This window comes from Coffea arabica, chromosome 10c (genome assembly GCF_036785885.1).
Source record: "Coffea arabica cultivar ET-39 chromosome 10c, Coffea Arabica ET-39 HiFi, whole genome shotgun sequence".
Lineage (NCBI taxonomy): Eukaryota > Viridiplantae > Streptophyta > Magnoliopsida > Gentianales > Rubiaceae > Coffea > Coffea arabica.
In genome coordinates, this window is record NC_092329.1 from 4,491,762 (window position 1) to 4,631,977 (window position 140,216).

Consider the following 140,216-nt stretch of genomic DNA (forward strand, 5'->3'; position numbering starts at 1 on the left):
TTTGTGTGGCCGACATCATTGTGTCAGTAAGATATACCTAAATGGCTGGTCATATTACTGGCCTGTGAGACACCACAATTGCTACTTTTCAATCCCTTCATGTGGTATGCATGGCCAGTTAGCCACTGTGGATTGTGGTTTTTCCCGACATGCAGGGGGGCATAGTCAATTGATTCACAGGCTGCATTTTTTCTCACATTGAACAGTGATTTCTTGGCTCAACTTGATTGTGATGATTTTCCATTTTTTTCCTCTGATTAACATTTCACCAACATCTCGGTAATAAGTGAGGAAGGGTGCTGGATCAAGATCTTACCTACGGAAATCTCTCTAGCAAGTTTTCTACCAGAAGGTTTTATGGGGAAAATATCTGAAAATGTGAACGATTATCATAGGATGCTCTAAACTCTCAAGTCCATATTGAAGTGTTGATGGAATTGGACATGCAAATATACAAGTTTTCTCCGCTCATGGTTTTGTACTACACTCAAATTCCAAACTTGTCCATTAAACAATTTGGAATTCTTTCACCTTTAGGCTGCAAATTTTACAGGATAAAGAAACAATCCATTCATTAAGTTCAATAGTTCCAAAAATCCAAATTGAACATTTTTTGAGCCACACAAGGCTTTGTTTGGACAGCAAATCAACTTTCAGAGTGGAACCTTAGATATATACTTGTTCATTGTCACCTAAAAGCATAAAAATCTTGTAGTAATTCCATTAAATCTTATCTATGCGAGAAATAATTCTTTCCTCTTAAAAGAATAAAATATTTTCACTAGTTATTAAAACCATAATTGTGTAATATCCAAGAAAAGAGAACTAAAAAAAATTAACCAGTGTGCAATAAAATAATGGCGAGACAAGCTGAGAAAGAAAAACCCAAACCAAACCAATGGCACTTTCAACTTCATTTACGGCCATATCCGCGCTGACTCGCTACAGAAGACGCCACCCCTTTAACCCCTTCTCCACGACGTCGTTTATTTCCTCCTCATTCAACCACATTTCCAGAAAAATTCAACTCCTTCGCACTGCTGCTTCCCACTGTCACACCCAGTCTTCACCCAAAATGTCCTCAGTAACCGCGGAGAATACTAAAATCACCGCCCCATACGGTTCTTGGAAGTCCCCGATAACTTCCGACCTTGTCTCCGGCTCCGATAAGCGCCTAGGTGGCACTGCCGTCGACGCCCTCGGCCACCTCTTCTGGGTCGAGACCCGCCCCAATGAATCAGGGTATATAGAAATTTCCACTCTTTGAAGGGTTTTGCAGGGTTTAAGTCGTCAATACTTCGTAGCAGCATAAGAGTTGAATAAAATTTTCTTTTTTTTACTTATTTTTATTATATTTCATCTTTTTTTCTATGGTTGATGGGTTCAGACGGTTGGTGCTGGTGAAGCAAGGAGAAAAAGAAGGGGATGACCCTATTGATGTCACCCCAAAGGAGTTTTCTGTGAGGACAGTAGCTCAGGAATATGGAGGTGGGGCATTTAGGATATTTGGAGATACAGTGATTTTCTCGAATTACAAGGATCAAAGGCTCTATAGGCAGTCATTATCTTCAAAAGGTTTGATCTTTCACTTTTTCTCTTTTCTTGTTTTCCGTCCTGGGATTTTTTCCTATGCTTTAGCTGAATTAAAAACTGGGTTCTATCCAATCACCAAAGCTTTAAAGCTTTGCTTTCTTATGAGCACTGGTTCTAATGCTTAGTTTTGTTGTTTTCTAGAATCTAATTTATTGTAGTGTAGCAACCTCTTAGGTATTGCAAATAGCCAGTAAATGATTGAGTTTACTCAGTTTACTACTTTTTGTTTTGGGTTTAAATATGAGTACTTGCTCTGTTGGCAGATTCTGCTCCTTTGCCATTTACTCCAGATTATGGCAGACCGCTCGTGTCTTATGCAGATGGAGTTTTTGATGCGCGGTTTAGTCGTTTCGTGACAGTACAGGAAGGTAGCTGTTAGCATGTATTTATTGATTTGAGGTTGTTTAATCAATCATCAGAGTTAATTGTAAATATTGGTTAATTGTTTTAAATTTTATGTTTGACAGACTGTCGTGAAAGTGCTATGAATTCTATAACAACTATTGTGTCATTTGATATCCGTGATGAGAGCGTTCAAGGTATGCTTTACATTGTCTAATCTCTTTTAGACTAATACCTTTCTTATTCTGTCTGTGAGTTGCAAGTATACCAGTTCAAAGATTGCTTCTTTGTTTCTTTAAGTTGCTTGTACCCTGATTTGTGTCGATGAAACATGATGATTGTTTCTTTTGACTTGTCTGGTGTGCACCATCAACAATGCAGAACCGAAAGTACTGGTTTCTGGCAGCGATTTTTATGCTTTTCCTCGTTTGGATCCAAAAGGAGAACGGATAGCCTGGATTCAGTGGAGCCATCCCAACATGCCATGGGACAGATCAGAACTTTGGGTTGGCTACATAAGTGATTCAGGGTATGCAGCAGTTTCTCTCTGAGGTGTAGGGTGTCTGCTTGAAACTTTGGATTGGTAATTTGACTGATAATGGGTGCATATTGTGCATTTTTATCACTGATAATGGATGTTGATAGGATGCACAATTATTTCGCTTCTCTTTGCTTTTCCTTTTAGTGGAAGTCTTCTTTGGGTATGAAGCTTCTTGAAAACTTTACTTTGTTACTTGTGTCACAATAAGGTTTTTTTCACCCATTTAGTTAATTTTGCTTTGAAAAAAAAAGAAAGTGTTTGTTTTGCTTCAAATATATTTGTATGCGATTGTGTTCTCGAGAAGGCAAATCTTACTTGTTGATGGCTGTGGCAGGCTTTTACACCAGAAAAAACATGGAGAATTAAAAATAAGTAGAGTTCAAGAAAAACTTATAGATGTTCCCTGAAGATGATAAAGCTTTGATTTGAAACTTTATGTGGCTTCTTGTGTGTGAAGTTCTCTCCTTGTTTCCATGTCTCCACTGGCATGAAATTGGCAGTTGTCTTCATACGACTTTAATAACAAATGATACCCCCAAGATGGTCAAACTCAGACGTCAGTCCTTCATTCGCAGCTGAGGCATTTGCCTTTCTGATCTTTAATGCTATTCTTTTCTGACTAAATATTTGAACTCAAAGAAGGCACTTTTTTTTTTTTTTTTTGGCAAGGTTCAACATAGTATGAGGATTTGTCTGCATAAATTCCCTTAGTTCCTTTGCACCAAGTAAATTCTGGTTGCAGATTTATGTAAGTCTCCCATTTAAGATCCGTCAAAAGACTTGTACTTGGATCCATCAAATGACTTGTGTTTGGATCACTCAGGTCTGAATTCTTGTTGGCAAATGCTAATTCCGGTATCATTGATAACCTTCTATGAATAAATCTCTCGTCTTTTGTCTTCTGTTGGTTATTTGAAATATTACTTTCTGTAACAGAGACGTGCATGCACGGGTCTGCGTTGCAGGTGGTGATCCAACACTTGTGGAATCTCCAACTGAGCCCAAGTGGTCACCTCAAGGTATTTCCACTAGCTTACTTTCTTTACTAGAAAACGAGGATATTGGTGTGGCAAATATGAGAATTTCTTTGCGCCTGTTGAACATGTCTAGTTTCCATTACAGACATTGGTATTCCTTCATCATATTGTAATAAGCATATATTATGCATTCAACTGACTCGACTCTGAAATTCTTGTTTTATGTGGAACTGCTGTATATTGTTAATTGTTTTAGTATCTTCAATGCCTCAAGACTGTGTGTTAATTGCTGTGCTTGCTATTGCAGGAGAACTGTTCTTCATTACTGATAGAAAATCTGGATTTTGGAATCTCTACAAATGGGTAAGCTTGCTAGAAAACTATCATTTTGAGATTTTCTCCCTATCTGCAATTTTTTGATAATCTGAGATGTTCCTAGTGTTGATACTCATGTCTTTTGTTGCTACCAGTTATTATTCAATTGTAATATGTGTCATTTGTTCTTTAAGTGTATCTAAGATCACATTTTTGATGATCTCCTGGCAATTATTGCGAACCCTTGTTCATTTATCCTGAGTCAAATTATGAAGTATATCTTATCAACCTTTTGGGTCGCATTCGCTTCAAGACAGGTCTGAGTCACCTAAATACAGTTCTAGTTTGACAAATGCACTGATCCTCTGAAAAGTTTGATATGATGCCATTTTTAGGATGCTCCTTGACTTTTCTTCACTTTCTTCTTTTCTTTTTGTGTGTGTGTGTGGGTGTGGGTGTCTGTGCGCTTGTGCGTGCATGCATGTGTGTGTGTGTGGCGGTTTGGGGGTGATGTGGCAGCATTGCATGTCTGTTATCAATCAGCAACATCCTTTTCTTGTGAGAGAGGTTGGATTGCAGTTTGAGTGACTCAAAGTTGATTGTAATATGATGTCATTTCATTGATAACAGATTGAAACTTCTAATGAAGTGCTTCCAGTTTACACATTGGATGCTGAGTTCGCAAGACCTCTGTGGATTTTTGGCATGAATTCCTATGATTTTATCTTTGATAAAGATCAGAAAAACCTCATTGCCTGCAGTTACAGGTTGCCTCTAGGATTGTTTTCACAACTTTCTTTATTCCTGTATGATTATATCCTTTGCAAGTATTAATGTTGTGTGATTGATATGCAGGAAGAATGGCAAGTCATATCTTGGTATTCTCGATGCTGTCCAGAACACTTCATCGTCAGTTGAAATTCCATTCACGGACATTAACAACATTGTATGGTGATGAGACTTTATGTCTGTTGCTTTAAAATCCTTTAGCCTAGAATGATAATGACTGAAAGATTTGTTGCTATTATAGACTTCTGGGCTTGACTGTCTATACATCGAGGTAGCTTCTGCTGTTCATCCATTGTCTATTGCAAAGGTGCTGACTTCTTTTCTTGCTCATACTAAAGCATATTATGTTATTTTGATTCATACTTTTCAAACCCATGATTTCAAGAGTTTGTAATGGTTGTTCTTTCTTGGTTGGCAGTTGACTTTAGATGATCATAAATCAAAAGCAGTTGATTTCAAGATCATGTGGTGTTCTTCATCCATTAGTTCAATTGACAAATCATATTTTAGCATGCCAGAAGTGATAGAATTTCCAACTGATGTCACTGGTTTGAATGCATTTGCATACTTCTATCCACCTACCAATCCCATTTATCAAGGTTATCCAGAAGAAAAGCCTCCACTACTATTGAAAAGCCATGGTGCGTTTTGGTTCTTTTGTGTCTGTGTGTGCGTGCGCATGAGATTTATCCTGCAAAGTTTTTATCTTTGTTGAAATTGTTTGAAGCCTTAGTATCAGAAATGATTGGATTTCCCTGATGTGGTTAAGAAGGATTTGGAACATTTTAGTCTTAGATATTCTATCCTGTTGAAAGTTGTCATGTTTACATGTTGGGGGAATCCAGCTTCACATGTGAATTTGCAGGATTTTTTTTTTGTGGAAATTAGCTTCTGTATCTTGAGGGTAGATGAGTTGCTAACACTACATGGATATGGTTTTTTGTTTGGCTTATTTGTGGGGGGAAGTTCCCACTGTGTTTACAGAAAAGATAAACTGTAAGGACTGATGCACGACCTGGGTTTGGCCCTGGTGTGTTCCACAATTCTTTAGACATTGGTAAAAAAATTGTGTGTGTTCCACAATTCTTTAGACATTGGTAAAAAAATTATGTCTTTTTTTGTCATCAGACTGCGACTTAAAAATGTTTTGCCCATAATCATATGCATTTTCCATGCCAAATACTCTAGAAGAGATTCTTCTGGTTGAATAGTTGATTGGTTAATTATGTTAAGGATGAAGATTCTGATTTTAATGACGCAAATATCAGCTTATTTCTAAGTTTAGAACTGGCTAGTTGATGACTTTGGGTTGGTAACTGATTCTTAGTCCTTTTGATGAAATGATGGTAGTAAACCAAAGCTTAATGCTTAATTTTTGTTCAAGAACTACGTTTCATAGATAGGAACCTTTATTAGTTTTAGGCTAGTCTTAAATTAGTATTTGTGTTATTCGTTGACTTCAATGAAATATGTTTTTCAACTGCTATAGGAGGCCCTACTGCAGAGACACATGCTGTCTTAAATCTTAGCGTGCAATATTGGACCAGTCGGGGTTGGGCATTTGTCGATGTTAATTATGGTGGAAGTGCTGGTGGGTTTTCATTCTATTTATTCATTCTTCAGTATCTTCTAAAGTTTCAGCAAGATTACTATGACATACATTGGAAAGAAAGAGGTTCTGTACAAGGAAACATTCTTTTATCGTGTTGGCACTAGTTGGCAAGCAGGTAGGACTTTACTGAGCTTATAGCTGGAGAACTTGAGAACTTGAAGCACTTGATTTGCTGTTTTGTTTCAACTGCTTATTGTTGGTTTTTGGCGTTCCAAGTATTTTATCTCCACTTACTACTTAAACTTGCTAGTTTATCATTTTATTTTAATGGCATGAAATTATCCATTTTTAGAGTACGTCTTTTAGCCATCTTTTCAACTTATACTCTTTACTGATGTCCAATCCAACTAATTGCATTTCAAAATTTAAAGGTTACGGCAGAGGATATCGAGATAGGCTGTTAGGACAGTGGGGAATTGTCGATGTTAATGACTGTTGCAGTTGTGCAAAGTTTTTGGTAAACGATAGTTTCTTTAATTCCACTGAATGATGGAAAATGCCCCTGAATATCTGGTTAGTTTGTCCTGAATTTTGTTTGATGTTCAAGGTTGACAGTGGAAAAGTTGATGGTGAACGGCTTTGTATTACTGGGGGCTCTGCTGGTGGATACACAACATTGGCAGCGCTTGCATTTAAAGATACATTCAAAGCCGGAGCTTCCTTGTATGGTGTGAGTGCTTAATCAGCTTTTGTCAAATTTTGCTAGTTACATACTTCACTTCTTCTCTTGGTTAGGTTTGTAAAATTTTCCAGTCAATTTCTCTCTCTTTACGAGTGTTATTGGCGTATGGCTTTGCCTTAGGTAGTATATGGCGTTTGTAGCTTCAATTTCTACTTGCAGTAGTGTACATAATCTTTTCCCTCAGATCTATCAATTCTGATTAGTTTCTTCCCACGTAAACAACTGAGTAAAGCTTCTTTCTGATTGGTGAGTACCATGTGACCCTATTTGGCTGGCAATTCACAAAATCTTTCTTTTTCATTTATGTAAACATAATGGTTTCATTAATTTTGAAGGAATCCTGTCTAACTTTTGGATTCTGTTCACGTTTATTTTTGTAATTATCTTGCTATTGTTGGTTTTCTGCTCTAGTTTCTTTTTGTTTTTTTTTTTTTGAGGTATGCATATTGGTTCTGCTTCTGAAGTAATGTTTTTTCTTTACATTCTTCTTTAAAAAACAGGTGGCTGACCTGAAGTTGTTGAGATTAGAGACTCACAAATTTGAATCTCACTACATCGACAATCTTGTTGGTAATAACTCAGTTGCATTCTTTTACTGTAAGCGAATCACAATTCATGCATTTCTTGCTCGTTTCTTCAAAATATTCTGTTCTTTGGAGAGCTTCCAATTGCATATTACTTGTCAACAAACTGAGTACACCTTTTGAAATTGTTGCAGGAAGTGAAAGAGCATATTTTGAGAGGTCACCTATAAATTTTGTTGAGAAATTTTCATGCCCAATAATTCTATTCCAAGGATTAGAAGACAAGGTGTGAACAATAGTGATTATACCTGCCTTTCTTACAATACTATTAATATTATTCTTCTTTTCAATGCTTTTGGTGTTTGCGGCTCATAACCGACAGAAAGAGAACATGACGCTATTGCTTATGTGAGGAACAATTAAGATGTTGTCATCCATCTTGAATGTGACTCTTCTATGACAATCAAAATGAGGTTCCTTTTTCTTGGAGTAGCTTGTTTAAACCGGTCATTGACATAATCATGTAAATGCATTCAATGATTATTGGCCTTCATTTTGCAGGTTGTCCCCCCTGAACAAGCACGCAAAATTTATCATGCACTGAAGGAAAAAGGGTTGCCTGTTGCTCTTGTAGAGTATGAAGGAGAACAACATGGTTTCCGAAAGGTATGCACCATAAGATAAGTTACTGGTACAGCAACTGTTTAACATACAAATCATAGCTGATTAACTCGTCTTCCATAGGCTGAAAACATCAAGTTCACGCTTGAACAACAAATGGTGTTCTTTGCACGTTTGGTGGGAAATTTCAACGTAGCAGATGAGATCACCCCCATCAAAATTGATAACTTTGACTGAGGAACTGGTGGTGGGTCCATTGGTGGTAGCTTTAAGAGATTTCAGGTACAACAGCAAGATGGATTATGCATATGATCCGATGATCATGCTGGAGTATGGTACACGTTCTTGTTTTCTTGTGGGGCCATGTTTGGCATGTCTACTTGTAGTTATGTTTTGGATTCCAAAAATGTTAAACCACACGGTGAGGTTCAATACAGTTGACGAACAGTGCCAAGCTAAGGATGTGGAGTCCGGAAATTTGCGCAGCAGCAAAAAGATATACTACATCAGTTGGTTCTTTTTTGGGTTGAAAGTTATTTGGAAAAAATGTTTCGGTACTATTTACTATAGTACCTTTTTTATTGTGATATATGTCGGATAAAAAGATGGTCCAATAATGTATTTTGTGAATAATAATTTTTTTTTTCTAAATAATATTTTTTGGCGATGCAGAATTTCCTAAGTTTGCCTTCTTGCTGACGGTAGATGGATTTTGAGTGCAAAATATTCTCCAATTACCCGAATGTACCATTTAACTTTTTTGGATCCACTTGTATGACTTCTGTAAATGTTTCGGAGGTTTCTTGATTTTAACCTTCACTCCCTGGCTCCAAAAAAAAAAAAAAAAGAATTTCTCTGCGTGGTTCCCTTATTACTGGTTTGATCATTAGAAACGACAAAAATTTGAGCTGCTGAGTTGAATTCGGGTTGGCTCTTGTTCTTGATGCAATCTCAGGAACTATATGTGGCAACTTGCAGTCAACTTTGTCGAATAAACTTGGCTTAATTCTCCATGACGTTAAACTAGGCTGGCCAAATTTCACACCCTGACAAAAAGATTAAACATTCACGGACAAAGGTCCTTGCTTTGTCGATAAACTTGGCTTAATAAACTTCTGCATGTCGAATAAACTTGGGGGTGGGCGTGATTGGCTACAAATGGACAACCACTTTCCGTTGTAACAGAGCTGTTCGTCGGTAAAATGTAAATGTGGACTTCTTCCGGAGTAACCTGTGACCTATTATAGCAGAACTTTTGTTGACTCTGTTTCACAGAAATATCTTCTCATCCTAAAGACTTAGCGGATGTTTCTGAGGACTTCTCCACATTCATGGGCTCCTCGATTGACTTCTAAAGGGGGGGCAATAGTCAAGGTGAAGTTGGAGAAGAAAGATGGATATTCAGAGGATGCTAAACAGTGTGATTTTCTACCGGACCCAAATACATTACGTTTGCTTGCTCTACCGTTTTCGCTGCTGAAGGCTTTGCTGCACGCGGAGGAGAAGGAGACGTGAGTTTATCTTCGTTTTAACATTTGTGTTTCTCATATCGATACTTTGTTTTTTCTTGGTGCAATCTGTTTCCCGTACATGATGGCTGCTTGGTTTATTCCTTACATTCAGAGAGAATTGCCTTTTAAGCAATGCAAGATTTTCCAGAATCGAAGTCAAATTCTTCAGAATCAATCAGTACCAGCATTGCAGTCCAAAAAGGTTTCAAGGAAGTTTTGGAAGCCACTGGCAGCATGGCACTAACACTTGTATCAATTCATTGCTATATTAAACTCCGTTTCCGGCATTCTTTGGACTATTATAACACCTCACTTCAGTTCCCTAAACAAAAATGATAATTTTTTAAAAAAATATATATATAACATCTCTCACTTCCATGATCAACCCAATTACTAGAAAATCGTACATACTTCTTTGTAGTCTCGACTACCATCAGTCTTACAGGCAAATGTCTTCGACAACCCCAGAAAACAGCAATGATGCAAAAATCATTGCACCCTACGGTTCCTGGAAGTCCCCTATCACCTCTGACCTGGTCTCCGGCTCTGATAAGTTCCTCTTTGGCATCTCTGTTGACTGCTTCGGCCACCTCTTTTGGGTAGAGTCCCGACCCAACGAATCAGGGTATACATCATTCTTCAATCTTTTCTTGAGGTTTATGATTATGGTTTAGTTTTCCAGTGAAGCATTCTCTGCTTGCTTATAAATCACAAAGTTTGAATCCTGATTTCCTCTTGGTGGTTGGTTGCAGGCGATTGGTGCTGGTTAAGCAAGGAGAAAAAGAAGGGGACGAGCCAATAGATATTACCCCAAAGGAGTTCTGTGTTAGGTCGGTCACTCATCAGTTGCAAGGAGGAGCCTTTTGTATTTCAGGCGACACATTATTCTTCTCCAATTACAAGGATCAAAGACTCTATAAGCAGTCAATCTCGTCAAAAGGTAATTTTATTAACCTTTTAATTTTTGCTAGTTACTAGGTTACTCGACTTAGGTTCTTTGGCTAATACGTGTATCTTACAGCTGCTGGTAGAGTTAAAAAAAAAAAAAAAGAAATTTAAAAAGCTTTTAAAGTGTAGCCTGCTTTGATTTCTTTTTAGCCGTAAGGAAATTTGCAGCTCATCAATTTAAAACAATTTTAGGTATCTTAGTGCAGTAAATTTAGTAAATTAAGGAATATTAACTAAGATTTATAGTGCAGTATTCTCATGCTAAATGCATTTAGGTATAGGACGATTTATTGTAGCCACCTTTCTGTTGACCTTTTCTTCTTAGTCTCAAGCACTTCTTTGCTGGCAGATTCTACTCCTGTGCCAATTACTCCAGATCATGGCACTCCGCTTGTGTCTTATGCGGATGGAGTTTTTGACTCGCGGTTTAATCGTTACATAGCAGTACAAGAAGGTGGATCTGATCACATTCTTGGTTTAAGTTTGCACTATTACGTTATGTAACTTTGTTTCTCCAATACCAATTTGGCTATTTCAATTTTGTATGCTTGACAGACTGCCGTAAAAGTAGCATGAATTCTATCACAACTATAGTATCCATCAATGTTGACAATGAAAGTATCCAAGGTAGGCTTTTAATCCCTTGTTCCTCATAGGTTTTTTCTTGTGTTTTATTTATTTATTTATTTTTGCATGTGTTGGCAAGTATACTTGTGGAAACAGTGCATTTTATTTGGTTGCACGCTTTTACTCTTGTTTTTGTTAATTATTTATGAAAGATAATTCTGTCTGCTTGTATTACATGCTCCACAGACATTGCAGAACCAGAAGCGTTGGTTGCTGGCAGTGATTTTTACGCTTTCCCGCGCATGGATCCAAAAGGAGAGCGGATGGCCTGGATTCAGTGGAACCATCCTGATATGCCGTGGGACAGATCCGAACTTTGGGTTGGCTATATAGGTGATGAAGGGTACGCATCATAATTGCTATCTGTTAGGGGTATTGTGTCAGGTTGGAACTTTTAGATAGGTTATCTGCCTATAACAAGTTGACAATTCTTTTCTGGAGCAGGTTATTTGTAAAATGTTCAATTGGTTACCATAAACTTTCCTTTCCATTGAAGTTTCAATTTCCATTGCAGCAATTCTTATTACACTATGTTCTTTCTGTTCTTGTTTGCACATGCTAATCCTCTTTGTCTACTTATAATTGCATTTTTTTCTGATCAACTTCTACTCTTGTTTTCCTGGCTCGTGATTTAAATGTTATTTTCTTTGCCTAGGGAAATGCAGAAAAGAATCTGTGTTGTGGGTGGTGATCAAATGGTTGTGGAATCTCCAACTCAACCTAAGTGGTCTCCTCAAGGTATATGGTGAAATGTGAATTGACTTAATTGATTATAGAATGCAAGATCATGTTTATGTGATCACTTTACAATCATCAAACAAAAAACAGCTAGCTTCCCATCCTCTAGTTGTAGCTTGGTTGAATTTAAGGCAATAAGTGTCCTGATCATTTTATTGGTCATATATAAAACAAAATTGGAGCTTTGGAAACCTTACCGAGTTTTGCCTTTTTCTGAGGTGGAGGTGTCATTTTCTTTCTTTTATCAAGCAAATCCAAAATGGATTTCTGTGGCTTACATTTGCTGTATTTTCCCTAAAACATCACATAAACTAATTACCGACCAAGTGCTCAAGAAATTGGGTGACCCAGAGAATGCTTGCTTATTTTTACATTAATCATAAAACTTTGGATAGAAGCTGTATTTGCTGTTTAGCTTACAAGAATGATCGTGCGACACCTACAGTGAGTTTGCGGCACCTGTTGATATTTCCCTGTATGCATGATGATGTTTATGCTGTAATTATATTATCTCGTTGAGCATATATATACTTATGCTTTATCCTCTTAACTGAATCTAAAATCCTTGGTTCACCTGAAATGACGTTACATTTTTTAAGCTGGTGTTGTATTGCTATGCTTCAAAATTTTGGTGTTGATTGCTGTGTTTGCTGTTACAGGGGAGCTATTCTTCATCTCTGATAGAGAAACTGGGTTTTGGAATCTTTACAAATGGGTGAGCTTGTCTAAGAAAGGATCATTGTTGGGATATCCTGGTCATCTCTTGTTTTCTGGTCTCATACGTAGTATATGTTGGCACTTATACCATGTCTTCTTGCTACTTGTTAGTTCATAATTATGTTGCATTTGCTTCCTAAATGCACCAAGGAATGCATTATTAGCTTTTTCAAAAAAGGATGATGAACTGGCATATGAAACCTATCCGTACTCAAGTTACACAGTAAATTTGACGAACCCTAGCTCTAGCACTGGCATCTTGTTAAAAGCTATCAGACATAACAGTTTGTGGCAACTCTTCACCTTTTATTTTTTGGGAGGGAGGGGGTGGGTGGCTGTCAGGTGTCAATGGAGTGTGAGAATTAGGGACCTTGAATTTTTTCGTTTTCATTTTTATCAAAGAAAATACACCCCGGATGGTGTGTGGGGTTGGCTTTAGTTAACGGACTCTGACTACAATTATGTTTAATTCTTGATGATAGGTGGAATCTACCAATCTGGTGGTTCCAGTTTTCCAATTGGACGCCGAGTTTGCAAGACCTATGTGGAATTTCGGTATGAACTCATACGACTTTATTGAGGACAAAGATCAGAAAAGCTTAATTGCCTGCAGTTACAGGTTCTTCCTGAAATATGGTCTTTATAATCAATTCACTCAACGTGTTATGCTGTTTTTCCAAAAATGTGTTGCTATAAATAGTTGATGTCAGAATGATGTGCAGCCAAAATGGGAAGTCATATCTTGGTATTCTGGATCCTGTTCAATGCACATTGTCACCGATTGATCTTCCGTTCACAGAAATAAGTACTATTGTAAAACCAAATACCCTCTATTTGTTATTTTAAAGTTCTTATTAGCCAATATTGATAGTGCTTGAAAAAGCTATGATACTTATACAGACTTCTGGGATTCACTGCCTATATATCGAGGGAGCTTCTGCAGTTGATCCATTGTCAATATCTAAGGTGATATCTTCTCATCTTCCTCCTACTAAAGCCGTTATTTCTGTTTTTTCTTCTTCTTGAGTAACTTACTTTATCAATTGCCTTCTTTGGTAAAGGAGAATAATTTTTAGTAGAGATACTTCTAGGGTTTTCATTTGGGTCTGTGTCATTTTCTTAGATTCTTTACTGGTTGACAGGTGACTTTAGATTATCAGAAATCAAAAGCAGTTGATTTCAGGATTACATGGTCCTCTTCTCGTATTTGCTCAGCATATAAATCATATTTTAGTATGCCAGAACTGATAGAGTTTCCAACCAGTGTCCCTGGTCTGAGTGCATATGCATACTTCTACCCACCGAGCAATCCAATATATCAAGCTAATCGAGAAGAGAAGCCTCCATTACTTTTGAAAAGCCATGGTAAGTTTTGATTCCTTTTACTTTTGTAAAAGGGATTCTCATAGCCAAAGTATTAAAATTGTTTGGATGACAGATGTCGCTTAACAAGGAATTTGCTGCCTCATTTTCCTTTCTTTTTTCATTCTTTTGAAATGTTTAATTTATACATGTTGCAAAGTGTCAAGCTTTGCATGTGATATTGCTAACACAACATTCCTGAGGCTGAAAATTAAAAAGAATGTTCCAATAAAAGATTAATTCTTTGAGGTTCGATGAATATTACATAAGTCTGTGTACTGGTACTATTTGCTGAGGATCAAGGGGAACTTTGCAGTTGGTTAGGACAGAAAATGACCTGGAAGGCAAGATGGAATTTGTCCTAGGGGTTTTTTCAAGAGCCTATCACACTTATCACAAATCTGTCCTGTCTCATGTGTGCTTGAGTGATGCAAACTAGGGTGCATTTCTTTTGTATAGCTGTGCATGCACTAGTTTGCTGAACATGAATGGTTAAATGATCCTCTCCTAATTATGATGCTAGCGCAAACAACTCTGAGGGAGGATTAATGCTAGCAGCTGGTTAGATTTTAACATTTTGTGAAGTCTAATGAAGCGGTTCAAACATATTGTTTCTGAATTCAGAACATTCATCAGCTTCAGGAATCTCTTAAGTGTAATTGTAATATATTTTACATTTGGTCTAAACATTGTTTCCCAATGTTGTAGGAGGGCCTACTCTGGAGACACGTGCAATCTTAAACCTTGGTGTTCAATACTGGACGAGTCGTGGTTGGGCAATTGTGGATGTTAACTATGGTGGAAGTTCTGGTATGTTTGTAATTTTATGTATCAAAATTTTCAGTATGTTTAGTTTTCAGTAACTGCATAGATTAAAAGCACAGTTATTTCTTCTGCTAAAAAATTTTTACATTTAACATTTGAAGGCTATGGCCGAAGATATCGAGAAAGGATATTAGGACAGTGGGGAATAGTTGATGTCAATGATTGTTGCAGTTGTGCAAAATTTTTGGTAAATAGTTTTCCTTTTTTCGCTTAGTAATAGATCGTAATCACTTTCTGTTTGAGTTGGATAATTTTTGTTTAACTTTCTAGGTGGATAGTGGAAAAGTAGATGGTGAACGGCTTTGTATTACTGGGGAATCAGCTGGTGGGTACACCACTCTAGCAGCTCTTGCATTCACAGAAACATTTAAAGCTGGAGCTTCCTTGTTTGGTGTGAGTGCTTGATCTACTTCGGCGTTACGGTGGTTAAAAGCTGAACTTTTTCCTTGTCATGGCTGTTGATGTTTTTGCTTTTTTTTTTTCCGGTTAACTTCTGTACTTGTATATCCTCTTCATGTGCTTATATGCTGGCTGCAAGTTGCATGCGGTCTCCTGATTCCTGAACGGTCAGGATGGAGCTTTTTTCGGGCCTCCTTGTATAACTTGCATTATCTGACTATACTACCAAAGTATGCTACCAAAATAATCTCTAGGGCCGAATAAACTGCATCATATGTTCAAACATCACGCAAATAGATTATCATTGTGCTTTTTTGGGTCATAGTGCTTTCAAAGCTTTCTGCTGATTTTTTCTCAGTAACGGTCTTGTATTTAGATTTGGTACAATTTGGTGCTTTTTAACATTCTCTTCATTCTTGCCTTACCACCAAGCTTGAGTCTGCTGCTTTTCTACATAGTCAATAATAAAAAAAAAAAGGTTTCACGGACTCAGGGATTCATATTCTTAGAAACGATAACTTGTTTATTCACATTGTTCAACGTACAGATTGCTGATCTGAATTTGCTGAAGGAAGAAATGCACAAGTTCGAATCGCACTATACCGACAATCTTGTTGGTAACAACTGTTCTTTGACGCTTTTCTTTTTATGTTACATTTGTTTGGTAATAACTGAGTAACGTTATTTTGGTGAAAGAAGATACGACCATGCAAATTTTTCCTAGATCTGTTTTCATTTCTTTAGAGTGGATATTGTACAATTTTGCTTAATCGCAAGTCAAGGCAACCTTTTGTGTACTTGCAGGAAGCGGATCTGCATACTTTGAGAGATCACCTATAAATTTTGTATATCAATTTTCTTGCCCTGTAATTCTATTTCAAGGATTAGAAGACGAGGTATGCCGACCACTGTTTTCCTTTTGCTATTTGATTTGGTTCCTGGACAATTTACCTTAAAGCTGTATTCCTGAGGAAGAGTAGAGAGAAAAATGGAAACAATGAAGCATTTGATCACATCTCCAGCACCCTGGAAAGTTGTTTGCATAGGCTGGAGTCAAATGTTGACATGCCTTCCCCTTTTGTAGTTATAATATTTCATCTTTTTGGTCTCTGTGGCTGATAACAGTTAGTTTTAAAGCAGAAAAATAATTAATTTATGGTACATCTTCAATATGACTCTTAAATGACATTAAATTGGACCTCTCTATTCACATTAACAAGTATATGGTCTTTAAATCGGCCCAAACGACTTTAGTGAATTCATCATATTGCAGGTTGTCCCTCCTGATCAAGCACGAAGAATCTATACTGCATTGAAGGAGAAAGGGTTGCCTGTTGCTCTTGTGGAGTACCAGGGAGAAGGGCATGGTTTTCGGAAGGTATGCATCCGAGAAAGGATATTACTTTATTACTGCAGCAACCACTCTGCAGACTAATAACTACTGATATACAGTACTTCTCATGTTATGCAGGCTGAAACCATCAAGTTTACCCTCGAACAACAAATGGTGTTTCTTGCCAGGATGGTGGGACATTTCGACGTAGCAGATGAAATCACTCCCATCAGAATTGATAACTTTGACTGAGGAGGCGTCCGTAGTTGATGTTGGAGTCCGCTATTACGGCTGATACAAACCTGTACTGCACATTTTTTGTATGAAGAATTTTACGCAGCACTGATGATTATTCCGTGCAGCTGGAGTCTGCTATAACTACTTGTGTTCAGAGCCGCCTGATTCTGATTCATGCACTCGGACGTTACCACCAAGAGCGTGGAAATTTTGGGTGCTCTTCTCGACCAACTATGCCCATAGACCATATCCATGATTATTAGTACTTGCTACATTCTTACTTTTCCCCTTTGTTGTCTGTTTGTTGTTTTTCTGTTGTCTGCGAGTAAAATGGCCTACGAACGTGTTTAGAAGTGGCAGGCAAGGAAATGGCAAAAATGATCATTAAACAATTCAACGTTTCTTGTTTTCATCAGTAGATTTTCATTCTAGCAAAAACGATCATTCAACTAACTAAAACAACGTATATTTTGTATACTTTTACATTTTATTAATTGAATGACCAAGAATGAACTTCCTAGTTTAGTGACCAAAATATATAGAATCCGAAGTACTTCAACGACCATTCTTTTGTAGTTTGCTCTAGAAGTACTCAATATGGATGGAGGCCCGAGAAAAGTCAGACTGGAAGAAACTGGAATAAAGAAATCGGCTTTATCTAGAACATGATCACTACTTTTCTTCACCTGCCATATGGCATACGAATCTGCACGAAGACTGAGAATACTTTGTCCAACATATTTCGTCGGTATCCAACACCTTTCCTCTTCAGCAACCTGGTAGCAGTATATTTTTTGTTGGCACATGTCCCTGTTGCATATATTTTTGTTGTCTACATCTAATCAATTTACGTTGTCTATTGCTATCGTGTACTTGGCAACCATGACGAATATGCCATCGGGACAGTTTTGACTCTCTGGTCTTGGATGATGAGCTATGAGCTATGAATCTAGATGGTCAATCTTCCCCTGCTAAATAAACATCTCTCCTCCATTTCTATTTTTATTTCTCTCTATTCATGAGACATAAACCATTCCAATGGCTGCCTTTCCTCTTAATTAAACTAAACCCTTTTCTTTTCCGCTAAAATAAAAGAAGCAAAATAAAAAAAGAAAATTGCTTTCTACCAATTTGTATTCATAAGAACTCGAATTCATTTATACTTGCTCATCTTACCATAAAAACGAATGGAGGAATACATAGAATATATAGACTCGTGGAACTCAGATTTCTTTTGGATTCATTGTGGCAAAATGTTTCGTTCGTGATTCTTCCATATGTGCAATTAACAATTGCTCATTGAACAGATTGAGATAACCTTGGATAAACAGAGAAATGCTCAAATATAGTTGTGGCATCCCTCAATTACCTATGTAACAACCACCAGGCAAAACAAAAGGGAAAAAAAAATATAAAAATAGACACAAAAGAAAAAGAACTAAAAAAAGAAAAAGAAAAAACCAACAACAACAACAACAACAGCAACACTGGTCATGATGGATCTCTCAGAAGGTGAAGAAGTTTTTTTTCTTCTTGTAATTATTGCATGAAATTCTTACATAGAGACTAGGTTGTGTAACATGAAGATTTTGATCGAAAGAAACTTTGTGCTTTGATCGTGATTGCACAGACATGAACGGTTCTGTTCTTCAACGTGTCAAAAAACAAATACAATATCTATCTATACAAGAAAAAGAAAAGAAAAGAAAAGAAATCGATATCTGCAGCTGTGATCAAAATTCACTTGTGAGATAATCCAAATCCATTAGCAAGTGCATGAACTGCAGGATTGAATGCAAGTCTTCCCAAAATCCCCTGCTTGTAAGGCAAGAAGGTCTTCTTCTTCAGATCTTCAGAAACTGCTTTGTTAACAGTATAATGCAATTCGTGAGCAGAAACAGGACTCCTCCTCCTTGATGGAACCAACCCAGAAGGGCTATCAATACTCCTCATGCTCGAAGTCCTCACATCTTCACGTCTCCTGACTGCAGCTGTATATTTTTTCAGAGGATCTTTGTCGGCTGCTCTGCCTTCTGATGCGCTTCGGAATAAGAAAAAGTCTTTGAAATTCCATTTCTTGTACCCTTTTGAAAATGAAGCCAAAGCTGAAGAGGCAAAGTTAGATGCAGTTTTGGTAATGATTGATGACTCGCTTCTATTCTGCTGCTGGCTGCTCTGCTCTTCTTGTTCCCAAGGATACCGAGAAACCCTTAAAGGAGAGAGCGATCTTGTTCCTCTTCGGCTCGATGATTTCATCCCTGCAGGAGCTCTTTCCCTTCCTCTATCGGCCCTCGGCGATCTTTGACCCGTTGTTTTGGGTGAATGACTAAAAGGGGTGGAGGATTCTCTCTTGTACCTTGGCGAGAACCCCAACATAATCTTCTTGCGCTGTGATGCCGATACTGGCGATGTTGGGGATAGATTAATTGAGCTTGAGCCACTGATTCTTGCTGCAGAAGGAAGTTGTAGTCCAGGCGGAGGCTTGAAAGGCTTAATTACTCCGCCATCAAACAGTTCTTCAGCTGACAGAGATGCTGTTTCCAAATCATCAAGACCAACATGAAAAGCAAAATCATCATCATGTTTTGTGGCGGCGGCCTTGGGTGGTTTTGGGGTACCAGGCTTTTCTTCCCAGTCAAAAGGCACAGCCGCTTCTGAATAAGAGCCTTCTCCATTGCTGATATTCTCGTTGATCCTCAGGAATTCATCAAACTCCCGGTAAAACTGGGAGAGCCGAGATGGGCTGGCGGGAGCACTGCAGTAGAAATCTCCTCCAAAAGCCTTTGGGGTACAAGGACTGCTGGAATGATGCATTGGAGAAGAACGAGCACTATTGAAATCAAAATCCATGTTTTGATGAATTGGCACCACAATTTCCATCTTCTCCACAAACTTCGCCGACACTTTCGGCTGTTTAGGAGTCTCCTGTGGAAAATAGCAAAGCAAAAATACTAGCAGAGGCAGATGCCTAACAACTCCTTTGGTTCAGCTATAAGAAGGAAGTTGCAGCTTACAAGTAGTATTGGAATAGTAGCGGTAGCAGGAAAGAAGAGAGAAAGACCAGCCAGATATTATTGACTCGAAGAGGTGTAAGAGGAGGAGGAAGAAGAAGAAGAAGCCGCCGCCATTTATTACTTTTGTGGTCGGATGATTCCTTGTCACCTTCTTCTACTTATCGACTTCGATGCTCAGCTCCAAGTGTACTTTGATTTAATTTTGCGCGACAAGCATTAATGGCCCGCAAAGTATGAATTTTCCTTCAAGTATAAGGATAATGGTAGTTAAAAGATATATTACCAAGGCCACGACATGCGTAATGAATTAATTTCATTGAAAGCAAAGTAGACACTAAAATTAAAGCGAAAATTACAAAGGCGACATTGAAATTACAAAGTTACCTCCAATGTCTTCCTACTTTTTTTAAGTAGCAAAAGGTTGGGAAAATATTTAAAAAATACAAGCTAAAATATCTAAAAACAAATAATAAGAACGCCGTCTAAAATATTTTTCTCCCTCTTTGTTGCAAAAATCTTTGCTTTTAATGTTCGTCTTTTTCACAAACGATTCAAAAATTTGTATTTTTAATGTTCGTCATTGCTATAACCGATCTCATAAAATTTTCATACTAATTTCCCTCTTTGTGGCAAAACTTTTGTGTTTGTTTGCTCTTAATTTCCTCCTTGTTGTGACCAATCTCTTGAAACTTTTGCCTTTTTATAATGTTTAATTTCGTCCTTGTTTCTACTTATTGCACTTACACCTTCTTATATTATAAATTTAATATTCCACTTTATTTGTCTTTTTTTCATATTTCAAAATTCACAAATCAAATTGCATGAGGATAATATAATCTCTCTCCTCCAATGCATTTTTTTAATATTACTTTTATACGTAAGGGATGACAATAATGTTATACAAATTATCATTCAAGGAGAGCTATATGAAATTTCTGAAACTTTAAGGGCACTAGGTGATATTATGATAAATCTCAGGGAGGTTTCTGATACTAACCCTTTCATAAATGGGAGTAGTTTTCTTATTACGGAATAACCTTTGAATCAATGGGGCATGCATGTCCCACTCCCGCGAGAACTAATTTTTGATGTCACGTTTGCCTGGCCTCTACCCAATTTTATGCTCTTTTTTTTTTTTTTTTTCTCTTTGGAATTCACCGGCAACTCTAAATCACGACATCAACGATATTATGCGATAGCCACAAAGATGAAAGTCCTAAAATTATAAAATTAAGGAGGTAATTTCACACTATCAACAAAACGGGTTAATGTCCCTATTAGTTAGGTTGGATTTTTGGAAACGATTCTCTTCATTTATAATTTCAATATAGTTTTGCCTGAACCAAATAATCTCATTAACAAATAAAATTTGCGAAAGAAATCTTGGACTAGATTGATTGAAATGGTATCAGATTTTATAAATTTTCAAACTCTTTTTCGCTTTGAATCAGTGCTTGTATTTTCTTCTGGGGCACTCAAGATAATAGTTGACAATTGAATAGTAAATTCTTCTGGATAACATTTTGATTTTTTCTTTTTTTTGTAGCTGTAATCAAGCCATTTAAATGGAATTGATGATGGGGAACTTCACCGTTGACATTGCTATTATATTTGGCTTGAGTAAACGGCATGAATAATTGAAGAGAACGTAGAATAAGAAGATGACCACAATTAATAGGTAAAATATTTGTATGAAATCTGACACTCCAGTTTCTAGATGCAGGGATCAATTTCTTGGACAAAATTGACAGCAAAAGGCCAGAAAGGAGATTGAGTCGCCTAAAACGTGGGATATTAGGCATTAGTTGGAATAGGAGGACCTTCAAACAGTGCTGTTTTACTCAAATGACAAACTTGTGTTCTAAGCATGAATGCATTTGCTCCCTGAGTTAATAAAGTGTAAAAAGCAACTTCCTATTTTCAATGATACGACTTTCACTCCGCTTTTTCCTTCTTTCTTTTGACAAATAGCAGTGATGCAAAAGCGAACCGGTGGCGGTATTATTGACAAAATGGACTGCTAGCCCTGCCACAGACTACCATGTGAGATTGAAGTAACATATTAATAATGCTCCAAGTTTATACTTGCATGATCTAATTTCTCTTTTTGATAAAACATAAGTCAATAGTATTAATAATCTAACTGGAAATCGTCCGTCCATCATGATTTGCTCGGCAAAGTAATCCGCGCCAATGACAGAAAATACATTGAATATGTCACAGATATATTTGATTTGAAAAATTACAAGATTTAATAGAATTACAAAACATAGCTAAATTGAACGAACTGCCCATAGATGTCTGTGCATGTCTATTCTCTTACACCTACTATCCAACTGGCCATAAATCTATTCATACTTGTTATAAATTGTAGACTCCAGTCAAAAAAATACCGCTATTTTCGAGACATTTCGCGCGCATTTTCCATCTATCTCTTTATCTAGAAATACACATCCATCCAAGAAGGCCTTATTGTGACATTTTTTGCATGTATTTAATGTACGGTCCACGAGCAAAATCTTGCATTGTTCGTCTACAGTGGCTCCATCTGGCAGCGCAGTAGATGAAGCAATAACTTCCGAAATAGACTCAGCTTTCGGCGCAGCTTTTGGACAGATGCGTTGCAGTCCCAGAACGCAAACCGTTCTCTTCTTTCACATATGGCGGTGGTTGCTGCCTGGTTAGGCTTAGCTAAATTGAAGGAAGTTGCAGAATCTCGTTTCTTTTTTTTTTTTCCTTTTTATTTGCCCCAAAAATAATTATTAGTGCACCCTTAGCCATGAAAATGAAATCAAATTAAACAGGTAGATGCCCTAAACTATTGATGCCTACAGTTGAAATATAGAATTACCTGTCACGCTAATTTTGTATTTTCTCTAGAGAGAAGAGTACAAGATTTTCTCATAGAATATTGGTCTATATTGGTAATATATACTTTAAATTCAGCGGAATTTAATACTAGTAATATATTTCCAATTATTTGTCTATATTATATTGGTCGGGTTCATATAAGGTTTTATATATATTTAATCATCAAATTGCAGCTCTTTTTTTTTTTGAGAATTTATTACTTTGACAAGAAGATGATTCTGTAGTAGGGTTGATCGTTCTTGCCAAGTTTAAGATTCAAAAGTTATCTATCTTTTATTCAGTTGGTGCAATAATCGGCTAAATATATGGCGTAGCTTAGCTGAAGAAAATGTGCTTGAACACCTTCCAATATTTTCCAGAAAGTGTTAGTTACCAATTTGTAGGTGATGATTTCGAAAGGAACCGACAACTACAATTTTCCTTCACGTACAAGACAGGGTCCTATGATCCACGGACAGCAAATACGATAGCATGCAGTGGAATCTGGGACGAAAGACTGGCTGCTAATGCATATGGTTGTATAGCCGGCAATTTTTCATCAAAATAAGAGTTGTGTCATTTTCGTTCTCCATGATAATATGTCCTTAGCATTGGTTGGTGGCCTACTCAACGGTTATTCATCCGGGGTACTTCATCGTTTGCGTTGTCTCTAGTGAACCACCATGTTCTAATTTGGCAGCTACTATTTACCGGGAAGGAGAAGACAGTTCGTTAGAAGAAGAAGAAGAAAAAACCCGTCTAGCTTAATATCAACCTATGGCAAGAAAATTGCGCAATTCACTATCCAATTTTGATTTTGCCAAGCGTTAATCGTGCAGAATTCTTTCTAACAAATTAGATGATGACGATGTTAATGGAGATCAGCTATTAAAAGAAAAAGAAGAAAATTAGTAAAAGATTTTCCTAAATTCTTAGATAAGCTTCAAAAAAAATAGGCAATATCTCGAGTTTGCAATAAGCTTACAAACGAGTTGAATCGAATTGAATTTTAACCTAATCCAGTCGACTTAATTTTACTAAACTCAAGCACAAGTTCGAACTCAACGAACTCTCAATGTAAAACTTGGGTTCGAGCTCGACCTCAATTTTGAGTTGAGTCGAACTCGAGCTCGAGTTTAAAAAATAAAAAATAATTATTTTATTTTTTAAAAAATGGATAAATAGTAATTTTACTTAACAAGTTATAAAATATTATGAATTTATATGTAATTTCTCTATTAAAATAAAACTAATATGTATACATATATAATCGAATCGATTCGCGAGTTAACGAGTTGAGTATCTTTAAATTCGAGTTCGACCTTAAACTTTGATTTAATCAGCTCGAACTCGATTCGAGTTGACCGAACTCGAGTTGAGTTTTGACTCAAATTGCTCGCGATTGGCTCGACTCGTATGTAGCCTCGTTTGCAGTTAGCCAGCAGCAATAAAGTGAATATTTTATGTTTGACTGCAAGAGACAAAATGGAGCCATCAGGTTTAGCTTTTATATTTGCCACTGATTCATTCTTATCTCTCTTCCAGTTTGATTATATTCTTCCCAGAAGGGACGTGAACAACCAAAATTCATAATAAAAACTATTGGTATTGTCTTTTTACATAGGGATCTCAAGGTAGCGAGCGACTTGTAATGCTTGTGCCATCCATTTTGTTTCTTTTTTATTTATTTAATTGGAACCTCAGACAGCGAATTAAACTATTTGTATTTGATTAGTTCCAACGGGTAATCTTAGGGAGACTGCTGCGTTGTGGGCTTGTGGCACACGGGAGACGACCGTCTAGAAGGACATGTTGATGACTGCAGATTTCTGAATATTCTTGGATGAACTTATTCACCAGAAACGTAGTTCTAAAGCTGCTGACAACACTCCTATTGGGGGAGTACTATGTTAGGAGTTTTTGGCAGAAACTAGGAAAATTCTGTCCAATTTACGTGCTACTTAAGACTAAGCATGTTAATACTATGTATCAACTCTTGCTTAGCATCAACGAAACACCATGTTCTTACGACATAAATTCCATTACCAGCATTTTTTTTCCCCTTCAAGAAAGAATTGAATGAGCCTTGCGAAAAAGAGACGATATAAGAGTAATAAAGTATGTCATGATCACCTGATTAATATTCTGACAAGTTGAAAAGCATCATGGATTGGAGACAACACTAGCTCATTCCAAATTTCTGAGAAAGAATAACCACACTCTTAAAATATCTGATTCGTCTGCAAGAAGAATCAGTAAAACAAGAAGAAGAATTTTAAGCGTCAATTTCCTCAAGGATGATATTCCTTTTGCAGAAAGTGCTTCGTGACAAGAAACGAACTGTACTGCATCATCATCACTGTGATCTTCTGGGTCGGTACCATTTCCCCTTTCATGCAAGTTCAATTTGTAGTCTAGCGCACGATGATGGTATGGGATTTTCTTTTGAAACCGGAAATTAATCCATTTGGTTGATGCTGATACGTCCTGACATTTTTTATGACAGTGACACAAAAATAGTTGTTGCATGTAGCTTGGAAATGGGGCAGTCCTGCAAACGTTCTGGAATGTTGATGGCCAAGATTTGACAAAAAAAAAAAAAATGTATGACTCAAATTTCATCTTGCACATAGTTTTTTACACTATGTGTGGAACCTATAAAATTTTATTCTATAGTTATACGTTGTGTAAAATGAGTTACATCGTATGTAAATTAAATTAAATCCTGTGCGAACTGCACAAAATCGCTTCGAACGATTTTTCTATTAACTGTTCCTGCCCCTCGTCCAGCTAGCTTGGTCGAAAAAGCATTCTCGTCTTCTCATACTAACTTCTTGCATCAGGTTTAGCAGTAAGGGACTGATATTGGTACGTACCCTTAGAGATTGCTTCTTTAAAGAGCAAGCTACAAAAATTACAAATCGAAAGAGAGCAAAAAGTAATAGAATTCAGAGTTCTAAGTCTTTGCGTATTCTAAACTTCAAATTCAAACGAAATACCTAAGGAAAGGCAGGTTCGTTATAGCACAGCACTTGGCGGACCATGAATTGATTTTGATCAAATACTTTTTAAGTCTAAAACAAAGAGAACGAAACATAAACTTTTTAAGTGTGTTGCAGAGAAAGTTGTAACTACATCATGGCACAAGGAACTGCCTGATTTCTCATATTTCTTAACCTTTCTTTTTCGGAAGAGATTACAGTGAGGGTTGGACTTTTTAATGATATCCGGTTTCATTGATTTTTTTTTATTTTTGTTTTGAGACTGCACCAACAGAATGCCATAATACTATCAAGACGAATGCAAACGACTCGTGGGCCGTCTCTCCGTGGTTCAGATTTTCAAAGCCCATTTTCTTGCTCTAAAGTTGATCTTCTTTCTCGTGGCGGTCACCAAGTCATTGCGGAGATCCAGTTAGTTGCAATGCATTACGCGTCTTCAGTGGGCTACACGGCTACACCCAAATGTGCAGGCTGGCCGCTCCTGAAATCTACACGTGACTTGCTCCTCCAAAAGCTTGAAGCTTAGTTTTCCCAACATAAAAGATCAACTTACTAATTTTTTGGTTGAAGACCAAGGGAGTCGTTAAAATAGATTTTGCTTCTTTTCTTTTCAATTTTTTTAGGAAACTTTTTTTTAAGCTTTTCTTCAGGAAACTTTCCATAAATGAACTGTACTAGTACAGGCAAGGTTACTCCTTTTCTATTTTAATTTCTTTTAGTAAGGAAAGAATAAAACTTAAGAATAAGTAAAGGAGAGGAGGATTAGAACTTAGGATCTAAATGCTAAGAGGGAAAGCTACTCTAACTAACATACAACATGAATTTTTTTTTTTCTTCTAGGAAGTCAAGCTAGTGACCCAAGATTAGTGACATATCGTTATCTTTTAGGCTCTGTCATACATTAATAAGTTTGAGACATGTCATTTGGAGGGGTAGGCAAGGCTGAAAAATAAACTACACTACTCGATACTCGAATTGAGTTCAATAAGAGTTCACTCGAATTTGATTCACCAATCAGTCAAATGAAACATGAACGACACCTCCGTTCCATAAAGTTTCAAGCGTAACTATTAGCATGCATTTTAAAATTTATATGTAAACAATTCAAATTACTTGAAATTAACTCAAATTCAACTCAGATAAAAGTTCGTTTAAGTTCCATTAGATAAATAAACAAGTCGAATTTAAATATAATTCCAAACTCATCGAAATAATAAAAAAAATTTATTGTGCTCATTTACAACCTAGGAGCAGAAAAGAAGCCATCTTGTACTTCTCTTTTGTCCTTTAATTTTTGTAATCTTTGGGTAATATGGATGGGGACGAAAGTACTAGTCTGCTAGAACTCCTCTTTGTAGATTGACATTTGCACAAGGCTGCATGATGCTAAATTTTTGGCCTAGCACCAGCAGTCTCTGTCTCTGTACTGAGCTGCTGTACATATTAAGGTGCCATGGCGTCACAAAATCGAGGCAAAAGAAAACTATTAAAGTACCAGACCTCAGAACTCAGAAGCAGGTACGAGAGTATCACATGTTCCTCAAATAATCCGTCTACGTTAGCCAGTGTTCCACTTCACGGCTGTTTCGTCAAAAGGACAAAAAACACTATAGATACGGTTGCATGATGGTGTGCATAATAAGCTGCCAAGCACACAGACACAGGCGCTGCACCTACTTCAACTTGAGGGGCTCAGCTGTCTGTATATGTTAAGTGTGGATGTGATCCTGTTCCTTCTTCCCTTACTTTGGAAAAAGCAGTTTGATCTTTGCTTAAATTTGGACAAATGATGACTCGGCCCACATGAAAAGGACGGTACTATTAGCACCTCTGTTCCCTGAGCACTTGCATGATAAGTTGCTTTTCTTCTATATGGGCACAAATTTTGATTCTCTTTAGCTGCGTTTCTTCTACTCCTGACCCTCCTCCTGCTGCATTCCCTGCCTTTCGTTTCTATCCAGTTCTCTTGCTTGTTTATTAATATTCAGCCAATTACAATCCGCTTGATATATTTAGGGTGGGTTCTCGTTTGATAAGTACACACAATTTCAGATTATTTTGAAAAATCAGTTTTGTTCTTGTGTTGGTGCTCGCCTTTGTGTTTAGATTTTAGAATTTTTTTCGGATGGACAAAAAAAAAGTTAAAATCTATTAGAATCTATCATGATTACAAACGAGCCGAATCGAGTTTTGACTCAATGAAACTGGCTTAATTTTAGCAAGCTTGAACTCGAGTTCGATCGAGCTTTGACTCGAGTTGCTCGCGATCGGCTCGTGAGCAGTTCGACTTGTATGCAGTCCTAGAATCTAATCAATACTGGATTATGCTAATTCTAATTAATTAAACTCTTTTAGCATAATCTAAAGATAAATGATACTCCAAGTATCAGTTAATTCCGAATGAAGTATCACAGAATTGGAGTGGATATTAGGCCAATTCGATCACAAGCCTAGGTTGCATTAATTTTTTTTTTTTTGAAAAAAAAAAAAGATGCATCTACCACCACCACTTATTCGTGGCATCTAGATCTATCTTTAACGATATGAGAGCTTTCCTCCATTTTGAAAGCTTCCCCGTTACAAGTAATAACGAATGAGTTGAGAAAAGAGGTGGTCAGATTCATTGCAAAAGACTGGCCTGTGGAGTTTAGATTGACATGTTGGTTTTTATATACATTCTCTACACATAAAACTAATTATTTGACTCTGGAAGAAGAGACATTTAGGAGACAGGCAGGGCAAAAGATGCAGAGCAAGGCAGTGTTGAATCTTGACCATTCTCTGTAGTCAAATTGGTTGCAAAACTTATTAGCTAACTGAAATCTCCAATTTTGTCGACCAAAGCCGCACATCACAGCTGGCTTGAGTTGGCTTGTCCAAGGAATTAAATAACCGTTGAGAAAGGATGCTGGTGGCAATTCTATCATAGTCATGGTCAATAGAGCTGAATTTTGTGGAACTTTTCTTGAGTTGAGTCTAATTTCTGATGGTTTTTCTGTATTAAATGCAATAAGAATTTGCCAAGGATAGAACTTTGTGGTGGTTATGCATGAACTTATGCCATTAGCCACTAGGTGTCTCCCAGCATAGATCATGGATGCCTTCTCTGAGTGACCCAAGTCTTGATGAAGATGATTTCACACCGCAGAGATGGCCCACCCACATATTCTCCTCTTTTATTAGCTAGCGGCATTAACATGCCTGAGTAATGGCCTGTCACTGTTCACACCTAAATTCTTAAATGAAAAATCTGTCACTTCGATTTTCTTCCTTTGCTTAGTAAGTGTCTATCTGTTGCCAAGGCCAGTGCCACAAATACTGAGTTTTCTCAAACTCTCATTCACACTCAATACTGTGTTTATAGAAATTAAACACAGCATCTTTTCTTGTCTCTAACACCATAGCATGTCACATGTCCTATATTTGGACCTTGTGGTTTAGGAGGTGATTGAGAAATTATATCTAGAAGACTCATAAATAAAACTTTGCTCCACAGCAGAAAGCATCAACCATCACATATATTCACGTAGAATACTATAAGTACTTGCGGTTTTCTACAACGAAAACTAAACAGAGTTGGTTTGCTTATCTAATGCTGGCTGTTTCTTTTGAATCCTGAATAAAAATGAAAACTTCATACAGCCTGAACCCTTTCAACAGAAAATTTCTTGAGAGTCAAAATTTACTTACAAGAGTGGAGAAGATTATACATTTCTTGCATCATGTATCTATAGATGTATACACAGACCCAATGACTAACCAATGATACTATGTAGAGGAAGGAACTAAACCAAAATTTATTCATGTTTGCAATAGGTACCTGAAACTGAACTCATACGGCACAATTTCAAGAAATTGTGACAGAGGCTGATTTCTCTCCCTATCAAGGCAGCTAATCGCTTCTTTTCCAAGTTCAATCGGTAGTTGAAGGCATATCCAATCAACCAGCGAGTCCAAGTCCTTAGCAAAATCAAGCATATACCAATCCAATAGTTTTGGAATTGCCACCACCTTCTTTGTAGTTGAAATGCCAACTGTGGCCTGCAAGTACTCCTTTTTAGCCACTTCCAGCTCATTTTCAACCTCAGCTGCTGTGTACATTCTCACCTTGATTGAGAAAGCAAACCTCATCATTAACAGCATAGGCATGCTAAAAACTCAATAATGCACTGATGTAAAAACTAAAATTCTGCTGATTGATAAAACGTTACTTCAAATCAGCATTTTCGAGTCTCAAATCTTATACACACCTCAGTACACTAGGCAAGATGTTGGTAAATGCAAATTTAAGACAATTGCAGTCAACAATACATATTGGCAGGAGTCAACAATCGTTTTCCCAAGTAATCTACACTTCCAATTGAGGATGACTAAATGAATTCTGTCTACTCTGTGCACTAACTTACAGCAGGTGAAGACCAGCTTCCACAGGAAAGAGCAAATGTAACCAGTGGTTCTGATAATTCCAATCCAAAAATGCTACGTGCTGACATTTCCTCATTTTTGGCCCCTTTTGCAAAAGTCTGAAAAGACACCACCATAGCCAGATAAGATATAAGCTACTTTAAATTTTACTTCACATAATGCTGGTACTTCTGTCTGATAAAGACTCATCTTACATATTTTGAATGATATGGCAGTCTGAGTATGAAATGCTCAATAGTTATTGCATTGAGAAAATGACCTCCAACATTTATGGTTGCCTGCATTATAAGAAGCCAAGTATCACCAAGATATGCATAGTATTTCGTCTATATAGAAATATCATTTGAGATTATGTATCAAATTTGTTATTGAATATTGTTGTGAAGGTTATGAGACAAAAGAGCATACATCCATATACACTTCTGATGCAGATAATGCATGCAAGAAATAACGTTCAGTTTTTGTAAGTCATTCAAATCTTTGAACATGTTATTCTGGTAACTAAGCTTGCATAAATTTTTCTTTCACATAATGCATTAAATCCCATTTTCCTTTTGCTTTTCCTCAAGATCATTTTCTGCTCCTCCCCCCCCCCCCCCCCCCCAACTCATGATTACTGCATTCTTTCCATTTTGAGAAGGAAAAAAACTCTTAGATTACACGATAAAGGACAAGACATCTCAAATAGAAATACCTTTTGCATCAATGCAACTACCATTTCAGGACTCTCTGGTATTCCATGTTCAAGATATGCCTGAATCAAGGTAGTAAAGAACTTACACATCAATTACTTACATTGAGCACGCGTAAACATACAGGTGGTATAGAAAGTTTTATCTAGTGCGTTTCATCTATTTTCCTCTTTTGGGAGTAGGAGAAATGGTGTTCTGCATATAGAACCATGATGCATATAGGAAATGAATGCTGAAATGAGATTTAGATAGATTCTGCATTAATGCATGTAGAATCTCACACCTACATTCATCATACAAGAATTGTAAATGTTGATCCAGAAAGCAAGCTTCTCTTGATGAGTGAGGCCTTTTAAATCAACTGATGATAATTTCTCAAGTAAAACCCTGAGAACCAAGGGAGACGAGACATGTAAGAGCACCATTAAAAGTATGAATGAGTGATAAAGTTTAGACCTGATTATGACAGTAACTTACTTTAGTCTTTGAAGTAGGAACACGGATACTGTGGTTCGGTTTGGATTGATAGAGCTTGCCTCTATAGCAAATAAATGTTTATATGGACCAATATCTCTCTTGCCAAAATCTGAGCAGATACCATATGGATCCTTAAAATCTGCATCCTCAAAGCCCTCACAAGAACTCAATGTAGACAGTGAAGGTAATGAATCTGCTATGCTTCCAGTCCTTTTGGAGTTCATTCTTAAGAAAATGCTCAATAAGCATTTCAAAATGCTTTCGGAAATTTTGTTTGGATTGTCAGTTGCTGATGATTTTTCATCACCAGGAACAGGAGTCCTCCCTTTGCACTCATGCTCCATATCTAACTGAAAATTTAGAACCTGTGGTCATTTGATTGGATATATATCTCATAGATTTACAAAGAAAGAATGAAGTAAGCACCTGTAATTTCTTGGGTTCTAAGCGCTTGTCTGCTGATCTGGACTCGAATGGAGGCCTTTTAACAGGAGTTCTGACAGTTGGTGCTTTGGTACTTGGAGGTTTCTGCTTATTCTTTGTTGAATTAGTGCAAAAATCATTTTCTTTTCCACGTGCATCATCTGAAAAATCAAACAGAGGCAACAGTTTCTTCTAGTTGTCCTATCCATTTTTGACAAGGTAAATGGGTGAAAGTAGGTATAGGCATGAGGTAAAGCCAAAACAACTTGATCAAAGTATTACCTGTGAGAAATGTTAAATGCCTCCCTCTGGATACTATGGAATTTTCTTCAGCTTGAATTGACAACTTAGACTGCTTTTGTTTCCAATCATTCGTTTGGTACTGGTCACATACATCATGTGAATTGTCCATGTTCCTCTTTGACGATGAGATGTACACTGCTTCCTGATACAATCCTTGCCTGAACTGCACAACTTGCTCTTCAAGCCGAACGACCTCCTCTTCCAAAACAGCAACTTCGGCAAGCAGCTCCAGTGTCTACACATATCCATCTTAGGCATTCAGGTCACATTTGAGATATTAAAACTCCATGGAATTTATCAATTTCTTACCATGACAGGAATTTTTCAGTATAAAACCAGTTAACAGTAAAGGTAGTCTCACACAGCAGTTGCATGGTTGCAATTTCACAATGAAATCAAGAGTTTTGTTATTTATTCAACTACATTCTCCCTTCATGCCTCAACTACAACATTTAATTTCACTGTTTGTAATGCAGTACCTTACTGCATATCACAAATACTTATCCAGAAAACAGAAAAGACTGTTCCTATCTCTCCATAAACAGTAGCTAGTCTGAAATTCATCCTCCACATTGGAAACGAAAGAGTTTTTTAGATCAGGCAGATAAAGAGAAAGAGAGACTAACATGAGGAGGTAGATAGGGAGGAAGACGAGGCAAAGCTCCAAGAGGTCTGGTGAATGCCCTTTCCAAAGCTCTGTGAACATTTTCTTCTTGTCTGAGTTTTCTCTTCAACTTGTCAACCTAAAATTCAAAAATTAGTACCAAATTGTGAAAGGTTAAAATGCAGAATTGATAATTAAAAACCTACATCTTGCTGCAATGCTTTCTTTCTTTCTCGGATTGATACTCGTCTTGTGGTTGCTTTCTGAGCATTCATTATCCTCTTACCTTGTATTTCCACTTTTTCCTGCAACCAGTAAGAAGAGAATACAACTGTCAGCTTCCACAAGAAAAGAATTGGACATGGCATAATAAACAAAAAAGGACACATACACATGGGAAAAAAGAAAGGCCAGGAAAGATCAAAATCATTGTGGATTAGAAGCAAAGCAGGAAACTTTTGAAGCTTTATTGAAAGAGAGGATCCAATCCCACCATCAATAGGAAACACAAAAAGTGGAGGGGACGGATTCCAATATCCAAAATTCAATATAAACTCAAAACTAATCAAGATTAAGCCAAAGAAATTCTGTTCCTCCTGCATTTAACCAACTAAGACAGAGAATTCATCTGGAATTCATAGGAAAGATGCCTACTTTATCAAAATTTCCAGGAAATTTCTCCATCTGAAGCCCTCCCAATTGGACTTAAGGCCCTAAAATTCTTATTCCGGAAAATTGCCATTTCTGGAAGATTCATGTCAACCAATTGATAAACAAATTGGATAGAAGTTGTAAGGAGAATGAATGGCTGTGATTAGTACAAAGCTGATAAAGGTAAACATAGACTGTGATTACTTTTTCTTGCTTTACAGGAGGTGCTCTCATAGACTGCACAGCAGTCCTGGCTCTGGTATTCATCTTCCTTCAATCCCCAGAGAAATCAATGAAACCTGCCATACAATAAAATCCCATTTCAATGCATCCAAAAAATATACAAACAGACAAAAAAAAAAAAGAAAAAAGACAATTAGAATAAGAACAAGGTAAAGGGAAGAAGCAATAAATGAAGATAGCAAGCAAAGAGAGAGATGGATGAGAAGAATGAGACCTTCCGAGGAATGAATTCAATTCATTGCGGCAGCAGCAGATGAGCAGAAGAAGCAGAATTCCGATATCCCAAAAGCGGGAAACAGGAGTTGAATAATGCAAAATGCAAAACAAAGGTAGCCTAGAATCCCAAAAGACAAACAACAACAACTGACTAGAGTACTTGGTATTTTCTGTCTCTCTTGGTCTGTTGAATGTTCAGTTCATCCCTGCATTTCTTGATCTCCGTGAAGTTGACGCATTATCTATCGCCACCCCGTTTCAGCTCTCTTCAGCTACTGGACTACTACTAGTAAACTACTATCTATCTATATCATCCCTCGAGAAAAAAGTGAAAATTTCCACTTCTCAATGTCAGTGAAACTAGTATGAAAGAGAGATAAATATACTAGTCCAATTTGTTACTCCCTCCCTCCCTCTCTCTCTCTCCATATATATACACGCACAGATACATATGAAAGAGAGAGAGAGAGAAAGAGAGAGAGAGAGAGGGAATTTACAACTGTACTTTCTGGCTAATTGAAAATTTTCATTTAGAAACATTATTAAAGTTGATCAACAATTTTCAGGTTTGCTGATTTATGGTGCTGGAAAATGTACAAGTTAAATTACAATAGACATGGGACAAAACAGTTAAAGATGCTACAACTCTATTTTTTAAAAATAAGTTTTTCAAATACAAGTTTTTCTAAAGATGCGTAGTAATTTATCTATGCGAGATTTTTTTTTTCTGATCAAAATATACAGGGCTAATAAGTTACAACTAGTGCTCCGGAAGACTGAATATCAATTTGTGGTAATCCAGGGGGAGGTAAAAATTGGTACTACAGAGTAATTTTGGTAGTTATAATCTTTATTACACGAGGCAAAAACAAACAATTTCAATGGAAATTTAATAGCTACCTATCTTAGACAACCCCGTTGTTAATCTTAGAACAATAATCTATTTGATCTTATAGAAGACAAAAAAAGGGTAAAATTATACAATGTTAAAACCTGCAAAACAAACTCATTACGTTAAAACATTTCTATCGTGAGATGATGAGGTACATTTTGTACCACATTGAATTGTCATCCATTAAAGAAATGGTTGTCTTTTTTCCATTTAAAGGTTTGGTTAAAAATTAGAACTGCTCATTGATTGTTTAATTGGTTGCAAATTGCAATGACAAAAATAAGAGGTTAGACATGGATTCTCTAGTTTTTTGTTTGTTTCCTATTTGGCGTCTTTCAAGTGAGGCCAGAAAAATTAATCATCAGGAGAAGAAGAGCTGTGTTTGGGGGGGGGGGGGGGGGGGGGTGGGGTGTTTCATCAATGGCAATTGACTTCTGTAATGTACACCCACTAGCCAGCTTTTGGGGGTTTCCTAAAATGATGAGGTGGTAAAATGGATGCAAGGCTTGAGAAATTTGGCAATGGGATTGATAAAAAGGACAGTAGGCAGACAAACCAATTTTCAGTAATCATGAGATAACGTGCGCTTTCTCTTTTAGATATCTGGCTCTGCTTTATGGTTTCTAGTTGGGCATTTGCCTTGTTATGGTAATTCCAGGGTCCCTGAATAAAATGTGCATAAATTCTTGTTTTGATCTGACACCTAACAAAACGAGCACTAACTGCGAAATTTCTTTTGATTTTACTGCAATTTGAAGAATAAGGAAATTCTAGCAATCATTTTTGGCTTCATTCTGATGGCAATATGTTGAATTCTCTCCATAGAGATATTAGAAATGAGTTTATTAAGTTGCTCTAAACATTATTAATTCACGCTTATACTATATGCTTTTGCGGGTTACTGAGTTTAATACTTTCCCTGTTTTTATAGTAATCCACAGAATCAATCTTTAAGTTATTTTAAAGGGTTTTTCTAACGGATGTTTTTAAAAGCACGCGTTAACATAACAAATATTCATCTAACTCACTATATATATACACATAATAACAATTATTATCTTGTCTTATATTTATATACTTTTATTATTTAATTGTACCTGCCCTCTCTTGTATTTATTTACTTTTCTTAATTAATTTTATATTTTTAAAAATATAACACTTAAAATATATCTTAACGGGTGCCCTATGGCACCTATCAGACAAACTGTACTTTAAAATGTTAGAATTACAAAGTGAGCCGGGTTTTTTATTCTCTCTCTCTCTCTTTTAACTATAAGTAACTTTGAGGTTTCTTTTGCCGAAAATAAAAACAACCAGACAAACAAGGAAATTAATCCTGTTTGGATTTTTATTTTTTCGAGTTTTTATAGAAAATTATATAGTAAGAATTTAACGTATATAAAGTAAAAAAGTAATTGAAAATATGTTTACGGAAACGCAAATTTTTTTTTTTTGTAAAAAGCTACAATCCGAACATTGAAAGGCAGGAGAAAGAAATTGAGAAGAGTGGCGTGGGAGTGGCTGAAATCTGAATGCAAAAGCTGCCTAATCACATGACTGCCAATTAAAGTGTTCTGCACTTGAAAAAGAAAATTTGAAGGCTTTTCAGGGCATCCCGCAATGTCCTTACATTACGTTAACTTTAAGTTTTCAGTACCGATTTTGTTGAAGGCAATTCAATAATTTTTCAGCCAATTTTTACGGAGCCAGTCACATGCTGGTCAGGCAAGAATATGTATTTCAATTTTTATACTCCATCCTATGGAAAAATAGTTCAGTTTTGATTTTTTTTTTTTTTTTGGGTCATCTAAAGAATGCTAGAAATCAATTGAGGCCTCACAAAGCATACATCAAGGGTTATGATTAGAAATCCAAAATGCAACGGTCCAATTCTAGGGTGCACGATTATCATTCAAGAATGAGGTAGTTGAGCATATTAAAGTTGAGCACAAAGCCAGAAAAATGGCCTAAATCCCAAAACCAAAAGGTCATTCCCAATCACTTTCACGGCCACACGTAGATTTGACACTCACTCAATTCTTTTAAGTATGTGATTGCCAGAGTAGGTGGTGATTAAGCGATCAAACATGGTCTTCTTATTTAAAGACATTTTGTTTGCTTCCTTGATTTCATATCTCTGGTTTAGTTCAAATTTTATAGATCAATTGTATCATTTGACTTTGAAATCTATATGGATCTTTGTCATGTTTGATGTATTTGCTACCATTAACACAGATATCGGAATGATATTATCATTTTATACCAAAAAAAAAAAGAAGACAATACAGTAAGCCAAAAAGTGATTCGAATATTATTTTTGGCTTAATTTTTCACAAAGTTTTTTTCTTGTAGAGATGAACATAAGTCTTATTATATTTTATTCCTATGATTTATCCTAGTGAAAGAGGGGATGATAAATACACATGGAATTAAAAATTCAGGGGTGGGAAACCATGATGGTGGAGGGTTGAGGGACAGACAGCTGTGATAGTTTAGGATTATGAAATAGACGTCCCACTTACAGCCACGTGAGAATGACTCCGACGACCATAATTAACACAGTACAATTTATAATTAAGGTTTCGTAACCACAACACTTGATGCTTCCTCTTTTTTTTTTAAATTAAAAAAAATCATTTCATTCAATAAATCTGTATTAATGACAGAAACACATCAAATCAAATATGACACATATACGTACAGATATATTAATGAATAGATGCAACACATATATGTCTAATGTTCGTTCATTTAGTATCTAACAATGACGACCACAGAAAAAAAAAAAAAAATCTCAACCCATCTTAGACAATTAGACAGTCGATTACTTGTAAGAAACTAAAGAATTGACATTACGCACTTGCTTCCAGATTTTATTTACATAGACAGTGACTTCAAACGACTCTTTAGAAAAATAAAAATAAAAATCACACTGTCATTATTTTAATAAGAATCAAAAGAATTGTTTAAATTTTTTTTTTTTTTGTATGCTTTTGTTTTAAATCGCTGTTTTAATTTATCATGCAATGAGCGCTTTCCAAGTAATGAATCGGGCAAGAGACAATTGAAAAGGCAAAGGATTTAAAAAATAGATAGTAGATCAAATGTGACGCTTCCGTCTAATTATAGGTCAAAACATCATTATCACCGTGCACGGTAAGGTTTTGTGATTTAGGAACACCCATTAAACTACTGTTATCAATAATGTGCGGATTAAATTACTGTATAGTTGCTTTCTCATTCATCAATCCTTAATTATTGTCCTATCAAAAGTATATGAAACCAAGTAGCCAATAAGTACGGTCTTGTAAATTGTAATTATGGATGGGTCAAGAATAATGCACGTAAACTAATTGGTTTTTCCCAACTTCATCTTTTTGTTATACTCTCAATTTTTTTGATGTCTGATTTAGATTGTGAATTCCGTGCAAGCGAAAAATGTGAAGAGAATGTTCACATTAGTCTTTTTCTTTTTCAAAATTTTAGCACAAATCTAGTTTTTCTCCTTTTTTTTTTTTTCGTTCCTTGATCAATAAGCAGTAGTGTATAATTTTGTTGAATAATAGCTGGAAGATTCTTTTGTTATACTTAAATTGGCTTTTCGCATACAAAAAAAAAAAAAAAAAAAACTTTTTTTTTGAGAGTTGGTAAGAGCTTTTGGTTTGCAGTTTAACCGATTTGATCAGTTCAATTTCAGTTTAAAATTTTAATCATTTTTTATTTATTTTAGTATTAAAAATTTAAATACAATTGAAAATTTCTTTTTCAAAAAATAAAGATTTAGTGAATTCTATTTGACCTTTCTAGTTTTACTTGGTCCAATCGGTTCTTGACCGAGTTTGATGGATTTAATTGAATTTTTGGATTAAAATAGACTGCAAAAATGGTTGGTTTATAGGTTAGGGCAGTCCGATCTGGTTTTTCAAAACATTGGTTGTTAGGATATATATATATATATATATATATATATATATATATATATATATATATATATATATATATATATATTCTTTGAGTTGTTTAATAACTAAGATCATGAATGATTTAATTAAGGATAACACCACTTTGCATTTCCCAAAGTTGTACTACTTTTTCGCTTTACACCTTAAATTTCAATTTCTAATACTTGACACCCTAAATTCTCAATTTCAGAGACGTTACATTCTAAACTCTCAAATTAATTCTATTTATATCCAATCAACAATAAAGTTAGCAAAATTAACAGAACAAAAAATCACAAAAATCAATGACGATGTGCTTAAAGTGGTCAAAAGATTAAAGGGATCACAACTAAAACAAAATAATACCTTGTTGTTTATTTGAACTGTCTTTTTATCTCAGTTAATTTTGTTAACAATAATATATTTGTTATTACATGGAACAAACTTTTGACCAGTTTGTTCTACGCACAATCCCTTTGATCTTTTTGATCATTCCCAACATATTGTCATTAATAACCGGAGAATTTATAATGTAAAGTATCTCAAATTGAGAGTTTAATGTGTAAAGCGTCTAAAATTAAAAATTAAAGTTTAAGATGCAAAATGAAAAAGTTGCACGAGTTGAGAGGTACAATGTGGAATTAGTACTCTGTTTAAGTGCAAACCTGACTTGAAGTAGTGGTCGTACATGGAAATACTAAGCGTTGTGGCACAATGCCTTGAGTAATCGACATTGAACTTGAAGTACAACTGTAGAAGGAAAATAAGTGCTAATGAATTTGTACATACCAATAGTATACCACTATGTTCTTACAGTCATATAGTACTTCAATTCTAGCGACCTTCATTTTCAATGATATCTGTAAAGCCAGCCTCTTTTTTTTTTTTTTTTTTTTTTTTCTTTTTTGTAGTACTATTGGCTATAAGAGACTTAGCAGCTTAGGACCACTAGTAGCACATAAAACGAATTGAGAAGGGTCTAATGTAATTTCGAGTGTGTTTGGATAATAAATTATTTGAGATAATTTTGTGAAAAAATACTGTAACATATTTTTGATGTGATGTAGGTAAAATAAAAAAGTGATTAAAAAATGTGTTGATGATACAAGAAAGTCAATGTATTTAAATAATGTGCATTCCAAACACATCTTGGACTCTAAAGTAACAGTTTATGTGAAAAACAAAACTTGCTTAAACTTGTCATGGTTTAAACAAATAAATTCCGGCTAGTAAATTTTAAGAATTTTAAGCAAACGAGAAATTTACTAGGAATCTCCAACTCCTACTCGACCTACATTTGTACTTAACAAGTAACACCATCGTAGAGATGAGAAGGCCATGTTCGTGTAAAATGGCAAACATGCATCAATGCACAGTGTTTACCGACGCAAAGAAACGGTGGCGTTTCACTTACTTTTACATTCCACCCGACAGAGATGCTTCCCGCGGTGTCCTCCTCTCGACAGACGAAATGTCGATCTCAAGAAAGCCAGCTAAATTTTCCAAGTCAATACTCCTTCCTATCACCACCAATCTGGCTACCATAGTACTACTTTACTATGCTGCTTAATAGAGCCAGGCTACAGTTTTCAATTATTCGAGTTAGATTGATTGATTGATAAATAATGGTTTGCAATTTGCATCACTTTGTCCAAAGTCTGCAGAAATGCAATCTCAACAGTAACAAGGGGAATAAATTAACTCTGAACCCAGCTCAGAGCAAAAGTACACCTCCTGTTGTGGCATCTGATCACCATAAATAAATGAAGGAACACGAACAAATTAAATGCAGATATTTTCTTCTTGGCTCTCTTATAAAAATACTTTAGGAGTCTCCCTTTCTTCATTTTCTCTTCCTTGTTATTTACCAAATGCTTACCGAGTTACCAAACTAACCTAGTGGAAAAGAAGCTTCAATTTACAAGTATGATTTGTTACTCTACTACAACATGGTATAATGCACTTACTTGTTTTCAAAACGATCAATTCCCAATGAGAACAAGGAAAATCTTTCCTTTCCATCTTTCTGTTTATGTCCCGCGGGATACCAACATGGCAAGTAAAATGTCATGGATCAATTACCAAAATAAACAAAACTGATATTTCTCCCATGATTTGACTCGTTCTCTGTTAATGTTTCTTTTCATAGTCCCGATCATGCTCTAAAGTATGATATGCTGTTAACACAATCCAAACACTTTAAACCACTCTAATTGGACAATAATTCTTAGTAGTATTAGATAGTGATCATCAATCAGGTACAAGCGCTTTTCATTTGATTTGATTCCTTAGGAGGCCATTCATTTCTATCCAATTGGAAAAAAGAACATCAGAACCTTTTAGTTCTCAAATCCAATTATTAAAGCTAAAGTGAGGAAAAAAGTTTGTGTGAAGAAACCATCTAAAGGGTCATAGGAACTTTGGCAACTTACCAAAACTAATATGTTGCAGTCGCAATTAAAAAGGATACATAACTATAAATGCCACTACGGCATGATTTACTAGTTCATGCTTTACCATCTACATTTTTTGACATTCTCATGATTGATCAGAAGAATTGGACTAAATTTCGTACAGAGCAATTGGGAGACCAAAGGAAACCAATAATAAATAAAAATTTACAGGATTTTTTTTGGGGAGGGGGGGGGGGGGGTTGGGGGTATTTGACCCTTCACCAAAACCATCACCCGCAATTAAGATTGGATCTTAAATTTCTACTTGTTTGGTCCTATTCTGGAAGGTGTATCATTAGATACAGATAAAGATGATGATGATGATCCTCCCAATTCCAAGAGGACCACGAGGACCATACATACAAACATGAGTGAGTGTTACGGATGCAGGATCAATTGTTGCTGTTAAAGTTTCCTCAATGTGGGGACTCTTCTTTATTTTCTTTCTTTCTTTTTCCTTTCTAGTGCCTGACGAGACTCCTCGCCCCTTTTTTTTGCTCCCTCCCTTTTGATATGGTGAAATTTGTGTCATAGTCATGCTACCCAAATCATTGTACCTCATCCATTTAAAGCTTATTCACTTCTATCAATGTATTTCTTCGTCTTTCAAATCAATTATCTTATCGGCTTATCTCCTTACCGTAGGAAATAGTTTTTAATAATTAGACATACACCACTGAAAACATTTTTGCAGCACAATCTCCCCACGACAATCAAGACTCAAAGAATACTTGGAATCTAATGAGAAACCTTATCACATCTCAGTAACCCCGTCAACCACCCTTTTTTTCTTGGGTAAAATATACTTTAAACCCTGCGATTTAGTAATTTTTCATATAACTTCCTCATAGTTTTAAAAACTATACGTAACCTCCTTATAGTTTAGACTGAAGTGTCAATGTGACAAAAATGATCCTCTATAACGGAATCCTAAAAAAATATCAAGAATATCCTTGTTTAAAAACTAAAATGGTTTATCATATAACTCCCTTATGATTTTCAAAATATATACATAACCCTTCTGTGATTATTTAATAATTTTTAACTTCATAAAATGATACTTTTGACATTTTAATTGATTCCATTATGGAATGCAAATTTCGTGACTTTCACACTTTAGTCCAAATTATGAGAGGGGTTATATATAGTTTTTGAAATCACAAGAAAGTTATGTGAAAAAACGCTAAACCACAGGCGGTAAAGTATATTTTACCCATTTTTTGTTAAAAAAAATTCCTTATTAGCAATTGCATGGTCTAGGTTAGACATTAAAATAGTTTATTCTTTGGATTAATTTTTCTTATATTGATACATAAGTATAACACCAGTAAATTTTAATACATAGCACATATCTATGCAAGAAAGTTTCATCTTTATTCTTAACTAAGTAACTTTCGTGCCCTGTAACTAGGGGTGTTTTGCAAATCGAGCCGCTCGCGATCCGTGCCTTGTAACTAGGGGTGTTTTGCAAATCGAGCCGCTCGCGATCGCGTGACAGTCCCACTTTCCCCTTAGGCGAACCAGAGGGTTCGGCGGGCCGCCTGCCCAGCTCTCGCCGGAACTCAGTCGTTCACTACAGTCCTCAATTAAATTACAAGATATATCTCAAATTTACATCAAATTCTCCAAGAATTACATATCACAAACGAAGCGGAAACTAATCACTTGCACTATCAACTAAAACCTCAGGATATCAAAGCAATACAAGTCGCGAATAAAACAAAGATCCTCCATTCTCATATAAATACAAGTACAAGCACGGTCTCAAATATTACACAAGGTCGAACTAAAACTTCAACGGTACAGTGGATCATCCAACTATTCACACGGAGAACTTTAATACAAACGTTTCCTTCGCCTCGAGCCCTGTGGAGGGGAATAAAATATTTTTGGGGTGAGCTAGAAACTCAGAAGCAGTCATCAAATATATTTCACAGTAATGTATTTCAATGATGCCATGATTCAGAGATCAAATGTACGTCTTTTGCTCTCGTGAGCCAGTGAAATCATAGCACTTGAACACCCAACGCTCAAATAGATCATTTAACATTAACAGTAAGAGGGAGCCCCTTTTTTAGCTCCGGAGCCATTTGCTCCCAGTGAACAGAGGTGGAGACGTTGGTGTTCAGCACAAGACTCCCCAAGAACTCCGTGAAGCCAAATCATATCATGAATTCACATGCAAGCACGCATGATATGCAGTCGAGTACATAATGCAAGAAAACGTTCGAAAGTAACTTTGGAAACAGTTTAGGGTCACTCACCTCCACGGCTCAGAAATTATCCATCATATAACATTGCCTTGTCAAATCCAAGTTTTAGTTCACAAACTCAATGCAAACAAGTCCTTTCAAAGTTCGGACAGCACTTCCCCTTGTCTTTCTTTACTTTTCCAGCCATCAAGGCTTCATTATTTTTCTCATTCAAACCAAAGGTACACACATAACAAGAAGTTCATTCAATAGCCATTCAGCAAGCTCCCAGTAGTACAAGTACAAGTCAAGTTAGGGAAAAGTCCGGAAATGAAAGTTAACCTCAAAATCAGAAAAATAGTTTTTGACATCATTTTGCGGTTTTGGCACCAATGGCACTACGATTATCGGATGAAGGTACAAGATCCACCATTTCGAAGCTAAGAGATAGGGATACAATATTGCAGAAGGTCACTCAGCCCAGTTTCGAGTGTAACTAGGTCAAAAATACAATATACTACACCAGAACCGCAAAAACAGGTTCACAGAACGCATTCTGGTGCAAACATCATAAATCAGACTACCTAAGTCCAAATCCAGAAATTCCAAAGCCATACGAAAGCTAAGAAACAGGGATACAATTCATCAGAAGACCTCAACAACCAATTCCGAAGCATTCCCAACCAAAATAACCCATTACAGAAGCAATTCTCAAATTCGAGTAGAAACAGGGCAGCAAGGGTAATTCCGTCTTTTCACAAGCTACGCTGCTCCGATTGACCTGAAATTTTGTAGGAACCTCTAAAATATCATTCCCTACAACTTTTATGTTTTAACCCAAGGTCAATTCGGCCTCTAACTATGAGCTAAAAAATCGGGCAGAATGTAGGAACATGAACCCTAGTTTTCCAATTTTTCTTCCAAAACAGAAATTTCCAGCAATTAACCACTTTTTCTACCTTCTAGCTTCCTTCAATACCATTTTCATTCATCATACATGACCACATAATCATATTCATATGAAAACAGAAAAATTCCCAATAATTATAAAACGTCACCAATTCAACCAAAATCAAGATATCTTTCACCCAATCACACATTTAATCAACACAACTCATTACTTTGACATTATCAAGACCAAAGGAAGCATTCCCTAGCTACTCACCTTGAAATGCAAGAAAAGGAACAACTTGGCACCTTAATCCTCCAAGCAACTCCACTAATCACCTTAAACTAGCTTAGCAACTCACTTTTGTGGAGAAATTTGGAATTTAACGGGTAGGTTTGCAAGATTCAAGCTAGAAATGAAGGAAAATTGAAGAAACTCTCTCTCTCTTTCTCTCCTCCATGGCCGGCCAACAAGAATGAAATAAGAAGAGATTTTTGGGTCAATTTTGTTATATGGTAAAGGTAAAGTTAAATGGTCAAAGTCAAGAGTGAATAGATGGTGACACTTGTCACCTTTAGGTTTAAAACTTATCTTTTTGTCTCTCTAATACAAATCTCTTAGCACCTTGTAAAATAATCTCACTTAATACAAAACTCCAACAAGTTGTCAAAAATATATTGCATTTACAGCATTTGCGGGTCCCACGTTCATAATACACTTCAAAATTAACGTGGACTAACTTGTATCAAGAAAATGATTTGAAAACTATATTCCCTTATAAAAATGTATAGGAAATTAATATATTGAAGAAAGGCATAAAATTATAGACAAGGAAACAAAATAATGTCTCTAAAATATTTAAAAATTTTTGATTTCTCACACTCATTCTTTCGGGGCGTCACAGGCTCGAATACGAGCAGCCGCTCTCCTCGAATACGAGCTCGACTCGAGCTCGTCAATATCGAGCTCGAGCTCAAAAACATTAAGCTCGTTGGCTCGCGAGCTCAATTATATATATATTTTTTATTTTTTATTTTAATAGTAAAATTACATATATATCCCTAATATTTTATTATTTGTTAAAAAAATTATTGTTTTATTCATTTTTAAAAATAAATAATTATTTTTCATTTTTTAAAAATAAAATAATAATAATTATTTTTTTATTTTTTAAACTCGAGCTCAAGCTTGATATTTTGAGCTCGTCGAGTTCGAGCTCAAGTTCGAGTTTCACAAAATTAACTCGAGCTCGGCTCGATTAGCCAAAAATCGACTGGAGCTCGATTCGTTTGCACCCCTACCTGTAACATGGTCTATGTGATATCAAAAAAAAGAAAGAAAGAAAGAAAGGTCTATGTGAATATTTTGCAAATAAAAGTCACCCTTGGGTGGAAATTTACAGAAACTCCCCACCGCTCCTCTCGTGCACTACATTAGAGGCCTCTCAAGTGGAAATCTGTCCTATTCAAACCAATTGGAGTAATTTCTATAATTTCTAGTGTGTTAACACATTCAACTAATTTGTCGATCACACCATCGATCACACCAAAACTATACCAGTTGATACCAAATGTGTAGAATCCAAAAATTCTAACAAAAATATATGGGAGATATATTTCATAAAATCAATGCATATGGAGAGGTAATTTACATACATAAAAATATGTATGCGAGAAGAGAAATAATATCAACAATAATTTATTAATTACTTCATAAGAACAAAACTCTCAATTTTTCTCAATGCTTCACTCTTCTCAACTAAACATAATAATATAACTCCCTATTTATAGATTAGATGACTTGATAAATAAGTTTTATAACCGTAAGAAATTTTCTAATAAGATACTAATTTCTAAACAATAAAACTAACATAACTTGACTCTAATAGAATTACTAAAATCTTAACTTGACTAAAACTTACTAAATAACAACATAAAATATTTCTAATTTTGATTTTTGATTTAATATGCCAACATTGCCTCCCTAAAATCAAGTTCTCTTTTGGATCAGGTTCACCATCATCATAGAGACATCAGGTTCACCATCGTCACAATCAATAATCTCTCTTGATTTTCGCTGCAATATTCCACGTACTTGGACAGATTTATCTTGTTGCTCAACTTATTTTTTTGCGAAAATAATTTATGCTTCTAGATAGACTGTTTTTGTCACCCAATTTGATGTCAATTTATTGACAATTCATTTTGTGATTTTCATAATCACAATTCAACTGATAGGATTATTCTCCGATCTCTGTTGTAACATCCGCAATCAATCAATCTAACAATTCTCAAACCAATCTTATGGTCCAATCCTCACAAACTAGACACTCCATGACCAACCTTGTGGTCTAACTCGATCAACTAATTTTTTCGCAAAATTTTTGTACTCTAATTCTGACAGCAAAAAATAGTCACAATTAACCCTTATAATCGGGTTAATTCTTCAATGTCTACAGGCACCGCAGCATCAATTTCTTGAACCTAGGGCTCTGATACTAGATTTAGAATCCAAAAAATCAACCCAAAAACTTATTGGAGATATATTTGATAAAATCAATGTATATGGGGGGAGGCAATTCACACACATAAAAATATGTGTGGGAGAAGAGGAATAATATCAACAATAATCTATTAATCACATCATAAGAACAAAGCTCTCAATTCTTCTCAATCTTTCTCAATCCTTCACTCTTCTCAACTAAACATAATAATATGACTCCCTCTTTATAAACTAGATGATTTGATAAACAAGTTTTACAACCATAAGAAATTTTCTAATAAGATACTAATTCCTAAATAATAAAACTAATATAATTTGACTCCAATAGAATTACTAAAATCCTAACTTAACTAAAATTTACTAAATAATAATATAAAATATTTCTAATTTGAGTCTTGATTTAATATGCCAACAAAATGTAGTAATAATTATGCTAACCGATTTAAATTGGATAGATTTCAACTTGTGGACCTTGAATCCTGATCCCTCATGCACCCCTCACATAAAAATTAATTGTAGAGAGGAGGAGAAGAAAAAGAAAAAAAAAAGGTTAAAATGAATCGGGTAAGGTCGAAAGATTTACATTATTGGCTTTCTGTCATATTTGTGGTCCTCCTGTCCTTGGAGGTCCCAGCCTCTTCTTCATGGGTTTCTGGGTCTTGCTTTTCCCAAGCATGAGGCCAACATAGAAAACAAAGCAAATGTCTTTACGTAGCCATAAAAAAAGGGCAAAAGCAACCACATGCCAAAAGGTATGCTCTTTTTACTGAGTGATGACAACCAAAAGCCACTTTCTTTCGCCAGGAACTTGCTTATAAGAGATTATTTCTAAACTGTCTTTATCTGGATCACCCACTGATATCATAATATATAAAAACATTAAAGTGCTAAAATACAGATGCCATCAAGAAAGCCAATTCCTAATTGGTTAACTATAATTATATCTGACTAATGAGATGTAATGATACCTAAACATGTCTTTGAACATCATTGTGCTTCTACATCGAGGGATAGTCAGTCGTGTCCAATTCCATGATTAGTGCAACATGCAATTGTGAGTGTGTTAGTGCACTAAAGGAAGGCAAGAGGGAAAATGAGCAGAAAACCAATAGAACACACAGCTAGCTGTAAGATAACCAGTTATGATTGAATAAACCATTTTCCTGATTTCTTATTGCAGAACACAGAGTCTTTGTCAATGTACATATATATATGGCATGGCATTGTCACGAGGACATCATATTCACTTACTGCACATCAACAGAAATCTTGATGGGTGTAATTTGATCAACTGGCACTTACCACACAAGTGCACAACAAGTTATAAAGCACGAAACCGGTGAGGGGAAAGAAGAGAGCATGAAGAGTCATGCCACTACAAAGAATTGGACCACAACCATAACCTTTCAAGAGAACCCTACAGTTATGATCAACCAAAAGTTCTAGATGGAGAAAAGAAAAAGAAAAATTAAGGCCGGTGTGCATGCATTTATGCTTCCTACCTTTGTCTATTATCAATTAATTACACGTTCAAAATATCCAACACAATAAGCACCTTCAAGAGGGTTGCTTTGAAGAAAATTATAAATAACTAGAACATTTGGAGGTCGATCTTCAAAGAAAGAGTAGAGAACAGAATCCAATCTATTAACTGGAGAAAATAGTAAATGAGACGAGAAGAACACATGGGCAGAGCAAAGCTTCAAACATAACGTACAGACCTGTCACTGTCTGTTAGTATCTTGATATTTTCTTTGCCGCTGTCCAAGAAAGAATGGTCCATGTATCTTGTTAAATGAACGTCTTCCTACAATTTGCAATCAACTACTAGTTGTGTTAAAAATTGTGGAACCTAGTCTTCATTGTAGGAACACCAGCACCACACCAGATTGATGTGCGAAGCTTGTAAACAATGAGGCAATGTATAGAAGTGGGGAAAGGAGTAATTGCTGTGAAGATGCAGATAGCAATGAAGTAGCTAGCATTCTTCATGTATTGGTCTTCTATTTTGCGGAGAAGAAGGTGTAACACTGAGGAACGCCATTTCTTTCTGCTCTTGTTTGATAAACTAGGGAATCAATAATCCAGATATGATGTGAAGAATTATATTGAAATAAGCCTAATAAGCATCAGCAAATCCAAACATGGGGCAATGACATAAAAAGCATATGTGACATTCATTTTGGTATTCAATCAGAAAAACAAAATTTATGGACAAGTCCAACCACGTAAATGGTAATTGTGGAATGTTTAGCTTTGGGAAGGGACATGAATCATCACATAAGAATTTTCCGCACACATTTCTTTGACATGGAATGAAAGAGGTATTGCGTACAGATCTTTGCCTGATTTCAGCACAGGATAGAGATCAAGGTCATGGAACTTGGAGCAGGCCGAGATGATTGGTGGTCCATTTAACAAGATTAAAGTCTCATCTTGATTGTACACAGATAACGGGAAAGAAGGGTTGAAGAGCTTTATTCACAAATCCAAGGCTCCACAAATCGAAAGCCCGCATAATGGGTGATGCCGATCCTTTGCCACCCGTGATGTTTTCAGAGTAAAACTCTGCCCATATCTTGACCGATGGGTACAACAACTCAACCAGCCATGTAAGATTTAAGTCTTCGTACTAGCACTGTGTTCTTCTTCTACTTCATGGTTATTAATTGTATTTCTTTCCTTTTGATCACTAATGTCCAGCGAGCCTCCCTAACAGAAGTTCCCATAAGGAAACAGAGTGAAAGCGCCCTGGAGAATTAAATGATTGTCGGGTTTAAGTCCAGAAAAATTAAAGCTCCTGTCTCACCCTTCCTTCAGGGGACCAAACAATGCTAAAGATAAGACCCAGGGTGGAACTGGCAAGCAGTATCATTCAGTATATGAGAATGATAAGTCCGGGAAGGTTGCGTGAGGCTATTACAATCAGAAGCTAGACATCGAGAGAAAGAGAAGAAAGAAGTTTCCTTGTCTAATCTACTTGGACAAGATCGTGCGTCCTTATTCTAATCAAAACCAGGCCTACCTGGAAAATCAAGCAAAAAGGACCCCGAAACTGAGCAGACACCATGGCACTAAAAAGATCAAGTGATACCCCGGAACTGAATTAAGAAAACGTGATCAAAATTTCCGAACCTGTCGAACTTGATGCCAGGCATCAAGAGAAAGTTAAAGCTGAAACTGCAACAAAAACATAATCAGCAGCTTAGTTCGATATCCCTATTCCCTTCTGTGGGAGCGTATACAAATAAAACCATATTCAATTAATTCCCTTCCTGTCTCCTTCTCCATCAGGACCACGTCCTCAAGCAAGTTGGTGCCTTGTAGCTTTTTGTGTTTGATCAATTCGACAATTATTAGGCCTACATTATACTCAAAAGACAAGCAAAATCGGTGTCTTTTTATTGATCCAAATTGGAATATAATAAGTTCCATTTTTCTGTTCTCACCATTTTTTCAGTTGTCTTGACATGAAATGTCGAAAATGCAGCATACAACCCCCTCGGGCCACCTAGAAGTACATGCCAAATGGAGATCAGCAGACCCAAGAAACTATGCAGTGGCTAACTGGCTAATTACCAAGTACAACCAGCATCTCACAGTAATTGCTAGGTTAAGAGTAAATAGCCTAGGTTCAATGATTTGATCAACGATATGTAGTTGCCAAGAACTTTCGGCCAGCCAAAACCACCTTTTTTTTTTTTCCTTCCTTCTTGAGAGTGTCGCACTTTCCATTCTAGATATCCCAATTTTTTTGTCTTATCGGCCAAAAGACAAAAATATGTTTTATCTTTTTTCTCCCGTTAATACGAAATTTGGAAACAAGATTGGAAAAATAATCACCGACATCAAAACCAATAGCACTATAATTAGCATGGGGATTCTCAAAAGCGATGATAAATTTGGAGCGAAGAGTAGTTATTTTTTGAAAATTAGCAGCTTTGAGTGGAATCCCCTTCTCTAAGCGCAAGAGAAATCATGATCTCCATAATTAAGGTTGGATATCAAAAATTGCAAACGTGAGCTACTCTAAACTGCAAATTTTGCCGTTAATCGCTTAGCTAATGCCGGAAAAGAGAGCCCGTTTGCCAATTAAGACATTTGCACTAGTATCATGTTATATTAAAGAGTTAATAAACAGCCCATCTTGGATAAATCCTAGTACAAAGCCTATGCTAAGCCACATAAGTACTAAGAAGAATGTTGAGAGCCCATCTTAAATCTATTATTTTGGAATATTATTATTTTCAGTCTTTTTTTTTTATAGGTGCACTCTATAATAAAAAGTTGGAGAACAGAATAAAGCGTATTCCTTCCGGAAATTAGGACATAGTGGCAAAGGAGATCAATATTTTAACAAGTGAGTATACAATAAAATTGCATGATCAGAGGAATTTGGATAATAAAAGTGGTTCTCTCACGAAGTTGTGCGAAAGATGATGATCACGACGCTTAATTCCTCTTAAGGAAAGGGATCATTGATCAAACCCTCGCCTGCAAGAAAGAATCAAATCATGCGGTGGATCTATTTATTGGACAGAATGCAGATTATTCGCCGGCAGACGGCGGGAAATTAATTCATTGAATTTTCAGTATTTTTTTGGTCTCTCTAGAGAGACTCCAGGCCTTGAAACAAAAGCTGAGGGGTTGACAAATGGGTGGCAATTGTGTTATTAATGCATTGTTAAGTTTTTGTTTTGTGTCTTTCATCGGTCTTCCATTATGATTTCGATTAACTTTTTATACATTAATATTTACACTAACAGTTACGATGCATGTCGAATGATTTGAATTTTAAATTTGAATTCATATTATGTACCAATTACCGAAACCCACTAAGTAAACAACAGTGTATGAAAAACTTATCCAAATAAAATAACCATTCTGGGAAATAGCAAAGTGAATACAGTACAAATGAATATGATTTGTGGATTCTTATTTCTGGAGCAGTCCAAGTACAGAATTCAAGCACGGTGTATTTCTCCACCATTAGTTGTGCGAATCTTTCAAATATCCGGATCACCATGGCGGCATTGGGTTGTTGCACGTATTCTGAATTTGGGTCATCGTTGAATTGTTTGGCGGATCATTTGTTGCACCTATTCTGGATATGGATATGTGTGAAGTAGTCGATAAATGCAATTTTTGAATCGAAAAGAATCACTCTTTGCAAAGCTGGAATTAAACATAAGTCGACAAACCTGGATTTGGGTCATTGATCTGTCCGCCAAATCAGAGCCACACGTAAGTCGGCAAAACTGGCAGATACGAAATTTGGACAATGAAGAGGATTGACATTGATTGATTAAGTCCTGTGGCGGACTATATATACTGAACATCTCAACAGAATGAATCGTCCCCCCTGATCATTGATATACAGAACTCAAAAGATGGAGAAGCTACAACTTAGCTTGAAACTCCTGTTTTTGGTAGTTTCTCTTCTGTGCCATGATGGTAAAGCTTCTATATCATCAATTGGTGGGCTCAAAATGGAGGAATTGTTGCAAGAAAAGCCCTCTCAGAACTTCACTTCCACGAAATTTGGATCAGATACGTCTTTCAGCCTTTCATCAGCGTATCTTTGCTCCCAAAGTGGGCGCAAAGAAAATGACAAGATTCAAAGGCTGCCTGGACAGCCTGACGGAGTAGACTTCAACCAATATTCAGGATATGTTACTGTTGATCCCAATTCAGGACGAGCTTTGTTTTACTATTTTGTCGAATCACCGAGAAACTCTTCATCTAATCCACTTGTCCTGTGGCTCAATGGAGGTACTGTTGCTAAATGTTGCCAGTTTAACTTTGTTTCTTACGAAATTTAGTTTATCAAGTGCTAGGCATTCCAAGCTCTTTGCAGGTCCCGGTTGTTCTTCTCTTGGAGCCGGAGCATTGACGGAACTTGGGCCATTTAGAGTTGAAAAAGGTGGCAAGACTCTCTACAGAAATCAATATGCGTGGAATGCAGGTCATTGGATTCTAGATTATTTTCAGTCTTCCCTCCATGTATAATATGATAATACACATAACAGAGATGAAGAATCTAACCAAAGTTGGACTTTAATTCTTTCTCAGAGGCCAATATCATATTCTTGGAGTCTCCAGCTGGTGTTGGATTTTCATATACAAATACAACATCAGATTATGATTTCACTGGGGACGAAAGAACTGCAGTGGATACGTATACGTTTCTAGTCAATTGGCTTGAGAGGTTCCCCGAGTACAAGACTAGGGACTTTTTTATTGCAGGAGAAAGCTATGCTGGCCATTATGTACCTCAGCTAGCTCAAGTGATACTACACGCAAACACTAATACGAACCATACTAAAATCAATCTAAAAGGAATCGCTGTAAGTGATAAAGTTAAAATTGACATGCCTGTTAGTTTTTGTTTTTTATTTTTTCAGCAGAGATGGGTGAGATTTAAGAAGTAAGAAGGACACAGGAGATTAGAATCCAAAATCACTAAATTCTGGAGTTTCAATCTTAACCGTTAGACTAATGCTTCACTGGCACATGCCTATTAGTTGCAAGGATTGAAGTTGCATACTAAAATTTAATATGGACAAATCATAATTGCAGGTTGGCAATGGGTTGATTGACTACGAATCCTACAGTAGGGGATGGTTAGACTATTATTGGACTCATGCCCTTATATCAGACGAAATATATATTGGACATAAATCCAACTGCAATTTCTCGTCTCCTGCTCCTCCATCTGATATATGTCGCCAATATCAAGACCAAGTCATAAATGCCACTAAGGACATATACCCTTACGACATTTTTGCGCCCTTGTGCAATTCCACCTCTTCATCCACTCTGGCAAGTATTTATCAATTCTTTATCTTTTCTAAATGTGCAAACGTTGTTGATCAAATCTATGGTTTCTTATTTCCCTTTTATTTTTTTTCCTGATAATTGGCCTTGAAATATTGACAGATCTCAGTCTTTGATCCCTGCTCGCTGGATTATGCTTTCGACTACTTAAACAACCCCGCAGTTCAGATTGCTCTTCATGTGGATGCTGCCACTTTTCCTTATCCCTGGGAACTGTGCAAGTATATCACTGTTACTCTTGAAGAAGAAATGGTCATAAATTGTGCTTTTAAGTTTTAAAGGTTTGAGCCACCAAGTATATTCACCAATGTTCTTCTTTTTTGGGCTGTGGAAATAGTCTTACCATGAATGGTAGCTGGAAAGACCGACGTTTGCCTATACTACCAATTATCACTGAGTTGATGGAATCCGGAATTCCAGTTTGGATTTACAGGTAAGTCGTTAGAGATAAACAATGGCCAATCTTTAGACTGAATTTTGTCAAATAAACTCTGAAAATTGAAAATAAAGAGTCCTGTCAACGAAACGAAAACCAAATTCTCCTACAATTCAACATCTTCAAATATTGTATAATTTAACAGGATTTAAGCATTAAATAAGACTGAATCTGAATAAAGAAATTGTCAGAAGTGAACTTAACAAAGTCAGATGATTAATTTGCAGTGGTGACACGGATGGTGCAGTGCCAGTAACGTCCTCAAGGTATGCCATCAATAAACTTGGGATATCTGTGAAAACTCCCTGGTATCCTTGGTACCTCCAGAATGAGGTAAGTGTCATATATTTCTTTTTTGATCGGCTTATTTGTTGTATAACGTATTATTTTAGAATGAGAGCCTTAAACACTTGAACATTACACGCAAACAATATCTCTGGAGTTTGTTAGTCCAATGAAGTGGCAAAAATGAACTTCTACAAGTAAAACTTGTTTCAAGAACTTACTTTGTCTAATTATTCAAGCATGTGTTAAACAAAAAAGCAAGCTCTTCATTATAATGGATTGTAGTAAGATGAATTATCTAGAGCTTCCTTTATATTTTGTGTGGAATAGAAGACTTAGTGGTATAAAAATTTTTGAGAAGTTTTATCTATTAAATTATGCTTAACATTTCGCATAATACTTGCCCATCAAGAATTATGGACTTGTCTGAGATATCAATGCTGGGTTTGCAGGTTGGCGGATATGTGGTTGAGTATGAAAACTTGATGTTCGTTACCATAAGAGGATCTGGACATTTTGTTCCTAGTTACCAGCCAGCAAGAGCCCTTGCACTCTTCTCTTCATTCATAAACCAAAAACTTCTCCCATCCAAATAGACTAAAAAAAGGGGATGCTTTAGGATGACCGAAAGAAAATGCGGATAACACATATTCTTGGCATATATGTCAAACTACTCGTCTCGCCTTCTTGTTCATTAGCCAAAAAAATTAGTATGAGACCTGACAAATTAAATTTTGTTCGACTGTCTTGTTAGTTGAATGCAAAATCTGTCATCCAAATTACTATTTCGTGTTTAAATGAAAAGAGCACATGTCTCGACACCATCTTAAGATGATAATTCTAAGTACAGTATTCATGTGTTTTGCATTTTCAAATGAAAAAATCGTCCAAAACATCCCTTGCATTTTGTTAAATGAATTTCTTGGTCATTTACTTTTAAAATATTAATTTTATGTCCCTTATAAATTCAAATTTAAGTTAGTAAATTTTGGTCCCAATTTAACTACTTTTGAATCTTAAATTACCAAGTGACTCACATGCAATCATTTTTTATATACATCAAGTCAAATTCCATATCTTTAGTGGCAAAAATGAATATAAATTGGGTCATATTCCAATTTTTTAGGGAAAGAATGCACATAATTTGGGTCAGATTATACCTTTTTAGAAACAAATAAAATGAATATAGATTGGATCATTTGTATAACTACAAATAGGATCTAACTTTTTTTATCGAAATGGTCGAAAACATAAGTTGGGACTAAAAATTATCGACTGGAATTCGTAATAGATATAAAATTAGCATTTTAAAAGTGAATGACAAAAAAATTCATTTGACGAAATGTGAATGATGTTTTGAACGATTTTTTTTTTTTTCAAATATATTGCAATAAGATCTAACCAACTAAAACAACTTTAGATACAAAAAAACGAGTATTTGTGGTGATTATGGGGCAATTGCATGAATTTTCAAGAAATAAGTTGATTATAATGGTAATAGTTTTACAACAAAGGAGTTCTTTAAGTGTGAAATTGAGAAATGGGGTGGAATGGGTTAAGTGGTTCGAGAGGAGAATATGTAAGTGAGAGGCATTTGATTCGAGTCCTCCCATTCACAATAAAAAAGTGTCTGAAGTTGAAAATGAGAAAATTAAAAAGGAAAGAAAAAGAAAGGAATATGCTCAATAGGAAAAGCTGTGGAAGTGATCATGTGGAATAAATACACATTTTGTGTGTTTTAATCTCCATTAGTACACATTTTATTGGACAAAATTGAGTTATCACAACCAGGGATGTAATCGAGTCAAGTCAAACTCGAGTATTGCTATACTCGAACTCGACTCGACTCATATATACCTAGGCTCGAGCTCGACTCGACCTCGACCGAATACAAAAAATCGATACTCGAAACTTGACTCGAGGAACTCGCTTTAAACTCGAGACTCGACTCGATAAGGCTCGACCTTTAGTCAAGCCTTATCAAGTCGAGGCTAATCAAGCTTTTTGACACACTTTCGTCTTTTCTTCCCTTTTTTAGACATTTTTTCTTTTTAGGTCTTTTTACAATTATGTTATTACTTTTTTGCCATTATGAAATTTTATTATAAAGAGTAGTTTATTGTAAATTCCGTAAAACTTATACCCATAATGGTCATTTTATAATTATAATACATATATATTATTTAAATACCCCCGACTCGACGAGTAGCTCGACAAGTCTTGAGCCTCAAAATATTAGCTCGAAACTCGACTCGAATGACAATCGAGTAGCTCGAGACTTGGCTCGAACTTGGTCAACCCAAGTTCAAGCCAAGCCGTTGACCGAGCTACTCGCGAGCTACTCGATTATGACTCGGCTCGCGTACATCCCTAATCACAACTTGTAAAAACTTTGTTCATAGTTTTCCACTTGTGTATGCATGGTTTCTTATCCTGGCCAACGATCCTTGAGGTCACAAAAGAATCGAAAACCTCCGACACGTTAGAGACCTTTGGTATGCATAAAACGATCATAATCCCTTGTCCTGTTGTCATTACTCCGAATCAAATCAAACTAAAAAATCGTACACTAGACAAGTATAGACTCCATAAGTTACAAGCACAGCAGAATTGCATGCACATTCTATAAAATTGTATTTTCTCGACGTGTTTTTTCCTAAATTGAAATTGTTAAAAACACCTAATGAAGATCCAGATGGAGACCGCGAGTACGTACCTGTAGAAAGCAACAAGCGAGTGCATGCTCAAAAATTTTGGTTTACCTTGGCAAATTAACAAACATGTTGGTGAAATTTTTAATGGATGGACTTTCAGCTTGAACAAATTCTGAAGGGGGAAAGGAAAAAAAAAAAACATATACTCCATATAAGAATATCATGACGAATATCAAATTGCAGTCCTTCCATGCACTATAAATCAGAGCATTTCGAAAATGAACTTCCAAAGTCCCCACAGGATTCATCTTCCAAAATCCTAACTTCTCATGTGGTTTAATGGAGATAATACGCATGTCTTGGTGATATAAAGTTTTTCATTTCTCTTTGGTCTTTGACCATGTAAAACCTTTTTTCACTTGATCATGATTTATTCAAATCTCATTTTATTTTATAATAAGGAAAAATTGCAATTTTGATCCCCAATATTTGGCCTATGTGCCGAATTGATATCTAATATTTTGATCAAAACAAATTTAGCCCCCAAAGTTTGTGATTTTAGGCAAATTTAGGATAACTAACAGAAATGGAATAATGACTAACGGTCAACATCAAATTATCATTAGTAAATAACTTTGACTTTGTACCAATCTTTTGATTTTGAATATTAAGTATTTTAGCCTGAATTAAGAGACGTTTGAGCAAAACTATATTCACTACAATTCTTGCTTTTTTGGACTGTGGAAAATTGTCTTATCGTGAATCATAGATGGAAAGACAGAGTGTTGCTTGAAAGGCCAATTATCACTGAGTTGATGGAATCTAGAATTCAAGTTTGGATTTACAATTATGTCAGGCATTACAAATGTACAATGGCCAAATCTTTAGATCAAAAATTTGCAATCAATCTGTGAACATTGGAAAGAATGAGTCCTAACAACAAAAGGAAAATCAATTTACTCCTGCAATTCAACTCTTTCGGGTACAGCTTTTTTCCCCTCCTTCCACCCGCTCTTTACCTAACGTTTTCCACCAAGTCGTAAAATATTGTGGGAACACCAATTTCAAGCTTACAATATGGTTTTTACAACTTATTTTGATTTTTTTGCATATCAAGAAATAGGACATTTCACCTAGCTGAGACCTAAAATTATTACTGAGAATCCTACCACTACAAAAGATATGAAGACAATTTTGAAAATAAAAACCCTAAATGCATTTTAAAAAGTAATTTGTTTCTGTTTGTCATTTTCATCTTGTCTATTGTTTTATGAGCAAATTACTCAGCTGCCTACTAAACTTTTGTAATAGAATGGTTTTGTTCATTCAATTTTTAAAAGTATGAAATTATCCACTCAACTCTCAAACGTATATAATTTAGGTCATTTCGTCTGTTTTCATCATCAGGTCTGCCTCTCGGTGATGTCTCATGATTCATACAAATCCTTAGATGTGGTAGAATTAACGGTGAAAATACATAGAATTGCCTAAAGTATACACGTCTCGGAGTTGTGTGAATAACTTCATACTTATAAAGATTGAGTGGCTACAATTATACCATTCAAAAATTTAGTGGGTAATCAGGTAATTAACTTGCTTTTGTTTTATTGTTCTGGCAAAACAATACTTGAAGTCACAAAAGATACAGAATCTCCAAGACGAAACAGATCCTTTGGGATGCCTACGAATTTGCAAATTCCTTGTCATGTAGTCAGTATTCCGAATCAACCAAACTGAAACGTGCAAATAGACAAAAGCATCCGTTGCGAATAAAAAACATTTGCATGCACATTTAAGGAATTGTAATATCTGGCCGTGTTTGCTTAAATTGTATTAGTTGCTTAAAACACCTAATCGAGACTGTGCGCCGGAGTATTTGAAGATAAGTTACTACACCTTCCACCATATTTCTTTTTTTTTTTTTTCCATGTCCCAATATAAGACTCACCATTTTAAAATTCATACAGAATATTAGTTGCTTTTTAATTTTATCATTTCAAAAATCAACCTTTTCAAATTTGGATGCACATTTAATCACCAACTGAATGGTTTTTATAAAAATGCTATAGATGTAATTTCATTCAATGCACACATCCAGACATCAACGATTAAATGTCCCCTTAAAATGATGAATTTCCAAAAAAAAAAAAAGTATAATATTGAGACGGAAGGAATCCTTTGTTGAATATATATATCAAGGAAAGCAGTAACAAGTTAAGATTATAGTGCATGCATGCTGACGTGCTCTACAGATGTGGTTTAACCGGGCAAAGCTAACATGTCAGCCAAAAAGATAATTGACGGACTTTTGGTTTGAACAAACTCTGACGGCCTAAAAAGAAACAAACGAGTTTATAAGCATATCTTGGTGAATAGATGAAGCAAAATGGCATCAAATTGCCGACCTTCAAAGGACTATAAATCAGATCATTTCAAAAGTAGGCTTCAGTGCACTTTCAATTCCTCGGTTACAGGAGAGTAGTAGCTTAGGGTCATAATGGCCAATATCCTACTAATCTTGTCAATCCTATTCGTGGTGATATCCCGTCAGTGTTACGGGAGTCAAGGTTTTCAACCATTTTCTAAATTCCTGACAGAGAAATCGTTCAAAAGTGCGTTTCACGCTGATTCTTTTAAGGGAGAATTGCACCAGTTGTCCCTCACATATCTCTGATGTGAAAATTTAGTCCCTTAGAACGAAAATGATTAGTTTTAGTCCCTAACAAACAAAAAATGATCACATTTAATCCATTTTCACTTTTCCGAGTAGATTTTGACCGGAACTTACTGAGCCCACATGACGTGTCCAATTTTTAAAGGGTAAAAATGAAAAATCAACTTGATCTGAAATTTGAGGGACTAATGGTGCACATCTTTAGTTAAATATTCATCAAAATACACAAAAACTATTCCACCATTACTTGAAAGTCTCTAATTCATCTCAACCCAAAATGAACCATAATTGCAAGCTCCTCTTAGTTGATTGAAAATCTTTCAAAGGAAATTCGTGATTAAAGACAAGAAAATAACAAGCAAATGTGCTATAAAAGATGAATGCAAAAAGAAAAATGAAAAATGAAAATGTGCTTCCTCGCCCAAAACATTCTAGCAAGTCTGTCTGGAGTTCCTGGTCAAAATCAAGATGGAAAAAATCCCACAGGCCTAAAGTTGAGAGCAAACTTTGGTGGATTGCAGTATCTAAAGACTGCACTTTTTTGGGTGAAAATGGGATGGGGTTGAAATGCTTTGTCAAAGTTTCCATCTTTTTCTTGTTACAGTGACACGCCATTGGACTCTTTCCCTTCTTTCGTGAAGAAACTATGCCGCTTTCAAGCTAGGATTGTTGAACAGGACAATGGTGAGATGAGAAAAAGTTTTAGGAGATGAAGGCATGGATTGTATGGGATGTGTCTTTGAGAAACTCTTTCGATCAAAGGCAGTGAGATTTTGTGACAGAAGTGTGATGTCTAAAGTCTAAACAAGGCTTTTGATGGGGCTCAAGATTCTGCTCATGGTCGTTGATGATTGGGGCAAAGAAGAAACTAGCTTTTTATGATTTTTAAGGACTTCTCTTTGGTGTTTGAGTTTCTTGGGTTTTCGGAGACTTCGGCTCTTAAGAGGCAAATGCAGAGCTTTCCCCAGTGCTCCACGGCTTCAGACATTTCATTTAGGCATTTTACAAACACTTGCAATGCTGACCGACAATGGTGCTGTCATGATCTACAACAAGTGCAATTACTGAAGCCAAGAAGAACCCATTCTCCATCAAAGTCAGGATGCATCAAAAGCTGGAAGGTGGAGAAATTGTGGAAGTTGCATCCGTCGATCACGCCAAGGTCACCAAGTCTGTCTGCGTTTGTTGCATCATTATCTCTGAACCCAACATATTTGGCATTTCAATCAGCAATTTCCTTCAGATGAATTTCAATCAGCTGCTGCGAGTTTGCAATTAGGGTTGTTTTGGTTTGAGATGAATTGTTAGTAATGGTGGGTTAGTTATATAATTTTTAATGAATGTTTAATTAAAGCTCTGCACTATTAGTCTCCTCACATTTTCTAGTTAGGTGGTTTGCCATTTTTACCCTTTAAAAATTATGCACATCATGTGGGTCCAGTAAGTTCCGGTCAAAATCTACTCAGAAAAGTAAAAATGGACCAAAAGTGATCATTTTTTGTTTGTCAGGTACTAAAACTAATCATTTTCGTTCTAAGGGACTAAATTTTCACATCAGCGATATGTGAGGGACGATTGGTCTCATTCTCCCTTCTTTTAATGCATTGAGTCTAAGATCTGAATCTGATGCATCTGCCAAGGCTTTTGCTGTGCATGTTAGCCCCCAAGATGGACTCAAAGAGAGAGACAAAATTGACAGATTACCCGGGCAACCTGATGGAGTAGACTTCAACCAGTTTTCAGGCTATGTTAAAGTAGACTCTGGAAGAACTTTGTATTATTATTTCGTTGAATCCCCACAGGATTCATCTTCCAAACCCCTTCTCATGTGGTTTGCCGGAGGTAATGTCCCTTGACATGGTCTGTTACTTCGCTTTTGGTCTTCAACGTTACATAACCAATGTTGATCACTTGTTCATTTGTTCAGAATTCGTTTGTTTAAAATTCCATTATCAACTTTAATTATTTACATGTTGTTCTTGAACATGCAGTGCCTGGTTGTTCTTCCTTTGGTGTTGGAGCATGGACGGAAATTGGGCCATTTAGGGTCAACAAAGATGGCAAAACTCTGTACCGTAACCCATATGCCTGGAATAGTGGTAAGTGCTAATTCGAACGTAGTCGCATGATATGAACCTTTCATATGTAGGTTAGTTACTGCAGAATAGTGACCAAAAGTTTGCATTTGAATACTCGTCCCAGAGGCCAATCTCATCTTTGTTGAGGCACCAGCTGGTGTTGGATTTTCATACTCAAACACGAGTGCATATTATGAACGTATTGGCGACACCCTCACTGCATACGATACATATACCTTCTTAGTCAACTGGCTCGAGAGGTTTCCAGAACACAAGAATAGAGACCTTTTTCTTGCAGGAGAAAGGTATGCAGGCCATTATGCTACGCAACTTGCTCAGCTGATACTCCGTCAAAATAACTACTCAAATCAGATTACTGCGATCAACTTAAAGGGAATTGCAGTAAGGAGTGATTTGACAAGTTTGTCAATTTTAGTGTACTATAATAAAACTAGATATCAATCTTACTCTTTTTTTTTTTCAAATGATAACTCATGTTTCAGCTCGGAAATTCGTACATTGACTATGAATCAAGTTTCTACGGATCATTAGACTATGCGTGGACACATGCCCTCATATCAGATGAGATATATAACGGAGTGAATTCCAATTGCAATTTATCTTTAGTCATTCAATCTGATAACTGCTCTGAATATCTGAACCTAAGTAACAATGTCACTGAAGGCATCAATCCTTATGATATCTATGCATCCTTGTGCAATTCTACACCTGGAGCGGCTCCGGTACGTACGTATAAAGTGATACATTCTCTTCGATCAGTCTCTTTTCGAGTGTGCCAAAAACTAATCTAATTTTCTTTTTTAATCACTGGCTAATTAAATGATGACAGTATTCATATGTTGGCCCGTGCTCCACCGACTATGTCTCGGATTACATGGAAAATCCTGAAGTTCAGATTGCTCTTCATGCAAATATTTCCACCGTTCCTTATCCGTGGAAAATTTGCAAGTAATGCTACTATTTGTACTAATTGGTATAATATATTAGATTGCTAAATTTAGTACTTCAAACTTGGAGCAAGATTTTCCAAGTATTTGACTAGCATTAAATTGTCCCTTGGATCGTATGTTGTCCTCTGGTATGTCTCGGAAATTAGTGATTTGAAGAATTGGACCGATGCTCCTAGGACAGTGTTGCCAATCATCACTGAGTTGATGCAAAGTGGAATTCAAGTTTGAATTTACAGGCAAGTCATTCCAGACCAAATATGCTTTTGATCAGTACTGACATTTGATGGACGGATTACTCCTGACACAACAACAGCAAAAGCATAACAAAATAGTAGTATTCCTTACCTTTTGCAAATTTAATACCTGATTAAGAGTTTTCAAATGATGTACAGCGGGGACACTGATAGTGCTATTCCTGTAACATCTGCCAAATATGCTGTTAGTAAGCTGAAGTTATCGGTGAAAACTACATGGTACCCATGGTACCTTCAAAATGAGGTAATTCTTCTAATCGCGTTTGCATTTCTTATAGCATCTGCTACATTTCCTCTTAAAACAAGCGGATATATACATACATATGGTTGCTTGGGCAGGTCGGAGGCTACGTTGTTGAATACCAGAACTTGACATTCGTTACCGTCAGAGGGGCCGGACTTTTTGTTCCCGACCATCAACCAGCGAGAGCCCTCGCTCTCTTCACTTCATTCATCAATGCACAGTTGCCCCCTTCCACCTGGACTTTTATTCGGGATGATGCTTCCGCCACTGTACAAGAAAGAAACTCATGCGAGCTGTCGCTTTGAATCAATGTCATCTTTTAGTTTTTATTCTTTCTTTATTTTCCTTTTCGACTAAAAGTCAATATCAAGTCTGCTTTTTAAATCTCTCCCTAGCTAGTGTTGTTACAAATTATATCTCTTGCCGTGTGCATTTCTTTACGTTGTCTCTTTTTATTTTCTTTTTGAACTATTGTGAATCTTAATTATCCACATATATACTTGCAAAGAGTCATTTCCTCGCTTGCAAAGAGTCATTTCCTAAGTTCTATTTGGGAGTTTAATAACTGCATGCATAATTTTACCGATCACAGGTCTCACAAGTTCTGGTTCAAATCAATTGAGGGCAGAAAGATGATTCAAAATGAGTTAAAATTATGAAAATTTTGCAATGATTAATCAGGCAACAAAGCTTGGTCAATTTCATATGAAATTTTATATAAAACTAACACAAGTAATAAAATATATTATGAACTATGTTGATTTTTGAAATAATTTTTAAGTTAATTTTATTGGAGTGTAATGGAGAGAAGCTCTCTCCAACGCAGCGAAGAGGAGCCTAGTCCCACTACTATATACTGCAAAGGCTATCAAACATCCGACACGAGAGCATTACACAAGTACGCTCTAATTGTCTGTGAAACTCAGATTCAAGTAGTACGTAATTTGCTTCAAGAAAGAGTCTGGTTGTCCATTTGTGAAAACTATAATGTTAAAACGGCTAAATGATGAAAGCTATGGTCCCCAAATTTCCTATTTTAGTATGCTAGCTTAATCAGATGAGGTAAATTTTGTGCCATGTAACTGAGTTGATTAGCAACTGATCTTTGCACTCGGCTATACAAGAGATCTTGTGGAGTTTAACGGAGAGAAGAACAAAAATATCACAATCGGGTTTCCTAACATGATGACAGTCCCACTAAATCAGCCAACCGGCTGAGGAAGCGAGCCGACAGGAAGAATAACCATATATAACCCACCTACAATCACTAAAAGGATAATCCTGAATCAGGACGTGATTTACATTTCAAATAAATTTTCTGGATTAATATCTGTAGGCGAGTGCTGCAAATTGCGACAGCAGGTTTATGTCTGTATAGCTTTCTGGGTAAACTTACCGGGGAGAATCAGATATTCTCCAAGTAATTATTCAAATTCTATGGAAGTAATCACCTATAGGATGTGTTTGATCCATGCCAATGAAGTTAGGTCGTAAATAAGGTTGGAAGTTGCCTTGACCAGAGTCGCAAAAACTGATAGAAACTGGTCACCCTGCACTTGAAAGCACTTGTAGCTAGACATGCTATTGAATTTCAAGAACATGCAGCTGCCAACACTAGTATTGTTAACTATAATTTTCCTATCTTGGCAGCAATATGCCTTTCTCATGATCAAAGGTGGAGCCATTCAGGCTGATAACCTTAACGAACTCATTAAGACTCGACATTCAGAAAATCCTCCAAAATTCGGAGCCATGGCTTTATCTAGATCTTGCAGTTAAAACTATGGCCCCAGTGTACATTAGCCCTCAAGATGGATTGATGGAAGCTGATAATATTGATTCATTGCCAGGGCAGCCTGCAGAAGTTGATTTAAACCAATATTCAAGTTACGTAACAGTGAATCGGGAGGGCAGAAGAGCTTTATTTTTTTATTTTGTGGAATCACCTGAAGATTCTTGATCCAAGCCTCTAGTCTTGTGGCTCAATGGAGGTAAGCGGATTTTTAAACTACTTCTACCATTTGGATCTTCTTTCTGATATTCAGTTTTTTCATTACTGTCCCTTATTCTTATTCCTCCCCCCACAACCCCCTTCTTTCCTTTTAATGTAACTACCAGCCCGTTATTAATCACAAAAAGAAAATGAGGCGTTGTACAAGAGATGAAAATGCTATTCAAACCAATTACAGAGATATCTTATGAGCCTTAAATGTCGGACAGGAATATAAAGCATATAGTAGAGGCCAATAATCCGCAATGGACCACCCCGTTCATCTAAGACTACCTCCCAAGTAACTTAGGCCCCTGAGGCCCAAGATACCGAAACAGATATAGTTTATTATCTGTCCTCTCATTGATGCAGAGCTTACCACAAATATTGACAGCATGATATGGCAATGATCAGGGCCAGGATGTTGCTCCCTGGGAATTGGAGCCATGCAAGAGCTTGGACCTTTCAGAGTCAAGAGTGATCGCAAGACCCTCTTATCGAAATGACTACAGCCGAAGAGTCCCCAGCTGGTGTTGGCTTCTCATATTCTAATAAATCCCTTGTGCCGGGTGACAAAATCACAGCTTCAGATTCTTATGCATTTCTTGTAAACTGGTTTGAGAGATTCCCACAATACAAGAACCACGAGTTCTACATAACTAGGGAGAGCTACGATGGCCATTATGGCCCTCAGCTTGCCCACACTATCCTTGCGATGAATAGAAAATCCCCTAAAACTTTCATTAATCTCAAAGGCATTGCAGCAAGTCAATACTGCATTTTGCATTTTTGTTCCATTACTCAGTTTTTTCCATGCAAACCCGCAGACGAGCAGTCAGTTCATTCCATCTACGATGACAAAGGGGAGGTACGACTACTTATGGACCCATGCTTTGAGCTCGGACGAAATCCGCATGCAAAAATTGACAATCGAACTGGGAATTATTCACCCGCATGCAAAGCATACATGGAACAAGCAAGGGTAGAACGCGGGGAGATCGGTTTATTTAACATTGCTGCTCCAATTTGCAGGTCTTCAGAGCCAAGCAAACCCTCCGATTCAGTAAGTGTGCACTGTGCATTATTAAGCATTGTACCATGCATGCGTTTATCAACAAAACACTATCATGATTTGTAATCACATCAAATTATTTGAGAGAAATAATGAAGAATCCGGAATCCGTAGAATCTAAAAATTATTATAATTTATTTTTCACTCTCTCTCAAATTTGAAGCATTTGCCCGAAATTTGCACTCAGAAGTCAGAATCGAATCCATTTGGTGGAAACTCTGCACGTTACTTGGCATTTTGAACATCGTATACTCGTAAATGTTATCCAAATATAAACAGTGCCGTTGTTGTCTTATCCTTATTAGATTGAAGAGTGGACGAATGCTCTAAGAATTATATAGGGGCATACCTGAACCGAGTAGAAGTGCAACAAGCTCTTCATGCGCGTCCAACCAGCTGGGATTTTTTGCGGGTATATTTGATATTTCTCCCGTCACTCGATTCAATCCTCAAATGGACAAAACATTTTAAAGACATTGGCAAAGCAAGAGCCTGACATCTGTTACAAATGTTAATATATATGGCAGCGGACCGTATAATTGGAGCGACAGTCCAGATACCATTCTTCCCTTAATCGAGCAGCTACAATCGCAAATGGCATCAGAACCTGCTAATTGTTACAAATTTGCGTGCTCGAGTGCCATACAATAGATTTAATTGAAAATTCACATTCACTTCTCACCAAGCTCAACGCACAATACTATTTCGGAAAAGCACAAAAGCAACTGAAAATAAACCTGCTCAAATTGCATCATCCAACAAAAATAATAAAATAAAATAAAATAGAAGCAACCTCTTACTTCATTAACTTCTGTTGAATAGCATGTTTTGTGAAACTGCTAACAGATTGCAGGAGTTAGTTGTTCACGTTGCTATTTTTAGGCAATAGATAAGTCAAAGTATTTGATATGATTTTGATTCTAGAATCTTATCTCTAGCAGATTTTTTTCCAGATTTTCTCTAATTCTGTTTTGTTTATGTTATATAAAAGCATGGCTTATGACTCAATAAACATCAGACTTCTGCAATACAAAAGTATTCACTCTTGCTCTACCTTTTTCTGCTCTAATACCCAACAAAGTGGTACCAGAGCTCTCATCTTGAGGGATCTGTGAGGATTGAGAGAGTTTAAACACTTACCCTTATTACGATGAATCCAGAATTTTCCTCTACTTATCAACTTGGACCTCCCATATTTGATGGAACAAATTATCAAATGTGGGCTGTCAGAATGGAAGCGTATCTTGGTGGAAATGATTTGTGGGAGGCTGTAGAGGATGATTATGAAGTACTTCCTCTTCCAAACAATTCAACAGTTGCTCAAATGAAACACCATAATGAGAGGAGACAAAGGAAATCGAAAGCCAGAGCAAGTCTATATGCAGCTGTCACATCCACAATCTTTACCAGAATCATGACGTTGAAAACGGCACATGAGATCTGGAATTTCTTGAAGAAAGAATATGAAGGAGATGAAAAAATCAAAGGGATGCGAGTGTTGAACTTGATTCGAGAATTTGAGATGCAGAAGATGAAAGATTCAGAAACTATCAAGGTCTATTCCGACAGACTCCTTGACATAGTCAATAAAGTAAGACTCCTTGGTACTGATTTTTCCGATTCTAGAATAGTTCAAAAAATTCTAGTTACAATCCCTGAAAAGTACGAGGCTACAATCGCGGCCTTGGAAAACTCAAAAGATCTGTCAAGCATCACCTTGGCAGAGTTGTTAAATGCACTGCAGGCACAAGAACAAAGAAGGCTGATGAGGCAAGAAGGATCGGTGGAAGGTGCCTTTCAAGCCATATCACAATACAACAACAGGGGCAAGAACAAGAAAAACAACAAAAAGGTGCCTGGAAATAACAAATCTCAAGTATATCCACTTTGCCCTTATTGCAAAAAAACCAATCATCCGCAGAAAAGGTGTTGGTGGAACCCAAATGTAAGATGTCACAAATGTGGTCAGTTAGGGCACGTGGAAAAGATATGCAAGTCTCAACAGCAACAAGAAGAAGCCAAGGCTGCTGAGAATCAACCTCAGGAAGAGCAATTGTTTGCAGCTTCATGTTTTGCTACTAATAGCTCCATGGAAAGCTGGCTTATAGATAGTGGTTCTACAAACCACATGACTTATGATCGAGAGCTTTTCAGAAAGCTTGATAAAACTACTACCACTAGAGTCCGGATTGGAAATGGAGCTTACCTTGCTGTAAAAGGCATAGGAACAGTGGCAATTGAAGGGTACACAGGTTTGAAATTAATTTCTGATGTTTTATATGTTCCAGAAATTGATCAAAATCTTTTGAGTATTGCTCAGTTGTTGGAAAAAGATTATAAGGTGCTATTTGAAGATAAAAGCTGCATAATTAAAGATCCAGAAGGAAGAGAAATGTTCAGAATTCAAATGAAAGGCAAAAGTTTTGTTTTGGATCTGATGAGAGAGGAGCAAGCGGCTGTACACAAAGAAATTAATGATGCAGCGCTTTGGCATAAGAGATTGGGCCATTTTCATCATGTTGCTCTGTTGTTCATGAAGAAAAACAACTTAGTAGAAGGTATGCCTGAGTTAGATGAAGAGCTTCCTACTTGTGCTGCTTGTCAATATGGGAAGCAATCAAGGCTTCCTTTTCCCCAAAGTACAACGTGGAGAGCTACACACAAGTTGTAATTGATACATACAGATGTTGGAGGACCTCAGAAAACACCATCTTTGAATGGTAGTAAGTTTTATATTCTCTTCATTGATGATTACACTAGAATGTGTTGGATTTATTTCATGAAATTCAAATCTGAGGTTGCTGACATCTTTTGGAAGTTTAAAGCGTGGGTTGAAAATCAAAGTAGTTGCAGCATACAGGTGATCAGGTCCGATAATGGAACTGAATATACCTCAAAAAAATTCAACAAATTCTGTGAAGATGCAGGCATAGAGCACCAACTGACAGCCCCCTACACTCCCCAGCAAAATGGAGTGGTGGAGCGTAAAAATAGGACGCTTATGGAGATGACAAGATGCTTGTTGCATGATAAAGGGCTGCCAAAGAAATTTTGGACGGAAGCTATGAACACGGCAATTTTTATACTAAACAGATTGCCAACGAAAGCTCTACAGAAAAAGACGCCATTTGAAGCATGGCATGGCTACAAGCCAAAATTGCTTTATCTAAAGACCTTTGGTTGTTTGTGTTACTTTTATATTCCTCAGGTTAAAAGAGACAAGTTAGACAAGAAAGCAAAGTCGGGGATTTTTGTAGGCTATTGCTCATCTTCAAAGGCCTACAGAATCTATTCACCACAAAGCAACAAAATAATTGTGAGCAGGGATGTTAAATTCCTTGAGTCAAACAGCTGGAGTTGGGAAAATGAAGATAAATTTGAAATGCAGGTAGAGAATGATGATGTCGATGAAGAACCTGTTAGAGGAACCAGATTACTCTCTGATATTTATCAGAGATGTAATGTTGCTGTTATGGAGCCTGCAGGATTTAAAGAAGCTACAACTGATCAGAAATGGATAGTTGCAATGAAGGAGGAGCTCAAAATGATAGATAAAAATCAAACTTGGGAGTTGGTGGACAGACCTACACACAAAAAGGTGATAGGTGTCAAATGGGTTTATAGAACCAAATTAAATTCTGATGGTTCTATAAACAAGCACAAGGCAAGACTCGTCGTTAAGGGATATGCTCAGATGTTTGGAGTAGATTTCTCCGAAACATTTGCTCCAGTTGCCAGATTGGATACCATACGAATGTTGTTGGCTCTTGCTGCACAAAAGGGCTGGCTTATACATCAATTAGATGTTAAGTCAGCTTTTCTAAATGGATACCTGGAGGAAGAAATCTTTGTGGAGCAACCTGAAGGATTTGCTGTTCAAGGAAAAGAAAATAAGGTGTATCGTCTAAAAAAGGCATTGTATGGTTTAAAACAGGCACCGAGGTCTTGGTACAGCAGAATTGATGCACACTTGATGAACTTAGGCTTTGAAAAAAGTCTGAGTGAATTTACCTTATATATCAAAAAGGTTGATGGTGAAATACTTGTGATATCTTTATATGTTGATGACCTTCTTGTTACAGGAAGCAGCAAGGAGTTGATTGATAAGTTCAAAAAGGAGATGGAAGATGTCTTTGAAATGACTGATATTGGTATGATGTCATTCTTTCTTGGTATGGAGATACAACAAAAGCAAAATGAAGTGTTTATATGCCAGCAAAAGTATGCAAAGGAGGTCCTGAAAAATTTAACATGGAAGGGTGCAAATCAACTGCGACTCCAATGAATCAAAAGGAGAAGTTTTGCAAAGAAGATGGAGCTGAAAAAGTTGATGAAGGGCTGTATAGAAGCTTAATAGGCTGTCTAATGTATTTGACTGCAACCAGGCCAGATATCATTCAGGCAGTGAGTCTGTTATCAAGATACATGCACTGTGCTAGTGAAATTCATTTTCAAGCAGCAAAAAGGATTTTGAGATACGTTAAAGGTACTGTTGATTATGGAATAAGGTTCAGTCAAGTTAAAAATTTCAATTTTCATGGTTTTTCTGATAGTGATTGGGCTGGATGTGCTGATGATATGAGGAGCACCTCAGGTTACTGTTTTATTTTTGGGTCTGGAATTTTTTCATGGTGTTCAAAGAAGCAGGATGTCATAGCTCAATCCACTGCAGAAGCAGAATATGTAGCTGCCGCTGCTGCTGTGAATCAAGCACTATGGATAAGAAAACTCATGACTGATCTACACATGAAACAGGAAGATTGCACTCAGATATTTGTTGACAATGAGGCTGCAATTTCTATTTCCAATAATCCAGTATTCCATGGCAAAACGAAACATTTCAAGATAAAGCTTTATTTTTTGAGGGAAGTGCAAAAGGAGGGAGAAGTGCAGCTGATTTTCTGTAAAACAGAAGATCAAAGTGCTGATATCTTTACGAAGGCTCTTCCCAAGGAAAGATTTGAGTTCTTGAGGCAAAAACTTGGAGTATGCAGTTCCAAAACCAAGGAGGAGTGTTGAATAGCATGTTTTGTGAAACTGCTAATAGATTGCAGGAGTTAGTTGTTCACGTTGCTATTTTTAGGCAATAGATAAGTCAAAGTATTTGATATGATTTTGATTCTAGAATCTTATCTCTAGCAGATTTTTTTCCAGATTTTCTCTAATTCTGTTTTGTTTATGTTATATAAAAGCATGGCTTATGACTCAATAAACATCAGACTTCTGCAATACAAAAGTATTCACTCTTGCTCTACCTTTTTCTGCTCTAATACCCAACAACTTCTCATGAAAATAGCAGGTTGGAGGCTACGTAATTGGGCACAGAGGACTGGTTTTACTTACTGTTAGGGACGCAGAGCATGAAGTTCCAAGCCATCAACCAGAGCGTTCACTAACCGTGATCGCATCTTTCCTTCAAGGGAAACTTCCTCCTCCCAAAAAAAAAAAAAATTCCTCCTGAACTTCGATAGCACTGCTCATTCGACTGCCAATCCTACAGCAGTAGAGATTTATAAAGCAACATGCTGAATCAATGAGAACTGTATCCTCTATTTGCCATTGCACAAACTTAGCTTCAAGGGGAATTAATGGCATATATCCAGCTAATCTCCTCGTCAATGAGACACAACATGCCACGAGACTTGTATACGGAAACTAATAAATTTTTGGGGGACAAGATCGGCCAGCCAAAATATATATTATTTATTGCTCAATTTATTATTAGCAGGAGGATCAATAGTTTATATAAAGTCAAAGCTGAACGCATTGACATATGATTTCAACCCCAAAAAAAAAAAAAATTAAAACATTTACACGACAAAAAAAATACTATATACAGTTTTAAGAATTTTTCCAGCCCCCCGTGTCTCAGATCTCTAAGCTACACCTTCCTTGTCCCATAGAAAAATGGGCTTGCTCATAAGCAGAACAATCAACATTTTCCCGTTAAATTGTCCACAATCTTCTCGCTCTCTCTCAAGTGTTCCTAGAAGCATACAGTCCATCCTGAATGATGCACTACTTTTACAGTCTTCACCTGCAAAGTTCATGGTCAAATCAAAATCACAGGTTTGAGCTACATATAAGGAGACTATTATATATGTCGTCTTATGTTACCTGGAAAGGTGGAAAAGCCATTCAGAAAGGACTATTAGACTCTCTGGACTTGCTCCTGAACTTTCAAAGCTTCCACAATGCTGTCAACCCAGCTGCAAGGAGGCATGAAATGAGATTGCTTAATGTAGTAGATGTTACTAGTCGATCTCTTGTTTTGAAAATAAAAGATGAAAATATTACGTGGAAGACCACAATCGAAGAGGACTTGAGAATTGGAGAACTGTTTGAAGTTGATAAAAAAAAGAGGAGGATATTAGTGGAAGCCAACTTGCAGACCAATGGATCACTAACACAATGGTGTAGTCCAGGAAAGAGTGAAAAAAGGGGGTCAATACTTGGCATAGATGAGCCTGGAAAGCTTTAAAAGTACTGGCTTCAGACCATTGCATAGCTGAGGCACTGGGGCGACTTGAACCTATATCGGAACATATTTCTGCCTTCATGCCACAATAGATACAGCACCTTCACTCTACTCATAATTAAAGACGTTGCAGAAAGTAAATTCCCTTGAAAAGAAAACTATTACCCATCAAGACCAGGATCTACTGGATAGTATACATTTGTTAACCCTAGTCTTTTTGCAGCCGAAGCAGTTGTCTCGCCAATACAAGCAACAGCATTACCCCACCTCTCCAGTTCTGGAATAAGATTAATCCAAGCCCTATTGCAGAGCAGATGCAAAATGAGCATTAATAACAGCAAAAAATGCAGGTAAAAGGTAAAGCACTGACTGCAAAAGTAGATAAAGTCTTGCATTCATCTCATGTAATATACGTCATTAAAGTGATATTACCACAAAGCCAGAACTAAATGTTGATCTATTGTCCAGACCAACTGATCCAGAGCAGTCAATGCCAGTAATAGAACATTTTTTTTCCTTTTACACACATGAACTGACATACACAACATTGTAAGAGAAAGAACCTTCTGCTCTGCGGTAATTTAAAAGGGCAAAAGTTTTACCGCAGAGCAGAAGGTGATGCCACAGCAACAACAGGAGCCGCAAGTGCCTGTCTCAAAACCATCTGATCAACTTGATCCACAGGTACCTACACATTTGGTAGAGCTCAGAGTCAGCAATATGAAGCAGGCAAACACAAAAAGAAAAGGATATTTGGCAATTGGCATGACTTGAGCAAATGGAGACTACACATGCAATAACCTGCTATTCCCCAGGTAGCAAGGAACTGGGAAGTTATAAACATACTGAATAGCTTCCATGATAAAAATCCTAATTAATAACTATCCAAAACTCATTTCCCCAGACAACAGTTAAATGAACATGGAAATCCAAGCCCTTGGAACCAGCATAGAAAATTATTGTATTATGAAATTTTAAAATCAAAGTGAATGACACAGCCAAACTGAATCCTTAACTCCATAGACGTGAACAAGTTGTATCCCTAGTTCCAGGCAACAAAATATTGAGATGCATGCCAATCCCACCCAAAAAAAAAATCATCTAAACAAAAGCACATAAGGAACACAATGCAAAAACAGTAGCAGACAACTGTCACTATTGAATTCCCATCATGATATCTACAAACAGCAAATCATACATTGCCATCAAGGCATGAAAGCAAAGACGAGAATTTATTGATAATTTCACACCATATTTACCGTTGTGTATGTATTAAGCCGAATGACCTCAAATCCACGCTCCGAAAGACCTTCCTCTGGAAATTATTAGAAAACACATCTACTTAGTATTGCTTTTATTATATATAATCACATATGGAAACAAAGAGCAAAAGGAACATGCTCTGCAAGGATGAACGTAACTGCAAAAACAGATAAATGGTATCAAAATGCTGGGAAAGAAAAGCTCAAGGAAATGGCTAAACTCCACCGAAATAGAATCCCTTTATGTAGAGATAACCTTCAGCATCATTCATGATTCGACAGAGAATCACCATATTGCAAAATGAGCCATAACTTGAATACATAAAGTTTCTAAAACTACTTAGTATTGCATCTCTTCATTTATGTTGTCCATCTCTCCATATTCTCCTCTAATAAAACTAGAGAAAAAAATCTTCAGCAATTTATTACACAGCCTCTCATTATCTTCAAAGATGCAGAAGAAATAGAACTGAAGTCGCTACATAAGAAATATCCAACTCCAAATCTTTTCAGTTAATAAGATTAGCTTAATCTTAATTAATATAGATCAGTTCCAGGAAAATGGAAAGTAAAACATAACTTACTGATGATTATGCCTGTAGAGACAGCAAAACGGAAAAACGGCATTACATAGGCCACCAATATGGCAGGTGATGAAGCGATGATTGAGATGAGTTTCTTAAGTGCTTGTAGATGTTAGTTATACTAATCTACAATGTGCTTAGATGAAATAGAGTAAGTTTGGTATCCAGTAAGTGGAAAAGAAAACCAAGATGCCTGTTCACTCAAAGCACTTCTAGTGCATACATGTTAACTTATGTGGTGTTTTTTCACTTTCTAGCATATCAAAGGATAATATAATACACCTGTGCATATAGATACTTGTCTGTGTGTATGTGTGCGCGCAGAATCTTTATAGATGAAAGTAACACATACCAATATCACTGCTAGCTTTTGCTGAAGCAGGATATAGGACACTACATCTTTCATTTCCATGCTTTGGAAGCTCTGAAGCCAAAATTTTGCCGGTAGCTGAAAATTACAATTGAATTCAAGTTTTCAGGTTTTCAGCAAGCAAAGGTGGCTGCCCATTTTGGTGAGGAAATAGACACACAAGCAACAAGCAGTAACAATATACAGAAAAATATTTTCTGTGGCATACTGTCCAAGGTTGAGAAATACTTTAACCGCAAACCTTTTGATGGTGCAAAAGCAACATGTAGGTACTGTTTTGATTGTTGTGCAGCTTTTTCAAATATACTAGCTGTACCACCACCAACGACACCAACCTTAACATTTGGGGTACCTGCTGCTCTGTAACAGAAATTTGTTACAAGTTTATTGACCAGGTATCTTAAAAGATCACGATCAAGAGTAGCAGAAATAAATGGCTAACTCATGCGCATTACTTAATTTGAAGAGGGTAATTCTTCTGTCAAGTCAATTTTCTAGTGGATTTCCTGTCCACTAGGTGACTTTGTCTTGTTATTATAATTTCCTCTAGCAGAAAACTGACATGCTTGAGTGAAATCTTCACCCTAAAGGCGATTCTAAGATATGCCAACAGAAAATAAGAAGTCTGCTGTAACAAAACTGCGAGTCCTGCTGTGACTGTCTTTTAAAATGCTTCATTTTGGAATAATTCCAATTACCCTCTTTCTCCAGTGGGCATAAAGTTCTGCAGACACAATCCTGACTCTCATATATTTTAGAATTGGCTATTGGATTCAATTCACATTTATCCCACTATTACTAACCTTATCCAATAGGTTATAAAGCGATCGAGACATATGCATAACCAAACTCTCCTCTTATTCTCAGCTTTAAATTAAAGGGGAACCAAACATAAAAAGTTCAGCATTCAAAAATGCAGTTATAACCTAGGCCAAGGCAAAACTAGCATTGCATAGTCATGAAACGGGATCACAGGACTTCAGAAATGTGGTTAAAACATAATTTTTGCTTATTTACTTTCATAAACTCAAATGGCAAAAAAAAAATGTATCATGAGAATCTTCAAATTTCATTTGTCATCAGATACATTCTTTGGAGAACCATCTTTGTAGGTTACCAGATAGGGCCAGAAGCAATACTTTTCCAAAGAATGCAGAAGTACTTATCAATTAAGAGATGGATCATGTTCAAAGATAACCTACGTCTTCCCACTTCAGCTACAGTCAGGAAAAACTTACTTCCAAGCATCAAGGAAAACTGTTCCTGCTTCCGGTGAAGTTACGATGACCCAGTCAAAAGCAGTCTCTGTTGCCACAAGGAATAAGAAAGGCATGGACTTGGGATCAATAAAGAATCAATACTAGATTTTACTCTTTCTTATTATGAAATCAAAGTGTGAAAATAAACTAGGGTGAAGCACACAACGGAAATAAATACCAGAGCAATCAGGCATATCAAACACTATCGAGTATAACAGTTAAGCAATCAACACTCAAGCAGCAGGCTGATGGATGATGCACACAGCTTTAGCTAACACTCCCGTCGCCCTATTTCCAAAATCTTTCCCTCCCTCTCCATTCGTAGTAACCATGATTATCACATGAACAAATAAATTTGATCACGTAGACATTCCCAGTAAACTAGGCAATTGGGTGAGTTTCAAACTAATGCAAACCACGAATGGGGAATGAACTCACCACTTAACAAACACGACAGCCTGTTTGAATCAGGTAACAGCTCATGCTGGATAAGAGGAAGCTCTAGACAATCAATTCCATGTTTCCCCTGCAGCACATGATGAAAATTCCATCTTAATCCCGGGTTTTCTAATTTATGAATCCAATCAGGATACTACCTTCAGCATACTACACTTATGATGGTGTTAGAAAGGCACTAAAGGAATGCCAGTACACTTGCAGTATACATTTGGTGGAAAATGATGCTCGATAGTGTTTTTTTTTTTTTTCCCAACAAACAGCTGACTTTCAGCTCATTTCTACAGAAGCAACAGTAAGACAGTAAACAAAGCCACATTTCAGCTTAGTATATGATCAAAAACCTAAAATGCATGAAACGACGCCCATAATACAGCATTAAAACTCGTAATTCAGGTCTACATACTTTACACTGAAACCAACGGCCACACCGTTCCTGGAGGCAACCAGAAGATTTACGAGTAACTACATCAAATGCAAAATGCTAATACACATACATTAACATAATTGCTGCTACAGAGAAAGAGAGACAGAGACAGAGACAGAGACAGAGAGAGAGAGAGAGTGGTTACATACCAGAGCATTTATGAGCTTCGCGTTTTTGCCACGCTCTCTAGTGACCACGACTTTCGGCTGCGACGTTGAGGAAGCAGACGACGCCGAATTAACTGAAGACGAAGCACGCAGGCACGTTATCCTGCGAAATTGCAGAGAGGACGACGACGACGACGGAGCAAGAGGAGGAGGAAGATGAAGAGAGGAGGAGGTGAGAGAAAGCCAAGGCATTATTGTGGTAAACGTGGAGCTAGGAAAATCGGGCGAAAGAGCCAGCTGCAACCCCCTACCAAATTTTTTATATTTAATACTGCTACTGCCATATTTATCCTAGTCCTGACCCACCTCAGTCTCACTCAATTTAATTCCTAGTGCCTTGACAATTGAAAAACAAACAACTTTGGGCAAATGTCCAATTTGGTCCTAAAACTTCATCTCACCAATATTTATAAGTCTTTCGAAATTTATTTGCTTTTATTTCTGTAACAATCTTCAATCGCTCAATATAGTAGTATTCAATATCAATAATAACGTTGTCTAAAAAAATTAATATGTATGCGTCACACCATACGATTAGGAATCATAAATATTCTTTTTATCTGTTTTTCTCAATTAATATGTATGCGTCACAAATCATAAATATCATAAATCGCTCAATACTACTAGGAGTGTTTGGATAGCAATTTTTTTCAAATAATATTTCGCTTACATCATAAATGCATTTTTCAATTCATCTTTTTATCTCACATATATCACATCATAAAAACTGTTATAATAATTATTACAAATAATATTTCAAATAATATTTTATCCAAACAAATTATTTGAAATCATAAATATTCTTTTCATTGCTTTTCTCCTGCTAGTTGAGTTAAAGTTAAGTTTATTGGAAGGAGTAAATAATTTCTCACTCGAGCAACTATTGACAGAGTAAATGGGTGCAGAAACTTAAAGAATAGGGGCCAAATGGTTGGGATCAAAAGTTTGGGGACTAAATCTATCTTGGTAAATTAGTGGATGACTGGATTCGCTATTTCCGCAAGAAAAATTGATTAATTAAGCTTGGTTGATTGATTGATGGCCTAATCCAGATATTTTGGAATAAAAGTGGTCTGACTTCGACGTATTAGTGGTAAGTTGGCCCCCCCACTGGGTTGAAGGGACACCGCGGCCCACCTCGTGAAATGATGGCTCCTGCTCCTTTATTAGGAAACGAAGTGGAATCGCGATGCTTCCCAGAAGGGTTGATCTGGGCCGTCTATCGGATTGGGAGGATAATTAAAGGAGTTGTCGGGGGAGTGATCTGACGGTGAGATCTGGGACTGGGTTCCCGTCGGGTGCGCGTCAACGTTGCTGATTGATTGTTGTGGTGCAACCCAACTGCCAACATCGCAACCAAGCTCATGCACAATCTGCTGATGTGTGCCCTCTGATGAGGCAGGCTCGTACAAGCTGGAACATGCTTATGCCTTATGAAAGATGAAATGATATTTGAATTGAGTACGATTCAATAAAATTTAATTCGAAATTGATTCTCTAATTATTCAAATAATAATTAAGATTGAGTAGCATTTCTGTGTTTACCAAATATTTAAATTCCACTTGATTAGCATAAATTAAAATTTATGATATTTTGATAAAATTAATATCTGAAATTTAAAATCTAAAATCTGAAATTTGAATCTATTAAATTATTGAGTCGTTAAACACTAAAACTCTAATATCTGAATTCTTTAAGTTTTGAAACCCTAATATTCAAGCATATTCTGCATTAAGTAGGAAGTGTACCGCTATCACTAATTTTTTTTTTAAAATAAGATGTTATATTTTTTGTTGCCAAACAAGTCTAAAGCTTTTAAACACTAGATTGAATGATCAAACAAGATCTAATACATTTAAACGAACTCGAATCGAGTTTGGTTCAATAAAAAAAACTCATTTAAACTTGGATTAGTAAATAAATTAATTAATTAAATTTAAATACAATTTTAACCTTATTAAACTAGGCGACTTGAGTGTTTGATTTGATTTAACTTATTTATACACCCACTTGTAGTTCCATTTTTGGTAAAATTCATACTCTCTACTTAAACGAGAAGATTATCCGATTTGGCATTATAGTCTTCCAAAATGCAACCTTTAAAACGTATTTTTGTGCTTGATCTCCTAATGGAGCTCACACTTCGACAATGGTGCATGAGAAATGGGGCCTTTATCAAATCTCAAGAGCCCGGAAATTTCACCTCACATGAAGATATGGGCTGTCAACAAATGCTTAACAAGAATGTCTAGTACACTAGTTGTCACTCAATGGAAATGGGGCAGTGACAACCGTTCCTGAAGGTTCACGGCCACGATGTGGCCTCAAAAATTTGTGCGGCTCAGATTACACCATATAACTCGATTTTCACGTCATGTGTGGGATCCACAAAAAAGTGTTGTAAAATTACGTCGTGTGCAAAGTAAGTTACATCGTGTACAATAAAAATTACGCGCCGTGAAAAATAAATACAACCTGCAATCGTTACCCGCACAAACGATTGCAGGTGCAACCGTTTGTGCCCCTTGTCCCTCACTCAATTGGGCCTGACAACATTGTACCACTAGCCTTGACACCAACGTGGTATGTGCATCAATAGTAATCGACCATCACTTCTTGCACATTTATTATTTTTTCCTTTTCCTCCAGTCCACAGAACGCCGACCTCAGCCGGAGTTAACTTTTCCGAATGGGAGGAGCATTCTGCGAGCCATTAAGGTTTTTATAACTTATAGTAAGTGTGGCACATTTATCAGAAGGAACTGAACACTACTCCAATTCATAATTGACCAAACTCCTCAACGAATGTATAAAGTATATAGCAACGTGAACACCACAGAATTCGAATACATCCCTGCCTCTTTATCGTCATCATCAGAGGTGCCAGAGCAGCAAGTGCTCGGATGAGCAGGCTAATAACAAATAAAGAATTAAGTGCTCACAATCCATATCAATGTTATTTATTCAAATTAAGAAGTTCCAATATTATGCTCACACTTCTAAACAAATGTTTAATCAAGCCCCTAGAGAACAACTACCTGATTTCTAGTCAAAATTCAGTTCCCCTCTCAGATTTCGGAGGGAATAACAGGGTTCCAAATTCCCACAAGCTCAACAGAGAGACAAAAGCACCCATGTGCCTCATCTGCTGAATCGCTGTGAGCTCGGCCGTCTAGCTTACTTGTTGCTGGTGGGTTCCGTACATGGGATAGGCTCCATAAGCAGCTGCTGCTGCTGCATACATCCCTGGGTCATGAGGTGGTGGCATCGCATACCCATAGCCATCGTAAAAGTGACCTCCATAGTATGCCCCCGTCCACTGGTTTCCAAATTCAGCTCTTAACTGCAAAATAACAATTCATCAATTATGAAATAGTTGCAGCCAACAACAAAGCAGATGAAACAGCATTCAGACTGCCAACTACTCAAGATGCAGCCTAACAGAATATTTCTCCACCAGTACAAGTTAGTAATGGCAGGAACCAAAAGGAGAAAACGAAAGGAGAAAACAAAAATGAGCAAATGGCTAATCGAGGGCATTTCATATACACAATTGTAGAACTGTTACTAGCCGACCTTTTGCTGCCACTAAATCACTCCAATGACGACATATTAGAAGCAGATGACACACTAGGAAAACAGTTAAGCATGCATATCCTGATTGTCTGGATTTTTTCACAAATTTTTCATGAAAAGCGAAGGTGACCTGTAATAGAAGGAATTAATTTTTTCAATCTCAATTATTGAAAGAAACAATGTGCACAGGAATGAACTGATATAAGAGAAAGTTGCTACCTGCTTATTTGCTGGATTACGCCCCCAAGAGAGCCTCACAGTTTGCTTTCCAATCGTGGTACCATTCAACTTCTGCAGTGCCTCCTCGGCATCATTTCTGTCCAAAAAATGGCCACATTCATTCCGTTGTAACTGAACTACCAGCGGAAAATCTCTGTATAAAATTTGAAATATAATGAATTAGATTGGACCAGAAACATACCGATTAGCAAATTGTACAAATCCACATCCTTTTCCAACTGGAATCTTCACCGAAACTATTTCCCCATACTGCAAGAACGGTTGCCTCAGATCCTCATCACTGACATTTGGATCAAGCCCTCCAACGAATATCTACAACCATAATATATTAGCCAAAGGAAGTGGGGGAAAAGAAAAGGAAAAGTATAAAGGCTGAAATCAACTGTTGTATTAGGAGAATCTCCATCAGATTGAGAGCCCTGGCCTGATGAACTATTAATGTATCCACCTGTCAAAACCAATCCAAAACAATTAGAACTTCTTGAGCAAAAATTTCAGAGCCGATGCAACTGTAATAGATCAAAAATGTCCATGGTCAAACTAGAAAACAAAAGGGTTTGAGATATCCCATTACACAAGCATCTGTCTCATTTCAAACTAAACCAATCACCCAAGAACTCGATGTAGAATGATATCTAATTGATCAAGCCATGTATTAAGGCTTTGAAATGAGAAGACAGGCAAAATCACTTGGCATAAAATCTTTCATCCTAGGGCGGCTTCACAAGCAAAAAAGACATCAAATGTTCTCTTTGATTCCAAATTTCATGGTCGTATAAAGTCACATGCTTCTGCCACTTAAGTTGCAGGTTGTCGTGCATCTATTTGCATAATGGAATAGGAAAAAGTAATCTTAACAGAATTCCCTTCTGTATCTTTGTCTGTATCTGTAATTTAACATAAAGGTAATCATTGTAGGCTGAGATAAACATATAAGTTCTTATCAATAGTTACTTCAACCTTGGATCAACATAAATGTAATCCGTAACCCAAACGCATTGTAGAAGAGCACAATAAATAGAAAACACCTGACAGGAAAAGCTTGAATATCTAGTCAACAAACTTGATCGCATTGATACACAGCATCAAATCCAATCATCAGCAAAATCAATGGAAGTTACCTTGTGAAGAATACTGCTGTTGGTATCCAGATGATTTCCTGGGGGTTGCAGCACCAATACGCATGGGCCTGCTTGAACAATAGATGCCATTCATTTCAGTCATAGCCTGTGATCTCTCATTATCATCTCCAAACCTTACAAAACCATAACCCTTTGAACGTCCAGTATTTGCATCAATGACAACTTTAGCAGCTTTAACAGAAGGATATCTACTGGCAAAAGTATCATGCAATAAGCTATCAGTAACATCTGCAGCTAAATCTCCTACAAAGATAGAAAGATCAGAACCATTATTCGAACGCTTGTCGCCCGTGCTAAATGTAGCCCAATTCAGACGAAAAGGTTGTTCTGTGTTAGGCATGATAATGCATGGATATGCTTGCAGGACTTTCTCAGCTGCAGCATGCGAAAAGAACTCCACAAATCCATATCCCTCAGAGAAACCGGTTTGCTTATTGCGAATGACCTTTATAGAGGCAACCTGCAAGAAGATTACGTAAATTGGGGGAAGATGTACAACAATTATAGATGTAAGCACATGAACAAGTTACTAATGATGAAACATCAAGAATATATTTTGCATACCCTAAAGCCATATTTTAGTTGTAGAATTGGAAACATGTTTGAAGATGATAACAAACTATGCGAAGCAAAATCACAAATTTAATGTTCCTGACACGATTGCGTCTTAAACTCTCCAGGAGCAACGTCACACAAATATGCTGGATTCTAACAAAATTTGGACAAGACAAGTGCTTTGGAAAGAGATATTCTATCACATTTTCGCTCACATGCTTCATGCATGGTGATTGCTATATTCATTTAAATTACTGAATGCTTAATTATCACCATTCTTAATTTGTCTGTCTGAATAAGTAAATCTTGTAAAATTTGCCAGTTTTAGAGGTGCCTAAGCCTTTACTTCCACAGCACTTTATTCAAACACACTGAACCATCTAGCTGGACAATTAAAGCAATTAATGAAAAGTAATTCACCACTAAAAAATGTGATATGAAATATTTTATCTCAGTATATAGATGTACAAAACTAAAATTGCTACCTAAAAATGTATACTTAAAAAAAATGCCAGCTTGGCACGGAAAAACGGAGCTCTGGTAAAGATTTGATTTGGTCAATTGAATGAACTTTCCTTGTTTGAAGAAAAATCCCAGCTTCGAACCAAGAAAGAAACCTATAGTTAAAAAATCATCTAGTCATTCAATCTGACAAACTTAGAAACTACATTACATATTACCTCAAAAATTTTAGTTTCTCTAAGAAATAATACCAAACATGGGCACTAATATCCAGCTGTGCGCATCAAATCATCAGCATTCAATTCTCCTTTCTCATAAGAACTAAGCTGTTTCTCGCCACAAACTACATCACCATGGATTCATACTCTCTTTCAAAATAAGATTTAGTGTAAAAAACAAATAACGAAGACGAAAATCATTCTTTAAATTCATCGACAAAAAAATCTACCGACCGACATTATAGACGTAACGCGTGTGAAATCTCAAGCCATGTTTACCAAACAAACGTTCAAAACAATTAAAGCCCAGAAAAGGCATGTGAATGTTGAACAAGGTAATGTTCAGATTAGACCTCGCCAGTGGAAGCAAAGCAGCTGCGAAGATAGTCCTCGTCCATCCAATTATGGAGGTCGCCGACCCAGATCGTTCTATTCTCACCATTAGATCCTCCACCTTGCTGCTGCTGTTGCTGCTGAGGAGGCCCTTGAGGCTGCGGAGGAGGAGGATGGTGGAGGTGGTGGTGATGGTACGGCATGTAGTGCGGCGGGTAATGTGGGGCTGGCATCATATGATGCGGCATTACCATCGCGGCCGCTGGATACTGCATCGCCACCCACTGCTGCTGGGGTGCAGCCGCCACCGCTGGTGTCACCGCCGCAGGAGTAGCAGCCACCCCCTGCTGCGGCGGCTGGCTATTGCTGTTATTATTATTGTTGATATTACTATTATTAGTATTTTGTGATTCCGAACCGCTGTTGGCTTGCATCTTCTTCTGCAGTGGAAGAAAAAGAACACAAACACACGCACTAAAAAACACACTTTCTTCCTCCTCTATTCAAACCCTAATACTGTATTACTACCCCGAAAAAAAAAAGAATAGTGTGTATGAAAATAGATGCTTTTTAATTTATTTCAGATTGACGGAGAGATAAGCTTCGAATACGTACAGGATGAATCTGGGCTCTGAGAGAAAAAACACAAGAAGAGGGGGGAGGCTAAAGAGAAGATTTTAAGTGAGGACGGCGGATCCGTGGGAGAAGCCTTGGGGCAACGCGTATGGTACGATAGCCGTTGGATGAAACGGTGGATTTTAATTAGATCCGTTAGATTATTGGATGATGTGGATACTTGATAGGGTAGGGGGTACCCAAAAAAAAGAGAGAGAGAGAGAAAGAAAGAACCCGGATGGGATAGATATGTACGAGTAGTTAAAAAGTGGGGGTACGCTGCTGTTTTTGGGCTTGGTCGGCGGTCGGCCGCCAGATTTGGGAGAAGTTAGAGAGAGAAAGGGAATGAGAGATTTTCTCAGGGCTTTTTGGTTAGTGTGGATGATTATTGTTGGTTATTGTTTGTTTTTTGTTGGGGTAGGAATAGGTTACCCTTTTAGGTCTGGGTTTGGGCTTTCGGATTTTGGAAATTGGGGAATGCTGATGTATGATAGGTAACTGAGCTGATACGGCCTGCGCTACCGTATTCGTAGTACTGCTTAATTCCACTGCTATAAAGGGAAGTGACTTATTATTGTGTCTTTACCTTGGTTTTTGGTGTTGCTAATGATAACATGGCCACCTTTTAGTCCAACCAAAACAAAAAAAAAAAAAATATGGCTATCGAAGTCTGTTAAGATATATTTGTGCCCGTTACTCATTAGACACCTGTTAAAAAAATTTAAAATATTTATTTTTGTCCTTTCTACATTATCATACAAGTGAAAATGTTCTGCCTGCCATGCACTTCATAGTGCATACAAGGAAACAATACCTAGATTAATCCAATCTAAGACTTGTAAAATGATGCAATAATTAGTACCTAATGACCAATCAAGTTATTTTCAAGCAATAAAAGATATTTTCTTGGAGAGGGTACTGCAAGGAAATGACATCTTACCGTAGGTGAAGAAATTTATAATTGCAATCCAAACACAACCTTAGTTTTTCAATATGTTTTGATATATGTTTTAGCGCTAGATTATATGTTCAGTGGTGATAGAAATGGGGTAATGAAACTTATAAAACCATGGTAACTATGTCATGTATAGAAGTAAGGTCCGAGGATCACTAGAGTGGCATACAAATTAAACTTTAAACTTTAAGAATGTGCCTGCACACTCTATTATTGTGAATCGAATAAAATTAGATCATGATTATAAAATATTTTTGTCTATAGTTAAAACATGTTAGTACTATTTTTGGGCATGTATTGGTTATATGTTTATAAAGATTAAAAAGAAAAGTGCTATATTATGTAAATAATGACTGGGGTCCGTATGAATTAAGTATTTTTAGAGGTATTTTTCAAATACTATATTGTAGTATTGTATATCAAAAACTTGACACTACTATATATTTTAGGGGATTTTTAAAATTTTAAAATTTTATTAAAAAAATCTTACCACAACCATCCATCAAACCTCTTCTCCTCCCTCCATCACTGCCATCACCCCTTCCTATCCTCTCTTCTCCACCGCCATCATCCCTTCCCACCTCTCTTTTCTCTCTTCCTATTTATCTTCCCCCTCCTTTTCCTTCTCTTTCTTTTCCCCCCAACCCCTCCCTTGCCTCCACAATCTTCTAGTAGCCTACGACCAACTAGATCATAGGGAATTGGGAATAGAGGAAGAAGGAGAGAGGAAAGAAGAGAAGGGATAGAGGAGAGAGAATGAGGGGGTGGTAATGAAGGGAGAAGGAGAGGAGGTGGTGGGTGATGATGGTAAGAATTATTTTATTTTTTTAATTCTTTAAATTTTTATTAGGTGTATTCGAGTTTGGTATGCATGACTTTTTCTACTTACATACATACCTATATACATATATTTTAGGTTTAACTTAATATGATTTTTTTTAAAAACTTCAAAAACAAAAACAACCAAATCCAAGCAGACCCTACATGTATTAAGTTACAATTTGATGAGTGTAGTTTGTTATGCATGACTTCTTCTACTTACATACATATCTTTTAGGTTTAATTTAATATAATTTTTTAAAAAAAATCACATTTAGCACAATTTTTGAATTTAACTAAAGTTGATTTATTGAAATCACATTTAAGAGAAAATCTAAATTTTAATTGGATGTAATTTTTTGAAAGTAAAATTTACAACAAAATCTTGATTTAATTGAATGTGATTTCTTTTTTTTTTTTTTCGGCACAGGGGTGTCCGGGTCAATCCTTACGGGGCCCGACTAATCCCCTGCGGTCCGGGCCCGGAGCCCCAACCCGGCCCGAACACGTTAAGTGCGCGGAGGAATCCAGCGGAGCGGAGACTCGAACTTGGGACCTCAAGGGTCACCGGTGAGAGGCGCTACCGCTGGACCATTCACGCGGAGGCAATTGAATGTGATTTCTTGAAGGTCACATTCATAACAAATTCATAATTTTAACTGAACTTAATAATTTGAAAGTCATATTCAGTAAAAATTTTTAGACTTAACTTAATTTGATTTTTTAAAGTTATATTTAGTGCAAAATTTTGAATTTAATTTGAGTTGTTCAAAGTCACCTTTACAACAAAATCTTCATTTTAACTGAATGAAATTTCTTGAACATCCCATTCAGTACAAATTCATGAATTTTACTTAATTTGATACTTTAAAAATTACATCAAGTAAAGCCTTTTAGGTTTACTTTAATTTGATTTTTTAAGGTTGCTTTTATGTTATTAATTATTTTGTTTCGTCCTATCTTTTTTATCAAAGTTTTGTTCATAAAGGTTAATATACATATTTACTGAAAAAGCCTTGGTCTAATGACTAAGGTTAAGGCTGGAAAATATAGAAAACCTAGGTTTTAATCCCCCCACTATCCCATCCTTCCCACTTCTTAAATTTTACCCTTTTTGTAGTAGAAAAAAAATAAAAAAAGGAGTTAATATACATATTTAATCAAAAACACATTTTGATGAGGGGAAAAAAAGAAGAGTACGAGCTTGAGGTTGCAGAGTGAACAAAAGTCTCCTTTCCGGTGAAAGTGAGCCCTGGCCCCTATAGCTGTTAACGAGCCGAGCCAAGCTCGAGCATGTGATAATCGAGCTCGACTCGAACACCTAATTGAGCCAGCTCGAGCTCGCTCGATTAGTAATTCGAGCTTTACAAACTATTCGAGATCGACTCAATGTGATCGGTAGAAAACTCAAGCTCGAGCTCGAATTCGAGTTCAAAATTGAGTCGAGCTTATCGAGCTCGAACTCGAGTCTGTCAAGCCTATAGAGTATCAAATACACAATAAAAATGACGCTAATACCCCTACTATTTATAGTAGTTTGGAGTTCGAACTCGAGCCTGTCGAGCCTATCGACCTGTAGAGTATCAAATACACAATGAAATGACGCTAATACCCCTACTATTCGAGCTTGTCGAGCTTAAACGAGTCGAGCATAGCTCGGCTCGTCTATTAAACGAGTATCAAGTTGAACTCGAGCTCGGCTCGTTTCTCTCAATAAACAAGCCGAGTCGAGCCCTTATCGAGTCGGGTCAAGCTCGGCTCGCGAGTTACCCGGTTCGATTAACAGCTCTACTGGCCCCTGTCCTTTCTAGCCGAAGGAATGTTGAGCAGATGCGGGACTTGCGCAAATGAGCTAGAAATTTGCCCAATTTGTGTACGCCCAAAGTCTATCTCTCATCGTAGAGCTGTGGCCCGGTTGGCTTGGGTGGGACGGGACGGTGTCTGTATATGATTTGCTTTAGTCCAAGTTAAACGAATTCACGTCTTATTCCAACTGATTCATATCTAAAGCCGAACGTGTAATTATATCTAAGGGCAAACGTGTTTAAAATGAAACTTGTGAAGCCCCATGCACCAAAATTTTACAAGAAGGATGTGAAGTTTGGCATTGTTTTAGAGCATGAAACGACAGCGAAATTGAAGAAGAACTATCATCAATTCATGCATGTAAAATTATTCTATTTCTACGGAGTTGGATTTGCCAAGTTGACTTGTTGCTTGAGATTTGTCAAATTATCACAAGGGTTATAATTGCAGATCAACCAAATGACAAATAACCGACCATGCAAAGCAACTGCTCATTGGAGAGTGTCTAGTGGTCCCAAGGTGATTTGGACTTCAGTGATTTATGTTTGTGCTTTATGCACAGATTTGAATTGTATCAAATAATGGGTAGACATAGAACTGATCAAAATAAGAAACTCTATAATACATCAGAATCAGCTTAATGGGTTACCAAACATGTAGTGTTAATTTGCTCATCAACACATTCTGACATGATATTAATATCAAGTTTCTGTTTTCAAAAGTCTAAGTGAAGACTGCTTGTTATCATCCCATTTGAAATACTCAAAAAGAAAAATAGATAAATTATCAAAACTATGGCCGTCAGATAGATGTTACTTTGTAGATATACAAGCAACCACGAAAATATGATACCAAAAAAGATTGTTGTAAAATTCAAGAATTTTTAGCAAACTAAGTAGGGCTATGCAGCGTTTGTGTTCACAACTAAAAACAGCTTTTGTATAAGGGAAAGTTCGATTAGGGTTTTAACTGTTGCTTGCTTAAAGGAAAAGGGAAGAAAAAAATTTTTAAAGCAGCCCTTTTTAGTGTGATTAGACCACAAGAAAGGAGAAGGAAGGACAAAAGAAATGCAGTACAAGTAGAACTGTTCTACCAGAACGGTCTTTTGTGCAAATGTGAAAAAAGTGCTAAAAGGGTTATCTCGATTCATAAGACTCGTCTCTAGTTAGTAACATTATGTAAGAATCACAAAATGCCGTCAAAATTTAACCCATGGACATAACTTGCAGGTATTTATCATGAATTTTGGAATGGGCTAACCTTCACCTCGTAAAACTTTCTTTTTCACCCAAAAAAGGAAAAAAAAAAGGGGTAAATGTGAAGAAGGAAGTAGAAAATTATAAGTCCACATCATAACTTTAGGCTTAAAGTGGAGTATGTGGGTAGAGTTGAAGGCTCCTTCAACATGATTTTTACCTCATTTTAGCAAAACCTTGGCTAGCGGCCTACAATTCGCTTCCTGAACGAGCGGATCCCTTAGTCTGCCTTTTCTTCGCCGGAAGCCCGCTCCACCGTTCACGATTCATGGAGTATGGTACGTCTCCACTCTCCAACAAACCATGTCTTTGAGCACTTTGAATGGTAATGCGATGTAATCCAGCTTAGCCTCCATTTGACCGAACCCCCCCCCCCCCCCCAAAAAAAAGTAATGCTTTGCTAAAAGAAAAACTCGATTTTGCAAAATAAATTTTTTCGTTTTTCACTTTTAAAATGTTAATTTTACGTCGCTTACGAATTAAGTTAACAAATCTTGATTTCAATCTAAGTTTTTTTTTATCACTTTTTACTCTGAGGTCATTACATGACCTACATGTAGTCATATTTTATGCACAAAATGTCAGATTCCACTTTTTTTGTGGCAAAAATAGATATCAAATTTAGTTTGATCCCACTTTTTTAATAGAAAAATGAATATGGTAGGGTCAGATCCTACTTTTTTAGATATAAAAATAAAATATGGATTGGATCATTTGTTTAACTAGGAATATAATCCAATCTTTTGAGCTCTAAAAAATAATCATGTGCAGGTCATGTGATGGATTTAGAGTAAAAAGTGATTGAAAATTTAGATTAGAACTTAATTTTGTCAATTTGATTTTACAAGGGATGTAATGTTACTATTTTAAAAGTAAAGGAAGAAAAATTCATTTAGGAAAATGTGATAGACGTTGTGAACGATTTTTCCTTGCTAAAACTGCAGATGACAACAGAGCCCCAGGCTCATTAATTTTGGTTTAATTGAGAGAGAGAGAGAGAGAGATTTTGCTGGAATTACTCGAGGTTACTATAGACTACTAGTTACCAACAACAGGGGCGAAAAATTCCAGCAGAGGGTATGGGAGAGTTTCTTAGGTCTGGATTTTATGAACAATAATTATCATTTGGACCTTAATAAGAAAACATGAACATGATTTTTAGCTTTTAAGAATTATGTACCATCATTAATTATTTTTTTGCACTAATCCGCTAGCAACTACTCTCCTGTGTCAGTAGTCTGAACTGACATGCACCGAGATTAAGTCAACTACAGCAGATGAGTTGAGCCAAAATTTATTAATTTGATATTTAGTGAAAAAGACACCTGCTGCTAGTAAAAGCAAGTAATAAGGCGCTTCAAAAGGTTATAACTAATGTGTAGTTCAAGTGTTCGAGTCAACAAAAGGTAGAAAAGTACAACTATTGATCTCCTTAAAATTAAAAAATAAACAGCACATGTTGGTATAATAAGAGTTTCTCCAATTTAGAAAGAAGGGGAAAAAAAAAAAGAAGAAGAAGCACTTGTTCTATCTAATGCAGAGTAAGCAGGTATATATATCAATATCAATAAAAGCAAGAGGTACGTAACATTGAAAACCAACGGAAAATGTTTATTATTATGTAGGAAGCTGCTGCGTACATAGCATCTGCATCTGCATCTTAATCTTAGATGAGTGGTACAATAATTAATTAAGATTATAACGTCTTGACAAATTTTGAGTGACAGCAACTGCACATTGATCCACATGGATCGCCATTCCACTACCTTTAATTTCACTGGTAATCTGACCAGACCCCCTTCATCAATAATAATAATAATAATAATAATAATAATAATATCTGCCACCATATATATATTTCTTCACATAACCTATCCGACAAACGACTTCATCTTATATACCATATTATTGGCATAATACTACTATAACAGGATAGTTCTGTGGCAGCTGCTAAAACACAGCATGCAGATGTGGTAGCCTTCACGCAATTATACACCCCTCTCTATGCGTGTGTGTGTGTGTGTGTTTCCATGCACATGTAGGTACTACACGATCCATGTCCAGCAGGTAGCCACATATATATATATATATAGATGGGTGGATTTAAACTTTGTGACCAACACCGGGACTGCGGCCTGGTGTGGTGGAGCGGACATCATCTCCTCCATCTGCTTCATCCAAAGCTTCATTGGCTACGGTAGGGCTAGTCACGTCATTATCTCGTTTGGGAAATGAAACCTGGCTTTGCAAGATGCGGGCGTGCCCGCTGCTAAAGTCTTTTTCATGTAAGCTCCTTTTTCCGTCGGCAGTATTCTTCTCTGGTTTCAACAATTGTCTCGCCTCGCTAGAGACGATTTCGTAAGACAAAATTAGTGCAAGAAGAAAAGCACTACCGAGCAAGACCCTGGCCTTAGTCGTCATTGGCGATTGAATGAATCGCTACAACTAATTAATATAAGAATGAGAGAGCTAAGGATGGTGTAATATGAATAGAAGAAAGGGATTATTTGTGGAGTAAATGAGTGTTTTGATCAAATGTAGTGAGGAGCGAGGTCTCACTTGCTATTTATAGACGAAAGATTTGGAAAGGATGGACCCCGGGATCGAGCATACCAACTTGGAAGCGTTACTTGCACGACTAAGGACCTTACAAATAAATTCTGTGGATGTCAATATCATATTTACTTGCACAAAATCTCCTCCTCCATCCCTCCCGGCTCCTTTTGTAAGTGAAAAGTATTTAACTTGAAACTTTCCTTTCATCTTATCACTCAATCTAACCGTTCTTCCTTCTTGAATGTACATTTACAAATTTCGAATGTAAATTCACATGGCTGAAATCTAACGACGCATCTTTCTTTGCAACTAAACGGCTGAATCCGAACCATATATTCGTGGCTAGAATATGCATTTATATGTTCGGGACCCCAAATTTACCCATTATATTTGTTCCCAACTCGAGGGAAGCCACTCGATCTACCCCAGTTGGCCAAATCAGTTTTCGTAAGTACACACGGTACAGTAGTGTCAAGTGTGAGAATAAAGCCACACGGCTCTGCGTGAGTGACATTTCTGGTTCAAGCCCATTATCATGACTTGAGCAACTTGGCTTCCTTGATTAATGTCTACGCTCAATAGTTGCTGGGGTAACAGTCTGCAGTTTCTCTATGAGATTTTCATGTGCGAGTATAGTAGGATTGATCTTTTTTCCGGGATGAGATCCGTCAAAAATGTGGGCGCTAAAGTACCTAATGGTGACCGCACAATATAAAAGAAAAACAGACCTGCAGCGCATGCAAGTATTTAGAAGCCGGCCTTCCAATTACTGATTGAGGTCTGTAATCAGAACACAAAAATTGCAAGTGACAACAAATGAAAAATTGGGTATTAGTTACAGGCGTATCAAAATTTTAAGTTTGAGTTACTTACCTTGAAAGGCACATGAGAGTTCTCAACCAAAAGGCAAAAAAAATTATATTTCCTGAAGGATAAACTGCAACGCAATCCATAAAGTTGTCAATCCAACTGTACTTTTCTGTATATTACCATATTCTCTGCTGCACGAATTCTCGGATCTCAATTCTCAAACTCTACCACTAGTTACTGTCAGCTCAGTGGCGGATTTAAGGTTGGGGGACTGGGAGTACGGGCTCCACTGCCCCCTTAGGTTTCTATAGTATTAATAGAATTTTGATATAATTTCAAATGTACATCTGGAGTTTTCTTATGAAGGAAGTGAAAGAATTACGTGGTCCTCTAAATTGGTTTATGAACTAATATTTTAAAAGGGTATATGGATCACAAAGTTTAATTTGAAATAAGTTAAAAAAAGTTTTTTCATTTCAATTTATTGGTGAATATTTTTTTGCTTAAAAAACTAGAAAAAGAATAAGTAAAAAATTTTAGTATTACTTTTGCTCCCATTGAGAATTTTTTCTGGCTCCCTCACTGTGTCAGCTAATGCTACTTTTAATGGATGTTATAATGGGTACTTATTCTTGATGGGAGAAAAGCTCACATACACAAAGCTTTGCGGTCCATCAAATCCTAAATGCCTTTTTCTAGAAAGGATAGTGAAAGTTTCCCAGTTGTTCTTGCTCCGCTTGTCTAGCCAGAACAAGGAATTTGTCTTGATGTTCCTCACATATAGTTAATGTGCGCCAATGTAGCCTGTAGATCAAATGCACAGTGCAAGTTCATAGTTTTTGCAAGGAGGATATACTAATGTTCGCTCCTCGGTGCAGCTCATCTGATCGTGTCGTCTATCTTTACAGCATCGATCACCGTTCTATTTTCCCTGAATTAATGCGCTAGGCATCCTAAGGGGCAGCTCAGCCGCAGAGAATTAGTTTAGGTGATTTCAGGATATCCTGTGTAGACAAATATATATAATAATGTTCCCTAATGTGATCATTCACTTGAAGAAAAATGGTCGAGCCACGTCCATAGTTTTCTGGTGCATAATTCTGGACAAGTCAAACAAGCAATTTATGTACTCAAAACATTCGCAGTATCTATTTCGTTTCAACTAGATTCGCATCATAAAGATTCCTTTGCCTGGTTGGTTCCCATAATCGAGGAAATTTGACAAAATGTATTTTAACTGTTCAGCCAAAAAGGGATGGACCGTAATTGAATCAAAAAACTGTTGAGACCAAATTTGAGTTCTGCAATCATGCGTTGGTTGAATGTCTAATGCGCTTTCTGAGGGCCGCCACTACCAACTGCTGATTTTTCTTGGGAAGAAAACCATCCATTGCTATACCATGGGTGTTTACCTTGAATGTTAACATTCTTCACTCAGAACACCAGCACTATTCATAGGTGCTTGGAGGAAGTTATCATGGGTTTTGTTTTCAAAAATTACTTGAACAAACTTAAGAAAAGAAGCCCGCACAATGCACGGCTATTTGGTGCCTGTATTAAAATACTGTGGTTTGTCTTTTAGTGATTTGTGAGATAAATAGTAATTTGTAAGTATTTTTATCTTTATAAAAGCATGAAACTCTAGAGATTGCAAGTGCAATTTCTTTTTCTTTTTTTTTTTTTTGTGTCGAATCACCTGTGAATTGTCTAAATCCTTGTTCACAACTTTTTTACAAAAAAAAAAAAAGAAAAAAAGAAAAAGCAAATCACTTAAATACATACCTCATCAAACTTTTTCCTTCTGATATATAATTAACTTCCAAAATTATGCAGTAGCTAATTACACGAAAAAGCTATATAGTCAAAATAAAAAGAAAAACATGGGCAGAAACATTTGCATGGAAGTTGGAAAAATATTTCTCAATGCAAAAAGAGTAAAGCTTTGCCAAAAAGAGTAAACCTATTGGCGGTCAACGGTGCCAAAAAAAAAAGAATGATGAAAAGCACACTTGCCCAGAGAGTAGAAGGAAGAGATGCGGGAGAGTAAAATCAAGGAAGAGATAGCTATAACATCGAGGAGAAAATCCGGTTCTCAGGAACTTAGGAATTCATTGGGCTGCCAAGTTACTTACCAAGTTTAAAAGAATGCATCTCAAGGGCCTGAGATTCATTAAAAAGGGTATGAACAATGCCTTAAAACCAGTTTTTGTAGTTGCAAGTTGTAACAAGCAGCAAAATAATTACTTCCCTAGCAGGCTACTAATCTACATTCTATGTGTTCATAACTTTGAATGATTTGTAATCATATTTATGGGTAAAAATGTCGATGACAAACAACTTAATATAGACCCTTAAAGTCATTTCACAAATAACCCAGCATTATCTACTTGTATGTATGTTCTACTAAATCAATTGGTCTGCCAAAACTCAAATCGATCCTCCAGGAGCAGATGAAATTTTGAGAATTGTACCCTCAACTACTGCTTCTTATCCATGTATAGGAAATTTTAAAATAATAATACTTTAATAAGTTTTATGATGTGATGCATACGAAATAAAAATGAAGGTGTGAAGATAAGAAATTAATTGAAAAACTTGTTTATAATGCATACTAAAAAAGTTTTGATTTGCATATCGAAAGACTTAGGACCAATCTCATTTTTGCACCAGAAAAAAAGTGTGGAACTCCAATATCAGGAGAACTCATCGTATTAATGTGTGAAACATGGAAGAAAAGTCCCGTAACACCCAATGGAAGAAGAGTCTTATGGCATCCAAGAGCAATCTCAGAAAGCTATGAATAGTTGTTGTTTCAATGAATTTGTTCACTGATAAAGTCACGATTCGACTTTGATTGTTATGGACCAGTACTAAGATCAAGGCCTAGACAGGCAGAACTAATTTTAACAACAGGAACGGTAACAATGAAAATGGTCCTTCTTTAGTGAGATTATATGAACAAATGCCTGAACCAAAATATGTTATTGCTATGGGAGCATGGACAACTACAGGAGGGGTGTTCAGTACCGATTCTTGTAGTACTATTCAGGGGGTTGATAAGCTAATTCCTATAGATGTCTATTTGTTCGGCTGTCCCCCTGAACCAAGGGCACATATAGATGCTATAACAAAACTTCTAAGAAAATATCTTGAGAAATCTATGAAGATAGAAATACTTCATGTGACGCCTTTCATGCCTCATTTATTTGTAACCTATTAGACTCCATGAAGAAGTAACAAACAAACACACATAAAATTGCTTAATAAAACAAATTCATAAATGAGAAAGAATTAGGGCAAATGTTGGGTTGGGTGTTAAGGTGGGAGTGGTGGTAAATGAGAAGTTTTAGAATCAAATCCCTTCACTTACAATTAAAAAAAAGAATTAATTTTTTATACATTAATTACTAATAGTGAGTACGCTTACTTCAATCAAAGCATTAAAGTTTAAATAGAAAATTTTGGAAACTCAGTTTATTTTGCCGACAAAAACTACCTCACAATTAATTAATACAATAACTTGGCAAATCAAATTCATGAAACCTATTAACTGATGCTTCAGTTCGTGATAATGAGAATTTGTTTTTCAGTTGCATTTTCTTTTGAACAAGGGAACCATTAACTACTTTTAAAATGCCAAAGCACTTGTGTTTCTCATACTTTCAGCTTAAAAAAAGGTGAAACCAGTGTATGTAAGAAATAGTCGTTAAAGCAAGAGGATAACGTCCAAATAGGGGCTGTCGCCCTTTCTCACCCCCCAAATTTCTGAAAATTTCAATTAGGTATATAAATAACATAATTTTATAAAATTTTCATATGATTCCTTATATTGCCTTCCCAAAAAATTTTATTAAAATTTTCCTCTGCCTCCTCCTAACTCTGGTCATTATAATACATAGTACTGTACCATTGGTGCGATTTTTGTACCTTTTTTTCCCTTTGTGCCTAGAAAAGAAAACTCCATTTGACTCAATCAACTTTCATATACAACAATCATTTTGTGGAATGACTTCTCAAATTTACCTCTCTATTTTGAAATTGTAGTTGTCACTAACTGAGAAAATAAGAAAATAACTGTCTTACGTGATCAAAAGCTAAGCTAAGATCCTGTGTTTTAAAATCAGTTGCCCTAATTTTCCTTGGTGATGGGGTCAAAAGCAACTGCTGGATATCGGAATTTCTATATATATTTCTCAAATAAAAATCTTGGGCATAAAACGAAGTTGGAGGCAAGCTTTAGAGGGCAAAAAGTAAATAGCTATTTTACAAGCTGGACCCCCAAAGCAGCTCGCCAACTGCATGACACGTGTTGCACGTCGTGCGGTAGTTGCCAATGTAGCGTACACCGACCACGATACCTCGATCCAACGGTCTCAAACTGAGACCCCACACGCTTCCCCAAAACCCGAATAACAAAAAAGAAAGAAAATAATATGCTGCTATTACTACTATATATATAGAAACAAAAGAAATTTTTTAATTCCACAAGCGCGAAAAAGGCCAAGATCGACACAACACTAGTTGTGAATTGCAAGCAATCATTTGCGCAACCTTTGTCCAATCACTTCTCTTATTTATTTTGTACAAACATGTACTTGTAAAACCAAGAAAAAACCCTAATTGTTTTAGCAAATCTTGCAAGTCAATTTTCTTGGCATTTCAGTCATTAATTAATTTTTGGGGGGTTGGGAGAAACGGTTTTGTCTCTGTAAAAAGGAATATGCCATTCTGCCAAACATTGGTTCCTTAGCAGCCATTCGGTTTTACGCTAATTTTTATTCCATTTGATATATTTACTCAGTACAGGGCACAAGCTGGCTTTCCCTTCTCCCTCTCTGCATTTTCCCTCTTTTCCCATTCAGGTACTATCTCTCTGTATCCCAATGTATATAATTTTTTTTGAAATTTAGGTCTTCCCCTTTTTTCTTTGTAAAAAGAAGTCATATATTAAGGTCTGTTTGCAATTACAAATTGTTGATGTTAAAGTTTGGAGCTCAAAGCCTTCTATTCGTATGAAGGTGCTATTTTTCTTTTCTTTTTTCCCCTGGAACCCTTGATGTATTGTGCTGTGTAGATTGTGGTTTTGTGCATTTTTGAGTGAACAAGTAAAGAATTTTGTTATTTGCGCGAAGTGGGTACTGGGAACTGAGGAGTTGGCTTTGGTGATTAGTTGCCGAATTTATTTAAGTTTTTGCAAGAAAGGAAATGGCTTTGGTGGTGTTGTTAGTATCTAGTTTGCTAAATTTGTTTCTTTTTCTGCTGATTTGCTTTCTAATGTAAGGCGGAGTATATTATTAGTACGACTCAATCGGTTTGATGTTTCTTTTCAGTGTACTTCTGAGCGTCTTTCATGCTTGTTTCAGTTTGTCATGAATGACTGAAGAAACTATTAATTCATAATTTTGTGATGAATCAAGTTGGCTTATTTTCACCGCAGAATTGACTATCTGCAGAACTTCTTTTCCAAGTTTGTTTAAATAGCCACTTTAAAAAGTTTTATCTGAGATTAGTAGTGAGTAAGCTAATAGTGATTTCTTTCTATTTACTTTGTGAGTGTGGGGTTTGCATTCTTTATTGCCCAGTTGCCCTTGTTTGTTGCGCTTTGGTGCTTATTTGTGCAAATTATTGACGGTATGATGTCAAGATTCACTCATTTGAATTCTTTTTTCAGGATCCAGGGGCTGGTCTTTGTTCTGCAGTTGGTGGTAAGGAGCTGGCATGCGTGCAAGATTTTGAGTCAAGTGAAGTAGCTTGGATTTGAGATTGTTTAATGGGTTCTAATAGGCAGTCTGTTGGTTTCTTGGATACTCTCAATATGGAGACGGTTAGGACTATTTTGACTCACACATCCCCTTATCCGCATGAGCATTCGCGTCATGCAGTTATTGCCGTGGTTGTGGGCTGCTTGTTTTTCATATCATCAGATAATATGCACACTCTTATCCAGAAATTAGACACCAATATTAAATGGTGGTCTATGTATGCTTGTTTGTTCGGATTCTTCTATTTCTTTTCATCTCCTTTCATAGGGAAAACAATTAAACCCAGTTATTCAAATTTCAGTCGATGGTAAGCTTCTTTCTTTTCCTAACTTTAGCTACGAGGCAATCTTTTTGCTACGATGCATTCTCATAGATCAGAGTAAGTTGAACTTTTATTTGCATTTGCTTTGCAGGTATATTGCATGGATATTAGTAGCTGCTGTATATCATCTTCCCAGTTTTCAATCAATGGGAGTGGATATGAGGATGAATCTTTCTTTGTTCTTGACAATTTTTGTCTCATCAATTTTGTTTCTTCTGGTCTTCCACATTGTATTTCTTGGACTCTGGTATATTGGCCTTGTCGCTCGTGTAGCTGGAAAGAGGCCTGAAATTCTGGCCATTTTGCAAAATTGTGCTGTAAGTCCTCAGAACACATCTTTTTGTCAAGCTAAGCCTTGGTTCTTATTTTATGGCTTTATCTTTGTGTAGGTTTTAAGTATTGCCTGCTGTGTCTTTTATAGCCATTGTGGCAACAATACTGTGTTGACCAAAAAATCATTTGAAAGGAGAAGTTCTGGTTGGTTCACACTGTGGAATAAGGAAGAGCGTAATACCTGGCTTGCAAAGTTTGTCAGGATGAATGAATTCAAGAATGAAATTTGCTCGTCTTGGTTTGCTCCTGTGGGATCTGCTAGCGATTACCCGCTCCTCTCCAAGTGGGTTATTTACGGAGAGGTATGATTTTCGGCTGTCAAGTTCATCTGATATTCTTAGTCAGTCTTCCAGTGTTTAGAAACTTATGCTTTTATGCCCTTTGTTGTCCCGCTTTACTTTTATCAGTCAAACTGCAGCAACGGTTCATGTTCAGGATCATCAGGTGATATTTCTCCCATATATTCATTATGGGCCACTTTTATAGGGCTCTACATTGCCAACTATGTTGTCGAAAGATCAACCGGGTGAGGTGCTAACTGGTGCTTATTTTCAAATCTATAAATGTAGTTCTTTCACTTTTCTTGGTGATTGTCTGTTTGTCGTTTGGGTCTTCTTGTTGCTGAAATTTCCTTTTATAGTCATCCTTTCATGGTCAAGAATCCATCTTAGGGCCATGAAATAGAGGCTACCATCATCCCTCATAGTTTAAGGTTCTATCCATTGTCTTCTTCAACTTATTCAGATGGAATTATTTTGGTCAATGCCTTGATAGAAGTATATGACACATGGTGCATGTCAACTGAAAGTGTGCTGGTGCAGCTTTAATTTTTTTTTTTTTTTAAATCAAGTTTCTCATCTTTGGTAGCCTAACTTCCTTTTTATTTTGTCATGTGTGGTCAATAGATGGGCCCTTAGTCATCCTATGTCACTAAAAGAATTTGAGAAGTTGAAGGAAAAGCAAATGAAGCCCGAGTTTTTGGATATGGTTCCTTGGTACTCCGGGTACATGCTCTCTCTCTCTCTCTCTACACACACAAACAAAACATTGGGAACATTAGGGATTGAAAGGTCCTTTTTGCTTTTTTATGATCTCAATGATTGATTGTTGCAGGACATCCGCTGACTTATTTAAAACAGCTTTTGATCTACTGGTATCAGTAACTGTATTCGTTGGACGCTTCGATATGCGTATGCTGCAGGTACTGTTGTGTAATTGAACTCATTGGTTGGAAATTGATGTTGCATTGTAGAATGTGTCTCCCATTCTTCATGTTTAAGTACCTCCATCCCAATAATTTTGTCACTCTTATAAGGACTCATGCTTTCTATAAAATAGTGTTGGCAAATGTTGTGCAATCTTATTTTTTTATTTTTTGCCCTTTTTCTTACATGCAATAATTTTTTGAACATTGTTGATAATGGGAATGGAAACAAGAAGTGGGGCCATAGTTTTTTCGAAAGGTCCAAGCAAAAATGTGTTGCATGACTTCAGAGTTCACATTCTGACAACTTTTTTATGTCAAGCTGGATTTTGAAGTTGATAAGCATTTTGTATAACAATTGTTGACCCCCATGGTTTGGATTTAAACATCATTCTCACAAGGGGTAAGAACAAAAAACCAGTTGACACATATTTCCTATTTTTGGTAGGGGTGACAAAAGGGTCAAACCAAAAAGCAAAGTATGTCACTTTCGTTGGGAGAGAGTAAATGTTAATAAAAATTACTAAGCACTGAAAGTAATTTTTAGGCAATCTTATACCATATCTGTTTGAAATAAAAGATTTTTGCTCTGTAGAAGGTCTAAACAAGTACATGGCAGGATGGCAGCGTTCTGCCTGCCTTTCATTTTCCTTCTATACAAAGAAGATGGAGTTGGTGGTTAATTGGTGAATTTGGGAATGGGTCATGGGTTTTCTCATGCTATTATCATCAATCTCAGTCTGGTTTCACAGTGGTAGCTTCTTAGATTTCTTGTCCTCATTCTCAGGCAGCAATGAGCAGCGTTCAAGATGGAGCTAAACAGGAGGATCTGCTGTATGATCAGTTTACTGAGAAAGATGAGCTGTGGTTTGATTTTATGGCTGATACTGGTGACGGTGGAAATTCTTCCTACTCTATAGCTCGCCTTCTAGCTCAGCCTTTACTCAGGGTCCGAGAGAATGGTTCTGTGGTTACGCTGCCTCGTGGTAACCTGCTCCTTATTGGGGGTGATCTTGCGTAAGCAATATTACTTACATTTACTCCATTTGTGATGCAAAAGGTTTCTAATGGTTCCAAAGATTGAACCCCATCATGAGGTTTTGCCTTGTACAGTCAACATATATGCAAGATTTCCTTGTATAATAGAGGATAAAGAACACTGTATAAAACATTCTGAATGTTGAAGGACAAATGTTTTCATTTTTATTTTTTTAATTTCCTTTATGTATTTTTCAAATCTGGAGGTTCAGGACGAAATGAAACATATTGCTACACTGAGGAACTTGCTTTTTAGGAAGGAATTTTAACTTTCCTGAGTTGAATTAATCCTCTTATGGTTTTCTTGTTATTTAGATGTTTTCCTCTCCTAGTTAGATCTTCCAATGCAAAACGGGTTTTCAAACTAGTACACAATTTCTTTGCAAAATATTCATCAAGTTAAGAGCAATTTTCTTGGTAACGTGAATAAAAACCTTTTTCTTTTGGTTGAACAAACTAAACTGGTCGAATATTATTCCTCTTGGGTATACGAGATGCAACCTTGAACTAATGTTGAATGTGGTCCAAATGAATATAGAGCTTATCATTTAACTGATTCAAAAATGTAGTCCATGTCCTTTTTTTTTCAGAAAAAAATGATTAGATATGCCTACTACTAAACTAAACTGTAAATCATTCTATAGATGCTTTTTGGTGAAATTACATGACATTGACTCTCAAATGGTCACGTCAGTTGCATCTGATTCTGTTTTATTTTTAACAGATATCCCAATCCATCAGAATTCTCCTATGAGAAGCGGCTCTTTCGCCCCTTTGAATATGCGCTTCAGCCTCCAGCGTGGTATAAAGAAGAGCATATAGCTGTTAATAAGCCAGAATTGCCTTGTGGGGAGACTCAATTGAAGCAGTACAATGGGCCTCAGTGTTTTCTTATCCCTGGAAATCATGGTTGGTCTTGATCATGGTCTTGGGATGGCTTCCTCTTAATTCTTATTTTTAAGTCAACCAAAGATAAATTTCTGCGACCATTAATGCTATTTCTGTTAAGTTTAATCAACCATTGCTTTAAACCTGGGCGTTTATCTGTTGCTAGCAAATGATTCATATCCTGCTGATTTTTCCCTTTTGCAGACTGGTTTGATGGCCTTCAAACTTTTATGAGATACATCTGTCATAAAAGTTGGTTGGGTGGCTGGTTTATGCCTCAGAAGAAAAGTTATTTTGCTTTGCAGCTACCAAAAGGGTGGTGGATATTTGGTCTTGATCTCGCTCTTCTTTGTGATATTGATGTATACCAGTTCAAGTTCTTCTCAGAGTTAATAAAGGAAAAGGTATCTCCTACGTTACTCTTAATTCTATTAGTATATTTCATTTTACTTGTTGGAGAAATTTGTATACGTTGCCTTTATTCCTTCACACACATGCTTTCAAGTGACAAATGACTTGGCTTAAGTCTAAGAGATAGATCTAAAAACGACGAATGTTCCTTACTTTGCTATGAAGTATCATAAAACTAATCAGAGTCTCTTCCAAAACAAGATCTAGAACATTTATAAAGACCAAATTTTGGATTTATGGTGCTATGGACTTGTCTGGAATCACGTGTCATATATTGCTTATCCATCCCTACATCGTTATTGAGCATGCCTTTATGCTACCACTCCGTTAGCTATACCTTCATTTGACCCATTCTTGGGATTTGTTCTGGCTTTTTCCATCTAAAATATTCGTATTTGGAAAAAAAAGTCATTTTTCTTGAAAGGGTTGAGTAGTTTAACCTGGTTTTGCTATTTTGATAAGTAATCAAACTTGGTTGAGCGTTGTCACCATTTCTTTTGGTTGAGTTCTTTTTCTCTTCTCACCTCTGTTTCTAGTAGTCCTGAATCAAGTGGATGATTTTTGTAGGTTGGGGAAAATGATTCAGTGATCATTATGACTCACGAACCCAATTGGCTTCTTGATTGGTACTGGAATGATGTGACTGGAAAAAATGTCTCACATCTGATTCGTGACCATTTAAATGGGAGATGCAGACTCCGAATGGCTGGGGATTTGCATCACTACATGCGCCATTCATATGTTCCATCAGATAAGCCGGTTCATGTGCAGCATTTGCTTGTAAATGGTTGTGGTGGGGCTTTTTTACACCCCACACACGTGTTCAATAATTTCAATGAACTGTATGGGACATCATTCGAATGCAAGTCTGCTTATCCTTCTCTTGAAGATTCAAGCAGGGTAAGAAACCTGGACTCCTCAACTTTCAGTTAGATTTATTTTGTATTTTGGCTTCTAAAAGAGCTGGATCTTTCGGTGCAGATTGCTTTGGGAAATATATTGAAATTTCGCAAGAAGAATTGGCAGTTTGATTTCATTGGTGGGATTATATACTTTATCTTGGCATTTTCCATGTTCCCTCAGGTAGTTAAATTTCTTTGATGTTATTGACAAGTTCTGTAGATGTGTAGGCTGTTGCAATCTGAATGTTACATTTGATTGCCTCCTGCTCCCTCTATAAGAATAGTATCTACTGCATTTCCAACCTCTTCAAGGCTATGTTTCCTTGTTGCCGAACAGTTTTTCACTTTAGACTATACTAACAAGAAGTTATGCTTTGGACCTAGAGACTGTTGCACAATTATTTCTGCAAACCATATAACAGAAATTTAAGTTACATCGTCTAAAGTTATGCTTTTTTGCTACTCCACAAGTAAATGACTTGTTATTGTTCTTCGTGTAGTGTAAGCTAGATCACATCTTACAGGATGATACCTTTTCTGGTCACTTGAGGAGCTTTTTTATCACAGTCTGGGATGCTTTTATGTACTTGTTGGGACGCTCCTATGTGTCCTCAGTCAGTGCTTTTCTGCTGCTAGTAGCTTCAGTTATTTTTGTCCCCAGCAAAGTTTGTCGCAAGAGAAGGGTTCTAATTGGGATTCTTCACGCGTCTGCACACTTGGCTTCAGCATTGATTCTCATGTTACTGTTGGAATTGGGTGTAGAGACTTGTATCAGACACAAGTTATTGGCTACTGCAGGTGAGTTGTTTGTTCAAATTGGTTATACTGTCACGAGAGTAGAGCTAGAATAATGCATATTTTTCTGGCCCTGCATACGTGCATTTTTAAATGTTGAAATTCTTGATTTTGAAAGATCATCATGTTAGGGTTTCAATGTTTCTGATGTTTTCACTGACGTATGACTCAATCTTTTATTTAGGTTATCACACTTTATATGAATGGTACCGATCTGTGGAGAGCGAGCATTTTCCAGACCCAACTGGCCTTAGGGCACGTATAGAACAATGGACATTTGGCCTTTATCCAGCATGCATCAAGTATCTAATGTCTGCTTTTGATGTGCCGGAGGTGAGTATGCTTCCTTAAAAAATGGTAAAAGGAAAAGCATTAAAAAAATCATTTTTCCTGTTTGGTCTTTTTCCTTGCAATACTTTCTATAATATACCTTCTCTGTGCAAGTCTAGGTCATGGCTGTCTCAAGGAATTACATCTGCAAGAAGGGGATAGAGTCACTCTCCCGGCAGGGTGCTGCTATATATTATGCTTCTGTCTTCCTTTACTTCTGGGTCTTTTCAACCCCAGTGGTTTCATTGGTTTTTGGAAGCTATCTGTACATCTGCATAAACTGGCTCCATCTACACTTTGATGAAGCCTTTTCATCGCTACGAATTGCTAATTACAAGTCCTTCACACGATTCCATATTGACCGCAAAGGCGATCTTGAAGTTTTCACCCTTGCCGTGGACAAGGTAAGCTATCAAATTTGCTCAAATGGTAACCAGAAATCTCCATATCATGTTAGGGTGGCATTTTTTTATGGATCTGTTTGGGTTATGCTGCCGACTTACTCTAAGTCATTGTTTTAACCCTCATATTGGTCTGGATTTATATTTTGGTGTGTGTGTGTGTGTGTGTTGGGGGGGGGGGGGGTAGACCTGAATTTTGGTGCACATTTGGTGATGCAAATGTTAACCCAACAAATAATTTCTTCTGCTCCATTGTTAAGGCCACTCTAGAAGAAGGGTCACATATATGATGACTGACCTTTTAGAAAAGTGATGCTCATGTTCTTTCTTTTTCATTTTTCCCCGGTCCGTTCTGCCATCACTTTCTTAACATCTACCTACTTGATTGTTGTGCAGGTTCCAAAGGAATGGAAGCTGGATCCTAACTGGGACGCGGAACCAAAACAGCATTTGAGCCACCAGCGGAAGTTCCCCAGCAAATGGCGAGCAACTTCCTCTCAGCAGGATCCCGTAAGCGCTGTCCGAATCATCGACCATTTTGTTATTCAACAAACACAGAAAGAAAACTGACACGTGATCATTGAGAATCATCAATTGGTTGGTCATTGATATTCTTTTCAGGCAGGACAATTGGCTGGTAGTGTAACAAAGCTGGTAGTGTAGTTACCTTAGGAAGTTGTATCACAGAGAATTGAAATATAGGGGGAGAGAATGCTGCTGCTGGTAATCAACAAGTACCTTAGATCAGTGAAAAATTAAGAAAAGGAGAAAAAAAAAAAAAAAGAGAGAAGAAATTTTGTTTATTCTTAAATTTTGTTGTTTATTCTTCGGTTGAGGGTTGCATGACATGTCTTCTTCCTCGATGCTAGTGGCTGCAACTAGTTTAGATGAGTTTGTCACATCACCGTCTCATACTGCAAAATGTGACCGAGGATTTAATTTTGCAAAATCTGCTGTGGAATTTAATTTTGCACTGCTACGATGGATGGAGTAGTTATAATTAGACCGCGGATTTCGATGAAACTCCATGAATGAATATTGAATACTATACTAGTAGTATAAAATCAAGAAAGAGCGAGCAGCCGTTTCTCGTTCCTTTGCAGCGAAGAGTTCAGAATTAATCAGACATCTGCAAATTCACCGCACCGTCATGGACTCCAGCCAAATAATTCACAATAATGATTGACCTAACGCGATTAAGAGCATCGTTCTATTGTTTTGTTCAGTCAGGCTTCATCTCTGCAATAGTATGCATAGGTTCTTCCTTCTTGGGTTGAAGAATGAATTAGACCGTATCCGCGTTGGAATTAAGTACTAGAAGTGGGACCAAGGTGGTCTCACTCCTTTCAAGCACATGGAGTTCGTGTGGCTTTTTTTTTTTTTTTTTTTTTGGTTATGTTAAGGTTGACTAATACCTTTTTGTGATAAAATTAAAGATGCAACGCAATCCCTTTTCTTGGTTCTCAAGCCATTCACTAAAGATTTTGATTATAATTGATCTTCTAAGGTTATACCCATTTTTCATTTTATCCTCTAACCTTTAATATTTTTTATCACTTAAACTTCATGTAAGACAAAATTACCCTTCTATTATTTTGACTTTTCCCTTTTTCCTCTTCTGTATTTCTTCTTCTCTCTTCCATTCTTCCCAACAGAAAAATTCATTTTAACAAAAAAAAAAATTATTTGGAGTTTGTAATTGCGTTTTTGAGGGAAGTTTTAAAAAACATCAAAAAGCTAATTTCAATCTTTTTGTACAATGTCATGTGTTGCAAATTACAATTAATGATTATTAATCAGGTCTCAAACTCATCTTATGATATTTTATTGAGAATAAAAGTAGAAACCGGAAGGAGAAGGGGAATAGGCAAAAGAATTGAAAGCTTAAAAAATGGTACTTTCGTAGAAGTGGTTTGAATATTTTCGTAGAAGATAGATCTTTACAATCCCTCTTTTTTAGTTTCAATCACTAAGATGAAGTTTCTTGTAGAAAAGAGGAAGAATTAAAGAAAGAAGAAAGTGACAAAGAAAATAAAGGAGGAAAAAAAGGGAAAGAAGAAAATACAAAAGGGAGAAAAAAAAAAAAGATTTTAGAATAATAAAGGCGTAATTTTGTTAAGAACAGTACAGTATACTTGTTTCTTATTCTTTTGTAAAGATTACAAAGAAAATATGGTTCCATTAACAAAACGAACAGCCATCCTCAAATTAGCAGCAAGCAGTAAAAAAAAATGAAAATTCGCTTTGCAAGGCTTTAATTGGGTCAAATCAAACGTGACCCAAAATGAACCATGAAGTATACATATCGCGCCATTTGCCCGAGTTCCCGAAGCTCGAATTGGGAGTAGGGCATGTACCATTAGGTTTATCGTACAATCGTCTGATTTTTGTACATTTTACTTGATTTAGTGTATATTTATATTTCTTTATTATACACATAATTTTATTCTTGTACACTAATTTAATAGCATCACAATTACAAACATACAATACCTTGTAAATCTACAACACCTTCCGAAAAAGAACAATCAATAACTTTATCATTTGTACAATAGTTTCAATTGTATCGCCCCTTTGCCCCCAAATTGCATCTCTTCCTCATGATATTAACATTTTGTTTTTCTCTTGCTCAAAATGTAAATTTTTTTTTGTATTTTTTGGGATTTGAGTCACTCGAATTAACAATTTAATATAAATAATATCCTCTATAGTTTTTTTTTTTCTTTTTTTGGTTTCTTGTTGGTCAAGGTACCGCAAGTAGCAAATCATCAGCTTCACTTTCTCAAACGTTGCAGTATAGTAACTTCCGGAGTAGGGTTAGCACTTAGCAGCAGTTTAATTGAAGCATTTACTTTTGTCCAAAACTCCAAACTTGGTGCAACCACTGATCATCAGCCATCATCCCACAATGAATAAATCATCATATCATCACTTCACTTTTTAATAGATTTCTCAATTTTTACTTTAAAAGAGTCAGAGGACAAAGATAAAAGATAAAGATGAAAGGGATAATTTCAGAAACCTCCCCGGAGGTTTTCGTCCTATTTTTTTAGAACGAGTTGAAGGTGTAGGCATTATTGGTGGACAATAAATCGATAGACGGAACTGCCATGAAACGACTTATTAGTTGATTAATAGATCACTTCGGAATGGCATATACATCACACACTAGAAATCAAACCTGAATGTTTTTATATAGGAAGTAATTGTTTTTCAAAAATTGAGAAATCCAAACAGAGCCTTTGGTAATACCAAAGGCTGGAATAACCTGCGAAGAAATCAAAAATTGTTCTAGACTAGAAGTTCCACCATCCATCATCTATGCCACTGGAAGCGCCATCAGCCATGCCTCTGGCATCATCCCTACACAAATGAAAGGAAAAGCAAGCAATAAGTTTATTGACGCGACACGGTTCTCTCACAAAAGGCTGCTGAAATGAATAGCCATTTAGGAGTTGGGCTTTTAGTGCAAAATGAGTTTCAGAATCCGTTCTCAAAATAACTAAAATGAACACCATTCTTCTCTCTCAAGGGCAATAAGGCAGAAAGTACATAATTCAAACAAGATGCACACAAAGTTTAGGCAAGATGATGAAGCATAAATATACCATTCTCTACAAGATCAATTATATAACCTGCACTGTGAGGCAGATGTTATTATTCCACAATATACTGAAAACCAATAATCTCACCATCAGCTAAGAGGTCATATTATATTTAACATTGAATTACTTACCGATCGATTTCAACCATGCAGATACCAAACTCCACTTTAACCTTGCAGGGGCATTAGTCTAGTATTCAGAGAGAACATCAAGCATGTCTAACGTATATATACAACTGTTGACAACATGCACAGAGTCACCACTTCATGCAAATACTATAGAGTTTAGGAGAAGTCTTTCTGGCTACAAGCCTACACCATAAACCAATATCTTCTTGAAGTCCATTAATATCAGTGCATCACTTTCATCCTCGACGAACAGAACTCAAAATGCTCACACCGGATTTTTTAACAAAATCTAAGAAGCTCATTTACAATTCCCTGATTGGAATTTATAAAAATCATTCTTAGGTAAAAAACAAGGACCTCCCTTATTACAGAGACCTCCCTTATTGTGATGAAAACACAATAATGCCCTTTATTAATTGTCAACTCATTGAAAAACTCTATCAAATATTAAAACTCTCTCATCGATTATTAACCAATAATTCAAACCACAATTTTTTCTATTTAACTATCTTTTCTTTTTCTCATATATCTATTTTTCTTTCAAACTCATTTATCTATTATTATCAACCAAATGCGTACTATCGCTACTAATATAATCACCATACACGCTAAACCACCAATACTTGTATATCTTACTATCTATTCCCAATCCTCGATTTTCTGTTATTAGTAAATAGTTTCCTCGCACCTATTTTTTTTCCATTTTTTGATAGGTATTAGCAAATTGAAATTGTCAAATGACAAATTGAGTGCTAATTTCATTATCAAATTAGATGGAATGAAGATAGTGATAGTGATAAAAAATAAAATTAAGGACAAGAAGTGGAATAGAAACTAAATATAAGTTATACTATTATGGTTATCATGAAAAAAAGTGTTCTTGGTATATATTTATAACTACATTGTGTTTCTATTTTTGATTTACAATTATTGATATTATTCCTATAGAGAGAATTTGATTGATTTTGAACTCTGTGCCAATGGAATATATTGAATATTGATATTAGTAGTGATTGTTTAGATTATTTTGTATTAAAAAGGTGGCAGTCATGGAATTGAAATTTAGGAATATTGATGAATATTATAGTATATTAAGTAAAATCTAATATTGTTATGAAATTGTAAGTAAGTTTTTGGATATATGATGTAGCGTTTATAATTGATACAATGGTCTGCATCGAAAATTTTTAGGTAAAAGAGGAACAATAGAACAAAGATAAGTGCTTATTTAATGATAATTTGGATGTTAATAAGTAGGTAATAGTGGTAAAAAATAAAGATAAATGAAAGAGAGACTGTAAACCATTTTTTCCTTTACATTTTTGTTGTTAATTATAACTCAAAGGTATTATAGAAAATTGGGGGAAATTATAGCCTTTTGGATCTAGAATATTACTTAAATAGTGAAAATAAGGGAGTTAAGTATAATTTTTAGAACTTGAGATGAGCTTTCTGCAATTGTTAAAAACCTCAGGGGAGGTATGTGAAATTAACCCAAGATGAAAAGCTCCCACCATAACCGAAACATATAACTACCCAACTCCCCCATCTCTTACGCCAACATCAGTAACTTCCTCCCTCTCTCGTGTCTTTTCAGTTGTTGCCCATAATGCCTTTTTATAGCCATTAACCCCATTTCTTTGCTCTTTTTTTTTTCTTTTTTTTTTCCCCTCTCTTCCTACCTACCTGCTGAAGAAGATGGAAAACGACCAGAGCAACATTGACGACAAGGGTACCACTTTTGTGGTTGACGCCAGCACTTCAGATTCCCCGACACCTTTAATGACTTGCCCTGACGGTCAAGAAATCTCGCCACCAACCCCTACACCGCCATTTCTTGATTCTGCTCCAGGCACTAGTGGGACCAAAAACGTCACCTTTCCAAGCCTGAAGTACCACCAAAAACCCAGGAAAAAACGAACCAAGTTGGTCAATATTGCCGAGCATGGGGTTAAGTCTGGTGGGAATATTTCCAAGCCTAAATGTGCCAGAAAGCCTGACCCTAATGCACCCAAGATCACCAGGCCCTGCACTGAATGTGGCAAGAAATTTTGGTCATGGAAGGCTCTTTTCGGGCACATGAGATGCCACCCGGAGCGCGAGTGGCGCGGCATTAACCCTCCTCCCAATTTCAGCAGGCACCACCACAATGATGCCTCGACATCAGGAACCAAGGAGAATTCTTACTGGATGTCCGAGGAGGATCACGAGGTCGCCGTGTATTTGTTGATGCTGGCTAATGGCCGTGGTCCTGATGCTGCTGCTGCTGCTGCTCATGAGTCCCCAACTGTGACTACTGCTTGTAATAATGTGGCAGTTCAAGGAACATCGGAGTCTGATAACGCTGCTGCTTTGATGGGCTGTGGAGATGTTGATGAAAATACTGCTGCTGCTGGTCCTTCTTCCGGCTTGTTGAATTGTACGCGATTTGAGTGCTCAAGCTGCAAGAAAGTCTTCGGTTCTCACCAGGCTTTAGGGGGTCATAGGGCTAGTCACAAGAATGTCAAGGGTTGTTTTGCTATTACTAAAAATGACGGCGAGGAGGAAGACAGGACGGGAGAAGGGGAGGTGGTAAAAGATGGCACTGTAGAAGAGGACAAGATGTTGATGGTATTTGGGCATAAATGTACCATCTGTTTGAGGGTTTTCTCAAGTGGTCAAGCTTTGGGCGGCCATAAAAGGTGCCACTGGGAGAGAGGGGATGAACCATCAGGACTCACTCAGGACCTCAATCCCTTTTCCTCAGGAAAGGAGGGTTCTTCTGGTTTGGACTTGAATTTGCCTGCCCCTGCAGAAGATGATGATTCTTCTTCGTCCTATTATTCAGGCCTGGCATTAGATTTGCGATTGGGACTCAAGCCCTGATTAAAGGTCTTTGATTTGCTTTAGTTGATTGCTCTATTTTAGGCATTTGTGATACTAATTTGTACGACTTATATTACTATTAGATAGTTGAAAAGAGTTTCTTCATGGCTGCAAATTGGAAGCCAAAGAACTCCACTGAATGTATTACTAATTCATCGAAGCTATACTTCTCAGAACTACTAGTTCCTAATACACACAGTGTTACCAAGTAGTGGTGGTGCAATTGCTGAAGCATTTAAACAGACATTCATACACTGTTCTCAGTATATAATGTTTCTTATGGTTGGTCGTTATTGAACCCTCGGTCCTTTATATACATCTAGTTGATGATATAGTGCATAATGTTTCTTATGTTTGGTCGTTATTGAATCCTCAGCCCTTTATATACATCTAGTTGACGATATAGTGCATAATGGGCCCTGTTTGACATGTCTTGTTTTTATGTTAATGCTTTTTAGGTTCTTTCCTTTTCTGTTATGACAACTTACTGTAGCTGCCAATATTTATTGGAATACAGGGGAACAAAATCCTGTTCCTAGACATTTCTTCCCTAGCATGTTCACCTAATTAGCTACTGATGATTGGATTGTTTGACTTCATTTTAGAGGGAATTGCCAATTTGCTACTCGACATGGTTAAGGTTCTTTAATACTTACAGTTCTTGCCTGTTTAGCTGTGTGTCTTCTTGAATCTCTTTCTGTTATGTCTCTCCAAGCTCTTACATAGCACACTATTGGAGAGCCATATGATTGAATTCCAGCATGGTTTAGGTGACATTTGAGAGATTGATTAAGCAGAAATCAGCTGGATTCATAAAAAGATTATAGACAATTTATAGTCAATAGTGCTGGCTCAACCTGACGTAAAATAAAAAGGCAATTTTTGAATATAAATCCTAGAACAATATGCCAAATTGCAGAGAGTTATAGCTATTAGCATGAGAAATAAGTGGTGTAGGGTGAATGTCCTACTGTAGATTAGCTTTCAGATTTAGTAGGCCAAAAAAAATCTGATGAAATGGTTCACTTCACTTGGTGAGTATGTCGTCAGCCTATTAGAAAATCAGCAGTTTCCTTTGTTTGAGCATACTTTTGTTAAATAACATAGAAAATTGACCTGCCTTATTATACAAGTTAGTGAAACCCAATAGTGCTTGAGATTTTTGTTTTCCACTTTTTTAAGCAATAGTGTGTTAGATTTACATTGAAGGAGTTTATAGATGATCATACGCCAACATGTGACAACGGCTGTCTCCATGTCAGAGGATATAGATCAGAAACAAAATGAATCAAATAATCAAGTCTCCCTGTTAAAAAAAAAATTTGGTTTTTTCTTTTTATGTTAAAAAAATTGGTTATACTTCTTTTAGACAAACAAACTTTAATCTCGGCGCTACTTATAAAAAAATTGGATTTAAACCACAATCAGTAATCTGAATTCAGGAAGCGTTCATATGGTGTTCCCTTTAAAGCTCTCTGCACATCTTCTCCATTCTTGATCTGCGTTGATAATGAGCCAGAGTGTATCTTAACCTGATGGCTACTCAGGTTTCTGTGTGGTAGCTTCAGGAAGTCCTGAACATCTATTAGTTTCTGTGAAAGCCATTTATGACAAGCTCATTAGGCACATTACTAGTTGCATAGGTCGAAAGCTTTTAAGAGATGCTCTTACCGTGTGGTTTCTGACAACATCCTCATAGTAGAGGACAATGTGTCTAGTGGTTTTGAAATATTCCAGAGCCCTGGCGGTAGTCTGTTCTTCTTTCTTGAGATTAGGTACAAGTCGTGTGGTATTGATTGAAGGCTTGTAACTCGCAAGTACTTGAGCCTTGTTGAAGAATTAAAATCAGAAAGCTAGGAGGTAAGGCAGAAACCAGCATAACTTAGTTAAAAGCTAGGAGAATTTAAGAGGAAGGAAGGAAGGAATCTGGACCTCTTGTGGTGAATGCACATGAGATTTGTGCGTTCCGTTCAACAATTTAGCATCTTTGTCATAGACATTTGCAATCAGGGATATCATTCTGCGCAGATGATTTCTTCTGAAGAGATATATTGCATGTACACCTCTCTTCTTGAAGTATTCTGCTATCCCTTCATGGTACTCTGTCAATCCCTTCAAAAGGTTCACAGTTTGTAAAGTTCAAATGGCACAGAACTTTCACGAATTGTTTTCAGAAATTGACAGGCCTACATTTGACAAAAGGAACTACTGTAATTTCACTTCACAGCAGCAAATTTCCACTGACAAATCAAGTCAAGAACATTCTGCTTCAGGAACTATATCAAAATCTCTTTAATGACATTTTTTGAGTTTGTGTGATTCAAGCTTTACAGCATGTTCCCTCCTTTTAGCTGGTACTGCACTAAAAGCTTGTGCTGGCTTCATTTGAAAATATCTGATAATAAGAAGGAATTTTCTTTGTGCACTTATTGGCCATTGGCAAGAAGTACTTTGCAGTAATCAGTTCCAATGGGAGCAGACATTCACAAAAATTGCTGGTATTGATGAGCTTCTCATTGTGGTGGAAATGGAATACGTCGATGTAGATAATTAACCTCTAATGGCCATCACGGCTAGCAATGCCTCCTTAATAGATGAACTAAAGACAAGTTTTTGTCATAGTTCCAGTTAAATGTAGTCTGAAGATGAAGACTGAAATAATGCAGATTATCATATTTATCGAGGGCTCAAAACTTGCAATTAAGACCTCAAGCTATTGATGAAGAAAGAGAAAACTATGCAACAACATTGGCAAAAAAGGGTAAAATGCAGCATTTTCACTACGTCAACCAGAGCTTGGTTGTGAGCTACTAACCTGGTTAAGCATCCATTTAAACCCGACTGCAGCTGAACACTCATTCTTTGATGCGCTGCTGTACCAGTCCAGATTGTATACCTTATCCATAATCCCATATATCACAGATAAGTTCCTCCTCCTATCTCTTGCCCCAAAGATTTCACCATTTGAGCTGACATTCTCATGGCTATTTAACAATGTCTCAAACCATCCACTGCCAGATCTCTGCATCGATATGATAGCAAAAAATTTTACTGGATTGCAGGCACATTCTTGCCTACATTGAGATCAGACCAATTAATTGTGAACAATCCAGATCTTTTCAGAAACTAAAATGAGTTTCCTATTTACCTGCTAAAGGTTTTGGGTTCTGGAAAATGTAGATATGCAGTTTCACTTATTTCAATTCCAGAAGCTGGGCATTGTTTTTGAATCTGTTTGAGTTTTAGCAAATTACTATCCCTGAAATAAGCCATTTGCGTTGTACAAATTGAGAAAATGTACACTCCACAAACCATACTGAAGAGTAAGACCGCCATTCTCAATAGCAATGGAGATTTCTTTGGTGTCTTTATCACCAGTCTATCCTGTATTCATTAAAGATTAAAGATTTGTTAGTTCTTCTGGAATGCCAAAAAGGGCCGCCTATTATAGTATGAATCTGGTTTAATATAACATGAAAGTATTAAAGGGACGCTGCATCTGTAGAAAGCATACCATGTAAAAGACACAAGCTAAACTGAAGCTTCCACCTAAAATTTTCCATTAAACTGTGAAGGGCAGAATCAGAAGAAGAATATAGAAACAAAAGTAATTTGTTTCTTTTCTTTTATTTTTTTTTTACTGGTTATTTTTTCACTTACGCAAGAACAGTTAGAGAAATGAGGAAAAAGAAATGGTCAGCGTGAGGCTACTAGGACAAGATCAAATCTGACCATGAGCAAAATCCACTCTCCTCATGAGGTTCAACAACTCCCATGAGTAGTCAAGAAGAATAAAAGCCCTTAGAGTGCGTGATCCGGGTTTTTTCTGGCCGGATTACAAGTTGACAAATGAACTTATTTCCCATAAATCTAGGTCCAAAAGAACTGAACTTGACCGTTAAAGCTGGAAATAGACATGAAACTGAGAATAGAAAAAGCAAGTGGCACTTGTACCTCAAAGACCTTAATCAACAAGGATATTTCCTGAGCCGTCTTTCAGGAAATGTGGAAGAACATAAAGACGCTTTAAAAAGAAAAGAAAAGAAAAGAAAATGGTGGGGTATAGCTTGTTTTTCTTCCTCAAACTTCACCACTGGTATAGTTATGTTGGTTGAACACTGGAGATGACAATTTGAACACTCGTCATTTCAATTGTTTCATACTATTCCACAAGTGGAGCTCTTTTCCGAGTATTTCAATGGTTTTGGTTTGTTTTTTGTTTACATCTTAATCTAAACACCTATAATTATAAATGCAGGTTCCAAGAATGGCAATGTTAATGGCCAAAGTTTTGCGATCGAGTGATGGAATAACTACAACCGACCGAATTTGTGTCTAGTTTTCCAATTCTTGTGTACAATGGATTTGGTAAAAGCACAAAATTTTTGTTGATAACATAACTCAAATGCATAAAAATTTCAGGTGTAGACTTCACATTTATAGCTACGAACGTCCATCAATTGCGAATAGCATCAGGCAAAAATAGTTTATAAGGCAGACTATACTATTCTTGGGCATGTGTAAGGAAAGAATCATGAGCCAGTAATATACTAAGCTTATCCAGCAATTGTTAAATTACAACTTGATTTTCTTGCAGATGAGTTTGCAAACCAGTTGGTCCAACTTTCTTGTAAATTTCGTCAATTTTATGTCGCCAGGAGAAAACCATTCACATAAATAAAACTATCCTAACTTCCACTCAACTTTCTTGAAGAATTTCTGAAGCAGAAAAATTCAACGTCAGTTGTCTGTGAGTCTTCTTCTTGTCGACTTAATCAACAATGGCTTCCTTGCAGGAATTTTGTCCTCCGGGGTCCAAGTCAAACACCTCAGTTCCAAAGTGAACTACTGCCCACAGTCCGGCGTCCAAATTTGACGGCTATAAGGCCCATGGCCACAATGAGATATTAGTACTAATATTTATATACACTCTGACGGCCAAATTTGACGGCCACGAGGCCCACCAGCCACAAGTACATTTCTTGGCAATGTTTTAATCTGATTTCTGGATTTTAATGCAGAAGTTTTTTCATCCATACAAATTGATTAATGAAGCCTACAATGCCTTAACAAGTCCTAGAATCTAACACACACACACACACACATAAGCGTATAAAATCTGGAATTTTTTACTATTTTTTTAGAGCAAATTTTATATGCATTGATAATGTATGCATTATTAGCGTCGTTGAATTCATGATATATGTGTAAAAGTTGAATTTTAAATTTAAATTTTATATAATTATGATTCATTCAACGCAGTAGACAGTGTATAAACTGCCGGTATGTATAAAAGATTATTTGCATTCTTTTATGGCACTGAATACTAGAAGCTCAAAAGGGCCAAGAGCAATTGGGAGAGTGGGTGGAATTCTAAAAGGAGTGAGAGTGTTGAAAATAATGAATGTCTTCATATATGTCATTGCCAAAGTGCATTCCATGTCTCAATTTTCAGTAATTAATAGCACACCATGTTGACCTGAAAACTGTGACGTGTTTTTTGGTACTTATATAGGAGTGTCACCATTGAATTCACTAATTAGTGCCAAATGCATCTTCTTAAAATATGAAATGGGCATTGACTTGAGTTAGTAGAACAGTGTATGCAGTAGCATATGATAAACATAAAAATAATTAATGTTGTTTTGGGATGAACATTTTAAAAAAAAAAAAAAATTATGTCTGATTTTAGTCACCATGCTAGCTGGTGCCTACTCCTAAATCCCAACTTCCAAGTGCAATCAAGCTGTGTAGTGTCGGTGGAACTTTTCAAGGGCTTCTGCAATTGTCTACGACATGTAAAAAAAAAAAAACACAATCTAAAATTTAATGTCTTCCGTCTAAATTCAAGTACATCAATCTCTCAACCTTGAACTGTTCTTTGTGGGATGGTACAAGATTAACACCTGTCTATTTCAGCTGTTCCATCCATACAACTTGCAGCATGGATCCTGAGGAATTTGACACTTTCTTAGAAATCCTAACTCAGATTTTTCAACCATTGGGGCTTGTTGTGCATTTACTAAGAATGAAGCCCCATCGATGATAAAAAAAAAAAAAAAAGTTTGATGTTTGTTGCGCCAAGAAGTCTTTGCCATTAAATATACACAAGACTATTCCGGTGTATAATCGTCCAGTTGATAAAAGAAAAAGACGTAAAAAAAAAAAATCTATATTTGGATGCAGTTGGGCCAATTTCTTGGATCTTGTATATAAAATTGATGTTAATGGGGAGAAAAATATCACAAGCTTATTCCAATTCCAAATTATTGGAAGCATTTAAGTTCACTTGGATATTTTCTGGGATGGCTTCATATGACCGCTAATGTAATATGGCAGAAATTCTACAGCTGCAGAAGAATTCAAGGATCAGTTGTCTATTTTGCTGTCTGTCGACTTCATCCACAATAAGCTTTTCTGCAAGATTTCTGCGATTCTTCATACTTTTCTGCGATTTCTGGAAGAGATGGTCAAACAGCTCACTCCAAGAGAACCTGCTTTCTGCTGTGCGACGTCCAAATTTGACTGCCCAAAGGCCACCGTGACATCTGCGTCGTTCCTCCATGCATATTTTGGTACTCTTTTTTAAGCAAATGCGCATCCTCGATACATGTTCTCAAAAGAATAAAGAACGATGAATGAATTAGTAGGATGAAGAACAAAAAAGCAATAAAATGCTACTCACGTACCATGATTAAGTGCTCTCCACTCTATTTATCAATATTTTTCTGTACATGAATTTGATGTTTTCCTGGACAGATGGTATCCCTTTTCTGATATACTAAAGTGACATTGAACAATTTCTACTCTTAACTGAATACTATTACTTGTGTCTTGCAAATATTTTAGAAGTTGACTATTTCGGTATTGTGCACAACTGTAATGTAATTTTGACACAAACTATGTAGTTTACGATCCAATTGCCCAGAAACAAGACAAGAAATCGAATAGATTAACTCGTATGATCAACTACTAACTTCGAACGCTTCAACACTCCTAAAAACTAACGACCGATCTCCGACCATTGCCCCCACGCTTCCCCCTTCCCCTGGCTGCCCTGAAATTTGAAGCGTTTCTGCTACCTCCAAAATTGTTCAAATTTTACAGTTACCCACAAAAAAAAAAAAAAATTATTATAAGTGGAAGAATTTGAACTCGAAATCTCTTACTTATACTCCTTTCTCCCTTCCTCCGACATTTAGACAATAGAATTTGGAAATAAAAAAAAAAAATTGGACCATGCTATTGTTATTTTCTTTCTTTAAAAAAAATTTTTTTTTTTTAACGGCGGAAAGGTAGGATTTAAGAAGCAGGAGAGGAGACAGAGGAATTTGATTCTAAGACATTTAATTCTTGAGATCTCAATCTTAGCTATTAGACTAAAACATTCTCGGCTATTGTTATTTTCTTTCTTATAAATATTAATTTACTTAATATTTAACCTTTTTTCATATGTCAGAGTATATGGAATACGTGCGAAACAAACATTCACTTGCGAATTTCGCCGTGTGTACTTTTATATACTAGAATTGAATGCAAAATTTGTTACTTTTGCCGCTTTTGGAAAAAAAAAAAAAGAATGTAAATTTTGTGGTTTTATGTGGAATATTTCTATTATGTATTTTTATACCATTAAATGCATTGCTAACTACCCGTACTAGTCAAGTAACATTTATTATAAATGACAGCTGAAGACAGTTTCTTTTACTTTGCAATATTTAGTGAGTAAATGTTGCACACCTATTAGACACAAACTTCAACAAATAATTAGTTGTACAAAAAATTCAGAATCCACACATTGTAAAAATATGTTACATTTATTGCACCATTCAACAACAATCCTAAGTAGGGCTGTCAACGGATCGAGTTTAGGCCCAAACCCGATTCATTTTTCTAGATACAAAATAAGTGATAGATCCGGTTACTCGAATATAACCCGAATCCATTTTATCTATAAACTAAATGGATAAGATATAAATTTACATGTTCCGACTCGTTCTGAACCCGAATCTGACTAGTAATTATTTTAATAAAAAATTATATATTTAATTAAAGTTTGCTACTTATTTTTAAATCAAAAAAGATTTTCTATAAATTAAATTATTGTTAGAAGTAAATTAATTATATTGTTAATATTGTATTGATAAATTTTATGTACAAATAAAAATTATAGTACTTAGTTAAATTTTAAAAATGGATATATCTAACTTGGATCCGAATCTGACCGAGTCCAAATATAAACCTATATATTGAGACTCGTCCTGATCTTTTTCAAAAAAAAAAAAGAATCGTCCGGATCTAGATCTGAATTCAAATCTTTTCATTACATATTAATCTAGGTCTGAAATTATCAATTTTGACTCGAATTCAACCCCGTTAACACCTTTAGTCCAAAGCTCCTAGCTTCGCTGGGAGTGGCAACCATAACTAAAATTTTAGATGTAGAAGTACTTTTGAGCCTTTTGCTTGATACTAAGTTCACTACTGAAAAACAATTTAAAATAAAACATATGCATCTTTTTCACTAATAATTGAAACAACTTGAGGAAACAATTATGACGACATTGACGAGAATACGATATTTGATTTTTTTTTTTTGTTGGACACGATAGATTCGAATCTATACTTACTCCTACTCTATACTAGGGGGAGAAGATGATCCAAAGGGGTCGAGAAGAAAACTCGAGGGGACTGAACTATCACCGATCCAAACGAGTACCACGCACCCTCTAGTGAAAATTTTCAAAAAATTTTGAATTTTTTAGAATGCAGGCCAAGGGATTTGATCCCTTGACTTATATTCAAGTAGAGTTTTAAAGCTCTCTTAATGGTCAATTACTAGAATAGTTGATTATACGATATTTGATTTAATCGGGGGTTCTTTTACTTTGATATAGTACATTTGACCTTTGGCATAAGCTATTGAATTTCGCCATTTTCTCGCCCCCCTTATCCAATTTTTTTTTAAAAATTGAGAATTTCATTAGTTAGGTAACTACGGTATGGGACAGGCAACTGGAGTCTTATAATGACTAGGACTGTCAATGGGGTTGGGTCAGCCCGAACTCGGCTCGCTCGGCCCGACAGAAAGCCCGATGAACCCGATCATTTAGTGAGCCGGTCTGAGTCTGAACCTAAAAATTAGACCCAAATTAAATGTGAGCCGAAATTGGGCCTTATTAGGCTCAAACCCGATATAGGCCCGGCCCTTTAATTATCTATATATATAATATTTATATTTTGATATTATGTATAATTATATATCCAAATATATTATTACTAAATACTAAATATATACATAAATTACAAAACACAAAAATACATCTAAAAACTCTTTCATGAGCTTTCTTGAGAGCCAATATTGGTAATGCATAACTAAATCTCTAATTTTTCTTATTGGTTGAGTAAATTTTTGTATTGGCATAATATTGGTTAATTTTTTTTTGGTCTACAAACACAAAAATCATCAAACATATTTGGATTTAAATCACAAGATTATAAAAAAAGTTTCAACTTTTAAAGATGTATTGGCTTATGATCGCATGTTTTATTACTCTTTTGCATGCATTTTGAATGGATTAAATATATATATTGTTGAAAAAATTTTGGTTTTTATACGTTTTAAGAACTATTATTTGTTCATGTTTAGTTTTAATATTATAGTCTTGTAAATGTTAAATTAGTTTTACAACTTAATAGTTATAGTAATTATATTAAGAAAATTAAGGAGTAATAAGTGAGCTTGGACTAAACCCGATTAAGGTTCACAATCCGAATATTATGTGAGCTGAGTATGAACTTTACATTTACGAACCCGAAACTCATAGCCCGAAGCCTGAAAATGATTCAAATTAAATGAGTTGAACTTGAGCTCATTAAAGCCCGGCTCATTAGGCCTGATTGACAGGCCTAATAATGAAAGCTAGCAAGGGAATGACGTGCATAACTTGTAACCGTAACTAGACTTATTTGACAAGGACCGAATTTTGTTTGGCCTGCAACTCTGCAAGGCAGCAGCTATCAATGGGAATCAACCAAATTTGGCAACTGCATATTAAAACCTTAGAATTCTCCCCTTTTTTTTAAAAAAACTTTTTCTCCTTTTTTTTTTATAACTTATATGAGTACAAGATTAGATGATTACAAACTACAACTGAAACCCACAACAAGGGATCAATACAAATGAAGCATATCAAATCAATACTACATATACAAATAGTGAGAACAACAACTCATACGGTAAGAAAAATAATAAATTACCTGTCAAAGTTTGAGATTCTAACTTTTGAACTCGGCAGCAAGGGTACCTTAAGGTGACCTTCTTCTTAAAGTATGGTACAATAGTGCTCCTAATGTAAGCTAATTATGCAGCGGTTACACCATTTCAGATTATGCAATTAGAATCATTTATTGGATGAAATCCCAAATTTTTCCAGAATTGCAGAAGCGTCTCGTCTGGACCGTCGTTTCTTGGAGTTTTTGTAGAAAAATATATTACAGGCACGGCACACTCATAATTGATAAGTTTAATGTTTTAACCTTTTTGAGTCATGAAAACAGCCAATGCTAACACCTATCTTCGGATTATTATCCTATAAATTGTTGGGGTCTTGACTAACAATGGGCAATAGAACTATATAGTGTCTTTTCATGGACAACAAATTCAATTTTGTCTGCAGCCGTTTGTTTGCAGTCCTAGACAAGTGATAAAAATTAAATGGAAATTCGATGATGCTACTAGTACGTACAGTACTATTTTTCTCTCTGCGTGCCCCAGATGACTCATTCCCTCCCCAAACGTCTTTGACCGGTTGCATCCCTTAGCTGGTGCAGTATTTCGTTTCCTTCTCCATAAATAGTCCAGATTGCCGTCAGTTTACAAGTTCCCTGCAATTTGCAATATTCAAAATTGGCTTCTCTTGAATATATCTTCTTGCTATTGGCTCAATGTGGAATACGAGAATAGATGACTGAACCTAAATTCCTCATGCAAATTAAATCCTTGAATTGATTGGTATTGCCATAAGGAGTAGTATTAATTTTGGAAAGGAATAGGAAATTCGTCCTCATTTATTATGAGCTTTTGACTAGATGAAACCTTTTAAGTCAACAAACAATCAGTCTGCTGTTAATTTTTACAGCTTTGCAGCTGTCGCTGACAAAGTTGTTTCTTTGGTGACTCGTAAATTTCGAAAACTCGGTAGACAATCGGCAAAGCTGAAAATTTTGGTAGGGATTAAATTCTTATTTGTCTAATTCTTTGCCAAATACACGGTTCTTTAAGACCTAAACCTAGAAGCCAATTAAAGAACTCGTAATCTAGAAAAGTAAGAAGTTAGGACCAGATCAATCTTGCTCTACTATGGTTGAATTAATCTCAAGTTATATATTTAAATTTCCGGTTTCTGCACACCAAAAGCTTTAATATTTATGCCATAAAATGGGGTCATCTAGAATCATGAGAGGTTGGTACTTGGTACTCTCTAGCATCCCAAATAAAAATTAAGATCTTAATTTGTCCAAAAATTGCATCTACCCTTTACTCATCTTTTAACTTTTAGAAGAATTTTTGTAACAAGTGTAGTTAATTTAACTTTACAAACACTTATATTTAGAGACTTACTAGATTTAATAACACTTTTTTTTTCTAAAGACTTACTGTAACGAGCACTTATTAGACACGCCTCTTTTACAAATATATACTCCTATCATTTATACAGTCCCGCCAATTAAAAAAAAAATGCTTGATTCATACTCGTTGCTCTCTTGCTCTAATATGGCTCAAGAAATAAAATTTACCAACAACTCTGATCTATCCTCCATAAAAAATGGGGTGATCAAGAATGGTAATCTCAAGAAGTAAAAAATTATCAAGAACTCTAATATTCACCCTATAAAGAATATGATGATCTAGAATGGTAAAAGGTTAGCGCTAGATCAAATATAGTTTTAATATAGTTTAATTACTCTGACGAATAAACGTTATCAAAATCATACACTTGTATATTGAAAGTCAGTAGTGCTTTTGTAACCCCAAAGAAATTCGAATTGGTCTCCACAAGGGACATGCTTTTGACTGAATGAACTACATGGGTCAAAAATGAATGAATATAATGCTATAATAACGTCAAGAAAGCTGCTGTCAGTGTATCTACTTTGGTGCTCGTGAGTTTGGTGCGACTTTAATATAAATAAATATAAACGCGGGTTTCAGGTTATACAGCACTCAACACTTAAAAGTCGTGCTCAGAGCAGTGGATTGACTCTCGTAAGTTTCACCAAGAGCACGACTTATAAATCCTGTCAAAAACAAAAAAAATCTTTTTTTTTTAGTCCACGCGACTTTAAATCCCCGCGTTCCTAAACGATGGTACTCCCTCCATCCCACTTTGATAGTCCTGTTTCTTTTTTCACACAGTTTAAAAAAAATAGTTAACTTTATTGAAAAAATAAATTTAGATTGCTATTTTCCTAAAATACCCTCACATTAAATAGAGTACAACTTTATGGGAACTTGAATTGATAGTAAAAAAAGAATCGACTCTCATTAAATGGGATAGGTTCATAGTAACAACAACTTACATTGAATAAGGGCATTTTAGGAAAATTAAAATACAACTACATTCTTCAATTGGAAAGTGGACTACAATTTGTGACAGACGAAAAAGGAAAACAGGACTATACGGAGGGACTAGAAGAATTCCTGAAATCTAGGAGATGATTTTGTTTTTATCGATTGAATCTTATGTCGTTCAGTATACAATTTTTTTAAAAAGTAGTCTGTTATATAAGAAAATTAATAAGAGCTATGATATACCATGAGAAATTTGAAACATATTGCACCGGGTGACTTTGTATTATTCTTAGGGTACTATATGTTGTTGGTTTAATATAAACATACTATTGATTTAATATGATGCAGCCGACAGTTTATTTTGAATTAATTAAGGATGAGATACCCTCGTAACACAGTAAATTAAACTCCAGGATTTTTTTTTAATAAAAATTAGTCAACCAAAATAATGATGGCAACCTTAGAGCAATTTTACGGAAAAAAAAAAATTAGCTGAATCCAAATAAAACCGGGTGCTAGATTAGCTTTTCGAAAAATAAACCAGGTGCTGGAGCACTCGGAGGAAAGATAAGAGTGCTACACAAATCAAAGTAGGCATCACCGTTGAGGCCGTAGTTGATGCTACTATTGTACTCTAGCATAATAGTAGTGTTTTTTTTTTTTTTTCTGTTTTTAATAAAAAGCAAATTTCATTCGTCAATCAATTGATGGAAATCGTTCAACGCGATTAAATATGTTATGTATTAGAAACAACAGATCAAATCTATATGATTTAACAGATATAATAGAACTGAAAAATTTTTGAACTGATCTGAAGATTATAAAGTAGGAAAATATTGCGGAAACCCTTGATAAACAAATAAATGTGAACAAACAAATATGCGCGAACCAAAGTTTAACTCTGCCTGTGACTAGAAAGCTCCTTTGTCAAGAAATCAAGACCGGTTAAAAACCACGACAGCACCCACGCTGTATTAGTTGAGTCCCCATGTGATGTCAATAACGGGGCGGCCTCTATATAAACGTCCCTGCCACACTACAGACTTCAAGCGCATCAGCAAATATCAAGAAAACTGCAACAAAGTTGCAAACAAGAGACACTAGGCACTAGCGCCCCTTGATCAATTCATCTTTGTGAGAGGAAAAGACACTAGAGGAGAATCATCATGGCCTCGTCCATCGATGTTTTGATTACTAAGCTGAACAATTACATTGGTTTCATGGGTTTTATGGGAATAGGCATTGCCTTCCTCTTGTGTTTTGCTGTGTTTTTATTGGACTACCTGAGTTTTGCTGCAAAAAAGAAGATTAAGGATGAAACCCGGCTGAAGGAGGAAATTGAACCACGCATCAACAACTCTGTCACCGACGAGGGTCCTATTTCCCAAGGCAGGGCAGCTGGAGATCCCGAAATCATTATAGTTGGAGCTGGTGTAGCTGGTGCTGCTCTTGCTTGCTCTCTTGGGAAGGTAAACATTTCTCCACTTTCATATCTGCTTTGTGGATGAGTAATACTTGTAACAGAACTCGGTTAGATTTTGTTTCAAAGCCATGCCACAAATGTCGCTCTAGCCTTTTCAAATCTTTAACAAGATAAGAGGAGCCCGGGGTGAGAAGAAAGAAGGTGAATTCTTACTGAACCAACAACAAAGACTTTTAACCACTGAGCTATTTTCGTTTTCCGACAAATGTTGCTTCAGAATATATATTAGTACATGCACAAATGAATGGACATAGAAAATAATGAGCACCTTTCTTCTTTCTTTGGGATTTCCTAAAATTTTTGCAAAAATCTGTGTGGGTTTTGGGGGGGAAAAAAACACTTTTTATACTACTTCATCTCTTTCTGATTTGTTCTACTTTTGCTGTGACAAAATTGATTCCTGTCCATAATTTTTTCACCAGCTTGTTTGCTTAAAAGGAAGCAGATTAATTCTTATGGAACACCAAGAAGTTATAGAGAGAAACTTGTTGCTATGCACCGGATGTCGTTTAACGTGTGTTGTAAAAGGCAAAAATCAGAGTGCAACCAAGCACAGTTCTCCGGCCACTTCAACTAGCATGCAACATGGAATCCGGATTGCTTAACTGGCTTTTTAGCTTCTTGTTTATACCGTCCGAGATTTGTTTATCTCTTATATTATCTGTACTCGAATTAATTATAAACCTATGTAACCCGAAAAGAATATACGCAGGCCGGCTTTCTTGCCTTTTTTTTTTTTTGGGTTAATTAGCCACATAGGCACATACCATACTGTCTGTCGCATGCAAGATTATTCTAAAGATTGTCACCACATCTTACCGTTTTTCAGCCCTTTTGGAAGACAAAGTCACAAAGTGCATGCTTATAGTCAATTTCGTATTAACATGCTACAATATCTTGTCCTGCTTTACAGGATGGCCGTCGTGTACTTGTAATCGAGAGGGATTTGTCTGAGCCCGACAGAATTGTGGGTGAATTGCTTCAGCCAGGCGGCTATCTTAAGCTAGTTGAGCTTGGTCTTGAGGGTAATTAAGCATCAAAAGAACTTCAAAACTAATTGCTCTGATAAAAACAATAAAAGAAAATGATGTTTTATAGAATCGTATGTAAATTCAAGCTTCTTTCTACGATCAAGATGATGCTCATGACTTACTGAGCATATTCTTGCGATGACAGATTGTGTAGAAGGCATCGATGCTCAACGAGTTTACGGTTATGGGCTCTTCAAAGATGATAAAAGGACCAAAGTTTCGTACCCCTTGGAAAACTACCGTTCTGATGTTTCAGGAAGAAGTTTTCACAACGGCCGCTTCATTCAGAGGATGAGAGTAAAGGCAGCCAAAACGCCCAAGTATTTCTCTCCTTCCCTTTGCGTCTCAGATGCGCCTACTCAAATAGGATATAATAACGTTGGATTCTTCGAATATTGAAAAATTAGAACCATTTTACAATTTCGAACTTTGGTCTTGGTAAAACATTACTTAATTACTAGTGCTCGCTTTTTCACCCTTTTGCTTTAATTGGATTTTCTAGTGTAAGGCTGGAACAAGGGACGGTGACATCTTTGATTGAAGAGAACGGAACTGTCAAAGGTGTGAATTATAAGACTAAGGTGGGGAAACAAATTACAGCTGATGCTCCTCTTACCATTGTCTGTGATGGATGCTGTTCAAACCTGAGACGTTCTCTCTGCAACCCCAAGGTCATTGATCCTAACTATGTTAATGACTAAAATCCACAACCTAGGAATAAGCATTTTGATCAGTATTGATTTTTTCCTTTTTGCCAATTGAACTAGTCTAATTCAGATTTTACTGCTGCAGGTGGATATCCCTTCTTCTTTTGTTGCCTTGGTCCTAAAGAACTGCCAGCTACCATACCCAAATCATGGACACGTCATCTTGGCAAACCCTTCACCCATTCTGATGTATCCCATCAGTAGCTTTGAGACTAGGTGCCTTGTGGATATTCCTGGTGGTCAGAAAGTCCCTTCCATTCCCAGTGGAGAAATGGCTCAATATTTGAAGACTGTGGTGCTTCCACAGCTCCCTCCCGAGGTCCATAGCGCATTCATATCAGCAATTGAGGAAGGAGACATCAAAGTAGCAACAAACAGAAGCATGCCAGCCACCCCTTGTTCCACCCCAGGTGCAATTTTGTTAGGGGATGCATTTAACATGAGGCATCCTTTAACAGGAGGAGGAATGACAGTGGCTTTGTCCGACATTGTTGTTCTTAGAAAGCTATTGAAGCCTCTGGACGATTTGAATGATGCTGCTGGACTGAACGAGTACCTTGAGGTCTTCTACAGCTTGCGCAAAGTGAGTACTTGAGAATTTTTCTGTACGATCCAGTAGTATTGCTGGTTTTTAGTTCAATCACTTTTCATAAGCCTCATTTGCAGTGAAAACATAGAATAAACATGTTAAGACTGACAAAATTGATTGTTATTTTCTTGCAGCCAGTGGCTTCTACCATCAATACTTTGGCTGGTGCATTATATAAAGTATTCACTGCATCAGATGATCAAGCAAGAGCAGAGTTGCGCCAAGCATGCTTCGATTACTTGAGCCTTGGAGGGGTTTTCTCAAATGGACCAGTGGCTCTGCTATCCGGTCTCAACCCAAAGCCATTGACCCTGGTGATGCATTTCTTTGCTGTGGCTATCTATGGCGTTGGCCGCCTTTTACTTCCATTCCCTTCACTCAAACGTGCATTTATTGGAGGAAAACTGATTATGGTACAAACCCATCTCTCAGAACTCTCTGCTGATGCATTTTAGCTAGTAATGTGCTATCATTAGTCTAAAATCATCTGCCTGATTTTTTTTTTTTTCCTTTCAGGATGCAACGGGTATTATTTTCCCAATTGTGAAGGCTGAAGGAATCAAACAGATGGTGTTCCCTGTTTCCATTGACAGCATATTGTAGAGCTCTTAACTGAACAAGACAGTGAATTGTCTAAAACAATTCTTTCATTGTAAATTTTTGTGAATCATTTCCTTCATGCCTCCGGGGAAACCAAATTGTAGATGGCAAAGTTTGTTTCTTCTTGCTGTATACCAACCAGTAATTACAATACTCAGCTCTAGAGGATGCTAATGACGCATCACTCACTCTTTTTGTTTGTACAAACATAAGTCGTTTAACATGGATTACTTTTGTACTCTCACTTACTATCCATGAATGAAATAATCTAATTTCAGATCTTCCCCTGCCGTCTTTTAATTAGAATCTGGTCTTGCCTTAGTTTAATATCCTCAGACTACAAGCCCTCCTCCTCCTTCCTTTCTACTTTCTCTGTTACTATGACAAAGAAATGAGAAGCAGGAAGTTGTTCATTGGCCTCCAAAAATTAAAAAGAACGCTAAAGAGTTGGAATCAACATATGAGCATCAAAAGGAGAAAAAGAAGTATTTACCAGAAAAATAAAGAAAACAGAAGTAACAAGTATAATCCATCTACTGGTTTGATTGAGTATGTAAAGAACATGTTATGCTGTTTTATCATGACTCTAGCCATCAAAATCTATCTACTGGCTTATTAATTAGCTTTCTTTGATACGTAGTTGAAAATCTTAAAAGAACTTTAGCAGTTTCTTTGGATGATTTTGATGTTAAATGGTAAAGAAAGTTGGAACCAAGGGCCAAACTTGAACCAAATTTCTTGTTTAGAGGGTTAAAATGAAATTTTCTATTTTCACTTCCAAGCCTTCAATTGAAATTCGTTTTCCAATATATTAATCCAAAGTTTGCAATAAAAGTTTTCTAAAAATTAATTAAACAGGATTAAACTTTAGTACTATCTCTTACGCCCCACACTCCCCAGCTCAAATAAATAACTAAAAAAATAAACAATAGAAGAAACAAAAAAATAATATACTTTGTGAAGACAGCCAAAGGGGTCCTTTGTGGAAGAAGACTTGAGAAGCTGCTGCTCCGCCGCATAGCGGCAGAAGTAGACCCAATTACCACCGGAGAACGAAACCCTTTTGTGTATATAGCTTCCCAGACAGATTAGATTCGACTTTAATTCTTTCTCCAACCAAAAAATGGACACTGCAATGGGGGAAGCTGAAGCAGGTGAAATACTCCCGGAGAGGACAATAGACATGTCGGCGGCCTACGAACTGCTTCACAAAAGCAAAGCTTCTGTTGAAGAGATCGTCGCCCAGATGCTCTCCTTCAAGAAAGATTCTCAACCCAAATCTCAACTCCGCGAGCTTGTCACTCGGATTTTCCTCAACTTTGTTGCTCTCCGCCAGGTGTCTTCCTTTTCTCGCCCCTCTTCCTAGTTTCTACTACTATAATTGATGTGGGATTTTGAAATTTGAGCGGCAAAGCTGTTTTTTTTTTTTGGGTAATTGAGGGGTAAAGTTGTTGGATGAAAGGATTGGACCAGCCCCCATCAGGAAATAGGAAAAGAAAGAAAATGGAAAGTTAAAAAAATTTAGCTATTTGGGGGCAACTTACACTATGTTGGGTGTGATTAATTTGGTTCTTTCTTGTATACTGGTATCTTTGAACTCTTCTCAGTGGCTTATTTTGATAATTTTACGGAGTAATTAAGTGGTAGAATTTTCTTCGTGAGAACTCTGAAAATCAAAGATTGTACATTGAATCAGTGGAGTGACATTATGTTGTGGACATAACACCTTTGGCTACATTGTCTACTGTACTGCTAATTCAAGTTGACAAGTTTTTGTTTTCCCCTTTGTTTTACAATATTAATGTTTGTGGAGATGCTGTTTTAGATTTCTAAAGCAACCTCACCCCCCCCCCCCCCCTCTCCTTAAGAGGGTGGAGAATCACTTGGATATTTTGTTGAACAATTTTACTGTTTAATGGAGTTATTTTGCTTCTCCTAACAGGCAAATAGGTCCATCTTGATTGAAGAAGATCGTTTTAAAGCAGAAACAGAACGAGCTAAAGCACCCGTAGACTTCACGACCCTGCAGCTCCATAATTTGATGTATGAGAAAAATCACTATGTTAAAGCAATAAAGGCATGCAAAGACTTCAAGTCCAAGTATCCTGATATTGAACTTGTGCCAGAGGAAGAGTTCTTTAGAGATGCACCCGAGGATATAAAATCCTCTGTCATATCTAATGATACTGCTCACAATTTGATGCTCAAGAGGCTCAACTTTGAGCTGGTTCAGGTATGCTTGTCTGAAATATCTCTGCAGCTATGATATCATAAATCCTAAAATTGCAGATATGGGTCTAGCCTGAGCTAAAGTAGAAGTTACTTGTACATTTTCAATGCGCTTTCTTAACTATTATTGCCTCATCTAGGTACACTGTATTTGTACATTTTCAATGCGCTTTCTTAACTATTATTGCCTCATCCGGGTACACTGTATATCCACTTGTTTCATATAGTTTGAACATTGATTAAAATTTTTTCGGATGATGCAAAAAATTTGAGAACCATACCTGATCCTTTTGTGAACTTCACTAGAATCCCCATAATGATTATGGACTTGTACTATCTAAACAATGTACTTGTTTGGCTTTTTACACGACTTTATGAATACTTGGCAATGTTTGATTGTAAAGTTCGTGCAGCTGTCATGAAAACTGTTCTTCAACATGGTTTTGTCTACGCATATTCAGTGTGGCAAATCTCTTATTCAGTTCATTTTCTTTCTGTGTTTTCTTTTGATAGTTTTAACTGTCGGATATTAAGCTAGCCAGCAAAAATTTCCAGTATTCATAGGAAAACAGTAGCCGCATGCCACTAATTATACACTCATCTGATTCTGTCCTTTGCTCATTTTTTTTCCGCAAGAGGATTGATTGTTAACTAATTGTTTGATGCACCAGCGGAAAGAACTCTGTAAACTTCGTGAAAGATTGGAACAACAAAAGAAAGCCCTCCAGGAGACCATTTCCAACAGGAAGAAATTCTTATCCAGTCTCCCCTCTCACCTCAAATCCCTGAAGAAGGCATCCTTGCCTGTCCAACACCAACTAGGTATTCTGCATACCAAGAAACTGAAGCAGCAGCAGTCAGCTGAGTTACTTCCACCTCCTCTGTATGTGGTTTACTCGCAGTTAGTTGCACAAAAGGATGCTTTTGGAGAGAATATTGATCTTGAGATTGTAGGAAGTTTGAAGGATGCTCAAGCATTTGCTCGTCAGAAAGCAACTAAAGACTCTGGTAACTAACTTCATGGTTTATGTCATACTTATCAAGTAGTCACTGTGGTGATCAGTTAAAATGATATTGCAATGTGTCAAACATAGCATTAAACAATTATGTCCCTTGGATTATCTCCAACACTGCCATTTATACTCTTGTGACTTTTTCTGATGTAACACTTGTTGGGCTTGAGGAATCCTTTGTGGGAAAAATGCTTTTAAATGTTCATCAGAAGGACAAATGCTTTGGGCTATTGCTTGATCCTAATTGTAGCGCTTAGTGCACTGTTATTGACCTTTAGAGACATTGGTAAAGAGGAATTAAGTACAATTATCCTACGAGTTAATTTGATTCTTAACTTGATTTGAACTTTTATCCATTATTGTTTGTTATAGTGCCTTTGTGCCCTTTTTGATGGTTAATTGTAAGTGGTACAAATTTTCTGATCTAAAGCCTTTTGGCATACACCCCCATGCTTTTACTAAAAAGAAGAACAAAAGGAAGAAAGAAAAAGATAATTGTTTGGATCCACATAATCCTTGGGAGTATGCCTCTTGTGGATTAAGTGTTGGTTCATCTCTTATGTAACTTGTTCTGGTGACCCAGGCATTTCTACCAACTTGGAGACCTCTAGGTTGGATGATGATGTACCTGATGAGGAAGATGATGGACAGAGAAGGAGAAAGCGACCAAGAAAGGTGGTGAGCAAGGACAATCTTGACCAAGCAGGACTATATCATAGTCATCCACTTAAACTTCTCCTTCATATACATGATGATGATGCTTCAGACTCGAACTCTCCCAAACTTATCTCTTTGAAGTTTGAATATTTAATGAAATTGAACATCGTGTGTGTTGGAATAGAAGGTTCACAAGAAGGACCAGAGAATAGCATCTTATGCAACTTATTTCCTGATGACTCTGGCCTTGAGCTTCCTCACCAGGTATGACATTTCTGTGCACGGTATGGAATTATTCTCAATGCATATGGATTTCACTTTCTGACTGGTAACATGTTCTGCATACTTAATAGTCGGCCAAACTTCGCTTGGGTGATTCTTTTAAGCTCGATCCAAATAGAACTTCACACCCTTATAAATGGGCACAGCACTTGGCGGGCATTGATTTCCTTCCAGAGTTGTCACCACTTCTTACGAGTCATGAAGCTTCAAATGAGGAGACAGCTAAACATGCTGCTGTTCTCTCTGGCCTGTCACTATATCGTCAGCAAAATCGGGTGCAGACAGTTGTGCAAAGGCTTCGCGCTCGGAAAAAGGCTCAGCTGGCTCTTGCGTGAGTCACTGCATTGCATGTCTAGAGTCACGAACCATAGGAACGACTAGCTTAGATTGATGAATCTATAATGTAGTCTAGCAGAACAGAGCCTGAAAAGTTTTCTTTTTTTTTTTTTTTTTTTTTTTCAATGTCCAAAGATATCTCAAAATCTGTACCAAGTTTCTGATTTATGTTTTCTTCAGGCACTGATAGCTTGCCTTATTCTGCTTTTCAATCTCTTTTCTGCTGCTTCAATTTTATGTTTGTTTCTGGGTGCCATTTATGCTGTGTGCAATTTAATCTTTTTAAGGCACATCTTTTTCTCTTCAAAATGTTGAACATGGTGGGCCTATTCTGTTGATCTGCTTCTTTGTCATGAGATTGACTAAGCATCAAAATATGGAAAACTTTGGTTGACTTACAGGGAGCAGCTTGACTCGTTGGTGAAATCTAAGTGGCCAGCTCTAACATGTGGAAGTGTTCCATGGGCTTCACATTCCCCCCAGTGCAGTTTGCATGACTGGTCACTCATTGGCTCTTCACCTAATCATACACCATCATTGCCCGTCTCTGATGTGGAACAAGTTCAGGGTCCTGATGCCGAGATAGGTGGAAAATCTGGTGTTTCAAACAGAGTAGTAGAGAACTTACAGGAAGATGGGGAACTTCCATCATTAATGTCAATTACTGCTGTAATTAATGATGTTAAGCTTACCCCTTCTAAAGATTCTGATCTCGATCTTCCCAGAAGACTGCCTTTGATTTCAAAAAGTATTCTATCTCCAGCTAACAAGGGGAAATCACCAAGTTTTAAGAGACATGATGAGGATATAGATCTAATTTTGGACTCCGAATCTGAGCTGGATGAGCCTGCTGTAGTTGAGCCAGAAACTGACAATGCACCTGTTAGCAGGGCAATTGATATGGTTGAAAGCTCATGGGCTGATTGTGGCATTCAGGTGTATCGTCTTACTTTGCTAAGAACGCTCAATAATGGTCAAAAGAACTTCAAGTTAGAAGCCAAGGTAGAGCAGCTTGTTTAGTTCCCTTTACTTCATCCTTTGCTGTGTTTGTGATTACTTATTTGGTGCTTTCAACAATTTTTCTGGCAGATTAAGATTGGCATGGAGTATCCACTTAGGCCTCCACTTTTTGCGCTGAAACTTTACTGTAAATTACATGAAGCAAACTATTGTGAGGTAGATCTTTCAGAGTGGTTTAATGAACTTCGTGCTATGGAGACAGAGGTATGGAATAGAATTTCTTTGTTGATTTATTTCATAGTTCTATCTGGTGTAGATACTAGCATTAGCTTCCCTGCATAAATTTGAGAATACAAACTTTGTGATTATACAAGCTTTGGAAAAGTGTTGTCTTAACACATCATTAATCTTGTTTGAGCAGTTATCTGAAACTTAAGAAATGTTTTACTTGATTTTTGAGGATATCCACCTTACGTACTTGGTTGCCTGCAATTCTAACAAAAGTTGTCCTTATTTACTTCCAAGTATTGCCTTTAGTTTGAGCGTTCCTTTACTGGCTTGTCGATGAAGAAGTCCATTAATGTTTTGCAGGTCAATGTTCACATAATCAAGTCAATACCATTAGATCAAGAAAACTTAGTCTTAGCTCATCAGGTGCATTGTCTTGCAATGCTGTTTGACTTTTATATGGAAGATGGAGATTCGTCAGTTAAGAAGAGAGAGAGCACTTCTGTAATTGATGTTGGCTTGTGCAAGCCTGTGAGTGGTGCACTGGTTGCCCGATCCTTTCGGGGTAGGGATAGGAGGAAAATGATTTCGTGGAAGGATAATATTTGTACACCGGGCTATCCTTACTAGTATCTTGTTTGGGATTACAAGTATGTTTCAATTTCTGCTGGTTGCTTTTTTTGTGGTCTTAATTTCCAACCCTTTGCGCATGCTTACTTACGCATTGGCTTTGGAGGTACCTCCTGAGATGCAATATGCAACTCCGAGGCAATAAAGGCTAGGAAGTTCTAATTGTGTGTTTCAGCAGCATTTTATTTTTCATTATTGTTTTTAATTTCTGCGGGAAAATGAACCATGACGAGCAAGATCTGGTTCGCTTGCTCATTGTGCTTGGTGGCTCGTTATTCCTATTGAGAAGCTGAGAATCTTATTTCCATTGAAAGGAGGTTTCAGAAGTACTACAAGACTTGTTTGAATTTGCTTTACACTACCGTTATGCTGGATGGAACAAGATAGCAACTTCAGCACCCCTTGCGGGCTTTGTATCATAAATGTTGATCGTTTCCAGAAAACAGACATTCCAAAATTTTCTCAACCCAAACTCTTGTACCAAGCAACTTTTGCAGAAAAAATTGGGATTGTGCCGAGTCTGTGCCAATTAGTTGAAATTGAACAGGGTACTTCTTGGTCTAGGCTTCTGACTGTGGTAACGCTAATTGCCTTAAAAAAGGGTCACATCACATGTTTAACTATAATTAGAAAGGAAGGGAGCTAGTTCATAAAAGCTAGAAGCATTTCATAATTGTTTATTCTTGGAATGACCCATGTTGGCTCTTCATTTTTCAATCTGGCATACGCGACCGCGGGTTTCTTCAGTGTTATTTTAAGTTTTACTACTAGCGCAGTTGAGGTCAGGAACATTTCGTAGGACAATAAAGGATGCAAGCTTGTTTGCTTTGCTTGCCTGTTACTACCATGTCCATAATGCCTTCCACTGATTCCACCACCATCTTCATCTTGGATGCAGATGAGCAACTGAGCATGTATAACTCATCTGCTGCAACTGAGCATCTTATACATCTAAAGCCTATCCATGTTTTGTATTTATCCCGAAAAGAACAAGGGGTACAGCTGTTGTAGTCGACTAACGTTAAGTAGTATCCACTGATTCTACAAACACTAGTATAGTTTAGCCCCATCTAAGCACAATATTCACAAGAGTCACTGGAACAAACAGTCTACTCCAACCCAAAATGCTAATCTTCTCTCTCTCTCTTTACACCAAAAACTTAAACTCTCAAATATTTACAGCAACGATATATCCACTACGTAAGCACGTACGCATTACGCCACTGGTATATGCTACAACTTCACCATGGACCAGTCTGTGTCCGTCTCAGACAACGCCTTTTGCCTCCACGCTGTTGGTTCATCTCCTCCATGACCTATCCATTAGCAAGTGATAATTGGAAAAATTAGCTCATGTGGAACATTCTGCTCTCAAATTCAACAGCAGTTACTGAAAATGTTGAAGAGAGGAATTCCAAGATACGTTATATGAAAATTAGAGTTGGCAGCGGTCGTTGCAATGAAAATAGTTTTTCTAAATAATGCAGTCTTGACCACGGGCATGCAACATTAAAACAGGCATCTTTACTTGCACTTCATTGACAAATGGCATTGCTTTTCCAATAAAGCCATGTGCTTGCCTGGTGAGAAATAACATAAACAGGAGTGTAACAGAGAAATCAGCAGTATAGCTAATCGACAGGAAACTGTGGGTGATTCTGAGCTTATAGAATGTGCAAGTCTAAAAAGGGCATACAATCAGGAGCAACACTACTATTTCACCCCTTCACAGGGCATACGTGCAAGTGCACATTTGACTTGTCAGGAAAGTAGTTATCGTGCAGTAATAAATGACTCATTTTGTTTCCACAACAAACAATGCAATTATATCCAAATTGATGCATCCCATGCCTGCTTTTCTAATTCAACTGAACACACTTTTCTTTACACTTATAAGATGAGAACAAACATTTCAAAAAGAAAACAAATCCACAGACAAAATCTCAGAAAACCAAGAATATGATGTGACATATTTGATTCAGAAACAATAAGGCATATCAGTAAGCCTAAAACAATGTCAGAAGAACATGTGCAAGTTACTGAAGGAAGGAAGAAACTTGGTATACCTGATTCTTTTGCATTTCCATTATTTCAGCCTGCAGCATTACTCATACAGTAAGATGACTGGAGAACTGAAAACTATATGTCATAGACAAAGAAATGAGTGCAAAAGAGTAGTTATATTGAGTTTACCTGTTTCTTCTGCAATTCTTGGTTATCTTCTTTCAGTTTTGCAACTTCAGCTTCCAATTCCATGGTATAGGCCTGAATACACAATAAGTCAAAAGATAACATCATCTTTGCCATGGAAACTACAAAAAGATGGTATTGAAAATCTTCTAATAATCATTTCTGTAAGCTGCTTTTATTCTCTAGTAATCAAACTTATGCAGAATCTTCAAACTTCGTTGTCTCTAATATAACTTAAAGTGCCAATTGTTCCTATGGTAAATGTTACATTACCTCGTAGTAAACATGATCCTTAACGCTTCTCACGAAGTATAACTTCTCATAATCTTTCATCTCTTGTCAGATTAGATCACTATCATACCGCATAGGTATCGAATCTTTGATAATTTTGGGGAATTCAACATCTCCATAGAGGACAAAAGAAGTATGTTAATAATCATCATAATTCATCAAGGCACAAGAAGAAACTCCTAACCCCTTTTTTTTATTTGTTTTTTGGGGGGGGGGGGGGGGGGGGGGGGGGGTTGGTGGGGTTGGGACCAAGGACGGGAGAGAATGAATGTGTAAGGGATGGGTAACCAAATTTTATTTCTTTCACCATTTTATTTGGCATATTCTTCTTATTAAATTGTTACATGTAGCTTTTCAACTTTTTAGACTTGTACTAATCTCTTTGTTCAGCCCTTGTCTCTGTCTTCTTCTTACTTTTTTTTAATTCTTTCCCTTCCCCTACTATACTAAACTGGTAGCCTCTTGAGAAGATAAACCTGATCCAATTGGGAATGATACAGATAAAATTTTGCAGACCATATGCCGTGCAATGGTAAACATTAGACATAAATTCTCTATTTACCATTTTGGCATTAATGGCTAGTAAAATTCTCAACAGACTAAAAACCTGTTGACTACTAGGAAATCAACAAAACAAGCTAGAACGAGCCAAAGCAATTTGTAAGTTCAAGGTCACAAGGATCAAATTTGTTGGCGTAATACAACTACAAGATATATTACCTGCTTACGGGCTCGTGATCTTGCTGCTGACTCCCTGTTCTTTATCATTCTCCTCTGCCTCCTCTCAACAACCTTCTCCAAAGCACTGCATTTCCTACCCCGTAATCCACCATTGAACACATAAGGGACTGGAGAGACAGAAGAAGTATCTCCATTGCTCTTCGCAAGCCCATCTGACGAAACTGCTGGAGAGCCAGCAGCAATAGTGACAGCCCCAGCACCTAAATTAACCATCCCCACACCTGCACCCTGTAGCGCACCATTTTGAACCAAACTAGCACTCGTTGCCGGATCAGAAAGTCCAACAATCCCACCCCTAACTCCAGGACTACCTAACTGAGCGCTATTTGGTATAGCAATGGGAGTGGCATAAGGCAAACCGGGTAGCTTGGGAAATAGAGGCTGGTGCTGTTGTTGTGGCAGTTGTTGAGTCTGCTGTGTTTGTGTTGCCCCTAACTGTTGCTGTGTAAATCTGACTCCATTTACATTCAACGGCAAATTAGCAGATTCCATAGCCATTTGATTACTACTCTCCAGCACCCTTCCACTAACCAACCCAGTGTTCCTCTCCGGCTGCTGGTATCCAAACCCAAAAGCCTGATTATTTGCAGTTCGTGACAAATCTCCAAGTAGTCCAGTAATATTAGGCTTCCCTGCCAATTGAGCATCCTCCCTTACAACACCAGCTCTAAGTAAGAAATCCTCCAGTGTCATCTCCCCTAAAGTCTGTTGCCTCTGAGGTATAGTTGTAATACCCACACCAGTAGTATCCTTCGCACCAACAGTGAACTCTTTCGATATGTCCCTCCACACCTGATCCACAGTTTTCTGACTCAATGTCCTTGGCAATGTTAATGAGCCCTGCCTCTGCAAATGCCCACCAGAAGCACCCACATCCTGACTAGCAGGACCCATAGTCTGGAACTCCTCTGCACTCCAAATATTCTTTAACAACTCATCCATGTTCATTGAGCCAAAATCTTTCCCAACCCCACCCATAGTGGTCTGAAACTCATCAAAAGTCAACGAATATACGGACGGCTGCCGTGCCAAGGGAAAGTTCCCTGGCGGCCTTCCTCCCCCACTACCCTCCATTTGCTCATTCCCAAAGTTCTTGAAATTGAAATGACTCCCCATTTCACTAAATATATCTACCTAACAATGCCCCAATTCTACTCCTAAGCTCACTGTAATATGGAATCACAAAAAATCCAATCAGATCAAATTGATTCCCTTCTATCTCTCGAATGGACCATATCGAATACCCTTTCATAACATATCATACATATGAATGATTGAACTAGCAAACAAAGCTTTACATGATCAAACTAAATATAGAACTTCAGACCAAAACTGCAGAACAACACAGAACTAAAGATAACCCAAAATTTCTACTGCAATCGCACTTTCCTTCACAAGAACACTCCAAATTTACATCAGAACATGAATTTCAAGACATATGACACAGTATAAACAGAAGGAAAAAAAAAATATGAACTTCATCCCTCGAACATCATAACCTTTATGCCAAACGCACTTCTACCACTGACTTTCAACAACCCCAACAAAAATTCAACTCCAGGAACAACTGATAATGACAACAAAAGGCAACAAAATATTGAGATATAGCTAGAAACAATTACGCGTCATCTGAAAGGTCGGAACTTTCTTTAAGTAAGTAAAGCAATCAGCAGATAAGCAGAAGTATATGAAGACGATAAAAACAGGGAGAAATTTGCTAGAGACAGAGAGACATTAGGAGGAGTATAAGAATCCGCGTTTCATTTTTTTTGGTTTAAATTTAACGTTGTCTGTTTACCTGGGAGTTATACAACAATTTCGGGGACATAATTTTTTTTGGCTGCGATGGGTCTTAGTTAGCGACAAGTGTCTGTCTAGGAGATCTCAAGAGGGGATGAAACTTGAAAGAGAGAGGGCTGAGGAGCTCCAGTGTTTTATCGTGGGAAAAATTTTAAAATAATGGAAGGTGGGGCCTACTTGGGGATGACACGTGGGCCAATGGTAAGTTGATGGGGTAGGAAAAAGTTTGGTGTGATGGGCGAACAAATCATTGTGTGCTAAGTGGGAGAATCTGGACCGTCCACGTCTCTCGATTATGGATGGGCACGATGGGTATGACTGCCTGTGTCAGAGTAGTGGGACACGAGCAGGACAATGATGCCCTTCAATGAAATGTGGATGCCACCATGTTCCAGGACACGAATTCTTGGTGCATTGTTTGGTAAAACTACCAAAACGACATTTTTTCTTTGAAAAAAAAAAAAAATACATTATTATTATTTTTTTTTTGGGTAAGATAGAATCCTTTTTATAAGAAAAACTCTCCTTTATAAGATGCTGATTTGGCACTCGAGTATTGCAATTTTTTTTATCAAAAAATTTTCTGT

General features: G+C 36.7%; 14 protein-coding genes, 2 long non-coding RNA genes and 2 pseudogenes across 27 annotated transcripts; 10 read left to right on the top strand and 8 right to left on the bottom strand.

The window, feature by feature from the left end:
- Positions 1-821: 821 nt before the first annotated feature.
- Positions 822-8,678, top strand: LOC113713221 (probable dipeptidyl-peptidase 5). Its single transcript, XM_027236888.2, has 18 exons — positions 822-1,242; positions 1,388-1,575; positions 1,857-1,961; positions 2,061-2,132; positions 2,317-2,464; positions 3,413-3,495; positions 3,761-3,816; positions 4,399-4,535; positions 4,624-4,714; positions 4,799-4,864; positions 4,976-5,198; positions 6,047-6,148; positions 6,541-6,626; positions 6,717-6,839; positions 7,352-7,421; positions 7,570-7,661; positions 7,937-8,041; positions 8,120-8,678. The coding sequence occupies exons 1-18, from the start codon at positions 899-901 to the stop codon at positions 8,231-8,233; spliced, it is 2,205 nt and encodes a 734-aa protein (XP_027092689.2). The 5' UTR covers positions 822-898; the 3' UTR covers positions 8,234-8,678.
- A 1,066-nt stretch (positions 8,679-9,744) lies between these two features.
- On the top strand, positions 9,745-17,105 carry LOC113713222 (probable dipeptidyl-peptidase 5). 6 transcript variants are annotated; one of them, XM_027236897.2, is made up of 18 exons: positions 9,745-10,132; positions 10,260-10,447; positions 10,805-10,909; positions 11,011-11,082; positions 11,269-11,425; positions 11,738-11,820; positions 12,480-12,535; positions 13,020-13,156; positions 13,248-13,342; positions 13,421-13,503; positions 13,680-13,902; positions 14,608-14,709; positions 14,826-14,911; positions 14,995-15,117; positions 15,671-15,740; positions 15,928-16,019; positions 16,397-16,501; positions 16,576-16,795. In XM_027236897.2, exons 1-18 carry the CDS (start codon positions 9,885-9,887, stop codon positions 16,597-16,599), a joined length of 2,049 nt encoding a protein of 682 aa, XP_027092698.1. In that variant the 5' UTR covers positions 9,745-9,884; the 3' UTR covers positions 16,600-16,795. The 6 variants fall into 6 exon arrangements, 4 of the variants coding, with proteins under 4 accessions (XP_027092698.1, XP_027092690.1, XP_027092697.1 ...); XM_027236889.2 differs by having other exon boundaries at positions 9,747-10,132; positions 16,595-17,105; XM_027236896.2 differs by having other exon boundaries at positions 9,748-10,132; positions 11,278-11,425; positions 13,260-13,350; positions 13,438-13,503; positions 16,595-17,105.
- Positions 17,106-18,433: 1,328 nt separating this feature from the next.
- Positions 18,434-19,573, bottom strand: LOC113714981 (uncharacterized). Its single transcript, XM_027239123.1, has one exon. The coding sequence runs from the start codon at positions 19,571-19,573 to the stop codon at positions 18,434-18,436; it is 1,140 nt and encodes a 379-aa protein (XP_027094924.1).
- Positions 19,574-29,210: 9,637 nt separating this feature from the next.
- On the bottom strand, positions 29,211-34,013 carry LOC113714779 (uncharacterized). Of its 2 annotated transcripts, XM_027238846.2 has the most exons (12): positions 33,592-34,013; positions 33,339-33,433; positions 32,690-32,788; positions 32,506-32,622; positions 31,859-32,114; positions 31,580-31,737; positions 31,154-31,503; positions 30,964-31,063; positions 30,679-30,738; positions 30,179-30,262; positions 29,966-30,082; positions 29,211-29,666 (listed from the first exon to the last, which is right to left on the bottom strand). In XM_027238846.2, the coding sequence occupies exons 2-12, from the start codon at positions 33,399-33,401 to the stop codon at positions 29,361-29,363; spliced, it is 1,710 nt and encodes a 569-aa protein (XP_027094647.1). In that variant the 5' UTR covers positions 33,402-33,433; positions 33,592-34,013; the 3' UTR covers positions 29,211-29,360. The 2 variants fall into 2 exon arrangements, with proteins under 2 accessions (XP_027094647.1, XP_027094648.1); XM_027238847.2 differs by lacking the exon at positions 30,679-30,738.
- Positions 34,014-42,470: 8,457 nt separating this feature from the next.
- LOC113713653 (uncharacterized) lies at positions 42,471-44,567 on the bottom strand. Its single transcript, XR_003453599.2, has 2 exons — positions 44,237-44,567; positions 42,471-42,745 (listed from the first exon to the last, which is right to left on the bottom strand). It is a non-coding gene; the product is annotated as an uncharacterized lncRNA (long non-coding RNA).
- Positions 44,568-51,811: 7,244 nt separating this feature from the next.
- On the top strand, positions 51,812-54,864 carry LOC113714365 (serine carboxypeptidase 1). Its single transcript, XM_027238174.2, has 8 exons — positions 51,812-52,234; positions 52,320-52,427; positions 52,535-52,809; positions 53,042-53,284; positions 53,402-53,520; positions 53,637-53,732; positions 53,963-54,068; positions 54,473-54,864. The coding sequence occupies exons 1-8, from the start codon at positions 51,853-51,855 to the stop codon at positions 54,614-54,616; spliced, it is 1,473 nt and encodes a 490-aa protein (XP_027093975.1). The 5' UTR covers positions 51,812-51,852; the 3' UTR covers positions 54,617-54,864.
- A 4,891-nt stretch (positions 54,865-59,755) lies between these two features.
- LOC113714982 (serine carboxypeptidase 1-like) lies at positions 59,756-63,200 on the top strand (annotated as a pseudogene).
- A 1,294-nt stretch (positions 63,201-64,494) lies between these two features.
- On the top strand, positions 64,495-66,198 carry LOC113714983 (serine carboxypeptidase 1-like; annotated as a pseudogene).
- A 4,040-nt stretch (positions 66,199-70,238) lies between these two features.
- Positions 70,239-70,976, top strand: LOC140016195 (secreted RxLR effector protein 161-like). The gene has a single exon (XM_072069646.1). It carries the CDS (start codon positions 70,239-70,241, stop codon positions 70,974-70,976), a length of 738 nt encoding a protein of 245 aa, XP_071925747.1.
- A 662-nt stretch (positions 70,977-71,638) lies between these two features.
- LOC113715226 (uroporphyrinogen-III synthase, chloroplastic) lies at positions 71,639-77,221 on the bottom strand. 4 transcript variants are annotated; one of them, XR_003453873.2, is made up of 12 exons: positions 76,943-77,221; positions 76,349-76,436; positions 75,890-75,956; positions 74,893-75,011; positions 74,634-74,729; positions 73,695-73,750; positions 73,038-73,123; positions 72,601-72,735; positions 72,410-72,489; positions 72,255-72,294; positions 72,075-72,166; positions 71,639-71,994 (listed from the first exon to the last, which is right to left on the bottom strand). XR_003453873.2 is itself a non-coding variant. In XM_027239483.2 (10 exons), exons 1-9 carry the CDS (start codon positions 77,150-77,152, stop codon positions 72,109-72,111), a joined length of 915 nt encoding a protein of 304 aa, XP_027095284.1. In that variant the 5' UTR covers positions 77,153-77,220; the 3' UTR covers positions 71,639-71,994; positions 72,075-72,108. The 4 variants fall into 4 exon arrangements, 2 of the variants coding, with proteins under 2 accessions (XP_027095284.1, XP_027095286.1); XR_011822446.1 differs by lacking the exon at positions 72,255-72,294; XM_027239483.2 differs by lacking the exons at positions 72,255-72,294; positions 72,410-72,489 and having other exon boundaries at positions 76,943-77,220.
- A 2,670-nt stretch (positions 77,222-79,891) lies between these two features.
- LOC113714477 (polyadenylate-binding protein RBP47-like) lies at positions 79,892-84,467 on the bottom strand. Its single transcript, XM_072068932.1, has 6 exons — positions 83,508-84,467; positions 81,899-82,379; positions 81,161-81,225; positions 80,959-81,089; positions 80,757-80,853; positions 79,892-80,304 (listed from the first exon to the last, which is right to left on the bottom strand). Exons 1-6 carry the CDS (start codon positions 83,919-83,921, stop codon positions 80,134-80,136), a joined length of 1,359 nt encoding a protein of 452 aa, XP_071925033.1. The 5' UTR covers positions 83,922-84,467; the 3' UTR covers positions 79,892-80,133.
- On the bottom strand, positions 82,474-83,501 carry LOC140016043 (uncharacterized). Its single transcript, XR_011822372.1, has 2 exons — positions 83,188-83,501; positions 82,474-83,091 (listed from the first exon to the last, which is right to left on the bottom strand). It is a non-coding gene; the product is annotated as an uncharacterized lncRNA (long non-coding RNA).
- Positions 84,468-97,025: 12,558 nt separating the features above from the next.
- LOC113714497 (uncharacterized) lies at positions 97,026-105,639 on the top strand. Of its 2 annotated transcripts, none has more exons than XM_027238363.2 (16): positions 97,026-97,166; positions 97,976-98,373; positions 98,480-98,705; positions 98,778-99,023; positions 99,129-99,247; positions 99,627-99,725; positions 99,835-99,922; positions 100,713-100,942; positions 101,688-101,872; positions 102,056-102,255; positions 102,830-103,162; positions 103,244-103,345; positions 103,665-103,962; positions 104,144-104,292; positions 104,409-104,693; positions 105,087-105,639. In XM_027238363.2, the coding sequence occupies exons 2-16, from the start codon at positions 98,075-98,077 to the stop codon at positions 105,258-105,260; spliced, it is 3,033 nt and encodes a 1,010-aa protein (XP_027094164.1). In that variant the 5' UTR covers positions 97,026-97,166; positions 97,976-98,074; the 3' UTR covers positions 105,261-105,639. The 2 variants fall into 2 exon arrangements, with proteins under 2 accessions (XP_027094164.1, XP_071925062.1); XM_072068961.1 differs by lacking the exon at positions 97,026-97,166 and adding an exon at positions 97,304-97,322.
- A 4,482-nt stretch (positions 105,640-110,121) lies between these two features.
- Positions 110,122-111,501, top strand: LOC113713470 (zinc finger protein ZAT2-like). Its single transcript, XM_027237198.2, has one exon. It carries the CDS (start codon positions 110,122-110,124, stop codon positions 111,286-111,288), a length of 1,167 nt encoding a protein of 388 aa, XP_027092999.2. The 3' UTR covers positions 111,289-111,501.
- A 1,178-nt stretch (positions 111,502-112,679) lies between these two features.
- Positions 112,680-114,666, bottom strand: LOC113713411 (uncharacterized). The gene is made up of 5 exons (XM_027237136.2): positions 114,437-114,666; positions 114,104-114,362; positions 113,221-113,400; positions 112,960-113,115; positions 112,680-112,880 (listed from the first exon to the last, which is right to left on the bottom strand). The coding sequence occupies exons 1-5, from the start codon at positions 114,622-114,624 to the stop codon at positions 112,713-112,715; spliced, it is 951 nt and encodes a 316-aa protein (XP_027092937.1). The 5' UTR covers positions 114,625-114,666; the 3' UTR covers positions 112,680-112,712.
- Positions 114,667-124,914: 10,248 nt separating this feature from the next.
- On the top strand, positions 124,915-128,516 carry LOC113713780 (squalene epoxidase 3). The gene is made up of 7 exons (XM_027237568.2): positions 124,915-125,331; positions 126,259-126,370; positions 126,522-126,696; positions 126,879-127,047; positions 127,169-127,666; positions 127,807-128,085; positions 128,189-128,516. The coding sequence occupies exons 1-7, from the start codon at positions 125,029-125,031 to the stop codon at positions 128,273-128,275; spliced, it is 1,623 nt and encodes a 540-aa protein (XP_027093369.1). The 5' UTR covers positions 124,915-125,028; the 3' UTR covers positions 128,276-128,516.
- A 691-nt stretch (positions 128,517-129,207) lies between these two features.
- Positions 129,208-134,769, top strand: LOC113714503 (THO complex subunit 5B-like). Its single transcript, XM_027238380.2, has 8 exons — positions 129,208-129,608; positions 130,215-130,505; positions 131,173-131,509; positions 132,098-132,435; positions 132,525-132,784; positions 133,191-133,791; positions 133,879-134,013; positions 134,341-134,769. The coding sequence occupies exons 1-8, from the start codon at positions 129,396-129,398 to the stop codon at positions 134,605-134,607; spliced, it is 2,442 nt and encodes an 813-aa protein (XP_027094181.2). The 5' UTR covers positions 129,208-129,395; the 3' UTR covers positions 134,608-134,769.
- A 781-nt stretch (positions 134,770-135,550) lies between these two features.
- On the bottom strand, positions 135,551-139,732 carry LOC113714504 (ABSCISIC ACID-INSENSITIVE 5-like protein 5). Of its 2 annotated transcripts, XM_027238382.2 has the most exons (5): positions 139,628-139,732; positions 137,809-138,995; positions 136,801-136,872; positions 136,674-136,703; positions 135,551-135,923 (listed from the first exon to the last, which is right to left on the bottom strand). In XM_027238382.2, the coding sequence occupies exons 2-5, from the start codon at positions 138,943-138,945 to the stop codon at positions 135,849-135,851; spliced, it is 1,314 nt and encodes a 437-aa protein (XP_027094183.2). In that variant the 5' UTR covers positions 138,946-138,995; positions 139,628-139,732; the 3' UTR covers positions 135,551-135,848. The 2 variants fall into 2 exon arrangements, 1 of the variants encoding a protein (XP_027094183.2); XR_003453725.2 differs by lacking the exons at positions 135,551-135,923; positions 136,674-136,703; positions 139,628-139,732 and adding an exon at positions 137,071-137,201 and having other exon boundaries at positions 136,837-136,872; positions 137,809-139,087.
- Positions 139,733-140,216: the final 484 nt, after the last annotated feature.

Bases quoted from the DNA above. Each gene is read 5' to 3' on its own strand.
- LOC113713780 (XM_027237568.2), top strand. From the start codon at position 125,029: ATGGCCTCGTCCATCGATGTTTTGATTACTAAGCTGAACAATTACATT. The intron at 125,332-126,258 runs GTAAACATTTCT...CCTGCTTTACAG, and splicing joins TTGCTTGCTCTCTTGGGAAG to GATGGCCGTCGTGTACTTGT. The intron at 126,371-126,521 runs GTAATTAAGCAT...TTGCGATGACAG, and splicing joins AGTTGAGCTTGGTCTTGAGG to ATTGTGTAGAAGGCATCGAT.
- LOC113715226 (XM_027239483.2), bottom strand. From the start codon at position 77,152: ATGCCTTGGCTTTCTCTCACCTCCTCCTCTCTTCATCTTCCTCCTCCT. The intron at 76,437-76,942 runs GTATGTAACCAC...CATGTGCTGCAG, and splicing joins CGAAGCTCATAAATGCTCTG to GGGAAACATGGAATTGATTG. The intron at 75,957-76,348 runs GTGAGTTCATTC...TTGTGGCAACAG, and splicing joins GCTGTCGTGTTTGTTAAGTG to AGACTGCTTTTGACTGGGTC.
- LOC113713222 (XM_027236889.2), top strand. From the start codon at position 9,885: ATGATCAACCCAATTACTAGAAAATCGTACATACTTCTTTGTAGTCTC. The intron at 11,426-11,737 runs GTACGCATCATA...TTCTTTGCCTAG, and splicing joins GGCTATATAGGTGATGAAGG to GGAAATGCAGAAAAGAATCT. The intron at 12,536-13,019 runs GTGAGCTTGTCT...TCTTGATGATAG, and splicing joins TTTGGAATCTTTACAAATGG to GTGGAATCTACCAATCTGGT.
- LOC113713470 (XM_027237198.2), top strand. From the start codon at position 110,122: ATGGAAAACGACCAGAGCAACATTGACGACAAGGGTACCACTTTTGTG.
- LOC113713221 (XM_027236888.2), top strand. From the start codon at position 899: ATGGCACTTTCAACTTCATTTACGGCCATATCCGCGCTGACTCGCTAC. The intron at 1,576-1,856 runs GTTTGATCTTTC...CTCTGTTGGCAG, and splicing joins GCAGTCATTATCTTCAAAAG to ATTCTGCTCCTTTGCCATTT. The intron at 4,865-4,975 runs GTGCTGACTTCT...CTTGGTTGGCAG, and splicing joins ATCCATTGTCTATTGCAAAG to TTGACTTTAGATGATCATAA.
- LOC113714504 (XM_027238382.2), bottom strand. From the start codon at position 138,945: ATGGGGAGTCATTTCAATTTCAAGAACTTTGGGAATGAGCAAATGGAG. The intron at 136,704-136,800 runs GTAAACTCAATA...GTAATGCTGCAG, and splicing joins AAGAATTGCAGAAGAAACAG to GCTGAAATAATGGAAATGCA. The intron at 135,924-136,673 runs GTATACCAAGTT...GCTAATGGATAG, and splicing joins TGGAAATGCAAAAGAATCAG to GTCATGGAGGAGATGAACCA.
- LOC113714497 (XM_027238363.2), top strand. From the start codon at position 98,075: ATGGGTTCTAATAGGCAGTCTGTTGGTTTCTTGGATACTCTCAATATG. The intron at 103,163-103,243 runs GTAAGAAACCTG...CTTTCGGTGCAG, and splicing joins CTCTTGAAGATTCAAGCAGG to ATTGCTTTGGGAAATATATT. The intron at 104,694-105,086 runs GTAAGCTATCAA...ATTGTTGTGCAG, and splicing joins TCACCCTTGCCGTGGACAAG to GTTCCAAAGGAATGGAAGCT.
- LOC113714981 (XM_027239123.1), bottom strand. From the start codon at position 19,573: ATGGAAATTGTGGTGCCAATTCATCAAAACATGGATTTTGATTTCAAT.
- LOC113713411 (XM_027237136.2), bottom strand. From the start codon at position 114,624: ATGGCGGTCTTACTCTTCAGTATGGTTTGTGGAGTGTACATTTTCTCA. The intron at 113,401-114,103 runs GTTAGTAGCTCA...AACCTTTTGAAG, and splicing joins TTAAATGGATGCTTAACCAG to GGATTGACAGAGTACCATGA. The intron at 113,116-113,220 runs GTCCAGATTCCT...TTCTTCAACAAG, and splicing joins ATGTGCATTCACCACAAGAG to GCTCAAGTACTTGCGAGTTA.
- LOC113714477 (XM_072068932.1), bottom strand. From the start codon at position 83,921: ATGCAAGCCAACAGCGGTTCGGAATCACAAAATACTAATAATAGTAAT. The intron at 82,380-83,507 runs GTCTAATCTGAA...ATCTTCTTGCAG, and splicing joins GCTTTGCTTCCACTGGCGAG to GTTGCCTCTATAAAGGTCAT. The intron at 81,090-81,160 runs GTTGATTTCAGC...TTATGGTTGTAG, and splicing joins GAGATTCTCCTAATACAACA to ATATTCGTTGGAGGGCTTGA.
- LOC113714503 (XM_027238380.2), top strand. From the start codon at position 129,396: ATGGACACTGCAATGGGGGAAGCTGAAGCAGGTGAAATACTCCCGGAG. The intron at 132,436-132,524 runs GTATGACATTTC...CATACTTAATAG, and splicing joins GCCTTGAGCTTCCTCACCAG to TCGGCCAAACTTCGCTTGGG. The intron at 133,792-133,878 runs GTAGAGCAGCTT...TTTTTCTGGCAG, and splicing joins ACTTCAAGTTAGAAGCCAAG to ATTAAGATTGGCATGGAGTA.
- LOC113714779 (XM_027238846.2), bottom strand. From the start codon at position 33,401: ATGAATACCAGAGCCAGGACTGCTGTGCAGTCTATGAGAGCACCTCCT. The intron at 32,115-32,505 runs GTTAGTCTCTCT...GGATATGTGTAG, and splicing joins CTCCCTATCTACCTCCTCAT to ACACTGGAGCTGCTTGCCGA. The intron at 31,064-31,153 runs GTAAGTTACTGT...CTTGGTTCTCAG, and splicing joins TTCCTACTTCAAAGACTAAA to GGTTTTACTTGAGAAATTAT.
- LOC113714365 (XM_027238174.2), top strand. From the start codon at position 51,853: ATGGAGAAGCTACAACTTAGCTTGAAACTCCTGTTTTTGGTAGTTTCT. The intron at 52,428-52,534 runs GTCATTGGATTC...ATTCTTTCTCAG, and splicing joins TCAATATGCGTGGAATGCAG to AGGCCAATATCATATTCTTG. The intron at 53,521-53,636 runs GTATATCACTGT...CTGTGGAAATAG, and splicing joins TATCCCTGGGAACTGTGCAA to TCTTACCATGAATGGTAGCT.
- LOC140016195 (XM_072069646.1), top strand. From the start codon at position 70,239: ATGAATCAAAAGGAGAAGTTTTGCAAAGAAGATGGAGCTGAAAAAGTT.